General features: G+C 39.7%; 4 protein-coding genes across 4 annotated transcripts; 2 read left to right on the top strand and 2 right to left on the bottom strand.

The window, feature by feature from the left end:
• Positions 1-47476: 47476 nt before the first annotated feature.
• Positions 47477-73065, bottom strand: LOC117471541 (CD151 antigen-like). The gene is made up of 8 exons (XM_034116632.1): positions 72875-73065; positions 69321-69405; positions 62093-62284; positions 53877-53951; positions 50860-50964; positions 49570-49728; positions 48740-48826; positions 47477-48621 (listed from the first exon to the last, which is right to left on the bottom strand). Exons 2-8 carry the CDS (start codon positions 69402-69404, stop codon positions 48562-48564), a joined length of 762 nt encoding a protein of 253 aa, XP_033972523.1. The 5' UTR covers position 69405; positions 72875-73065; the 3' UTR covers positions 47477-48561.
• Positions 73066-74257: 1192 nt separating this feature from the next.
• On the top strand, positions 74258-78983 carry LOC117471653 (transmembrane protein 138-like). The gene is made up of 5 exons (XM_034116794.1): positions 74258-74278; positions 75884-76428; positions 76623-76794; positions 77231-77306; positions 78799-78983. The coding sequence occupies exons 2-5, from the start codon at positions 76412-76414 to the stop codon at positions 78909-78911; spliced, it is 378 nt and encodes a 125-aa protein (XP_033972685.1). The 5' UTR covers positions 74258-74278; positions 75884-76411; the 3' UTR covers positions 78912-78983.
• Positions 78984-79541: 558 nt separating this feature from the next.
• On the bottom strand, positions 79542-92728 carry cfap70 (cilia and flagella associated protein 70). The gene is made up of 27 exons (XM_034116793.1): positions 92654-92728; positions 91813-91999; positions 90902-90997; positions 90723-90808; positions 89641-89721; positions 88996-89187; positions 88553-88735; positions 88094-88188; positions 87509-87599; positions 87114-87251; positions 86833-86997; positions 86634-86723; positions 86365-86456; positions 85617-85677; positions 85315-85497; positions 84922-85053; positions 84655-84783; positions 84307-84440; positions 83837-83952; positions 82997-83206; positions 82560-82705; positions 82023-82175; positions 81566-81727; positions 80915-81004; positions 80515-80616; positions 80061-80108; positions 79542-79664 (listed from the first exon to the last, which is right to left on the bottom strand). The coding sequence occupies exons 1-27, from the start codon at positions 92726-92728 to the stop codon at positions 79566-79568; spliced, it is 3336 nt and encodes a 1111-aa protein (XP_033972684.1). The 3' UTR covers positions 79542-79565.
• A 560-nt stretch (positions 92729-93288) lies between these two features.
• Positions 93289-140981, top strand: ddb1 (damage-specific DNA binding protein 1). The gene is made up of 27 exons (XM_034116491.1): positions 93289-93449; positions 95245-95393; positions 98109-98225; positions 98706-98927; positions 102682-102796; positions 103448-103545; positions 109351-109509; positions 111293-111376; positions 111659-111775; positions 114956-115058; positions 115767-115842; positions 115931-116039; positions 117248-117426; positions 119442-119605; positions 121326-121433; positions 123193-123400; positions 123581-123676; positions 123985-124096; positions 124973-125096; positions 127054-127218; positions 127643-127737; positions 130804-130974; positions 132457-132566; positions 133820-133989; positions 136911-137013; positions 137620-137743; positions 140326-140981. Exons 1-27 carry the CDS (start codon positions 93389-93391, stop codon positions 140407-140409), a joined length of 3423 nt encoding a protein of 1140 aa, XP_033972382.1. The 5' UTR covers positions 93289-93388; the 3' UTR covers positions 140410-140981.
• Positions 140982-144179: the final 3198 nt, after the last annotated feature.

The following is a 144179-nucleotide window of genomic DNA, read 5'->3' as shown; positions in this document are numbered from 1 at the left end:
CAGCCCTCCTGTCGCAGGGTGGAGTCGTCAGCCACAATTGTGCTTGCTGCTATAGACAAACAGTTTTTTACATCCAGAAAATGTCAGGAGGCCTTCTGCCAGACAAATGCAGCATGACTAAAGCCAGTGACCTCCCCAGGGGAACATTTACCAGCTTCTGCACTTAGATCCAGTGGCGCTGACCTTGGACTTGCTCCCCTGGCCAACTCCTTTCACTCTCCATTTATTAAATTTGACAGTCAACGTCATTGGATAGATGTGTTGTCAAGGATAGCTATAGCATTTCACAGGTTTGCTGTAATATTGATATACTGTATGTCCAAGAGGATTTATGGAGACTTGAAGGAAAACAATTAAGATGTAGAGATAGCGATAACAATTGAAGGAAAATTAAGATGGATGTATGATGGATTGACAGGTAAACTTACTAAATGCATACATCATTATAACAGGCACTAAAAGAACTGGATAAAGAGACTAGAAAAAACAGCATCAGAATTCAAGTCAAGCAAGTTACATCAAAACATCAGTGATTTCCACTGGATTTATCTCACAGCCCAACAGCTGCTTTGAAGTCGGGAGGCTCAATCAGCTTGTTAGTTTTCAAATCTATCTGCACACAAAGTGAGAAGAAATCAGTGTTTGGGTTGTCAGGATAAGGTGTTATTAATCTGATAAGACTGTACTGAGTGTGAATTCGATCCAATGTGCTTCATTTCTCCCAGCTTACCCACAAACAGTGAAGAAGCGGAAGCTGTCAGAGGTTTTTTTTTTGTTCAACAATTAGCGTCACATCAACATCAAAGCTGCTTGAATGTATAGGCTTTTGACAGTTTAAGCTCTGAATTTTTTGAGGTTCAATATTTTCAAAAGGACAGAAAGTACCAGCCGTCAAAATGTCAAATCTGTGATGGTCTGAGCTGCACGGCACCCAAAATAGAGCTTTTGACTGATCAACATCAATCTCTGACACTTCAAGGTGTGAGAATGGATGGACAGAGGGTCATGGGTCGAAGTGTCCAAAACAGGCCCAGATCTGGTCTGGCATTTCAGTGTCGGGGCCCCCGACGGTGTGTAATGGGGCATTTCCACCATGGCGCGGAGCGCGGTTTAAGCGTGCCGTGTCGTGCCGGGCCCGTTTTTGGTTGCGCTTCCACTAGGCCTAGTTCCGGCCCGGGGGTACTTTTTCACCTCTTTTCTGGCCCGACAAAATCGTGGTTCTATTGGGGCCAACAAACAGGGCTAAGTCGGGCTGAGTATGCTAAACTAGAGAGAGAATCGCTGGCAAGGAGGCTACAACTACAACAAGATGAACATATTTGACCGTGATTTAATTGTAATACACGTTTCAAAATGATGCCGAAGTAACAACATACTGATACCGGTTAGTAAAAACCATGAATTAATGCTTTGTCAAGTCTGCAGACAGACGGCAGGTGAAAAACCTTTTAAAATGCGTGTTTTCTAGATGGAGATTGGCTAAGCTAACTCAATATATGCTCCGACCGTCCACACTCACAACAACGGCCTATACAGACATAAATAAAGCAGCGACTGTACTCGCCATGACACAGGCAGTCTGTGGTGTGTACTTGTTTAACTTTTGTCTAGTTTCTGAACATATATGAGGAGCTGTGAGCTCTGAGTGCTAACGGCTAACGGCTGTGTTGTTTTTCTGGGGTTCTCATTGAAGATGACGTCACGGCTCCGCCTACACTGCGTTACTATAGTAACTACCCCAGTTCCTAAACTGTAATGGAAGCGCAGCATGAAGTGAGCCGGCCCTAACAAGGCCCAACGCGGCCTAGCAGTACCGAGCGAGGCCGAGGCCAACCGTGTGGTGGAAATGCGCCATAAGTGTATCCTTGCTGCTCCCTCTCCAAGGTAAAGTGGAGGAGAGTCTATTTCTGTATGGAGACAAAAAAAAAGTGTTTTCTCTGCTTGTGGTGAACGAGACCAAACAGGATATTTAGTGTGTCCTTTTCCGACTCGTTCATCCTTCCACTGCGGGCCAGACGGAGCGCTTCCCTGTCACTGCTCTCTCAGACCGTGATGCATGATGGACCGAAGTGGTCGCACAGCTGGGTCACAGCTGAGCACATCGTCGCTCCGATACATTCGGGAACAACAGCTCAATTCATCCTGTTGCAGATTGTGCGGCTCAGTCATCGCCATTCAGTCAGAGTAGCTCGATCTCAAATTGATACCGCTTGAGAAGAGAAAAGAATCGAGGCGGTGATCTCACTGACATCTGAATTAGTCATGTGATCGTTCTCGCTCTGCTCGTCTGCAGCAGATCAATTGAAATGTATTCCTCAAACTCACGAGGAGGCAGAGAGGCGGGTGGTAACTTAGGGAGTGAGGATTGTTTCAGTGTTGAAAAGCACTTGGTGAGGTGTGTGAAGGGAAATTTCAGTTTGTTGTCATGGTAACAGGCAGTGTGGTCCATAGCAGAAAACCCATCCCTAGCATAGAGGCTCGATCAGGATCCAGCGGCTCCTTGCAGCACAGCTTCTCTCCTCCATTTTGAACATAAGAACGCCGGTTGTGTTATAAATGTTTAATGATTCATAAAGCTCCGAGTCATACGAAGTATACAGATCAGCAGAGCTTAAGAGAAACAGGCAGAGTTTCATATGTAGCGTGGGGCTGTAGTACTATCTGTGTGAATGTAGGCTTCATAAATGTGAGGTGAGTCACTGAATTGTTGTGGGGAGCGTGAAGAAGACGTGTCTTTTCATGGTGTGCAGGATTTCAAGGCAACCATGCGTTAAGGTGAGAGAGCGAAACATGTCAACAACAGTAACATTTACTGTAAGTGTGATACCAAACAAAGACAGAATCTGAGGAATAAAGCAACATGAAGAAGATTTTAACACTGTTCGGTAGTTCTCTAATATTTTCAGTGATTTGTAAATGTAGTGAACTTGTCAAAATGTTGTATTCTGATTACAGATCTGCAAGAAATATTGTCCTCAAGCCATTTGAAGTGTGGCAGTGGACAGTTCTGCAGAAAAAACCCTGTGTCTCTGCAGGGCCTGATCATTCCTACAGTACTAAAATCACCAGGACCTTTATCTTGATTATTCTTGCTTTTTGCAACTTGTTCTGTGAAGATAATAGAAGTGAGATAAACCTATGAATGTATAAAAGAGTATATCCACTAGTCGGGTGTACTGTAGGTCTTTACAGGATTGAGAGGTGATTAGTAAACTTGAAGACATACTTAAAGTTACCTTGATTACATTACTTTAGTTTCTCAGCATTTCTGTTTTATGAAGATGCTTATACATATGGTCTTAAAGTTGGATTTATTTATTTTGTAATAGGAAAATGTTCTAAAATTGGCAATGTATTTTTTGTATAGCCCTGAAATAAAAGTTGTTTTTGTCACTTCCAAGTGCCACAAATAAAAATGGCCCATCTGTCCAGTGTATAATTCAGAAATGTTTTGAAAGCCAGAATACTCTCTCAGCTATTTGTTTCAATGAACATATTAGTTATAGAAACAAGATCCACTTTGGTCTAATTTCAAATGATTTTTGCTTATTGTTGTAATTTCATCTCTGTTTAATTACAATATTTGTATTCAGAAATGTTAGTTCTGAATGAAAAAGATTAAAGTAAGAGTGACGCATTAGCACAGTAAATGAACCCTTAGTTTACCCCACCTTTTGCCCTAAAAAGGATAAGTGGATCAAAATGATGGATACAAAGTTAAACAAACCTCACACAAGTGACAAATATAAAGTCTTGTTTAAGGCTGGAAAATGGAAAATAACCTGTCAACTGTAAGGATTAATATTAAGGTTAGGATGGGGATTAAAATGTGGAATTAGGAAAAGACAGGGGTTTAGGTTACGGTTTATATTGAGTGTCAGTGGGGGTCGTAAGAAGTGTAAGACAAATGTGTGTCTGTGTGTGTTTCACGGAGGAAGAGACATCCAATCAAAAAGCAGGAACGCCGCCTTGTTTGTCTACAAAGATCCTGTGTGGGATCTGAAACTCCACTTTGAATCAGACAGATTTCCGACTTCCCTGTGAATGTAGCAAACAGAGTGAAAGACACCTGCACACACTTTTTCCTTCAAGGTACACACCAGAAAAACAGACTTGACGTTCCTCTCCTCTGCCTCAGTCACACACACACATAAGAAGAGAGTGAGAGTGAGTGAAGAAAGCAGCATATGCCTGCCATTCACTCTTGACTGTAATCCCCAGCGCATCCACAGCTGTAAACTGTCAGGAGTCTGCTTTGATTGTCTGTGCGCGTTTGAGCGTGAAGCCACACATCTCCCTTTCCTTCAAGAAAACCGATCTAAAATTAGATTGACCTTTTTAAATCTTGTTCTTCCAGGCACTAAAATAGAAATCAAATGGCTTGCAGAGAAACAAAAGCCTTCCCCCATTCTGAACATCACACAGTCTGCGCCTGGGAGCTCAGGCTTTGCATAAAATGAGCATTGATACATTTAGCAGTGCTTACGTAACTCACGCTCAGTTTGAATCTTACTGATGAGGCAGAAAAATATGTTGGTTTCACTCCAGCTTCCATCTGCTAATAATTTTTTGCGGTAAAGCCACAAACATGCAGCAGCAGTGACAGCGGCGCTTGACAGGGAGCAGGCACGGGAGTCACTAAGCTGAAAATGCCACGCTGTGAAGGTAATGTTATCGAAGGGTTTGTCAGAATTGAACCCCCCTCCCATCCTCACCCTCCTCTTCGCAAACCTGCAAAGGCTCCACATGAATATCCACATCCAAAAACCTCAGAGAAGCTGTCAGTCTATTTTGGTGTTACCTGTGTTCAACTTTCACTATGTAGACTAAAAGCTTCTGGTAGAGGTTTTTCCTAAAATTAAAAAAAAGGGAGTGCCCTATTTTAATATTCAAAGAATCGACACCAAAGATTAGTTGTTTTACAAATATCTCTGGCAGAAAAAGAATAAACCCTGTCAGTGTGCAGGATGTGTTATTTTCTCTTCACTGCGTTTGGAGGCAAAAAACGCTCAGATGCACCGAAGCATGATGGTAAGAGATACCATCAGAGAGTGCGTAAGCCGAAGAGAAACCACTCTCCTTCACTTCGATTGGACAATTCTGTATCAATTTGAATAGCACAGTCACAGGCCCATCTATTGTATTAATTCAAGAGAGAGGTGATGCATTTCAGAGGGCAGACGGGGAAATAAACAGCAGCGCAGCAAAGCGAATGTCAATTCATCTCATCACCGGGAAGCAATTACCTCTCTGTAAACTGTAGCTGCTTCTCTGCTCCACAGAAATATCCACAGGACTTTAAGGGAGAACATACTGAAGGCCTGCACACAATCTCTTCCAATTCTCCCCCGGCAAAATGACCATTCAGCCATGCCAAATGTGGATCAGGAGCGAGAGAGAGATGAGCAAATCACAGGCAAAAGGAATTCTGGGTAATACAATGCCAGTGATAAGCCTTTAGATACCCCGTCCATTTTGTTCAACATGAGCAGACACTGGGATGGTTGTAGGTGGAGAGAACGGTCTCTCCACTGCTAGTCCTGATGATGCAACAACAACAACAGAGCAACAAGAGAGGAGATCCTTCTGCAAAAAGTGAAAATAATTTAAAGGGGGAAATTATTTTAAATTAAAACTATACTATTATACCTTGGTTGGTGATTGGCTAATGGTTACACGAGCCAAAAAAATCGTTATGACATCATAAAGTGGCCAAAATCTGAGCAGCTCATTTTCAGACAGGTTGTTATATAAATGGATCAGGACAAAAAGTGAGAGAATATTTTTTCCTGACACTTTCAGAATCTCTTTACACAGAGAGGACACATGTTTATGTATAAAAGACAGGAAAAAGTGGATTTTGCACAATAGGTGACCTTTAAGATGTGTGGATGGAGTAGAATTAACTGATACCATGGGACAGCGTGCAACAACTTAGCATCACTTATCAATATTAAAGTACTTGTGCTGTTGGGTTATGTACAGGACAGGTGTGTTTTTTCCAAACCGGTTTCTAATTGGACTTTCTGAAACAGCATAGATAGGGACATTAAGTGAGAGGGGGATAGTAACAAAGTATTAATTCTCAACTTGGAACGTTGTGGAGACTAGATTTTGACAACCCATATATTTTAAATACCAATGGTGAAACAAATTCCTGATTATTAAATAAGTAAAACAGGATATTAATGGACATCTGGAAAATGTTCAGCTTCAAATTTGATGTTTTCAGCTTCAAAAATATAAAGATTTGCAAAGTTTTATATTATTGTAAACTGAAAACATTTGTGTTTTGGTGCATTTGAATATGTCACCTTGACAGTGGGTCATTTTCTGCTGTTGATTTTAAATAAAAATGTATCTTGGAATGTATTAATTCCTTCATTTAGACTGCAGCATTTTGCAAAGAAATACAGATACATTATCAAAATCATATTGAACAAAATAATAAAAGCTTGAAAAAAAAAGTATTGCCTAGACTTCAGATGAGTCATAGATTATAAAAACATCGTTAATCATGTATCACCAATTGCATTTTAGTGAGATGTCAACACAGATTGCATTATTTATACACTCACAGTCCTGAACTTTTCAGATAAACTTGATTCCACGCAGTGATGCAGTCAAGCAGCCACTGCAACTTCCTTATTCTGGATGAGAAGTGAAGGACGAGGTATGTCAAACCAAGACAGATGGGAAGCACAGTCCCTTAAGCCCACTTTACTAATTAAGGTCTAATGATATGTGATGTAGAACCCCCTCCCCAAGCTATTTTTCACCACATGTTTGGGTACATAACACTCACGACCTCTGGCTTCCACAGATGCTGTTTCTGAAAGGCACGAGGTGGCCTTTTGCTCTGTTTACTCGCTGCATGTAGACGACGGAGAGAATTTTAAATGAACTCTTGCTCTCGGCTTTGCACAGTGTCGATGAATGGTTAATGTCCCATCTGCACTTACTACGGGTCAGTCTAGATCTTCTCCTGTTATCACATTGCTCTTGCAAGTATAAAATGTCAACAGGCCTTTCACTGAAACACTTGAGATGGTTCGAGTTTCAGGGGAGCTTTCGTTTCAACGCTAGGTATTTTTAAATGCACACCAAAGCACCAATTACCAGGAGGAATTACCTAAATCAGCTTTTATCGATTAAGATGTTGACATGGTTCAAAATAAAGCGGTTTATTTAATAACACAATTTTCATGGATCAATTAATTAAATAGGGGTACAAGTCAATTCAACAGTCACTTCCTCTTCTAAAAACAAAAAAGTATTGTCTTGCATGTCAAAAGTTGGCTGAGGCACAGTTACAACATCCATCTAGACATATAGGGACTGAAAGCGATCAGGCTCAAGAGATTAGGTTGGTCAAAGTGTCTTCATAAATAACACACCAGATGGAGGTGAAGAGAGGCGTTCCCTCCACTGAGACTGTGGGAAGTTATTTTGGGTGTACTTAAATCAAAAGTCCCTTAATATGCCTGCAAAACAATGGCAGGTGCCCGGCAGTTGGAGTTCTTCCAAGGCTTGGAAAAGAATAGGACTGTTGAATGAGTTCAAAAAAATGTGGTTATTTGAAGTAAGAGGAACAAACAAGTGTACTTAAAAGGGAGGTGAAAAGGCGCATTTTTTAAACAAGCACTGGGCTCATTAGAGTGTAAACAATAAACATGTAACGTAAAGATTGCACAATTGGAAATCTAATAAATCATTCGTGATTTTAAACTAGTTCACTTTCTGATTCTAGGTCATTTTAGGGTAACTATGGTAACTATGGTTATGTATTTTTTCCCACTCTTCAACATCAGAGCATTTCTCAGAAACAAAGGTTAAATAATTCAAAGGTAAAGCCACAACATAAACCTAGAGGATTGTTAAATTGTCCAGTTTATTCTTTGTTGAGGATCATTTGGGATGTCATTTTAAAGCAAATTATGAATTAGTATGGGAAGAACAACCCTGAGTTTATTATTGAGTATGTACAACAGCACGGCAAAAATAAAATGTTAGATTAAATCACCTTTGTAATATTTTTAGTCAGTTAAACCCATGCTTATTGTCCCAAGAGACAGTTAACTTTGTGAGCACCAACTACTGTATACTGTAGACACACTGTTGCTATGGATACCTGCAGTTCTATACAGTATACTCTTAATAAACTATGTTTGGTGTTAACAATGTTTTAAGTGTTTTGTTTTTATAATGTTTAACCAGAAAACTTCGAGCCAACCACAAACAAGTATTGGAAGCAGCAACTACGGCCGCTGGAGGGGCTTTGTCACTATAAAGCTAACATCATTTTTGGGACAAAATTGGATTATTAAAAAACCCACACTGCATTTGCTGTTAAACACTCCCCTGTAATATTCAGTAGTATTTCTAATTTCACTAAATCTATGCACAGGATTTTATCCTTGGCACACATTTGTCAAGAACATCTTGGACGAAAAGTTAGAAGTACTGAAATATGAATGTTTATAAATGATCCACTGTGTACCAAATCACTAATGCATAAGGTGCAGCAGAGAGCAGATGAACGGCTGACAGCAGAGAGTATGACTGCTGAGAGGCTTCTGGGAGAGAGAAGCAGGGAGAGGGAACAGAATACAGAGCATAACCTGTCCCTAAAACATCCTAACTGTTAACTAAATAAAGCCTAATACAAACACCTGATCTTTGTTTGTCCCTTGATATGATTCCTCCCTAAACTTAGCAGGCAGCAACTCCAGTAATACATCAAGTGTAAGCATCTCTCCCAATGAGAGCCAGACTGATAAACTGGATGTGCTGATATAAGAAAAAATTGACATTTCAATACCAGTATAAGTCAACCAAAACGATTCCCAGAGGTTGCAAATCATTTTAATTCAGGTGAGTAAGCAGTTCTCCTTTGCAAAGATACTCCCTTCACCTTACGGGAGTGTTTGGTTATACAGCATGATAACAATACACAGGTGTCCCTTGGGCTGATCACAACAAAAGGTGCTGACGTTGCCGATGTGGGGCTTATAGCTAACAAGTGTCTGACTCACCTGGATCCTCATCCTGTGGAGGGCTGTGCTTTTTGAAAACAAAGATGAATACTATTTTTCTTGTGAATTCCAACTGATACTGATATTGGCCTAGGGACTCAAGGTTCAGCGGCTCAAATGTTTTAAAGTTCAAGGGGTATGCATACTGTATATATCTGCTGATAGTGCCTTCTTCAACTTTTTTCAAAACTGTGATCAAGATTCATTCACTAAGCAAACATTTAAAAGGAAAGCTTTTGATTTTGCTTCCATTTTTCATTTGTTGAAATGAAAGACTTTTTCGATCACCAAGCACGCTCGAAGTTTAAAATATTTAAACTTTGACCACTTTTACCGGACCTTTTCGACATGCAACCAATCAGATGAAAGCTGAGTGAAGCGTTGCAAGCTAGCAAGGTAACAAACAAAGCAAAACGTAACTGTTTTCACTGCGTATCATGTGAATTCAGCTTTAAATGTGCAGTTTCATCTCACAGCGTAAAGCCAAAGATGTTGCACTGAATGTTAATTTCACATTCATAAGCAGTCTCTGTTGTTTGAAAATGTGGCAGAATCTCAGAACCACACCTTATGTGCAATGACGCCAACTCAGGACCTCGATTTCTTCAACTGCAGACCGTCTAGGACCAGCCCCCAGCTGATGTTACAGTTGGTTTACAGAACAAAATCCATTCTGTAAAATGTTCAGAAAGTGTCTGAGTGAAGCTAAGTGTGGGGCTCCTCGTCCTAATCAGGGTCTTAACACAACTTGAGTGGGCAGCTGCTCACTTTGGATAATGTATTCTCTTTATGAATGAATCATTTGTGAGCATAAAATACATTTTTGTAGCCCTTGGCATGTGTAATCCTTGTTTGTTTGTAGCCTTTATTTATCCAGGTTAAAAAATCCCATTGAGATCAACGATCTCTTTTACAAGGGAGACCTGCTTATCCTGATAAATGTATTTTTTCCATCCTAAAGTGGTTTTCCATTTGGACCAGCCCACGGCAAACCTATGTAAAAACCATGCTGGTTAATCAGCACATTGATTTGCAACACCTGTCAAGTGGATGGATTATCTTGGCATTGGATTATCTCAAATTTGAGAGCAATAAGTATTTTGTGTGCACAGAAAAAAGTCTTTCATTTCAACAAATGAAAAATGGAAGCAAAATCAAAAGCTTTCCTTTTAAATGTTTGCTTAGTGAATGAATCTTGATCACAGTTTTGAAAAAAGTTGAAGAAGCACTATCAGCAGATATATACAGTATGCATACCCCTTGAACTTTAAAACATTTGAGCCGCTGAACCTTGAGTCCCTAAGGCCAATATCAGTATCAGTTGGAATTCACAAGAAAAATAGTATTCATCTTTGTTTTCAAAAAGCACAGCCCTCCACAGGATGAGGATCCAGGTGAGTCAGACACTTGTTAGCTATAAGCCCCATGCACACTTCTGCTGGGCGGGTCCCCTGCTCACAGGTCAACTGTTGGCACGGCATTCACCTGCAGCCTCCTGGAAAATAAACGACACCACAAACTACTCCGACTCCTTCAAACCTCTCAAAGCGTGTATGTGTGTGACACTGCAAAACAGAGCTTTATTTCCTACAGTGTCAAACTCCAGCAGCTCAGGAGCTGTGAGGGACAGACAGCCCCCATTTTCATGCTGACAGCCCCCCCGCAGTGATAACAGAGACAGAGAGGATGTCATGCTCATAGTCATCCTCCCCTTGTTCAGACACAGTGGTGATACAAAAAGAGAGACCGAGAGAGGCAGTGAGACAAAGACAGAGGGAGACAGGAACAGTGAGACAGGCAGAGACAGAGAGTGGGGGGGAGGCGATGCAGTGAGCTGAACGCCTGCAACGGACATGACCCTCCCCGTCTAGACACCAACACACAGCAAGTTCCCACTGGCTGCAAGCTTTACTTCATGCACATAAACAAAAGCAGGCATTCACTGTTTAGCAGTGCTAAGCTCTTCTTGCTGTGTGCACATCTAGTAGTCATTTTATTATTATTCATAACTTTGTGAATTGGTGCCCTTTAATCAATACAGTTATAAAACATTAAAAGCCCTTTATATGGAGGGAAATTGGACTTTATCTTACAATATATACAACTTTTATGATAAATCAGCAAATCAATATATGGCAGTCAAGACGAGTCTGTAACCACTGCAAATCAATCCATTAATTTAGGCAATAAATCTCTCTCTCATACCATCCACTTCAGTCTACTGTTGCTCTGAAAATGTTCCCATAACCCCACAAATGTTTAATTGCTTTGTTGTTTGTATGATTGTATTTGCCAGTTAAAATGTCCTGGTTGTGTTCTTCTTGAGTTCTGTTCCCTTTATTCTGCTGAAACACATTTCTTTGCTGCTGCAGTGACAGAACTTCCCCACAGGGATCAATAAAGTTTCAGCTCATCTTATCTTTCATGAATCTGTGCACAAGGGCAAGGTTAATAGTAACATAAAAGACACAATGATTGTGAAGCTGGGTACAGAGAGGTGACCTGGAGAGACTGCAGCTTTATGTTGTGTACTTTGTTTGTATACACATCATATGCATGCCACACAGATTAGGTTTGTCATCATTGGGAGAGATTTATATTGAATACATCTATGAAAAAAATATGAATTGCCAACTATATTCTTTCAATATCAATGGGCAATGCTGCTAAAATGGTGTCTTTGGTTTAAGCTACAACTCGTCATATTTGTATTTTTGGCAATCCTTATATGATATTTTTTTACACAACATTATGTAGATTGTCATCAAATCCACAGTTTTATCCTGTTTCCTAAAACCCAGCATCGGAAATTGAAAGGGACTACACATGAAATGCTCCTTATACTGTAATTGTCCATGACATGGAAACAGGACAAAAAGGTTTTAGCCACTTTGGAAACATCATGGGCGCTGTGATACTCATTAGAAATCGGTAAAATAATACGACTGGAAGGTTGAAAAACTGAGAAATTGCTTTGCATGAAAGTCCATGTTGTCATCAAAACAAATGTATTATTATCTGTAACGAAGTCCTTATAGGACAGCTCACAAAGCGCTACATTGTTTGGTTCAACCTTAGGTCAAAGCAACACCCAAGCTGTGTTCAGTTGTGTTTTCAGTAGAGTCAGACAAACCCCGGGATTCCACCGGGTCCGTCTGCACCGCGTTACGGCTGCACCGTGGTTTTGTTCCGACCTCCTACAGCGTCAAACCCTACCGGGCGCGTTTCAGAAGCGGAGCGTCTTGCGTGCCGGCTCGCAGTTTTTGTTGATTTGGGCATATTTCCTGGACAGGCTACTTTGCGAGCAAAGCGAAGCGACGGAACCACAATGCAGTTTGGCAAAGCATGACGTCACCCCATTCAAAGTGAATGGGCAGAAGCGTTGAAGCTTCAACGCACGCCGCCGTGTGGACGAACGCGGCCGTAATGCTGTGTTCACACCGGACGCGATGCGACGTTTGGGGGCGGCGCGATTACATGTAAAGTCAATGCAGAGACGTGGACAGACGCGAATTCGCTCCGACGGCGCGCATGAAGCGGTGGACGCAGCGCGAATCACACGATTGAGGCGATTGAACGGTGCCGCGTTAAACGCGAGAGTTCAATTTTTTCAACTCGAGCGTCAAATTCACGTGACGCGTTCTCGCGGAAGCCAATCAGCGGTGAGGATCTCAGCCGCCGTCACTGACGTTCAACCACACAACATCAACCGTTAGCTGTTAGCAGTTAGCACACAGAGCTCACAGCTCCTCATATCCGTTCAGAAACTGGACAAATGTTAAACAAGTACAAACCACAGACTGTCTGTGTCATGGTGAATACAGTCGCTGCTTATTTATGTCTGTAGGCCGTTGTTATGAGTGTGGAATGAGCATAGACAACGTTAGCTTAGCCTGGTCGATCCGATCTTCATTCAGAAAACAAGCATTTTAAAAGGTGTTTTGCCTGCCGTCTTGTCTGCAGACTTGTCAAAGCATTAATTCATGGTTGTTACTAACCGGTATCAGTATGTTGTTACTTCGGCATCATTTAGAAACGTGTATTACAATTTAATCACGGTAAAATATGTTCATTTGTTGTAGTTGTAGCTCCCGAGCCAGCGCGTCTTGTTTGAATGATGCGAGTAAACACAGCTGGCAGCCGCGGTGAACCTCCAGCGTTTAGAGCGATGCGATAGGAGCGATTAGAGCGAAGCGAATAGTCGCATCGCGTCCGGTGTGAACGCAGCATAACGCGGCGCAGACGGACCCGGTGGAATCTAGGGGTAAGCAATGTTAGCATGCTAACTCAAATTGCAGTTATGTCACTGCCTCCCTTATGTTTCCCTCTCCTCCTCTGTCTTCCATGTCCCCGGTTTGCATCTGTGTGTGTGTGTGTGTGTGTGTGTGTGTGTGTGTGTGTGTGTGTGTGTGTGTGTGTGTGTGTGTGTGTGTGTGTGTGTTTGTGTGTGTTGTGTTCAAGGTCTTTTCAAGAACTTTCTAGGCCCAATTCCCTCACATTTAAGGATCCGACACAGCACAGTTTGAGTCACAGAACAAGGTTAATTGTTATAGCACTAAGATGATTTTGTAATGAGAAATTAAAGTCTTAACAGAGGCACCGATTGAAAAGAAAGAGAGGCTTGAATCTGTGAACACTTCTCAATGTCTCAATGTGCTGTAACAGAGATGGCAGACTTAGTGCTCTCTCGTCTAAACTTTCACAAAACAGCAAAACAACATATTTTCTAAATTGAGTGATAGTACTCTTCCTAAGTAAAGAATTTGTACACATTTTTCATATAATAAAGGGGGATTCAAATCCAGTAAAGAAACAGTGAGTCTTACTGTACTTGCTTATTTACATGACATTTCAATTAAAACATTGTCGTTTTTTCAAAACAATATTGATATAAAAAGGGAAAAGTACAAAAGAAAATTGAAGAAAATAGAGGTGTGGCGATTTGAAGTCATTCCACAATAAAGAAGCTTTGAAGAGATTTTAATTAAAAAACTGGTGATTTTATTAATAAAAACATTCATATTAAACAGAGGTTGGATTCATATCCAATAAAAATGTGTGTGTCCTGTGTCCAAGTGTAGTTACAATGCCGCATTGGAGTTACAAGCTCCCATGATATTGAAGCTACTGAGAAAATACAAGACTTGCTGCTGCGCAAAGTGTTTCAATCTGTTTTTATATGTGGGTTAGGATCATCAACTTTATAAAGTCTAGGGTTTAGATGTAAAAGTTTATAAGCTTTCGCTGTGTTCAAAGATGTTGATATAATGTAATGTAATTTCCAATTGTGTGTCAGACCACAAATGACGTAGCACCTCTATTTCAGGGTTCAAAAACAACAACTAATTACAATAAAACAACAGTGAACATCTGGAAAATAACTTTTGCCCCAAAATATTTTTTATTGTTCTGATTTAAGTTCTCCAAACAGCATGGCTGTTAACTCTGAGAGTGAGTCAGAATACTTCTTTAGACAACATGCATTATGGGGCAGGCTACTGCTCCCAAACACATGTAGGCCTACCCTGATTTCATTTCATTTTAGAGCCAATAAAGCCATTCATTTCGTTTTTTCATTGTATGATATGTTCCCTAACATAGAAGTTATAGTGAAAGAGTAGTAGAATCATGATAAGATTCATACAGTATCTCACTACTACTGTTTTACTATGACATAATACTGTTACCGCAACAAACAAATAAAGTGGTGTACATTTAAGGTCATATCACCCAGCTCTAATACCTTATATCTGCCATACCCCTGCCCTAATTCTATTACAAACAACAACATAATGTTGTATTTTACATAAAATGTTAACAGACACTACCAAACACCAATGGGTTCAGCTTTTCAATGAGCCCTATAGCACACCGTCCATGCGACAATAATTGCTTTAAACAATGTGATTTACTTTAGCATTTAACTATAAATAGCATGAGGTGGTGTCAACAATGTCCTGATTTTTATTGTGCAGGCTTACAATTTCTCAGCTGACAATTTATTTGATCAATGATGAAGAGGATTTAGCAAAGGCCAGTTGGATAAAAGACTAATCGAGGAGTGCCAACCAAAATGAGTTGGCACACTACAAAAGTTATGAGGAGCGAGCTTCCAGCTGCCTTCTGCTCACTGCTATTGATCATCAGAACAGACAGACTGGCAGGAAGTGGAGATGCTGGGCTGGTCCAGGTCCCCGAACTGGCTCCGCTGAAGAATGCATGTCTGCTGCTTTATGCACAGACCGTCTAATGAGTTCTGGACCGACTCTGGTTATAATGTACTGTTTGTGTTCAAAGCTTCAGTCTTTTTCTTTGTTTTCTTCTCACCTGGAGGGAGACTGTTCACTATTCAAATTACAATGCTTTATCTTGGAAGCATATCAACTCTAAAGGCAGTGTGAATGATATACTGCACAATACATTGAATAAATGTGTGTGACATAAAGCATAGAAATATAAATTGATTTAAAACAAAGGGGTAAAATGAAATGAAAGTGCTGCTAAAGCCATCACTATGATGTAATGGACTTAAACATGGTTGTGTGATGTACTGCAAGGCATTGTAAGCTATGAAAATGAAAAGGTATCCATTACTCATGCCTGCTTTGTGGTACCAAGTATTTTGGGGGAAAAGTGGACGCACCGCACAATCTAACCCACCCTGCCTGCTATGGCTCTCTATGGATTGGGCTGACTGTTGTGGAGTTGTAAGTCAAAAGTTGCCCATTACCTCAAAAGTAGCCTTTTTATTTTTTTATTGAGAAGCCGTTACACCCACCCACAATGTGACCACAGAGATCGTTGTTGAGATCGAGTCATTTCAATGGACACAAATGAAAAAAGAGAGTTATTGTCAAATCAATTGTTCAATTTAAAGTATACTCAGAGGAGCTTTGGCTCCTTCATGAGAAATCATTATGAAGCTTGAAAGCAGGAAGCAGGTGTTATGAACATGATACATGTCTACTATCATCCAATGCACCAAGTTGTCTCTTCTTGATTACGTTAAGTCTGACTAGATTGCCAGGAAATGTGGGTAAATCAAGACATATTCAAACAAACAAAACCGGATGCTTTCCTATAGGGCTGCACGACGATCCTTGAAAAACACAATTTCTTGAGCTTTGACAATTTTAAGTCTTTTAAAAGTATGTGCTTTATTTATAAATGTTTAAATGGACTGCCCCCCCTCCCTTAGGGGAATTCATCCACACAAAAAACACTGGACGCTGCACTAGGTCAGAAACCAGAGGAGACTGTGAAGTCCACCGAAGACGGCCCACTTTTGGACAAAATGTCCTCTCCGTTAAAGGCAGCTCATTGTGGAATAGCCTCCCAACTGAGATACGGGATTGTCCCACTCTCAATAGTTTTAAAGGACAACTCAAAGAATGGTTGAGAAACAAACAGACGTGTAATCACCGCTAAATGCACTTTAACACAGGGGTATCTCCTCTTGCACTTGATGTAGCTCTTGTATCTTCTCTTGCACTTTATATGTCGTTGCTGCTATATTGTACTGCCATGTGGTAAATACTTGTGTATGCTGCTCTTGCTCTTTTGCTCTGAAACGCCTCAAATCAAAATGTGTTTTTTTTATTTGCAGTCCTTCTTACATTTGTTTTTACTTAAAGTGGACCTATCATGCTATATTTGAATAATATAGTATAGGACCATACCTATATAAGGCATATTTATACTTATTTTTCTTCAAAATACCAAACAGATCATGCATTTTAGCCATGCCTCATTTCGCTCAATTTGCACTTTTTTAGCTCTGTTTTTGCAAGGGCTGATTCTGTGAGAACAGCACCACCTACTGGCCTGGCATATGTACTACAGCGTCTCCAGCGCTTTCGAACGGCAATGGCCGTGGCTGTCTCCTCCTGATTGGTGGAGTTGGCCCAATAGCCGTAGCGCCACTGTGCTGACGTCAGGACAGTGTTCAAATCTGGATCAGTTTTTATCAGATCCGTTGCAGCCCCTTTTTTAGAGATTTGGGTATGGAGGAAAATAGAGAGGGTTGTGTTTTCTGACACTTGGTGAGTTCCCTGGAACACCGTGGACACATATTCATGTATAAAAGACGTACAAAAGTGCATTTTGCATGATAGGTCCCCTTTAAAAGAAAGTGAAAACTGTTCAGCTTGTCTGATGCTGACGAAAAACTGAATTTATTTTCTCCATCAGTAAGGGCATTTGGGGGGGTATTTGCTGCTTTGTGTTTTTCTCCGGAAAGAGAGTTGTGATCCTGTTCAAATGAGGGATAATCTGTGAGCTTGCATTGTGAATGTCATGTGCTCTGCGTGTCTTAGCCTGCACACAAAGATTAATTAGTTGCGGTTAACAAAAGCCAAAACTTGTCAACAGGGAAATTGCGACGTCACTAATAGGCTTTGAGGTTGTGTTGGAACGAGTTCATATCAGACTGGCTTTCCCACACAAAGTTGCCATCATTTCATCCAGCAGAACAGACACAGAAATAACTTTCACATTACTAGAGGTCAATGTCGATATGCTCTTTGTGAGAAGAGAAGATAGATGCAACTCCTTAAAAACTGCAAAAGCCTTTTCACAGAAGAATTGCATTATTCCTCTACAATTGGAGCAACCTGCTGCACATTTGTTGCTGTTTTTTGTTTTTATTTGTATTGGTGAGCTACAGTTAAGGTGGACCTCAAATACATAAAAAGTTTAACGTATGTAAATACATAAACACGTATGTAAATACATAAACACGTATGTAAATACATAAACACGTATGTAAATACATAAACACGTATGTAAATACATACAAAGCAACATTAACCAACAGAACAATTAACCATCCCAGTACTTAACCTAAACCAGTCCTTCAGCAGATCTCCTACTTACAGTTATATCGGATACCATTGTTGTTGTAAATAACTGAAGATCCCAGACAACATAAATCCAGCGAGTCCTTTTTTAATGGCAAGAGAATAAAAAAGGAAGAAACATACTGTACATTTGCAGCAAAATGAGCCAAATCATTTCATTGAAAACAAACAGGGCGGCAATTATTGTAACTGGAGGCGCTGAAGAGCAAGAAGGTCATGTCTTCTTGCTCTTCTGTACTACACCCAGCAAAGTGAGAAGCCCTGCCTATAATGAAGCTTGATATCAATAAATATATCTCATTCAGAAGTAAGGTAGGACTAATTTGACAACTATTTTCTAAAAGGCCTTTACAGAAAACATTTGGACTTGTCATAGGAACAGCACCAATGTTGCTTACATTAACAATGGCTTTTTAAATGTACCAAGAGCCTAAAAGGAAATGTGGGCATCATTCATTTTATATTTTACACCTGTGCTTTTACATCTATGTCAAAAGTGCCTCTGGGAAAAAGGTCAATTGAGATGATATATATTATATAGCATATAGCCTATTTAAACCCTGTGACTTTGTTTTGAGGGATCCTAAGGTCCTTTTTCAACCCTCTACCTAGGGCTGCTCGATTATGGCAAAAATCATAATCTCAATTATTTGGGTCAATAATTGATATCACGATTATTAAAAACGATTATCCATTTACTTTGAAAACATCCATTTATTGAAAAAATAAATGTGAACAGTATGTTTTTAACAGTTGTCGTTTTATTTCGATTATGTTGTTTTCATAATCGTTGCAAGCCAAAATCGTAATTGCGTAATTTAAAATACGATGAATTGAGCAGCCCTACCTCCATCTGTAGGTTCACGGTGGCACAGACGACGATTATCATTCTGGCGGATAAAAGTGACCCACATCTGTCAGCTGCCAAAGTATCATTTGCTGAGCAAAGTGCAGCAGCCAGTGATGAATGGACCTGCCTCCCCTGCTCAATATGACGCTGGCTGGCGCGCTGTCCAGCAATGGGCAACTGGCAACAACTGGCAGAGCAAAACAACTCTGCTAATGTCCAGCTTTGGGTAATGTCTTTAAATAGTGAACTAGAAAATGATTGAAGGAAAAAATGAAGCAACAAATGTCAAATAGAAACTCTTTTGAGAGTGCTGTATCAATATTTTTTACATAATAAATACGAACACACTTGCAAAGAAAAGGCACAAAATATATACTAAATTAAAATGTCCAAAGACTAACATCTTAAGCAAAATGATGGAGTGAAACATATCATATATTGTTGAAAAAGGCTCCATGTCAAGGCTTTATTTTTAATCATAAGTTTAATTACAAATATTTGTGAGAATTTTCATTAGGATTTCTTACTTCTAGTCTTTAAGTTGGCTCTCTAAAAGTCAGATTTCTGCCAAAAAGCTGTAACGGCTATTTGAAGAGTTTCAACCCCCCCCAAAGAAATTGTGTTGAAAAAATATTTTTCCCAAAACAGGTTTATGGATATTTTTGAAAGAAGAGAACTAAGGGAATTGACTGTGAGAGCCCATCAAACTTACTCATCCTCCCCATCTCTTAACACACTGAAGCTGAGCTGCCTGCTGGATGAAGTGGATTCCCCTTAGGTACTTTTTTCTGCAGCGTGACTAAGTCCCTGTTCTTTCTTCCCCCAACTACAACAATATCAGCATTTGTTTGCTGTTTTGAGCAAAGAGAAAAAGCAGAGAGGGCAGACTGGTGCACAGTGACAGTGGGATGATTGTGGGATCACCTGCGGGTGGGTGCCTCCATGTGTAGCGTTTGTTTTTTTACCCCTGTCTTTTGGCTCTAGGTCTTCCTTGTGCGTGACATTGAAAAAACCCTAGCTCTTAAAATAAAAACCGCCACAGACTCTGCCAGTGGAAAGTCCCAAAGACCGGGGACAAATGTCCAATGCAGTCCGTGTTAGTCAGAGTGGATGTCTCGGTTGTACCACCATTTAACAGAAGAACTGACTAAAAGGCTCAGTTTGGGGTCAAAGAAGACAACAAGATTATCTACCAGTTGACAATGTACTTAAAGCAAGTCATATATCAGCTCCACTCAAATCACGCTTTGAAATGCAGCATTTCATGCAGTGGTTTGATCTACTGTGACACATCATTTAAAACGTAATCCAATGATGAAGGAAAGATGAAAACTGCAAATCATTTTAGGTTTCACACACATATTGGTGAGTTCTAGTTGGAAAAAAAGATGTGGCTTGTGGTGCAAACTGGCAGCTGATAGTCTGACGTCATTTAACCACATCTTTAAACTTGTGAATGCACCGCTGCTCCTTTTCCTCACGCTCACAAAGGACCACAAATGCTATAAAAATGCTCCAAAAAGCTTGTATAAACAATGCTTTTTGACAGTGCTTCAACATGTTCTCAGTTTGGCAAATGACAATGGATTTGTTTGATCTGGTTGCATGTTTAGAAAGGCACGCCGCAAGGTAAGAAGAATGGAGAAACCAGGCAGAGAGCTGACAGCTATTATGCACAGAGCCCATTACGTGCATTGAATGAGAGATGATTGTGTTGAAGCATGAAGTATAGCTAAATGTTTAATGAAATCTGTATTAATGAAGTGCTAAACAAAAAGTATAAATATCCTGCTATAAATATTGAACCCAAAAGTGGGGATCCACTGCAGGGAAACAGGTTAAAGATGATGAGTTGGTTCAGAAGGGGCACAGAGGCTCGCCCGCCAGAGCCTGTGTGTGTTTGTTGTGAGGACGGACCATTCCCTACAACACCGTCACACAGACACCTCCAGCTCTCTGCCTGTCGGTTTCCCAGAGCCGGGGTTTATAGTTTGGGCCATGATTCATGCACTTCATGAGGTCACTCCAACACAGGCGGTTCAGTCAGGCACCTGACGGACACCGAGCAACACTTCTTGTATTCATTCGTTTATTTGGCAGCCTCAGCACTGTAGCTTTTTCCAGCCCAACTTTATTTTGACAGACTTGCTCGACAGCTTTGTGGGCAAACACATCTGCATGTGAACAAAGCAGACCAACGCACTGTGCTGCATATGCTTTTAGACCAAAAGAGTCAAATGTAAGTATAGAAAAAGCAGTGTTTAACATACTAAAATAAAAGCTTTTGTTGCTTTACCTCTTTATCTTGCATTTAAGATTAGACTAGATAGGATTAGGGTTTGATAACATTTGAAAATAGCCACACAACATGAATTGTGCTCATAGTAAAATATCACACATTCATTCATTCAAACATGTCCCTTTCTGTGACACAAGTCAGGACTGTCAAAAGAATCACAATGCCTCAGATGCTTTGCTGAAGTGCTGCCCATAATGTTAAAACATTCCCCCTCAAACACTGTGAGTCACTTTGCGTCAAATAAACTTGATCTAAAGTCATAAATCTAGACATGCATATAACTCGGCTGAGGAGAAAGGCAGCCGGGGTAAACTAATATGAAAATACCGTGCCTCAAGCTGTTTAACTGTTTAATCAATACAAAGTTAGTCAATTGACGTGAAACGGTGAACTTTGAACATCACTATTTAAAAAGGACACTGTAGTTCCGCAATGCAGTACCAAGCTTATGATAATATGTCAATAGTTGTACTGGCCAGAAAATAAAATAAATAACTCCCACTGCAACAAAAGGAAAAACAATGAACTAATTCCATAAATTAAAGTGGACCTATCATGCTATATTTGAATAATATAGTGTAGGACCATACCTATATAAGGCATATTTATACTTTTTTCTTTTTCAAAATACCAAACAGATCATGCATTTTAGCCATGCCTCATTTTGCTCAATAATTTGACAATTTCTAGCTCTGGGCAGATTCAGTGAGAACAGCACCATCTACTGGCCTGGCATGTGTACTACAGCGTCTCCAGCGCTTTCATACGGCAATGGCGTGGCTGTCTCCTCCTGATTGGTGGAGTTGGCCCAATAGCCGTAGCGCCACCGTCCTGACGTCAGGACAGTGTTCAAATCTGGATCAGTTTTTATCAGATCCGTTGCAGCCCCTTTTTTAGAGATTTGGGTATGGAGGAAAATAGAGAGGGTTGTGATTCCTGACACTTGGTGAGTTCCCTGGAACACCGGGGACACATATTCATGTATAAAAGACGTACAAAAGTGCATTTTGCATGATAGGTCCCCTTTAAACTAAAAGTCAATGTTAAGGATTTGCTCCTGTTTTCCTTAAGGCTGTTTAACATGCTGCTGTAAACACATATAAAGCACACGTGCAACATTCACATTGACTATCATTGGTTTAAAAATAAAAGCCAACACAAGAACAGAATTTTCTCTGCAGTGCTTCCTCAGTAGCCTGTTAACTCAGAAGTGTCCCGTCACACCACATTCGATTCTCTGTGCAGGCGTTTGTTCTGGCCAAATACCAATTGATTTTGCAACGACGAGTGGCCGGCGCCCAGAATGTTATATCATCATTCATTGTTTCAGACCCAGATTAATTTGATCACAGCGGGATAAAAAGACTCCATCAGGCTGTGATGTAGCTGTAATGTGTATGACATGATGAACCAACCCCACAAAATTAGGAGGAGGGAGCGCTGAAGTGAAAGGAAGCAGATGCTCGGGCAGCGTTCTCTGACGGCATTTCAAAACACACAGATTGTCTTAAAACTGAATCATCATGTTGCACTGCAATGTGGAGATTGGATAAAACAAACACTGCTGACATGTGACCTGGAAAACGAGTCTGTAGTTGATGTTCACTCCCTAGCCTCTTGTTTATGATGGAAAATGTGTTGGACAGAAGCATATATAACTCCATCCATGTTCATACAGTGGGCTAATTGCATTTAGTCTGAATATCAGCAATATTTCAAAGAAGGATGCCCAGAGAATGAAAGTGAATTCTTCATCATACTGTAACTAAAGCCATGAACTGATTTGGCTGTAATTTCTGGAGCTCAAAAGTTCAGGTTTGAAAATCACATCATGAAAGAATCAGTATTAATGATATAAACATTATTTAAATAGGCTAACACATTTAAAACCAATGTTGTCGTTCTCAAAATCTATCTTGATAAACAAAACAACTAAGTAATTTCCGTTTCAAGTTGTTCAATTTCACACTGCATTTAATTCATATATCATCAAGCAGCATTTCATTTGACACCTGTCATCTTTCATTGGAGTGGGCATTCATCTTATGGAGTAGCAGGAATGCTTTCAGAAACATGACAAGACCTCACAAAAGCTTTATGATAGGAGAAAACAATTATAAAACCGCATGCGTAAGCAACACAACACTGTGTAACTGAAAACCATTGAAATGTTTATCTTCAGATATTATAGAAAAACAAGGAGGGTCTGCAACAACGTTATATTATTGATAGGTTGCCCTGGTGCTTTTGCACATTGAACTGCAAAACTGATTCAGTATTTGTTGTGCAAGAATTTATGAATGACAGCATTTCAATGTCCTTTACATATTAAACTGATTCATAATATCATTGATTAATATGAACATTATTGGTTTGAAAAGTCCACAGGCATGTATTTGAAATTGGACACAGTGCTGCTTCTTTTTGTAAACCGTATGATATGCCACTGTAAGTAATGAGTTCTTCAACCTGATTTTCCAACATCTTTCCATGGGGAACACCGCTGTGCCTTTAGAGCCCACTGGAATTTCTTTCAAAGGCAATGCTTTCAATATTTCTGCTTAATTAAAAACTTCACAGATGAGATAGAAAAATGTGATGGTAGGTAACAAGTACAAAAAGTTCCAAGCAGATCAGAATTTTACTTTAAGGTGAGAAGGTGTCCTACTATGTTACCTTAAAAATGTCCCGAGTACATAGTATAACCATCCTACTGCATCCGACACAATCACTTGACAAACAGACAATCACCAACCACTTTTACCGGCGTCTTTACTTCCACTGTTGTGTGCCAAAATGCCAAGAAAATACCCGTATACGTGAAAGGGTCTTCATCTGCATCAAAGGCACTTTCTGGCCCAAACAATATCTGAATAATTTATTTTTAGATTTGGCAATAAATCTATTTCCCATCCAAGAAATAGATAGAAAAATGTCCTTATATACACACCAAGTATGGCTACTTCCGTCTGTATTTGTACAAAGCCATTCATGTTGTGTAGAGGAATAAATGAAAGCATAATGTCGGGTATTTAGAGTCACATTTGTGAATTGTTTTGTACCATAATTGGCAGATATTATATCTTATAATCAAAATACATCTTACAAAAGCAGGCATATATTATTAATAGAGATCCCTCTTACACAATTACTCATTATCATCATGTTTATATACATATGTCGCCTAACTAATAAAAAACATGATTGATCAAATATACTATAAAAATCCAATCATGAGCCCAGTAGTAATGCTTCTGTAATTATAAGCTCTCCATCAGTCTCGATCCTCACTAAAACCCCCCACCTGCTCCTCTAAGACAGAAAGAAATGCACATTAGGCTGTAGAACGAATCTGAAACTAATATATAAATAATTAAATTCTCATTTCGAGTCCCCCAAAAAAACACCTCAAGCTATTGTGTTTGAACAACAGTTATAAATCCCCATTTAATTTCCATTGATGTGAAACAGGGAAAGGCTGCAAATTGTCACAATCAGCTATTGTTTGACTCTAATGTTTCCCTCTCTGCATATTCCTAATTTGTTTTTTGCACCAAATCATGTACTTGAACTTTGAACATGTAGAAGGTTATACTTTATGATGTCAAGTCCTATCCAGCTCCAAGTATTTCTGTGTAGGCTTCCCTCGCTGTCACCGAGAGTTAGTTCGTGAGGTCAGCGCCCGTTACATCACTGCTTACACTCAACCTGATGAAACCGCCCTGGGAGGAAATCTGCCCAGTCGACAAGGACTGTGGCCGACAACGTACTGTATCATGTAAGAACAGAGGAAACAAGGTTTTACGGATTCGCAGTAAAAAGTCTACAAACGATTCATCAGCACCAAATATGTTCAGATAGTAAGATGTGTCATTACCACACCACCTGTGTGCGTTAAACACTCATCTAATGTCACTGTTGGGGAAAGTTCATCTGTCACAACTACTTTGGATAAAAATACTTGTTTGACAGCGCGTGCACCAGGGAACAAAGTGCGTAGAAAACAGTACTACAAATTGTCCTCGCTGTCGAGTTGGGTTTACATTAATGAGCACGTCTGAACGAATGGAAAACCTTCTCTGTTCTGATCCAAGCTGCAGCCGTGTCACACACAACTGCCTCGGCCCAGAGCAAGGCTAACATCCTCAGATGCATCTCAATTGAGTCACTGATGCAGCCCTAACCTATTTCCAAATGAGCGTCTGGCAAGATCCTCCTTGTCAACGCAGATAGGCTGACTGAGTGGAGTCGTGTGGACAAATGGGGAGCGCGTTGAGCTGCAAACAGAATGAAAATGACCAAGAGAGACAGAGGGAAATACGGAGGGAGAGACAGGGATGGAAGGAGGCATCTCACTGGCTGATGCAGCTCCCACACACTTAACGTCTTGTTGTCGTTTTTATTTGTTTTTGCAAGGATGATTCTGCAATGAATCACCCTGTGACCTACATCTGAAAACCCAGGCTTAGAGAAAAATAAACAGATATCATTAGTTGGCTTCTACCATCCATTTGTTCCAAATGACAGTCTCACGCTCTTTGAGGGAGGCTCCTGCTCCACTGTGGAGGTAAAGTGCATGTGATTGTTTGTGTGGCATCTGGATAATAGGTTTGTCTGTTTGAAATTGTGTGTATGCAAATGTGTGTTTTTGGATGATCACAGCTCTCCTCAGTGAGTTGAAGGATAGAGTAGTAATGCAATAATGTTGAAGTGCAGTCAGCTGGCAGCTCCTTTTAATTTCAAAAGCAAATCATTTCCATAACTTTCTCTTCATCATTTTGCACTATCTCGTGCAAAATGATGAAAGGAAATATTATTTGTAATCTTGTGATTTGTCCTTTTAATTAAATGTTTGAATCCTCTTAAACTCTAAAATCAATAAATGTAGCAGTTTTAATTGTAACTCGTTAAAACCCAAGGACAAGATTTATAAAGTGGACTTCTAGTAGAACTAATCACAGCTTTCACACAAACTCCACCCAAACATAGCAGTAGACTCACTGGTCCTCAGTTGATCCTTTTTACAGACAAGAAACAAATACAACTGAACTACAACAAGGAAAGCTGGCTAAGCCTATAGCCTCGGGATCTGAGAAGCACATTTTCATATCAGGACCAATGAATTATCATAACGAGCCATCCATGGATGTCGATGTGAACGTATGACAACATGCGGTTGTAAGGTTCCCTCAGGCGCAGTGTACATATATCTTCGTGTGAGTCCACTTTACTGTTGACTGAATGATTCGGTGCAATGTTCACTCCTAGAAAGTCCTTTTCTTGCACAACGTGGGGGAGGATGCTGCACTGAGAAGAGCTAAGAACAAATTGAACATGAACATATTCGACAGTATACTAAGGCGAAGTAAGGAGTTTTAAAATGTAGATCAGACAGTTTGTTGGATAAACTGCTATATTTTAAAGAGAAGCCAGAACAAGGGGCTCACGCTATGTTTTCCTGATAACGCTTTATTGTAAATAATAAGTCGGTGTTGAAATGGGCAGGCGGAGAGCTAGAAAGCATTGCTGTTAGCAACCGGTGAACAGAGGATCCATAGAGAAACACTGTGGTGCATTCAAGGTCTCATCAGTAAAAATGACTATTGGGCAAAATTGAAATGTTTTCATGATGTTTTCTTATGTTATATTGTACATTTTGGGGCGCGAAACTTCCATACATACAGTTGTTTGAAGACGTTTTCACAGCTATATAAAATGGGGATTTAAACTGTTTAACTTCCCAACAAAAAACAGTATGCAAATCATTAAAAGGTTATATGTTGTGTTGTTCTTTACTGTGGAATGGAATGGGAATGAAGAATCATGATTTGACTGGTATTGGTATGATAATTATACCTTGCCATTTGCCATTAAACATTACATTGGATGATGTAAAGCATTATCACATGAAAAGACACAATGAGGGACTAATAAAGGAATTTCAGATAAAGGTGTTCTGAAAAGCAAACGGTGTAAATAATAGATAATAGACAATTATAAGCTCCTTCAGTTTCAGTGGAAAATATTTGTTTATCTAAACCACCAATGTGTCTTTGATTACATTGTTTCAAAGAGCACAAAGTTAATCGTAGATCTAATCTCTTTAAGTGCACTAGATTTCACACTAAAATGTGAAACATTTTCTTACAGATCTGACCATCAGCTGATAACGCCATTCAAGAGTTCATCACGTTCAGAGAAACTGCTCTCTGTCTTTCCCCCAGAAGCAAACTGCCTTCATCGCTCTTTACTGCAGAAAGCTGGGCATTAATGCCAAAAGTGACTGTACTGGAAATGTACAAAAAGTGGGCAACACAGTGGGCCGACCCACCTGTGCGGCCCTCTTAGGGCTGCTTTCAGATTGTGCAAACAGTGTGACTGAAACACAAGTTTTGGCCCTAATGCAGCGGCTGTTTGGAAGGAGCCTGCAGTTTCAAAGCCAGAGTACAGATTTGGAGTCCAGCAATGAAATAAAAAAGAATTTGATGAAACTGTGATCGTGTTTCCACAGAGCTTCCCAACACAAGGCTGTCACTGGATCTAAATATAAACATTCACTCTTCTCTCTCTCACACACACACACTTTAACAGACCGTTGCAGAGGGTTTTTCCCCTCAACATTACTCCCACTCACGACTCTCTCTCTGCGGCGCTGCATGCAGTCAGAGCTTGCAGCTTCAATCCCCCCCCAGCTAGTAAAGCGACAGAAGGAGAAAACAAACCACATGTGTGCACACGCAAGCGTGGATCTTCCCTGGCCGCCCACATACAGTAGTCACATGACATCAGATAATGACCAAGAATCACTAGATCTCCATTAAAGCCAGAATAAACAGGACACAGGAGCTGTGGTGGGTTTGAGGCGCTTTGACTGTGAGATAATGGGATCTGAACAGAGTGACACATTGGGAAACACCAAGCTGAGCTACACAGAGGCAAGAGCAACAGAACAACTGTCCAGCTTGCTTTGAAACAAAAAGAGAAGTCTTTTTAATTGCATTTTAATTTAAATAAATATATATTTTAGCCTTGCAAAATACCCATTGGTTCTGAATGAAAAATGTCACGCAACCCAATTTTTCGTTGGATATGTCCATCAACTTATCATAAATGCAGTTCAGTAAGTGTTTAAATTACACTGATAATAAGCTAGGGGCGAAAAAAATAAGAAAAAAAGATAGTTGAAATCTATAGAATTATTAAAAACATAAAAGAAATAGATTAATCACTTAAATTATTTGGATTTACATATTTAAAATAAATATACTAGGGTTTTTGATAAAAAAACTACAATTGGAAAAGGTAACTTTGACGAACTAAAGACTTGGAAGAAAGAAGATTTTTTCACCTTTCTTTTTACGTTTTACAAAACAAAAAATGTATCGATTCTGCAAATTAATTATCAATATTGTAGCTGCAATGATGGTAGAGCCACAGTATAATCTGTAGATTTGATAAAGAATGTTTTTTTTTTCTAGACCAAAAAAAACTGAGTATTACTCGTAATGAGCTTTGGAAACGATACCGTTTGATTCCACCTTCGTAATCCTCGGAAGAGTCAGAGTCAGAATGCAGTTGTGAATATGATGAACTTTGCTTGTACCCCCCCCACGTACACTAGACACAATTACACACACAGATGCATGTCCTTTTCCCCCTCAGTTATGTAACCTAAATGCAAGAGACAGCTTGACTAAGACATGCTGGACCCATCATGGGATCGCCGTTTACTTTACATGCCGGGGAATTCATTCATTATCATGTTGAGCTGATGATGACCTGTCAAGAGATGAATCATGTGGACAAGAAGCATTGACCAAGGAGCTTGTGTGTGTGTGTGTGTGTGTGTGTGTGTGTGTGTGTGTGTGTGTGTGTGTGTGTGTGTGTGTGTGGTGTGTGTGTGTGTGTGTGTGTGTGTGTGTGGTGTGTGTGTGTGTGTGTGTGTGTGTGTGTGTGTGTGTGTGTGTGCAGTGTACAGGAGATGTTTTACACAAAGCAAATACACAAATCCCCTTTTACAAACACACACTGCTCATGTTTCCATTTGTTTATCTCCCTGCTACAACCTGCAAGGCCAGGGTTGGACAGAGACAGCTTTGGCGTGTTTTAAATGGCCTTGTACAATTGTTGCTCATGAGAACACCAAACTAGAGTTGCTGCAAGCTTAACCTTCCTTTAAAATCTGACATTAACCCCATGAAAGACAAAAACAACATTCAGCACCACCTCTAAAAGTTTAAATGTTAATTTAAAACAAATTATTTCATGAGTGGTAGTGTCTTCCAGCATCTGTTTTTAGAAAAAAGGTTATGAAGCAGCTACTGCCTAATGCTGTTAATTATTTAGCAACAAACCTGATTTTCAATCATCAGTTCCGTGCGAAATGTTCCCTTTTTGTTTCTCATAAAACAACATGGTAAAAAAACACCAGTCATTGTGCCTTACTTAATAATATTATACTTGCTTACACAGCTATGGTCAGCCGACAGTAGTTCACAGATAAGCTTCCCCTATTGGCTACGTGACCTCGTCTTGCAGGTCAAAGCGGCCAATCGAGAGTCGCTGACATATAGTTAAGGCGAACTTCACCTTTTTTTACCCTCTCAGTCTCCATTGCCAAAACACACACTCCCATGCAGAGCGAGCAACAGGGGTTCAGGTTCCTGCCTGGCAGATGCACGCAGTGAGACGCAGGGCTCCCAGAGGCCTTTGCTGCGGCATGCAGGCGGGCGCCACTGACAGCCGGGCACACAGGCAACGGTGACAAATAGTAGTGGACTTTTTACGCCCCCAGCAACTCACAACCCCCAATTCCAACACACACACACACACACACCCATATCCAACACACAAACCAACACATACACTCCCCTCTGCATGGCACCTTCCTCCTCCATCTCTTTTCCCATCAATGACACAGAGATTGGATTCACAGCCTATCAACAGCTACTGGCTCCTCATGCAGAGAGGGAATACAATAAAAAATAAAAAAGCTACATTTGCAGGAATATTATGCACTGTCATATTCCCCCCCGACTGCAAGGGAGGGAGGAGGGAGGTCTCAGGGAGGTACTACAAGGTGAGGCAATATACTGAAGATGTACAAGACTCTCAGTTACATTTTGCACAACATGCTTATAGTATTAATCCTTTCAGCATAGGATACATTAACTAAGATGCCATGAAAACACCTTGACCCGTTTATCCATAAATCATTGAATCCTATTAAAGTCAAAATTAAAACTTGATTAGCAGACCTGGGACGCCTCTCCAGTCTGGTAAAAAACATAATCGGATTTGTGTTGATTTTTTGGACGCTTGTAATGCAAATATGGTTTTGAAAAAAGAAGAGAGATGCATGCAGATTCATTGCATGTAAAATAATTTAGATAAAGAATGTTAATCAATGCAAGAAACTCTCACTTTTATTATCAAATTTGAGCCCCATGTCCTCTATTAATTGGAATGTTGTATTAACTAATTAGACATGAATGTGGCTACTAATTATTATAAGGGTTGAATTAAGGCAGAATGCAGGGAAGTAATAATGTAAATAGGTGTTGTCATCTGGATCTGGGATCTGGATTAATACTGAGCAGAACCCAGAGGTATCACACTCAGTGAGGGATGGATGATACCCACTAAATGTCTCTTAAAGTTTGCCGGAAGCACTCCACGGACTCTGCGATGACAGCTTCTCCTGGTAGCAAGTTCCACTCTCTGATTGTTCTCGGAAAGAAAGAGTATTTAAGAGTGTCACTAGTAGCGAAAATTCGCTCGAAGTTCAAAGAGTTGGCTTTGTGGGTTGCACTTCGAACTGGCTCTAGGTTGCATCAATGGCTGAGATGTTATGGACAATCTTGAAGAAAAGAACCGAACGAGCCAATCGCCGCCTTTCACTCAATTCCACCCAGTTCAACCGCTTGAGCATTTCTGTGACACTGCTGTCCCATTCATAATCTCCAAAAATGAATCTTGCACCTCTTCTTTGTACTGATTCCAGGGCATCACTGTCTTTATCAGTGTAGGGTAGGACTGCTCGATTATGGCAAAAATTATTAAAACACTCGATTATTTGGGTCAATAATTGATATCACGATTATTAAAAACGATTATCCATTTAAAAAAATAATGTGCACAGTATGTTTTTAACAGTGGATTACCCTGAACTTTAAGTATAACTCAACTGAAAAACCAATACAAAAAAAAATCGTTGTATTTAGAAAGTCTCGCAGCGGAGAAACTGTGACGCACTGGGACGACTGGGACTGTGACGGCTGCTAGTGGAGCCTCGCAGCAACTCTGCTTTCTGCACCACAATCTGGGACTACTAAATGAGTGAGATTCAAATATCAGAAGTTCAGAACAAGTTTTAGTAGTTTTTATTTTATTTTTACTTCATTTACTTTACTCAGGGTCACAGAGAGGAAACCAGTTTTAAGATGTTGAAAAGTTCATTAAACATAAAAATGCATTTCAAAGAAGTTGTGTTATTCTACATTTTGACACCAAGATTTTCAGATTTTACTGCAAATGTATATCGGTTCCAAATATCGGTTATCGGTCTCCTTGATTACTAATAATCGGTATCGGCCTTGAAAAAGCCATATCGGTCGATCCCTAGTCGAAAGCCTTTGAGAAATCAAGGATTGCCACATCGACTTGCATTTTCTGGTCATGATATTTTGCCAGGTCATGCATTGTGACTAGGAGTTGAGTTTCACACGAATGGTTTTGTCGAAATCCATGCTGGAACGGGGTGAGGACATTATGCCTTTCCAGGTGATTCAACAGGTGTTTACAAATGATGTGTTCCAGGAGTTTACAACACTACTGTCAGGGAAACTGGTCTGTAATTTGCGGCTGTGTGCCGGTCCCCTTTCTTGAATAAAGGCGTAACGTTTGCCTGCAGCCAGTCATCGGGTAGATTTCCTGTCTGCAGTGACTGCGTGAATATGCACTTGAGCAGTGGGCCTATTTGGGGGGCCAGCATTTTGAGTATGCGATTGGGTAGTAGACCATCTGGGCCGCTAGCCTTGTTGATCTTAATATTTGCCAGTAGTTTGGTCACTCCTTCAGTCGTGATGATCAGGGGCCTCAATTATAAAGGGATATACGCTCAAAAAATGGCGTACGCCAGTTTCTACGCAATGTTTGCGATTTATAAAATACTAACTTGACGGGAAAATGTGCGGTCCTCCACGCATACTCTAACCCATGCGTACGCACTAAGCACACAAACGGGAGAGACGAGAAACTGCGACACCGTTGGCAGAAGGAAGAATGGAGAGAAATATGTGGAAATAATACCATAAATAAAATGTTGCCTCATTTATCATATATGAAGAATTCATTTTCAAACATTGATTAAAGGGCCCATGTCATGGCCATTTCCACTGATCATAATTACATTGTTGAGGTATACTAAAATAGATTTATACTGTGCAATTTTCCAAACTCACATTGGTTTCGCATACAGCATCTCTGTCAAGCATGTGTATTCAGCAGTATTCACTTTCTCCACTAAACGACTCGTTGGAGCTCTTGCCCCCCCCTCCCTGTGAGCCTAGTGTGCTCCGATTGGTCAGCTCGGCCACTCGTTCTGATTAGTCAACCACCAGAGAGGCTGCGCCCATGTCAGTGCTTTTCCCGGCTGCTCTCAGCGTAACATCAGTCTTATCATGGCGTCGGTACAGCGGTATATTTTATATACATATATATTTTTAACTGTTGTTATAGAAGAGTGTGACGGCCCCAGGGCCTTTGTCTTACGATGGGGTGGAGCTGAAGAAGCTAATCAGCACGATCACGGACACCTCCGGACACTACGGCCCCAGTCTCTCTCCAAAGCGGCTGCAGGAAGACTAACTCTGCGATCCTCTCAACCACCTATCTTTGCATTTACCACAATAAATGTGCCGTGGTTTTGTAAACTCGTGTATGTCTCCTTGTCTTTCCGTTGTGGCCTACGAGCTACTCTCATAACAAAGAGTAAGTTATTTTTACCCGTTATAAACTACTACTGTTTGATGAGAAATCAAATCATGGTTTGCTATATATGAATTCAGGGAAGAAAGGATAGGCCTACTAAGTATTTCCATTAAACTTTATTTTTAGAAATGTACAAAATGAACATAAATATACATATATACACGGTATATCATCCATTCCTCCTCCTCTTGCCTGCGCACAGCCGGTGCGGTGCGGTGCCTTTTAGCACGAGGCCTCAGTAGTAGTAGAATCCCTTCCCCGTCATGGATTGTCCGCCAGGATCTGGCTGGACGAAATCAAATGCAAATCACAAAATATTAGAGAAACTTAGTTGTTTTAGATTCGTTAGTAGTAGTTGTGTAATGAACAGCTTGCCTGCTAATATGCTAACCTAGCTTTGTTTACCTTGGTAGCTAACACGATATGAACGTTAGCTTGGAGGAAAGGCAACTATAATGCAGTGTAATAAAACTACTATGAACAAAAGCTAGTGGTTCATATTAGGCTAGCAATAACGTGTTTATAATTGCAATCGTATACGGGTATTCTGCTACCATACAATGTAACTTGCATGAATACATTGTTTTGCGCTAGCATACAGCTAGCCTCGTTAGCTACATGCAGTATATGTACGGTCACAATGTACGGTAAACCGGAGTATACTGTATGAGTATTCCGTGTGTGTGACTGCAGACATTCTCCTGCCATGACAAACATGTAAGGCCATCTGCTGACATTGTAGTTGATATATTTAAACGCTAGCAACGTAGCATCACAAAAATGTTTTTCTGACCAAAACTAGCTCAAGCTCCGTGTGTTAGATCGCTACGCCAGCTATAATGTAATTACGTTTCGCGACTGACCGGCAAATCACCCGCAGTATACTGTCAATAGGTATTTTGTGTGTGAATGCAGACATTCTCCTGCTATGAGATACATGTATGCAAGGCCATCTGCTGATATTAGAGTTGATATATGGAAACTCTAGCAACTTAGTTAGCACAGTTAGCACTGTGTCAATGGCTTAGCAGTCCAACACAGTTTACACATTTAAACAGTCTTGTTTGATAAATACACAAATAACAATGCAAACTTACAGGTTGTATACTGTAGGAGTAGAATACCTCTGCTACGCGCCGTTCGTTGGATGAGGCTGGATCTCTATTAAATTAAGAAAGGAATTGAAAACACCGGAATCAAAAGTTACAACAATTATCTGAGTTTACTGGTAGGAAATCAAACACATATACAAGTTATACAGAGTACTCCGGGTACCCCGGGCTTTTAGATTTGTGATGCGATGCGGACAAATGCGTCAGGACCCGCCAACTCATCAAACCAAAAAGAAATTGGACTTCAGGTTTGTGATGCGATACGGACACAGTTCTCAGGACCTGCCACTCACCAAACCCAAAAAGCAATTTTACACACACAAACGTCAGTATTTTTATCTGTCTTTGGGGCGGAGATTTGTCGATTCTTCCTTCCCACTTTTCTCCCAAGCGAATCAGAGAACCCCTGGGGAGGAGCTGTTTAAACTGACCACCTCCCCCAAGTGCCCTGACTGGCTGGATTCGCTTCTGGCCGGGTTCAATAGTTCTCTCCAGGACTTGAAATTCCAAAGTCCCCTAAGGTCAAAAGTCAATTCTTATCTCCGTCCCGATCTCCCCTCCCTACCTTTTCCAGGGGATCTTTTCCTATTTTACGATGTCTTTAACGACTTAGAAACAGCATCTGGCTCTTAGTGGTGATAAGGATCAATGTTGGTGTGTGAAACACAGAATCTCTAAGTCAGTGAATTTAAAAGTGAGAATAACATTCTTTTTCTAAGTGATTATCAAAACCCGTTCAAACAATATATGTTTACTTCAATACAGTGTAGAATCATATCTTCTTACTTCAATACCCAGATCTTCCCCTGCTCCAAACGGTCCAAACAAGCTGTGCATATCCGGCCTCAAACTGGGCAATGTTTTTGGAAGCTTTCGTCTGTGAAATGCCGGTTCTTCGAACCTCTGGAGGAGGAACACGCCGCTGCTGGTGTGGCCATAGCTCTTCGGGATTGGTCCATTTCGTTCCGGGTACCGCATGACATCAGGCGGTACCCGGAACTAAATGGAAGACTCAAATGGGCAGTGACGTATCTCCAACGAGGCGTTTTGGGGAGGTATTTTCTGTGTTAGAGTTTTACTCGCTACAGGGTGTACTTTGAGGGTTTTGACTCTGCACACCGTTTACATGCATAAAAACCTTCATAACACACAAGGGGACGGGTAATAACCGGAAAAGCATGACATGGGAGCTTTAAAGCCAATCTTAAAATGATTAGACAAACGCCTGTTTGCGACTCAGTGCACACAAAAACATAACTTGGAGAAATAAATAAATACGGATATGTTATTTAAAACCACCTCGAATATGTTGTGTTAATGTAATGAAATGTTTTCTCATAAATGATGCGGTAAGCAGGAGGACAGAATAACGTCTAAACTGACGCCGTTTTGCATTTCTATAGGTTGTAGATACGAGCATGGTTTTATATACTATCACGTTTGATCGTGTTTTATGCCGTTTGCCAAGACTTGATAAGTCGCTCGTAAAACACAGGAGGTATGGAAACTAAGAACACCATATGTGGTAAATTGTACAGCTAATATAACACAACACATTAGTTGTATTTCCTTTAACTGGTGGATTATGGATATATAGTTGCTGATCGACAGCTGGAACACAAACCACCAAATACAAAAAAATTATTCAGATCCAGTCGTCATGACTCCACTCCGGAGGGATTCCCCGATAATTTCTTAGAGTTTCTCATCAAGGGGGTGTCTCCTGTCGCCGGTACAAACACACTGCCTGAGGAAGGTTATGTGTATTTTTTTTGTCATTAACCTTTTTCGGACCACTTATTTATTTATTTTGGTGACGATCCGACCTCCATGCTGCTACTCTGGTTCAAACTGCATCCACCAAACAATATGATTTATCTCGACCTCCCCAAAATAACCTAAATCTGACACGGTGTGAGATGTCTTTTTTAGCTGTGCTGTCATAATTTCCAGCGATCTTCTTCATGCATTCAGTCAAAATGAATGAATGAATGGGCGTTTTTTTGACTATTTATAGGCAAATATGGGCGTTACGTGAAGCCTGCAAAAGCTGCGCCGCATTTCGAGTCGATTGTGATTTATAAAAGGGAAACAGGCGTAGGAAGTGCCGGTACGGACTTCCCTCGCCGATACGCAATGTTTTGTGAATCGGAAAATGTCGGAAAATGTCTGTACCTATTTTTTTGCTTTGTACTACGTAAGCAACCTTCCCACGTGAATCCTACGCAAGGCGTTATAAATGAGGCCCCAGGTCTTCTATCTGTGGGGCTGGATCTCCTGATATAGAGGGCTGACTACCATCATCCTTAGTAAATACAGATTTAAATTGTTTGTTGATTAGTTCAGCCTTGTCTTTGCTGCTACTGTAGAGGTCTTCACCCTCTCGAATAGGGGAGATTCCAATGTTGTCCGCTTCACACTCTTTGACATATTTCCAGAATAGTCTGGTGTTGTTTTCAGCAAGACTCTGGGTGAGTGTGTTTTCGATATAGTCCCAGTGTGCACTGCGAAGGTTATTTTGAACATGTTTCTTTTGTTTGCGGAAGTTTTCCAAATCACGAGTTTTGCCTGATCGCTTGGCTTTGTTGTATAACTTATTTTTATTTTTTATTTGGCGTTTCATGCAGTGAGTGAGCCAGGGCAGGTTGTGCCGTGTGGTAGTGAACTTGGTCGGGATATGCTTATCCATCTGTGAAAACAGTTCGTCTCGGAGCATATTCCAGTTGTCATTCACAGTTCGCTGGTTTTCTGTTCTAACCAATTCTGTGCTGAAAACTTCCAGCTCAGTGTGGATGGCTTCCCAGTCTGCTAATGAAAATGTGTAAATTTTTCTCTGGGCTTTCTTTGTATATACAGGATGGATACTAGAGTCCATCATGACAGCACAGTGATCTGATATGCCAGGTATTGTTTGCACATTTTGCACAAGCATTTGATTTGAAGTGAATATCAAGTCTAATATGTTCTGTTTTCGAGTAGGCTCGAGTTGTACTTGTGTTAGTGAGTATTCTTTGGCTATGTCTAAAACATGTTGGTTTAGAGCTATGTTGTCTGCCCCTGGTTGTTCATTTTCCCAGTCTATACCAGGTGCGTTGAAGTCACCACCTAGAATTATTGTTTTTTCTGATGCGTTACCAGGCAATAGAGAAATTGATTTCCGAAGCTCATCCAGTTTGGTGTGGTCATGTTTTCGTCTCCAAGATAAATACACCTTTAACCTTTTCTAAAAAAGCATTACAATGTTAAATTTGAACCGCCAAACACAGCAGCAACAAAACTTACAAAACTACTCCAACACTACATTAATATTACTGTAAATGTCAAACAACTCAAATTAATGTAAGCCCAGTCATTAAAAGCAATTTAAGTATAATAGATAGCAGTAGTTAAACAGTGGTTTGGCCCCTACTGAGTACTTCCAATGATTCCACCATTACCGCAATACATTGTCATTTTACTTCATATAAAAGACATTTCCAAGTTTAATATTTTTAGGCCCAAAATAACCTTGGTTTTTAAGATAAAACTTAGGCTAGCTGTAATGTACTTTGAATTTAGGATTTAGTTGTAACCCGATTTACGATATCTGGAGATACTCACTCCAAGCTGAACTCAAATGTTGGCAGCCCTGCATAAACACAGCAGAGACAGACCGTTAGCTCATACAACTAGCAACACAATCAGCTCTTACCTTGGCTGCAGCTAACAGCTCCACGGCTGTCCGTGGACCATAGAGGACAGGAACACTTTACCACGGGTTGTAGTGCTGTTTGAGGCCAGTTAACCTGTCCCATGCGCTGAATACTAGGGAGTTAGCCACAAAACAGGATTATTCCTTCAATGTCCTCCTCAATGCGATAATTGGAAAACGCTGACAGGTTCTATTTTGAATCAAAAGCTAAATGACAGCAGCTCACCAACAGCAATGAAAGTTCAAACAGCCCGCCATTTTGAAAAAGGTGCATTTGTTACGTTACAGCCGGTGGAGATCAACAGAGGTGGGAGGGAGATAAGTAATCATCTTGTTAAATGAGAAGTGTAGGAATACTCTGTTACAAGGAAAAGCCCTGCATTCAAAATGTTACTCAAGTAAAAGTAGAACATGTATTAGCATCAAAATATACTTAAAGTGCAACCCAGTCTCACGGCATTTCGTGTAATAGTCACGACATTTATTTAATCTATTGATTCGTGTTCACCAACACGATTTTCCCATTTTTTTCGTGTCACACAGAACGATTTTAAAAGCAATGTAGGCCTATTTCTATAGAGTGGCGAAGTCCCTCCCCTTCCGGTGGACCTCCATGGGACCTTATTTCGGAAAAATTATGTATTGAAGTCAATGGAGAGAGAAAGATTATCTTTCGATCCCGTTTGAATTGTGCCACGAATTACACATATGATGTTTGTCAATTTAAAAGATAATTTTGCAAGTCAAAAAAAATAAAATGTGTCGTAAAACTGTGAAGTAACACATTTGTTTGTGTGAAACGCTCAATGAACTACATCTCTGGTCAACAACACACGTCACCAAGATGGCCGTCACTACTGTCTTGTCAACAAAACGATTGACTACCCTCAATATCACCACAATGAAACACGCCCTGAAGAATGTCATGCAAAGCTACCTGCCTGCCTGCCTTCCTTTGATTCTCTCTGAACTGCCTGGTCTTTTTAATTTCAACCATTTGTGCAGATAGCATGAAGTAGAAAAGATCGCCGATCGCCGATGCTAGCGTTAGCGTTAGCATTTCTCCCCCGGGCTTAAATTGTGTATTATAGAATGATCACACCGGTGACAGTACTCTTCAAAGGGTTCACGAAATATGACTACTACTCTTACTGTTTAACATTTTGGGTTACTTAATGTTACTTCATGTTAAGGCTAATAAAAATGACAAGGCTGTAATGCTAACTAACGTGCTAGCTACTAGCTAGGTAGCTAACTTGATCCTTTCATCAGACGGGAAGCGAAAGAACGAGCAAGACCCATTGCTGGTATGATAACAACCTGGTACTAAGCACACAGGCATCTTGTTAAAGTTATCTTATCTTAGCCAGCGCCATATAGATAGATTCTATCTATATGGCGCTGATCTTAGCTATCTCTTAGTAGAGGAAAACAATTGTGACATCACTTATGCGACTCTGGGATTTGTAGTCTTTGTAGTTGCGTATTTTTCATAGTCTTATATTTCAACAGTTTTACGACAAACTGTGACTTTTTTGACATGGAAATTATTTTTTAAGATTGACAAACATCATATGTGTAATTCATAGCACAATTCAAACGGGATCGAAAGATAAGTTTTCTCTCTTGAACCGGAAGGGGAGGGACTTCGCCACTCTATAGAGTGGCGAAGTCCCTCCCACTTACTTCCGGGGTATGGGACCTTATTCCAGAAAAGTTATGCATTGAAGTCAATGGGGAGAGAAAACTTATCTTTCGATCCCGTTTGAATTGTGCCATGAATTACACATATGATGTTTGTCAATCTTAAAAAATCATTTCCATGTCAAAAAAGTCACAGTTTGTCGTAAAACTGTTGAAATATAAGACTATGAAAAATACGTAACTAGAAAGACTACAAATCCCAGAGTCGCGTAAGTGATGTCACAATTGTTTACCTCCACCATTCAGATACCTAAGATCAGCGCAATATAGATATAATCTATCTATATGGCGCTGGCTAAGATAAGATAACTTTAACAAGATGCCTGTGTGCTTAGTACCAGGTTGTTATTATACCAGCAATGGGTCTTGCTCGTTCTTTTGCTTCCCGTCTGATGAAACGACCAGGAGTGGCTTGATCAAGTTAGCTACCTAGCTAGTAGCTAGCACGTTAGTTAGCATTACAGCCTTGTCATTTTTATTAGCCTTAACATGAAGTAACATTAAGTAACCCAAAATGTTAAACAGTAAGAGTAGTAGTCATATTTCGTGAACCCTTTGAATAGTACTGTCACCGGTGTGATCATTCTATAATACACCATTTAATTCCGGGGGAGAAATGCTAACGCTAACGTTAGCATCGGCGATCTTTTCTACTTCATGCTATCTGCACAAATGGTTGACATTAAACATTAAAACGACCAGGCAGTTCAGAGAGAATCAAAGGAAGGCAGGCTTTGCATGACATTCTTCAGGACGTGTTTCATTGTGGTGATAGTGAGGGTAGTCAATCGTTTGTTGACAAGACAGTAGTGACGGCCATCTTGGTGATGTGTGTGGTTGACCAGAGATGTAGTTCATTGAGCCTTTCACACAAACAAATGTGTTACTTCACAGTTTTACGACACATTTTAATTTTTTTGACTTGCAAAATTATCTTTTAAATTGACAAACATCATATGTGTAATTCGTGGCACAATTCAAACGGGATCGAAAGATAATCTTTCTCTCTCCATTGACTTCAATGCATAACTTTTCCGAAATAAGGTCCCATGGGGCTCAACCGGAAGGGGAGGGACTTCGCCACTCTATAGAGAGGTGAAGTCCCTCCCCTTCCGGTTGAGCTCCACGAATTACACATATGATGTTTGTCAATTTAAAAGATAATTTTGCAAGTCAAAAAAAAAACCGCTCAATGAACTACATCTCCCGTCTCGCACCACACGCCAAGACGGCCGTCACGTTAGCACATTTCACCTCTTTCTTTCAGAATGAGGCGAAAAGTATTAAAAGAGGTGAAAATCACTACAAGTCTGGGCATGTTGAGAGCTGTACATACACAAAAGGGGAGTTAGTCGATTCCGTAAGAGCCAGCATGCGGGACCGGGATTCTGGGATTTGTAGTCTTTCTAGTTGCGTATTTTTCATAGTCTTATATTTCAACAGTTTTACGACAAACTGTGACTTTTTTGACATGGAAATTATTATTTAAGATTGACAAACATCATATGTGTAATTTGTGGCACAATTCAAACGGGATCGAAAGATAATCTTTCTCTCTCCATTGACTTCAATACAAACTTTTTCCGAAATAAGGTCCCATGAGTCCCACCGGAAAGGGAGGGATTTCGCCTCTCTATTGGTAGGCTAGTATGTTTCGTGCCTGCACCACGTCTTTTTGTCCGGTCGGGTCTTGGAAGACCGGAAGCTGTGTGGTTCATAAACACATTTTCTTACTCAATATCAATTAAGCCACGATTATGTTTTTTTTTAAATATTGTATAATGTCGGACTTTTTTTGCCGTCCACGATGAAAATAAATGGGGCTCGCCTCAGAATACTGAAATCTGTATTTTTTAAATCTTTTTTTCCTTCTAATATGTTATTATTTGGTGCAGGCACGAAACATACTACCAACAGAAATACCTTGCTTTTAAAATCGTTCTGTGTGACACGAAAAAAATGGGGAAATCGTGTTGGTGAACACGAATCAATAGATTAATTTTGTGACTATAACACGAAATGCCGTGAGACTGGGTTGCAAAGTACCAAAAATAAGTACTCATTATGCATTTTTCCCTTTCAGAATAATATTTTAAAGATGTATTAAGATTATCAATGCATTAATGTGCTTATCAAAGCTGGTAAAGGTGCAGCTAATTTGAATAACTCTGTGCTATTGTAGGGAAGCATGTGAGTGTTACTCCAGGTGTAACTAAAGTCTTTAAGTGTTTATATTTGACATCATTAATACAAACCTTCCAAGTAACTATGTATCAAATAGATGTAGTTGAGTGAAAGTACACTACCTCCTAGCTGTAATGGGGTAGAGTAGCAAAACATTACTTTACACCACTGCTAAAACAGTGTAAAATACTCGAGAAAAATGCTGCATTAAAGAGTTATGAGTATTTTATCAGAATGGCCCTTTTCTGAATAATTGGCCTATACAGTTATGTCCCTGGATTATAATTAGCTGCACTTAAATAAACTGAAAGGCATATTTTGTTACTCCTGATAGGGCCATATTTATATTATATTTTGATACTAGGCCTCCATATACAGTGTGCTAGTAATCACAGTAAGTGTGTATATTGATCAGTGAATTAGCAGGGTTTGGATAATCATCGTCACTGCCATTTTTATGCCTGAAAGTCACTCTGAATAGGATAAAGACAAAATGTAATAATCCCACTGCAATTACCTCTTGAAAAAAGGAACCCTTGTTCTGAGCAGGGAGAATGTCCCAGAACATTGACTTTATAATTGTGCCAATATGCAGACGCCCTGAGGGGTCTCTGTATCATTGCTGCTCAGTCCTCAAGTCTAAATGAAAGAATTGTATCCACTTAGTTTAATAAAAGTAGTCATGTACAGATCATTTACCGTGTCATATCTATATATTGAAATATATAAGGTATTGTTTTATTATTTATGTAGTGATGCATTGTCCTTGTGATGGTGGCCAGATTAATCAAAATGTACATTTGATCTAAAAATGTACTATACTGCACCAATCCCAAATATGAAAAACCACACAAAAGCTTGTGTGCAGGCTCTGTATTTGTCTGGGTCTGTGGCCCTTCTTTAATTATGATGTTACCTGCATGAGCAAATTCTCTGATTGAAAGTTAAAATTATAAAAAAATATCTACATCCCCATCTCGCCCCATGGTCTAATCCAAGTATGTCAATGAGCATTTTATTATGCACTTTAGAGAATCATTTAATGTCCGAGTCACTGACCCTCAACGATGGCGAGATCATCTCAATTAGATCAATCAAGAGCAACTGCAGCATTTAAAACCATCAAAACTATAAAGCACACGCACGCACGCACGCACACACACACACACATGCAATGCCCTGTTATTGGAAAATATAGAGTGATATTAATGAAAAAAGACCCCGGTTTAAGCTTTGTGATGATTTATTTTGCACTTCTTACTCCATTCTATTTATTCACAAACAATAGTTACTTACGTTACAGATTAGAATTTCATATAAAATAAATTATAATCAGATAAAGTATGATATTTGTTATAGATTAATCTACCAAACACAGGTAATAGATGCACTGACAATGGTGATTCTGCATTTTTAGTTGCCACTTTTTTTTGCACGTAACATTTAGAATGCTAGACTTTTACTTCCAACTTGTTTCAAGTGTATTGGTCTTGCAGTTGTACCACTTGATATTAATGACTTTAATTATTCCAGTACTGATAAAACCATTCTGTCCTTTTTATTTAATTACTTTACCTCCTTTTACACATGTTGACATTTTTTCGCAGACTTCCGCAAAGACATTAAGCTAATTAGCGTTCAGAAGGTCAACATTTTAATAATCTCCCTCCTGTCAGGGTTTCAAATAAAACCATGTCATCTTTTTAATTCATGGCCCTTTTTCTTTTTGCAAAGCAGTGACGGCTTAATCTAATGTGATGGTCAAATTAACATTATCTCAGCGGAAGAAGTTCAAACCAAACACATCCTCTCTTCTGTCTGGGTTTCATTTGGAAATCAAAACCCTATTGTCCTTTTAATTATTTTTGCCCCTTTCTAATTAAACTCGTTGTTTCTCAGACCTTGTGCAAAGAAACTTAATTAGTTAAATTAGTGTAATTCCAGCTGAAGAAGCTCATTGTACTCTTCATAGGTTTACGTCATATTGATCAAATAAAACCATGTTAGTGTTTTGTTCCTTTTTAATGTAAAAATGTGTTTCTCTGGCATGGCAAAAGATGTCTCCTGAACTTACATTACATAGATCCATATCAGCATAACATTAATAAAATAAATACAATATAAGAATAATAATCAATATAAATATTGCGATTCAAAAGTCCAGAGTGATTAATACAACATGTGTTGAGAAAGGTCAGCACATTGGTCTCTCATACATGACTTGTCCATCTTGAGATCTTGAGCAAAATTCTAAAATTACACCTAAACAATCTGTTGCATAAATATTTACTCTAGTGTATATCCAAGTAAGGGGCTCCTTTGTTTTTTTTCTTCATCTTCATTGGCTCCATGGCCACCTTCTTTTGACTCCACCATAACCCCGAGGACACACACACACAAAGTTATCAACACCCTAACAACCCAAAACTTACAGTCCAGCCCCTGGAGGAAAATCAAAAGCCATCTGGGGAAACCACCTTGGAGAAGGTCTGAACACCTCAGGAATCATGCAGAATGTGATGTGACGCGGAAGAGGAGGAGGATGTCGAGCCAGATGTTGAGGCGCTATGCTTCAGGGAGTCGGCTCTGGGCAGCTGTGAGCCTGAGCGAACAAGTGATTGACAGACAGGGCGACGTATGTGGAGGACGCTACTGTATTCATATGCAGAGAGATAAGAGCCATGTGAGCCTGTTGTCAGCACACTGGAGCTTTACCCTGATGTGCATGCTCACAGGCACTCCTTCTTTCTCCCCCCAACAGATGCACCAATGACATGTCTTAAGAGCTGAGAGGCAGCTCAGAGAGAGGTTTTATTTCACACGGCTCCTCAGAATTAGTCAGAGGGGAGCTTGAAAGCTATACCGAGGCTCAAAGTATCTAGGTTCGCTGAGCCAGTCACTCTTAAATTGGAGGAAATGTAAATGACTTACATAATCAGCACACTACTTATACACCCCTCCCCAAAAAATGTGAAGTCAGCACTTAACAACCCTGTTGATAACTGAGTAAAAACAGCCAAACATAGTCAGTAATGTTCTGCAAGTCAATTTACAGTTTGACCAAGTGAGCAGAATACATCTGACTCCTTCTGCTGCATAATGAGGCTCATCCTTAACCCAGAGTCATCAGCATCACTCGGGTGAAGTAGAAGCTGTTACTCTGTTTTATTGCATTTCAGCATGTTAACGGCTGCTTCTTAAAAATGTACATTTGGCCTGTATATGTGCACAGGTGGAAACAACTGTTCATGGTAAAGACTGTGGATTTATTTTTTCCTTCACGCTGGATTATCCCAATTAATTTCAATTTCAGTTGGCAGCCCTTGACCGCCAAGACAATAGACTTTTTTCCATTTTATTGAGACAGATTGACCAAGAGTGTTGCTGCCATCTACAGACTCATGATTAGATCTGTTACCCCCCCCCCCCCCCCCCCCCCCTCCTGACACAAACACACACACAATGTAAACAGCCAAGGCCTTGAATGAAAATGACCTGAGATGTCTGAGCCTGCTGCAGAGGTTTTGATGCAGAGCATTCATACAGCTATACATGAGAGCAAGATATTTTTCACTTCCGTTATTCACACCCAGTCCCGGGGTAAGCTGTCTGAAAGTCACAGCTAATTTCTGCCTTCAGAATAACCTGTGGCGCTTTCCTGACATCCCTTTGTCTTTTTATGTAATGTACACACGCGTTGACATACAGTCGCTCTGTAACCTTTTTGGCATGTGACCTCTTCACACGATGTAATGTCTATTTTCGGACCCATGTGAAAGTTTGGCATACCTCCGGACAGTTATCAAATACATACAGAATTATTTAATTGTTTATGTACTTGAGGAAGTCAAATAAGCCACAGAAAAATGGCAACAAATTGGTACAAATAAATAAATAAATATGCATATTTTTCCAATTCTATTCATCATCAGGACTCTTTAGGTGGTCCTGACCCACAGGTTGGGGATCACTTGTGGTGTTTAACTTTGGGGTGTACAGTCATTTCCATATAGGTAACCCTAAACTAAACCATAACTATACTTACCTAACCTTAACCTCTACCCAACCCCGGTGACGACAGGAACCGTTATAGCTCATGATAAATGTGACTGCTGTGAAACCAAATCAGAAACAACAAATTCTTAACCTCAGCAGCTGACGTGTCCTGCTTAAACTAAGGAAAATTATGCAAACTATATCTAAAATAAGACTCATGTCCCCTGCCTTTGGGTGACCCTGCATGTTCCTGCAAGGGTTACCAGCTGCAGATGAAGCACAGCCCCCTGTTTGTAGGTACATAAATCACCTGTCAGGAAAAGAAAAAGCTGGAAGGCTGTACGAGCCCCCTCCCGGAGTGAAAATAACATAGCTCTCTGCTGGATGGGCCAGCAGGTCGAGGTGCACTGGATAGACAACTGAGCATTGTGGGAGATATTTTGAAAATGTCATCCTGCAACAGCAAGAGCGGCAGGGAGGCCCGCACGGCCCGCAGGGGTCAGGGGGATTTATTATGGCTTTCATCAGCGGGGCACGATTGGTCGGGACTCACTGGTGGATCAAAGGCTCGTCATAATTTCTGTCATCTACTAAAAGTCAAATTCAAGCAACTACCGAACCGAAGGCGACGACTGTGTCAAGAGCAGGACTAGCATTCCACAGATGTCTGCTACATGGAAAAATGCCCTGTTAAAATTGCCATGTGCTGAACTACTTTCACTCCAATGGAAACATTAACTACGGAGCCCCCCATCCCCCTTGTGAGGGAAAAATAAATTAAAACACGACTCTCGTTTTGAGGGATGACTCAGCTTTCACAAGGTGTGCTGAGAGAGCACTTCCAAGGGGTATTATGACAATACACACAGATTTCTGTTGTTTCATTTGATATTGTGCGCCTGTTACACAGAGGGGAAATGTTTTTTACTCTGACATATTCACTCACAGAGAAATAGAAACCAATATAGGAGTCATGCCATTTGATTTTCTGACCATATTTTAGGATGAATGCATTCAATGTTTTTCACAGATTACAAGCAGATGAAGTTCAATGTCTAAGTGACCTTTGTTATTGTGACCATGCTTACAAATCAACATTCCCCCCTCCCCCCTCCTGACACTTTGGGCGACCACATTAAAGCTTTTCTGCCGTTTTGAATGAGAAGAGTGTGTTTAGGGAGGGGGTAATCCTCAATAGCCTCTGGGTGTTATTGCTCACACTCTTACCAGCTGTTTTCATCAGTGTGGTGTTGTGGTGCTGAAAGCCTGGCGGGTGCTGCCCCCCTGTGTTTGCACGCTGTAACTGCTGCGGCTCACAGTAATGATGCACCCCAAACAAATACAAGGGGTGAAATGAGGTGGGCGTGCACTGAACAGCAGAATAACTCCCATTACAGACTGTATAGCTGTCATGCTATAGGTAATACACTCCAGTAGTAGACATGGCTCACATCCTAAACCTCCACAGTACAGCAACATTAGGGAAATGACTTTGGGTTAATACACTAATGCACCTGTAAGCTGGTGCCAATTCTGTAAGGGCCACTGGTTACAGACACGGGGGGTTGTCTTTACACAAGAATTGTATATAGTTTTTGGGATTAATTGCCCTGACAAGGTGAGGTGAAGGACGTTTGTGCAGTTACGATATTGAAAATAATATCAGTTGTCTCAATGAATGAAAAATGGAGATGCTGTTTGTTACACCGTTCATGTCAAATCCCACCTGACTTTTGCTGAGAAAGCACCACAGAAGCAAAATGTTAATCAATGTTTATTCAAACTAAAATACATCCAGGATTATCACAAAGACAGAAATACAGCAGATTCATTTAGTGTCGTCTTTGAGGCACATGGGGAAACAGTGAGTGACTATCATGTGTCCTTTAAATACAATCATATATTCATGGTCTATAGAAAAGTGAACAAATGTTAATTTATAAAAACAATCTAAAAAGAGAGACATCAATAGAAATGGGAATAAGGCTGAAAGAGAGACAGTAGGTCCTTACACAAAGTTGACAATTTTGGCATCAGTGGATAAATCCCTTGTATAAAAAACGGCGCAAACATGAGGCACTTCCTTATGAGCAATATGAGTGGCACTGCTTGTATGTAACATTATCATAATGACTTTATTAAGATCAACTTGAGTTGACCTGCTTTGAGTTAAAGCAGGTCATTAAGGTGGCAGAAATGATCAAACATGATAGGACAATATGAAGACACATAGGTAACAATTATAGCTCACAAGAAAGCACCTCTAATGTTGAAAACAAACATTTACAAAATATAAAAACGAACAGTGTAAAAGTTTAAAAGCCACTAATGCACAGATATTTTAAATGCATGACTGGCTAGTTAAAGAGGAATCAAAATGCTGTTGCAGTTTAGGGGGCTCCAGAAGGTGGGCTTGTTAAAACTCACTGCTGGGACCAGGGTTTACATTTCCTGCAGGGAAAGGTGTAGCACCTGGTCCACAAACAAGTGTACATCCATGGAATCGGAGTGGAAGAAAACTACAATGTTTCAGTCCCTAGGAGGCTGTCCCACACTCATTTATCTTAGAAATCCCATCAGTTTCTCTCTGAGGGTTTCGCTGTGATCTTGAAGATGTAGCTGAGGCTGCAAATGGAGTGCCTAATTACTTCAAAAACCTTGTAGTGTTTTTCCACCCTTTGTTTACTAAAATGAGTTCCTCAGATGTGCAATTTGATCCCTCGCCAAAATGTCCCTTCCCCTATGTGCAAGGGAAAGAAAAGAACCTATGGGCTATTTGAGTATGGCATGTGTTGTTGGAGTACCTCCCTGTCCCACACGTTTCTTCTTCTGCTTCCCTCTTTAGTACGGCTCTGCCTTTAGACTTCGATATAGGCAGCATGTAAACACCATCCCTATGACCTGGGGGTTGGATGGCAGAGAAGAAAAACACAATTTAGCAAATTCTCCATGGATATACGTTTATTGAATCTCTATGTATGTTGAGCAAACTGTAAAAAGAGTTGACTTTATTTCTCACCTGTACGCAGGCTATCCCAACACCCACCGCTCCGATGATCTTCAGATGGTCCAGGATGAATTTCTCCAGTTTGGAGATGCACCCCCCCTTAATGAAAACAAAGAGAGTCGTCATGTTGATGTGGGAGTCTCACTGCAAACAAATGTTGTGTATACTGCTCAGATATTTCATTTCTTCTAACTCTGTTGTTCTTATACAATGTTGAAATGTAGCTAGGTACAAGTACCTACACATACTACTGTACACATTGAGGAAATACTGCACTTTTGCATACTATACTTCTACTGCACTACTCCAGAGGGTGATATTGTACTCCACTACATGTATCTGACAGCTTTAAATGGAGATTTCTGCATTAAAAAAAAAACACGTAAAAAGTGTATAAAATGTATTTTGTGATGATTTAAATTATCCAACAACAGCACAACCATTAGTTCATAATTTGTCGATTGATCAATTAGTCAACTGATGGTAAATTAATTGTCAACTATTTTGTACATTTATGTTATTTTTCAAGAGAAAACATTTTATTTGTTATGATTTATTATATAATAGTATATTATGCACATATACAGAGGGCACTTTTCTGCATTAAGTATTTATACTTTAAATACTTTAAATTGTCCTGGCTAAAATTGCATATTTGTACTAATGTAACATGACTCCTATGGAGTATTTCTACAGTGTGGTATTAGTACTCTTATTTAAGTGTAGGATCTGAATACTTCCTCCATCACTGCCATCACACCACCCATCTCAGTGCTGACATGCTGAGACATGACAGAAATACTGATCCCCCCTGCTGTGTAAAGCCCCCATCCTGCTCTCACCTCCACCTTGTAGATGTTGGACGGGTGGTCCCTGCGGCCACAGAGCGTGGTGAGACTCTTGCAGCAGCTGTCAGGCACCACGCGGCCATCCGCCTCTCTGGAGCGGATCCACACGCTCTCAGCCCAGTCCGACGAACTGTTGCTGCCACAGCACTTAAACTGAGCGAGACACACAAACACATTGCCTATCTTTAGACCACTTTGATGGTAGGGGCGTGAATCCTTCTGTATCTCCAGCATCAATTTTAATCCTTTGGCTCATGATTCATAAATAACATTATTAAGCTTGTTAGTGTTTACCTAGCTGCCTTTTAGTTTATCAGAAACACTCACACTGTAACCTTGGACAAAACGAAAGACTTGTTGAGTAGGATTACTGTCCCTGAGTAGCAATATCTGGGCTGTTTTGTAGAAGAAAATAAACATTTCTTTAAAAATATCTTTTGGGAAGTTGTGAATGGATTAGGAATCACAGAAAATACATCTGGATTCTTACAGCAGTCTATCTTTCCCTCACCCCTAATTTATTGGAGTTGGAGTAGTAAACTTCCTTGACGTCTAACAGCCCGGGGCAACTCATATTTTAAAACTGAGAATAAAAAATGAACCTAACTGAAGTCTCGACTGCTGCTCACATTTATCCGTTCCTTCATGTGTCGTCTTGTATAAGCATAGAGAGGGTGAATTACAAAACAGGATGAAGACAAGTCCATCATGCTTAGCTGAAGACTGAGGGACTGGAATCGGATTTGTTTTTGACTCGCCCTCATCACCGAAATCTCTAATCTGATGGGATGATAGGGTACCAAAACCAATCAACAGGCCTCAAGAGAGTCAATGAGAATCTCACACGTAAGCTCCTGTTCGCTACAAATAATGATGGTGAACAATGTATTTTGGGCCAGAAGAAAACTGCACTCTTTACAATCGGTTATCATTTAAGAGCTTATGTATAAAAATACAATTCAATGTACCTCAGCTACAGACGCTATGACACATTCATAGTAAAATTGCAAAAAATGCAGTTTCCAGCCCCTCCAATAAGGAGACTTCCTGCTTCGTCTGTTGGGAGATTTTCTATTTTAAATCTGGACTGACAAAACGAGAAATTTGAAGATCTACTTTGAGAAACTTGGATGGATATTTTCACGAATTCTGACATTTTATAGACCAAACCATTAAAAGACTAAATGATAATGTAAATAATTGTTGGCATCAGCCTTAACCTCCACCTTGTTATATTGTTAGTTGTATCCACGCCACTCTACATCCTGGTATTTAGACCCTTACCTCCTCCTGCAGCTTGTCCACCGCACTGGTGATGTGCTCGTGGGTGCTCTGCTGATACTTCTGGGTCATGGTCTCCCTCAGGTTCTGCTTCAGCTCCTGATTCAGCTGCCACACACACACACACACATTATATTCACTAACAGCCAACGACATAGCAACACAGAAATGCTAGGCCAGCATGGAGCATGACCAAGTGATGAAATGAGTTGTAATTGTTGACTGAGGAGATTTATAGCACACAGGATTTTAAATTCCCTCCTGACGATACACGTCATGGACAGCAGGTTAACAACACAGGAGCAGAGGAGAGGCATAGAAAGTCTGGATGTTTCTTTTTTTGTTCTCGAGACCAGCGGCAGACACTCCAGGAGCGGGAGGTCTGGGGGGCTCAGTTTCTATGGCAACAAGCCAGCTGGGAAACCACTGTAAATCAAAGCATGAAGGAGATATCAAGGGAATGAATGATGAAGGGAGGAGGGGCGGAGAGAGATGAGAGACGGGAGGTGAAGACAAAGAGGAAGGTAGAGGACGAGGCGAGCATTTCATTTCACCTGTTGATAGTCTGGGAGACACTGCGGCAGTATCAAATGGCTCGGTAAGAAGAAACAGCCAGAGTGTGAGAGAACAGTTGTATGTGGCATTAACCATAAATACATGCTAACCTGAGTTTAAGCATCTATTAGGAGCCATCGCCCCAACACTGCAGCTGGCCTGGGAGTCTCAACAAAGTAACAGCAACATTGTGCACCACCTACAGGTAAGGAAGGTAATAGCATCTGCTGTGTTTAAAAAAATATATATATTTCTGGGCTACCAGTGCCTTTATTCGAGTGAAAGTGTTGAAAGGGGGAGACAGAGGGGATGGAACTCGGCAAATGGTCCAAACAAACTGAGCTATACAGCGGCCCAGCATCTGCTGATTTGACTTCTACAGCTGCAGAAATCTTCTATATGGCTGCTATTTGACCTCCTTCCTTTTTTAAACGTACAAATGTTTATATTACTATTCAAATCTGTTTACATGTGTTTCAGGTCACCAGAACTGTACTATAAAACAAGCATTTTTCTACACACACAAGTGGCTTGACTCTGTTAATCAAGTGTGTGATTAAGTTGATCTCAGGCCATACTGTACAAAGATAGAAGCAGTTTTAAAGAAAACTTACACATGAAGAACAGCTTCATAAAATAGATGTAATTGCAGATGTAGCTGTGATTGCCTTCAAGTGATGAAGTTCAGCAGCCATTACTTTCTTTTCCTAAAGGAAGGAAATGTGGTAACGCTTGCAAACTGCTGCTGCTGTCGCTTCCCTTTACTCTAGGTGAGGCTGTTTAACGAGTGTGGAGAACCTGCAGCTTCAATAAGTGTGTTTGGCGTCTTGCAATTCAAAGCAATTGTTAAGTTTTCACGACAAATTAAGAAATCAGGAACAGTTAACAAGAGAGGAAGAGCAGAGGGAGGAAAGAGAGTGGCTTTAAAGCATTTAGTAACACAGTAACAATCTTCTGAAGCTGGTAAAGGATCTTTAGGAAACAGCAGAGAGCTACTGAGAGACTGCTCGTGTTCAGGAGAGTTGTGTATTATGAATGAGGACGTTACAATGAAGGCAGTGCACCTCTAGACTGAGAAAAGTCCTGTTGCTGAGCTACAAGCCACCGGCCTTAAAGACAAGTCGAGGAGGGGGTGACGCTGCTGCAGAGCCGTGTCAGATTAATAATACACGAGAAAAATAACTTCTCATTTGCAACTACCTGCCCTGCAGTCAGTCATAACTCACACGCTGTCGGAGTTAGTCAACTACAGCACATGAGATGAGACAGTTATCACATATGTGCATTTTGTAGTGTTTAGCACTCTATTCAGTGTTAAACCTGTGTGAGTAGAGTTTAAAATGAGTTAGTTTTTGGGATGTAACGGTTCCATTTGAGTGTAAATCAATCCAAACACTAATAAAAAGCATCCAAATTATTCTGACACAGTATTCCTAGAGAACATTTGAATAAAGTTTGGTCAAGATGTTCCCAAAATAAAATAGTTCAGTGTGATATTTGTTGTTATAAATCCCCACACTGATTTATCATGTTGGTTTTGCGGTGGTTAAAATCACAGCAAAGGCCACGTGGGAATATAAACAGTCGTATTTGAAGTCTTCTGACTACGTGCTCAGATAAAAAGGCACGTAACAAGTGTCAAGCATGCTCTATTGATTTTCCAGTAAAGTACTTCACAGCTTTTACACACACATAGACATGTGATCATTTACTATGAGGACAGGCGGGTGTCACTGTCCACCCAAGAGGTTACAAAAATATCAGAAGTCAAAAGAAGTAACAATAGAAACAAACACAACTCAGCGAAGACTGTATTGTGACCATAGACTGTGTGACTTAAAATATATCCTAACATCTGTGTCCAATTTTAAATGACTTTTTTTGTCATTTGAAATTTGGGGTGATTTTATGGAATGGTTTGGAGCAGGAGTTAAAACAAAGCACAAGCATAATTCAGTTTAAAAGGATGTACAGAAACACTTTTTGGGAAAACTATGAGAATGAAGAGAGGTGATTGAAGATGAGAAATTATTGTATATGTATGTATAAATGTAAATGTAAGTAGGAATAACTTGCATAATGATTTAAAGGACAATCATTGATCAAGTAAGGGGTGGGAATTAATAAGCATTTGCTTCCTCCTACTCCCTTTCGGACAAATATGATTTATTATTATTATTAATATAAAGATTTTTTTTTTGTTGAATATATAAATATTATCATGAATGTGGATAAATACTGTATTTTAACAATACGGTATTCTGTTTTTCACATGTTTTATTTGTTATTTTTTTAATCTGTTCGAAATAAAGATTGAAATGAAATGAAAATCAATATCTAATCTTCCCATATCTGTCAGCTGCTGCTCCATCATTGCACACATACAACCTAACAAACAGATCAAATCCCCAGGTGCCTTGTAAAATATATTGGAAAGGACTTTTTTTGATGGTAAAGGGGGTTACCTGCTGGTAGTAGATATAAGCCAGGACGCCAGCCAGGATCTCCAACAGGAAGATACACAGCAGCAGGACGAAGTACTGAGGACAGAGGGAAGAAGAAGAAGAAGAAAACACAGTTAGTGGAGGGTAATGTGATGAGGCGACAGGTGGCTGAACAAAATCATGGGGGAGAGTTTAAAGTCTAACGCTGCTAGAAGCTGGTTTGAACAACATAGTGGCTAAAGTCTGGTCCAATGATATAAAGATGTTAATTAGAGATTGAAAAATGGGAAGGTCGATCCACTGCAGAGCAGGTTTGTGAAGACAGTCGATAAAAGACACAAAAATGAGAACAAACAATGCTCATGAATAATAAAAGTTAGACTGCCTGGGTTGTTTTTTTGCTGATGGCACAAATAAAAGAAAGGAGCTCCTGACAGCTAGAGAAAAATGTGTTCATTGTAGAAGTGAGCTTAAAAATGATTTATTACATTACATTTCATTTGATGCTTTTATCCAAAGAGGCTTACAATAAGAGCAAAAACCATAGAGGTTAAAACTCAGCACCAGAAGGAAAGTGCTGATATATTCACTTCAGCAAGTCATACCATTGTAAGTGCTAGTGAATTAGTTACAAGTCATAAGTTAACTCTTTCAAGTGCTTCTTTTTCTTTATTTTCGTCCAAGAATTTAATTCCCAAGGTACAATTAAAACAGATGCGTTTGCAGTTTGCGATGGAAGATATGCAGAGTTCCTGCTGTCCTGATGTCAACGGGGAGCTCATTCCACCATTCAGGGGCCAGGATAGCAAACAGAGCACATTTATAAAAGTACGATTTATTACAGGGCTGATGTTGAGGATTGATTAACTAAATGTGTGTTAATAGTATACAAATACTCAGAGTTGTTGCTCAGTGGTGGACCTCACACTGTATGCCCTTTTAGTGTTAATAGTATAATAATAACAATATAATAACATTGCTAACACAGATTTAAAAACATACATTTAGGCAACGCAAACTAAAGCTGCTCCGTGATATTTATGGTTGTATATGAACATCCAGCTCTTTCCCACAAAGTTGATTTATGAAAGCCTGAAACTGCAGAGCTCAAAGTTGTTGCTCGGAGGTGGATCTCACACGGTGTGCCCTTTGGAGAGGTCTGCTGTTCAGAGTTTATCTCCAGTGTCTGATTCGTGACCAGGCCCGTGAGAGCTAAGAGTGAAGGTCTGCAGGAGTGTCTGCAGCATTAAAGACAAGACGATCGTATCAGAGTAAAACCTTGACCTAAATTCCTCTGGCGCGCTGCTATCAGAGGAAGGAGATCAGGCCGGTAAAGTGGACCTGCGCTTTGATTCGATCGCTCGGCTGATTAGATCTCTCACAGGCTCTGAGGCTGAATGCTGAACACACTCTGAGACACACTTTGATGCCGTGTTGACATGGCAACAGAGAGAGATACTACATTCATACTAAGGGAAAGTTTAACTAAACTATTTAACTTGTGACAGTAAACATTATCTGTGAGGGTTTTATCTGATCAGTTGTACTGGTTCCTCCAAAAAGCAACTTAACTGATTAAACAAAACAACATGATTAACAAAGAGGGAGATTGTGGTTCATACTTACATTTTGATGTATCGATATAAACATATTCGTTTTTTATCTATAGTTATTCAGAATAACATGAATTTCTTGAGACAATTTCCATTACAACTTTATCACAACTATTTAATTGTAATATTATACAAATATTTATGTTCATCAGCAAATTTGTTATAACACGTTTACTTATATTTACGGCCTCAAAATCGCATTTTCTGTCAGGCATGAAATGTGTGTTTTAGAGATGAAGCAGGAGGACAGTCGACTATACTGCTATACTTTTCTTTTGAGCAATTTATTGATTTCAGTATGACTCAACGATTGTTTTTTTAATTTATTTATTTTCGCTATTTTTTCTCAGTACGAAAACTTCTCATCTGTACAGAAGATATTTTCACTTGTAGCCAAAAAACAACAACTGGGTGAGTGAGCCACTTTTTCTACCGTACTTGTATTTTTCGCCCACGCTTTCTCCTTCAGACACTGACGCTTGCTTCTCAGGCCGACATCACACGGGCAGTGGTGTTTACGGAGCGTGGCAGAGAAATGTTGTTGGCGGGTGGAGACTGAGGTGGCTGAGTTACAGACTGCAGTGACTCCAGAGGACTCCTTCTGATCTCAGGCACACACTCTCTCTGTGTCTCTCTCACACACACGCACACACACAGACTTATTATACGTCTGAGCTGCCATTCTGCTCCCAGGTGACTTAAGGCCACAGTGTAATTACTGCCAAACGCCTCTCAGCAGCTTCATATGTACAGAGTCTGCATTGGCTGCACTCTCCCTGGCTGAACTACAAAATGTCCCATGGTAAACAGACTCGTTTTGCTGAGGTTGTTAGAAGATATTTGAACAGTTTCTATGTCCGTCTTTCATACCACAGTTTTCCCTCCAACATCAAACTGCAGCACGATTACCAACACATCAGTATGCAGCTCTGTGTTTGTATTTCCGACTTCATCAGAATTGTACCGTCGCCTTTAAAAATTACTGAGCGAGTAGAAGTCACGCTGAAGGTGACTTTGATCCGACAGAAAACAGTTGGACACATTTTGGCTTTTGAGAGGAGTCATCCTGCGACCTTTTTATGAAGCACTCTTTGGCCACATGCAGCTCATCAAATGGAACTTTAAATTGACTTCAACTTAAAGCAGACTCCATTATCCAGCAGCTGGTGATTATCAAACTGACTTCAGCTGAGAGTCCGTCTGATGGGCAGTGATGCGTCTCTTCACTGCAACATGCTGCTCTTCATCACATGAGAGGAACGTGATCAATCTGTCCCCTGCTGGGCTGAATTAGAACTTCTCAACACTTGAAGTTACTAGATGATGGTTTCAATAATCACATCACTCTTCAAATACGACTCCTTTGCAGTTGGTCCTATCATTTTCTTTAAAGACTTGTGTACAGTGCCGTGAAAATGAATTTCCCCCTGGGGACAATACATCTAATCTAATCTAATGTTTCATAAAAGCGTATTCATTTCTTCAGACATTGATATAAAAAAAAAACACAATTATTTTTTTATGACAATGACAATTATTCTGCTGATCATTTATTTTTATATTGAACAAATTATTTTGTGTATTAAATAAATAAACAGTTGAAGAAATGGACGTCACAATTTCCTGATGTCAAAGGTGACATAGCTTGTTTTGGCCAAAGGAAACATTTCAAAAATATATAAAACATTTAAGCGTCCTTTTTCATACCATTTGCTAATTGATTAATTGCTTTGGCTCAATACAATACAACGAGATATAATGTTGGTGTGGTTTGCCTTTCCTGATGTTGGCTCAGTGAGATACTCTCTAGTAAATAAATAATCTTCCTCTTGAGCGCAGGCACCAGCCCAAAGATAAATGGGTCTTTCACTAATTCATAATAAAGGCATGAGATGTCAGCTGTGGTATAATGGATCCTTTCAATGTAATTAATACAATTATTTTAAGACGCTCTAACAAGTTAAAAGTACTACAACTCATGATCAGTTCATGAATTTGCTTTTTACACACACCTCTATTATTTTCACCATCTTTGGCAACCTCTTGCGACCCCCCTCAGCCCCTCAAGACAAGTTCATTCCTTCTCTTTGATTCATGGCTGCGATCTCAACTCTAAAAGATGCACCATGTATTCAAATCACACAGGCAAGTCGTGCACAGATTTCAAACTATAAACTATATGGATGCTTTAATGTCATTCTGCACACAGTACTGGACCCTCCTCATCTGTCTCTCCTGCCCTTGTGTTAGCCAAGGAGTCTGTCCTAAGAGATGAGCGATGATCATAACTAAGTCATAAGACTCATCAGACGGTCGAGCAGACGGACTGCGAGCTCAGAAACCTGACAAAGACGACTATGAAGAAGTGAATTCTATACTTTGAATCATTTTAAAAATAGAAAAATAGACAAAGGTTGCAATTAATTATCATGACTTTTCTTTTGGGACATTTACATCCTGCAAAAGTTTAATATTCTAGGAAAATTACCTAATGTACTTCATTTACATTAAGTTCTAAAATAGAACTGAAATGTTAAATCTATAGATTTTTTATACAAGTTATTCAATCCAGGACATTTTTATAAAGTTGAAAACCTAATATTGTCTGATTTAAGACGTTTGTTTGGACAAAGCAACAAATTGAAGACGTCACCATGGGCTCTACACAAATATGTTTCTGTCATAAGGTAGTCTTAAATATTAATCAGTTTATTGAATAAACAATATTCAGTCGCAGCTCTATTATTAATAAATTCAATTGTAACTTTATTTAATATGAATATTTGTTTCATGAAATGGCAGAGAAAGTGAAAAACAAATACAAAAATACAGACCTGACAGATGTTTGTTTTTATGTTATTCGGTTGATTTTTCTTATGCAACAAATGTCCGTGTGAATGAACAATAAAGTTTTGTATTATGTCTTGACAAACAGATAGTGTGAAAGACAGAAACGTTCTCCTCCTTTGCTCAGGTCATATCACTGTTCTGTTGCTTTTGTCTCCCCTGCAAAACAATGAAGCTGTGTGCTGCAGACACACACCACACCCCTCTTCCCGTGGGAAAGTTTCCTTCCTTTTCTCTTTGTCTGACTGACCTTGCTCATACTTTGTTTAGTACAATCATCACTAACAGCCTTACAAAGTCTGATATGGCCCTCCCTTTAATCTAAAGGTGAGTGCAGCTAGTTTATTCAGGCCTCACCGCTGCAGATATCCCGGTGATGTTATGGCTGGATCAGCTTTTCTTACAGGACAGACAATCCCAGCTGCTCTTATGTACTGTCAGCAGGTAGCAGGCCCTCTCCACATACAGGAAAACAATTACTCTACCCCCTCCCCTCTCACCTGCCCTTATCTTTGCCCTCTTTAACACTCACGATAGCATCTCTCCTTGCCGACAAGTTCATTCCTTCTCGGTGATGCATCGACCCAATCTAAGCTCTTCAGGATGCACCGAGGGTTTCAAAACTACACGCAGGACGAGGTGGTGAACACATCCCAGTCAGTGCTGGGTTATAAATCAAATCAACTGGACAGTGGGGACTTCATTTTGAGTGTACCGAGAGGTCTATAGACTTCTCAATTCCCCACACTGGCTGCCCTGGGTTCTTTCATATTGAAAATGGACAACAGAGACTTCCTTAAAATACCAAAATATAAAGCAATTTTGTCTTGTTTGTGATTGTCATATTAGCACCATTATTGACAAATGTGTTTATCGACTACTGTCTTTCAAGATTTCCACTCATCCAGAAGTAGGATATTAAGTTGTACGTCAAATGAAAGTGGTTTTCCAATGTCGCTTTTTAAAATACAAATAAAACACTTGAGGAAAGATAAGAAATGTTCCCAGGCCTTGATTGAATGATTGTTATTTTTTGTCGATTGTTTTCCTTTCCGTTCCAAACTTAAAGGTGGGGTAGGTAAGTTTGAGAAACCGGCTTGAGATACACTTTTTGTTATATTCCATGGAATGCTCTTAACATCCCGATAGCAATGAATATCTTAAGTGCTTTGACAAAAAATCCATAAAAAAATGTCATCTGTGGAAGCCGTAGTACTGTAAAAAGCACAACCAATCATTTTAGCCGGCCCGGCTAAAATAACTGGATGGCCTACCTGCCTGTCAGCCTTCCATCTGTGCACAAACTTATCTCGTGCCCTCATTGGTCATGTGCACGTTCGTGTGTGTTGGAGGAGGGGCTCTATAAGGAAGTGGCAGATTTTCTCCGGTTGTGTATTTTCAAATTCTAGCGATCTCGAGCCGGTTTCTAAAACTTACCTACCCCACCTTAAATAACAGCACACAATGAAAATATTTGTTCCCGTTTTTTTCTAAAAACATTTGGGTTGTTTTGGTGTGAGGCACAAAATTGTTGTATAATTTAAATGTAACTGATAATTAATAACCAAAAACTACAATACTTTTCTTGTTTGCGGTGTGAAAAGTAAAAATAAAAGTGCCATCACTTTGTTATCTAGCTTTCCCTGCCCTCTCCTTGCCCCTTCATTAATGATACATACAAATAGACTAGGTGGATACTGGCTTTATTTTTGAAGATATCTGGCTGTGCGATTTGCTGTAGTCTCTGGTGGAAAGTGGAAAATGCCAAAATGACACATGTTATTGAAAAGCTTATACAACACAAACACTTGAGCTGCGCCCACAGAGGTGTGCATGCATAAATTGACATGTGTGGATGAGAGCTGAGCTGTGTGTGAATAGTACAGTGTTTCTGCAAATGTATCGCCATGCTGGTACACACACACACACACACACACACACACACACACACACACACACACACACACACACACACACACACACACACACACACACACACACACACACCCACACACACACACACACACACACACACACACCACACACACACACCACACACACATCACACACACACACACACACACACACACACACACACACACACACACACACACACACACACACACACACAACACCACACACACACACCACACACACACACACACACACACACACACACACACACACACACACACACACACACACACACACACACACACACACACACACACACACACACACACACACACACACACACACACACACACACACACACACACTTTTTGTTTCGTCTGAACTGAACCCAGTCAGCCTGACACCTCGGGCGGTGCTGTGTGTGTGTGGCATCACAATGTCCTTCTAACAACCTATTATTTTTGGAATTCACATGCCAAGAACGAACTAACTAACGTCAATTGTTGTGCATCCTACTGAAGAATATGGAATTCTGACATTTTCTTTGCACAGAATCAGTCTGAATATTTCCAATATAATCAAGTCAACGCAGAACACACCAATACAACGATTGTTAGCCATCTGGCTGAAGACCAAACTGAAGGTTAGCCAGAGAACAAGTTACTGCTTCATGTGGAACACTGAAAGAAATGTGTGTGATACCAGGGTTAACTTTGTTTTACCCAGGCTGGTGGAGAGCAGCAAGGACAAAGTTTGAGCACAGCACATTCCCTGAAAAGAAATACATTTCCTCAGGCTATCCCACACCTGGATGGTACAAACGTTGACACTTTAAGGGATTTTCAGTTCTATTTATAAAAAGGTTTAATTTAGTATGCTGTCCTGGCCGTCCACTCACAAGGGCAAGTTCAAATATGTGTTATTAATAGGAATACAAGTCAACTCAACATGAACAAATATCAAAAACTGGTGTTATTCATTTATCTTATTATTCATAGTAGGTATGGCTGGCATTTTGGCAATATGTTTCAGCATTAGGGTTGATTACCCAATCCATGCATAACCAGATAAGGTTTCCTGTTGTCCCCATTTCCCCCCCAACGATTTAAAGGTCACCTATTATGCAAATTCCACTTTTTCCTGTCTTTTATTCATAAACATGTGTCCCCTTGGTGTTAAGAGATTCTGAAAGTTTCAGGAAAAAAGATTCTCTCTCTTTTTGTCCTGATCCATTTATATAAAAACCTGTCTGAAAATGAGCTGATCAGATATTGGCCACTTTGTGATGTCACAATGCTTTTTTTGGCTTGTGTAACCATTAGTCAATCACCAACCAAGGTAACACCCACCCACCTTATCATCTGAATCTCTTCCTAATGCACCATTGTTTTTTTTTTAACCAATCACTTGGCAGAGGGGCGTGGCCAGCAGCAGCTCATTAGCATTTAAAGCTACAGAATCAGCACTTCTGAAACAGGGCTGAAACAGAGGGGTTTAAGGGATGCTACAATGCATGATCTGTTTGGTATTTCAGCCAAACACTTCAGAGACATGTTTTGTATTTATCTGAGACCAATAATATATTTTTGAAAAACAGTATAGTAGTGGACCTTAAAAGATAATTTCATAAAACTACCATTGGATGTGATAACAAAGTTGTCAGCCAATGGGGAGTGGTGGATGTGATAGGAATGAATAATATATAAGGAAAAAATAAGCATATATATGTAGCAAAGTCCCACTCTTTGCTTTAATTGTGTCTAGATAGGAGAGTAGAAATGATTTCTGTTTCACACACTTCAATATATTTAAATGTGTGCGTTGTGCAGCTTCTATTATCTCCACCCTGACGTGATCTCTCACCACTCGCAGTAGCCTCCTCTGCTCCTTGAAGGTGGCACAGCAGCCCAGCACGCCTGTTACCATGACGATGGCTCCAGCCAGGACCAGTATGTAGGCGGAGGCAGCGTAGGTCTTGGAGGAGAGGAGGCTGATGTAGTCGCTCTTCTCAAGCAAGGTCCAAACACCCACCGCCATCACTACGCCGCCTGCCAGCTGGAAGAAGAAGAGCACATGATGAGAGTCCAGTCTGTGAGGGGCCCGGTTCAAGAGGAGCCAGAATCTGTTAAAAACCAGCACACAGTACAATGCAAAGAGACAAAACCTGAGTGGTACAAAGAGGTTTCTATTATCTATCACTCGAGCAGGATTCAATGTGACAAAGGAGGAGAAATGAATGACTGTCGATGGCTTAATGTGAAATGATAAAATGGAACAATTGCTTTTACAGGAGATAATGTGATCCTGAATCAGTTTATTCTGCATGGTAATTGTGCAGGAGCTGATAGCTGAAAAGCTTAGCTACAGCAGCAGCAGCAGTCAGTTGATAGAAATACTATCAATCTGCAACTATTATTTCAAAAAATCCCCTGTAATCGTCACAAACATGTACATGTATGTATGTATGCATTTAACCCATCCTAGTATTAAGGACAGTGAGCAGCTATTATACAGCACCTGGTTCCAGTCCACTCAGTTTTTGCCCGTTCTGGGACTTCCCCATAAGACCTACAGACTGAGCTACTGCCGTCGTCAATATTATGATGATGGGTTGGCAAAATTGCCAAACATGCTCTGTTTCCAGCTTCTCAAAGGAGAGGTTTTGCTACTTTTTTTGTCATATGGAAGTAATCTTAATAGGTTTGAGTATAAGGGGGGGGGGGGGGGGGGGGGGGGGGGGGGCTCCCTTTAAAATACTTGTATAGACTTAATTATTTATTTAGTCAGCAACTGGCTCGCTATAAATTAGGTTAATCGCAGTCGTATAATCTGATATTTTTCAGCAATTATTTTGTTGGGGAAGAAGCATTTTAAAAATACTTTGAGATGCAAGACAGAGAAATAACATAGATAAAGTCTGAGAGTTTATCAAGCACCAAGTAAATCCTTAAACCCTGAGGATAGACTAGGCAAGCATAAAAATCAATGCTTCCATCCAGCATATAACTGTCAGTCTGACATCTTCAGCATTATCTAAGAAAACTGTTTTGGGAAAATTAAATCAGTGAGATATCAACAGTGACGAGTCAGCAGATGGTACAGCGCTGCAACAGAAATCTGTCATTGCTCCAAAGCCGTAAATCTAACAGCTGTCCTAATTTAGATTTAATTTATACAAAGACAAGGCGACGGCTTCAGAGGCTAGACAGTGAGTGGGATTGTACGACACACCCAGAAACAGTGAGGCAGAGATAAACCAGGAAACACTCTTTACTTACCATTTTAATGTAGTAACCACAGTGGTTTACTGGTGAATGAGGAGGACCAGTTATGCTACAATACTGGTAATGGTCATTTTGTTTAGTGTTTTGTTTTAATGTTGTAGTGCATATTTATATGCAGTTGAACTATCTACACATGCACACTGACTTGATGTTGAAGTTTGTTTGTCATCCTGAGGGAAATTGTTGTGTAGCAGTTTCAGTAGGAGTGCAAATATAAAATAAAGTATATATTTTCTTAGAAATATTATCAATAAAGTGCAAACCAGTGGTTGTCAACGTTTTTCTCATGACCACTTGAGTCACAAGTTACATAAAATCAAAGTTCAGTTAAAACATGTGTCCGTTTAAGATGTTTGCCCTCGACTTAGGAAACAATAATGGGGGAATCTTGTCCAAGTGTCATCAAAAGCTGCACAAGAGAAAGGGTGACCTCTAGTGGCAGCCATAGGTAATCACTGGAACATTTAAAAAAGTCTAAAGGACCATGAAGTGAATGTTTGACGTTTACATGTATGTCAGGGTATATTACTATTCATGAAACCTACAGATGTATTTATGTTTCTGAGCAGGAAAACAGGGTGAAGACGATGGAATATAAGTTATTTGCAATTGTACTTGAAGCTGAGGGGCAACACTGGACTACATTGCTTTAGAATTCTAAAATCATGTTAAAAAAATATGCTTATGCATTTTATTTGTATGCATTTTATTCTAAAGTGTATTCAATATCAATGCAAGGCAGTGTGCTGCACTGCTCACTCAAATTTAACTCCTTGACCTTCAATACTACAAGATTATGTTCACAAACACAAGCAGATATGGATCTATGAACTTACTTTAGCAGTAGGTGCAGAACATATCTGAAACCTTTTTTAAACCTAAACCATGTACTTATTTGTCAATGTAAACTTTGAAAACAAGTCATGGATTAACAATAATCCATGAATGTAGTTTTGAATTATCAACAGGTCTAATGATATTACTTGGGGAAAAATATCCCTTTAGAAGTCGGCATGAGACAGAAGGACAAGCAAAACCTCATCTTGCTGAAACTTCTATAATGCCAACACTTTTAAAAAACAATTCTGTGTCATAAATCTAAATCCTACCAAACAACATAAATAGAAAACAGGGCATGCAACATCTAGGTAAACTGACCACTGCCAATCAACACAAATACTTTGAATAAAGCAAAGCAAAGCTGACTGATTGCTGTGATTCTTGTACCTCTGAGTATTTTGGAAAATGCTTTTTATAAACTAAATGACTAATCACAAACATCTATGAAAATAACTGCAATATCCTGAAATATATATTTGGTTGTCATTCTGGCATCTGTCACAGAAAAGGTACAGTGTGGTTAGTCTGCTAGTTTGAGAGAGATCTGATTCTTTGGCAGACAGATGATTATCACATATGGAAAAGATGTAACTGTGATTTCACACTGAGTACGTGAGAGCAAGAGAGTCACTTTCCCTTTGCTTCAGTGCTAAGATTTGAATCTTTTTCCACACAAAACATCCAAATTATGGAGTTATTTGTAGTGCTTTTCTCCTGGAACACCATGTTCTTGATACTGGAAAGTTTTGGGTGATTGGGCTCTGAATGAACCGTCTGTGTCCTCTGTAAAGTATGCAGCTTGGCTTTGATTCCATGAACTGGAAAAGCAGCAGGCATTCATCTGCCGCCTGAATAAAAAGGCTCTGTTGAAGAGTTTTATCTGCTATGTATTCCAGATATCATAGAGGTAAATGGAACATCTGGTTTATTACCATTTGGGTTACATTTGTTTAATTTTGTCATTTTTGATAAAATAATTAGTTAAGTGATGCTGACATCTGGAGATCTGAGGCCTGTACTACGAAGCCGGATTTTCCTAACCTGGATATGTTTGAGTTAGCCGGTTGGCCCAATCCAAAACATACGCGCTCTCGCTAAGCTGTACTACGACGCTGGTTATCAAGTGGATCGCTCAAGCCAGCCGTGTCCCATCTAGTTAGGTGCGCGTTCACATGAAAGGGGTGGTATTTGGAGCATTCGACCAATCTCAAACATGGACAAGCGTACTGACAGCGCAGCGTCATACTTCCTGAATGAAAAGTGAACTTTAATATTAGTCAAATATGAAGAAGTTAAACTTTAAACATCCATGACTTAAACACTTTATCCAGGATAAAAGCCACAAAGCTGCACCTGCAAGGTGAATACAGCTGGTAAAATAAAAAGCGTTTGAATGCGTTCATTAACCAGTTAAACCCCACGGCCCCGCGGGCGGGGGCAAAACGCAACATCTTGCAAGAAACAGCATCTGAGGGCTTCTTAATATTTAACAAACTATGAATGTGTCATACCCACTTAACGGGAAGAAACTCAGCTATCAGACAATATTAATCGTTTTTAGCTAAACGAAACAAAAGGGTAATAACAAAGGCTCTGAATTAGCCCTGAGCGAAAAAATGCTAACGCACTTAGCACAGAACTCAAGGTAAAATACCCTTATTACTTATCGGATCTGCACAAAAAAGATATCGATTAGCAAGCTGAGATTCCACAGATTCCAGACATATAAGTATCATCAGAACTCGCGGCCAAACTACAAGAAACAACAACAAAGTAATGTGCTTTACGGAGCCAAAATGGCTAAAAACGTCTTACCTTAGCTGTTGTTCTGATCAAAAGTTGTGTTCAATGGCATTAAAACGAGAAAAACGCTGCTGAAGGTTAATCCATCATCATATTTATGGCAATAAACGTAGTTTTCTATAGAGTGTAACAGCTTTCAGTTTGGGCAAACTGCGTGCGCATCACTCTCAATCCTCATTGGTAATGTTTAGATGGATTTAGGAACTCCCCCTCGATTCTATTGGCTCTAACGGTTCAAAAGAGGTGTCAATCACCAAAATCGATCAATGGGTTTGTTGGAGTCTTGATGTCTGTTAATTTATTCCGGCAATTACTCAGACTTATACTAATTGACCTAACAGAAGCTATTGAGTCTATGTAAGTTGACTGCCAGGCTCGGATCCACCTGGATCAGCAAGGTCTCACCTCTACTAACTCCTGAAGAACCAGGTTCAATTAACTGCTGTTTCAATTCAGACGACGCACTAAATGCTGTGGTCTTTTTCTAATAAAAAACCTAAATTCACAGTTTTACATTTCTTACATTACATTCTAAATTCAACTGGCCCACTTCAGTTATGACATTACATTCTAACTTCAACTGGCCCACCTCAGTTGTGACATTTACATTCTAACCTCAACTGGCCTACTTCAGTTGTGACATTACATTCTAACTTCAACTGGCCCACCTCAGTTGTGACATTTACATTCTAACCTCAACTGGCCTACTTCAGTTGTGACATTTAAATTCTAACTTCAACTGGCCCACTTCAGTTGAGACATTTAAATTCTAAACTCAACTGGCCCACTTCAGTTGAGACATTTAAATTCTAAACTCAACTGGCCTACTTCAGTTGTGACATTTACATTCTAACTTCAACTGGCCCACTTCAGTTGAGACATTTAAATTCTAAACTCAACTGGCCCACTTCAGTTGTGACATTTAAATTCTAACTTCAACTGGCCCACTTCAGTTGTGACATTTACATTCTAACTTCAACTGGCCCACTTCAGTTGAGACATTTAAATTCTAAACTCAACTGGCCCACTTCAGTTGTGACATTTAAATTCTAACTTCAACTGGCCCACTTCAGTTGTGACATTTACATTCTAACTTCAACTGGCCCACTTCAGTTGAGACATTTAAATTCTAAACTCAACTGGCCCACTTCAGTTGTGACATTTAAATTCTAACTTCAACTGGCCCACTTCAGTTGTGATGTTTAAATTCTAACCTCAACTGGCCCACTTCAGTTGTGACATTTAAATTCTAACTTCAACTGGCCCACTTCAGTTGTGACATTTAAATTCTAACTTCAACTGGCCCACTTCAGTTGTGACATTTAAATTCTAACCTCAACTGGCCCACTTCAGTTGTGACATTTAAATTCTAACTTCAACTGGCCCACTTCAGTTGTGACATTTAAATTGTACCTTTTTAAATTCTTCCGACAGAATTTAGAGGAATATCCTAATAAATTGTCGGTGATAAAAAACACATTAAAACTTTCATTCAACAATACATTCAAAATCAAAGTCAATTTCAGAGAACTTACCAAGGAAAACCCCCATTGTTGGTTATACAAGAATATATTTGATTATATTATCTTTCGTTTTAATTATTCAACTTAATATGGAGACCTCAACAGGTTCCAGATATATGGCAAATATACCCAAATGACCCCATGGTGGGTTTTGTTTTTTCTAAACCTCTCTAAAAAAGGTAAAGTTTCACTTGTTTTGCATCAATCTTGATACAGGGTACTAATTAAATGTTTTAGTTTGGATTCCTAAAGCTTTTAGTCTACTATCCCATCATTCAAGGGTGGTTTTCACTATAAGTAATGGGGTTTTTTTGGACGGAAACTACAATTTACAGTTTTTTACTATGTTCAATCTGAATTTACTTTAAAAATAAAAACATCTATATTGATTCTGACTTTTCTACATCCAACTCACAAGTGTATCATTGCTTTGAGAAAAAAAGATTATTAAGTTACCCCTTTTAGAAGTGAAGATATAGTCATTTGTTCTGGGCATGTTATTTTCAAGCCTGAAACCTGAAAAACATGCTTGGGGCTTAACAGGTTAACAGGTTTATGAAATCACTGCCCCGTCCAAGACACGAGTGGATCTGACTTTAATTACATTTCACTCGAGTGTTTCGTCAACTTAATGTGTTGCTTAAAATAATACTTCTGCATACAGTATGTGACACTGTGAGTGTTGCACGGCCAGATACGGCTCAAGAAGCTGACTCAGATAAGGAAATATATGATACATTATGATGTGATATGATATGAATGATAATGGGACACATCGACGTCTGCACTCGCAGTGCCACGGACTGTACTTAATGTTACTCTGATCCGGTTACTTATGTCGTGGCAGATATTTAATTAAGCTTTCTTAACGCTAATGTTATAATAGTCAGATTGCTCTGAAGATGGGAGGGGATATTCTATTAATTTTCACGTTCACACAGTCAGTTGATTTTTGCCGGCCGTCTTTCCTGCAACGGCAGTTTTTCTGTATTTCCTCTATCCTGTAATATGACTTGATAGCTTTAAACTCCGCACACGGAGCTCTGATTGGTCAGCAGGCGGTGCTTTCACTGAGTTGATCTCTTAGCCTGCAACCTAACCTCCTCCCGAGGAGGTTAGCCGCTCAGCATAAGTTACCATGGAGATCTAGCCCGCTAAAAAGAGAACCAGCATCGTAGGACCGGAAAGCCAGAGTTTTCCCTGAAGTCAGCCGGCTAAGCGAAAATCCAGCTTCGTAGTACAGGCCTCAGGTCTGTAAACTGTGCAAATAATAGACAGTTTCGTAAACACTTTTTTTTATTTTTCTCCCTTTGTTTGCTCTTCCAAACACAGTACATTTGAGCAGCCTATGCTTTGTTTAAAACCTGATTGTCTGACTGCTTGTGTTTCTTGCCCTCCCCACCCAACTCCCTTTTAGCTTCGCTGTGTTTCAAGGTCACAGCATTTATCTTTGTTATTATAATCCAAATAAAACAATGGAGAAAACAACAACAAAAAAGGGATCGCATGAAAAGTTACATGTCCTGATCGTAAGTGAATATCGGAAAGCATGAATGTGCTTTAGGAGCACTTTAGACCAGCATAAGCACTTTGATAATTAAACTCCCTGTGCAGGCTCAACTAGGCCAGAATGAAACGTACCCAAAAGAGAAAGTTGAAGGCAAACAGGAGGTATTTCAGGCAGATGGTTCCACATGTTTCCTTCTTCTCCTCATAGACCCCCATGCTGCAAAAGAAAGCAGATTTCAGATCAGTTATGACAATAACACACAGAAAGAGTTGGTTTTATTCAATACATTTCATACTACTGTACCCTCAGTTTGATGTCATGTGACCATGAACCAAATTGTGAGCTCTCGCCCAAAGTATTGTGTTGATAAAGATGATGGAGACCAAAATGACTCTTCTGGTGACTGCGTCCTTTTTGGTGCAGCATATTAAAAAAGCAAGCATTAGTTTTAATTTTGATTACCAGTGCCAATGTGCCAATGTGCACAAAGTTTGGAGCCAGTACGATAAGTAAAGAACAGTGAAAGTCAGACCGAGGCTTTGCTTTTAGAACTCGTCAGCTTTTGGAACTCTTTATACAATTTCCCCCAAAAAAACATTTGATATATAGGCCTTATTTAAAAAGTGTAAACACTACTGATTTAAGAGATAAAAGATTAGGTTTAAAAAGGTTGCTATTCTGTTTAAGGTCATGAATTCAGGAATATCAGAATGTGTTTATTAAGCATTATTCTGCGAAAAAGTTCCCTATACAATGAATATGCACTTTGTTAAAGTACAATAGGGGCTTGTAGTTGGCATAGAGGACACATAATTATATTACAGCTTGAAATAAAGCCAACTTTCGTTTTTATGGTGAGGTGCTGTTAACAAATGAGAAGTTACAAGGCGGATGCAGAACATGGGGGAGTGAGTAAGATCAGCAGTGTAGGCAGAATCAGTGAGCTGAGTTATTACATGTGTATGCAGAGAGATCCATGACTAAGCACTGAGTAGGAGCTGAGAGTCGGCCAAAAGGCTGGAAATTAGAAACCACCCTCTTCCCTGAAGCATGGTACCAACAACAAACACTTTCCAGAAGCTAAACCTTCTTCTTTTAACAGAATTTACATATTTTTAGTATGGTGTTTTATCGACTAAGTGAATTAAATGGAAATATTGCACTTCCATGGTTAAAAAATGTCCCTTTTTAACAAGAAATTAAACAGATTGAAGCGTATCCAATCAATGTCTTGTATTGTAACCACAGAAAATGACACTGTAGTAAAATTTGACAGGTTTTCCTCAATGCCAAACATGATCCTATAGGTTTGAAGTTAGATTTATAGAATAAGATTTATAGATCACATCACAGAGCAACACTTGTCTTCATGTAATCTTTGTTCTCCCAAGTCTCACATCCATTTTTTTTGCCCCACAATTTTCTTAGCTTACTTTTCTGTCAAGCCCAGACCTGCCCTCTTCTGACTGCCTGTAATCAAACTCTCTTTCCCCTCCTTACCCTCCGCCTGCCCCCCCCCCCACACCCGCACCTACTACTGTCAATACAGATGAGTGCACTGAGTGTGTCTGGACTCTGTCTGGTGACCATCTGTTAGTGTTATCGTGGGACCACTTAGTGGGACCTTGTTAATTAAATTCAAACAAGACTCAAATGACAACTCCTCATTTTACGGTTTAGAGACGGAGAGGAAACAGCTGAGTCAAGACAGCAACCAAGAACTTTCTGCAAGGAGGGTTAAGCATAAAAAAGAACAGTTGAGTTTCACAATGATGCATCTTATTAAAAGCTTTAGCTAATTTTAGGATGTGATATTCTTACTCGAGTGCACATTAAACAAGACTGTTGCTTGCACTCAGCATAAATTGCATTAAGTAGGATAATGGCTGTCTCGTCTACTCTAAGAGATTACAGTGGTGAAATACTTGGAGCAGGTCCAGGTATCTTTTTTCATCTGTATAAGCAAAAATAAACTGTGATGGACATTTTAGATGACTTCTACCATCTTATAGACAAACCACTAAAATAACCCACAGAGTAGACACACATTTGAAGTTTCTCCAAAGTAAGGACCCTCATATGGATACTTTGAATATCTTAAAACAACTGGAAAATACCACTGTTTGACTTTGACCAATAATTAAATGCAATTTTTCCACTCAAGTCTAGGGTGGCAGGTGTAGTACTAAGTCTACTGGGATCTTCTTTTGGTCTAATTATTACAATTCTAAAGAAACAATTCAAAACTCCAACTTATTTGGTAGACAAAGATCTAAATAAAATATATTTTCTGTGTGAAAAACATACTCTGCTTACGTGATGTTTTACAATACTACAGGAAACAGTATTTTTAGTCCAGATTTAAAAAACCAAATAGTCTGATTTGGAAGTAGGTAGATGTGTGTAACAAGATTGAAGTTATCATTTAATATGTCTTGACAAACTAATGTTGAAAACCAAGTTTGGATTTATATAACTCATTTATGAATCCACATTAATAATAATACATGTGACGTTAATAAACCAACTGATAAAAAAACACACAGTTGTTTGAATAGCTGCTATGTAAAATGTAAGGTATAATATATTTTTTGTGTTATTAGCAGGTATATAGAGGTGGAAAAGGTATTCAGATCTTGTAGAAGTAAAAGTAGAAGTATCAAAGTGTAGGAAATACTCTGTTAAAAGTAAACGTCCTGAAATCAAAATGTTACTCAAGTGAAAGTACAAAGTATTAGCAGCAAAATAAACCTAAAGTAGGCTACCAATAGTAAAAGTACTCATTATGCTAATTTAATAATAATAAATAGTATATGTTTTGATCACAATTAGTGATGTATTAAAGTGTTATCAAAGCTGGCAAATGTGTAGCTAATTTCAATGACTTTGTATGCTGCAGGGTAGCTTGTGAATTTTACTCCAGGTGTAACTAAAGTCTAATTTTAGTGTTGATTATATTTCACACCATTAATCCAAATCTGTTAAGTAATTTAAGGTAATAAATAAACATAGTGGAGTAAAAATACACTATTTACCTCTGACTTGTAGGGTAGAAGTACAAAATAGCAAAACATTGAAATACAGAAGTAAAGTACAAGTATTTGAAAATTGTTCTTGAGTAGAGTACTTGAGTAAATGTTCTTATTACTTTACATTATTGCAGGTATATTACCTAGCTAGCTCGGACTACAACGAAAAGTGAGCTAACTGAACATCATTACAACCCGTCCTGACAACGGCTCAGCAGTTAAACCTCTGGAAAGTCCTATGGTTTGTGTAAAAGGTTTGGGTTCACAATAACCATGTATAAACCTTGTTTTGGTACCACAGGGTAAGCTCTATTATGTATAAGTGTACAGGACCGCACACTGACATAAAAACAGAGTTTTGTAGGTTTCCTCGATGATTTTCAGATGACGCTACAGCGCATCTCTGCCGGTGTGAGCTAACGCTAAAGTTATACGACTCACCGCTGCTATGAGGGAAAACACATGTGTTATCAACACGACCTACTTTCAAAAGAAACCAACAACACGTTGAACACATGTCTGATAACGTAGCTTTGAAATACAGCTGTAAGATGTCTTAACTACATGGTAAAATCACGGTAATGCTTCATGTCGGCTCAATGCGACACCGCAGTGTGGAGCTAACCACTATCAGGGCACTTCCTGCTTTCACTTACCTGCCGTTTCTGTGATCTTCCGTAGAATAAAGCGATTAAATGTTTAGGAAATATTCCTAAAGGTCTTCTGTTTCCACTCCACTTTTTACTCTGATAAAGGTCTCTCGGATAGCCGTGTGTATCTGGAGGCCAGATAAATCACAGTGAGCTCAAGGACTGCCTTCTGACTCCACCCCGGGCTACCTTGCGTGTTTCTGGGTGTGTTTTCTGTCCCGGGGCAATGCTTCTGTGATGCAAACAGATACAGAGGAGGAAGCAGGGGAAATGAAAGAAAAATCACGATTCAAAGAAAGTATATGAGAAAAATCATGATTCAAGGAAAGTATATGTATTTTAATAATGATCAAACTACAAGAATACTGATGAAGGGTTTTTCTACCAATTATCAATACAGTATACTATCAGCATTACAGCAATTGCACATCTTCTACAACCCCTAGAGAGCTCGGCTATTTTTGAAAGGATAAAGGAAGAAAATAAATAATATCTGCTTCATCTTGTAAAGATGTTGATGAAGTAGGCATATGGTTTGTATAAAGTTAAATATTTGGATAAAAAAAGCTTTTAACATTGTCCTCCACTACTTTCCCTACGTCTTCACACATGGCTCTGGTGGCACATATGATGGAGTGTCATGTAGTAAGAAGACATAAGCTTTTCAGAGGAGCTCCTTCATTTTGTATCATAAAAACTATTAGAATTTACATGTAATTACCTAAAACAACTGACACTGCATTCCCATTAAAGAAAGTCAATTAAAGAAAAAGTCCAAATTTGTGATGTTTGATATTGGCCTACATAAATAAAGAGTAAATTCACTGTAAAAATACAAACTAGACCACTTTTCTGCCCAGGTAGATGCAGTAGATTGTTGTGTGTGTTTGTAGTAATTCACATTCACCACTAGATGACAGTGGTTTATTTTGGCTCGCCTCCAGATAACCTTCCAAGAAGAATTACCGTAATCTTTAATGGAAATGTGACTGAAGAAGCCATTGAAGAATCTCAGGAAACTTTTATCTTCAACTACGCCATGTTTTTCCACAGAGAGAACAGTTTTCTATTGAACAAAACAAATAAAAATTGATTTTACATCTTTATTTTTGGCATTGAAATTCATTTTTGTTGTTGTTAGAAAAGTGAAAAATCCTCGTATCATTTCAGGTTAACAGGAGTAGGCACTATTTCGGTTGGCATATTGAAAAAAAGGTAATAAACAAAATAATTCAATACATACGAAAGTGAGAAATTCAGATGTCATCCACAAACCTTGTGCCTGTCTATTAGAGAGGTGGGGGGATAAACCCTGTTACTAAGAAGGACGTAAGCTTTCAATCTGTGCTGCACACTTGAGTTGTTTGGACAGATACTACTCCAGCCTCTGATATCAATCTTCATTTACAGGTACTCACGCTTTGTCATTTTGGCAGCCATTTGATTAGTAGTAATAGATCATTTAAAACAGTGTATTATAGAGGATTTATCTCGTCTGTGTAAAGAAACAAGCTGTTAAAGAATTTCCTAGGAAGATTACATGGTACTAAGAGCTAGTAGGCTAGATGAAGGGATAGGAGAACAACAAGGCTTTTTGAATTAAACCAGTGTTATTTTCAAAGGAAAGCTAACTTTCTGAAATGTTTTGAAGGGCATTTTATAAGAAAAGGGAGAAGAAATGTTTCTTCTTTACTGGAACACCTTAAAGGAGATTCTGCACCTTGAAATGTTTGTTTAGTAATATTTTCTTTTGGCTAACATCACTGGTTCTCCAGTTTCTTTGCCAAGGAGCTAGACGTTATGCTAACCAACAATCTCAGTCTTTAAAGAATAAATAGTCTTCTGGTAGGCCATACACTGTTTAAAAGGGGTCTTGACCTTTGTCACACCTACCAAGTTATAAATAGATACATACGGGATACATAATAGGATCCACCTAGTGACAGGCGGAGTGAAGAGGCCATGTTGGATAGTGATCCTGCTCACAAGTGGATCCAAGGCAATGATGAACCTGATTTACTTACCCAGTGGAGACAAAAGTTGTGAAAGGAAGACCTCAGGATTTGTTTGATAATTTTCTGTAACTTTGGGATGTTATTACATATCACCAGAAAAAATGCTCCTTTGAGAGAGAAGATGCCTTTCTACTCGACGGTAAACTGCTATAAATGTCCTGGTGTAGGGTTAGCTTTAATTTAATTTAACTTGTGTTGGATCTGGAGGTTTCAGTACCAGCTGTATATGGATAACTGCATAAAGTTATATTCATTTATACAGTATATTCTTGCTGTGCTTAAAGGTTTGGTTCAAATTCTATAACAATCAGTTGCTTTCCTCTTTTGGCATCTAGCTGTGCAAATAGTTTGGGTTTTCTTTGTTCGGATTTTAAGATATCAGACAAGTCAAAACAATAAGTGTGAATGAAGTTTCTTTTTATATATTTTAGTAGAAAAGTAGTTCCAACAAAACCTAAGAGAGAGGCAGGAATCTCAGAGTATGAACCCATACTCTATCAACATGCAAGATGCCACTAGAGGTTAGCAGATGTATTTTGTATAGGTGAACTGACTCTAAATGTATCAAGCAGGCCAGTCCTAATCATTTGGCAGGCACAGTTTCTCCTTGATTGGTAATGTAGTCTGCTTGTATTGACACTGTGTGAATGTATTCTTCCAACATGTCCGCCCATGTCTTAGAGCAGACCAGGTTACTCATACTACAGTCACTGATGCACAGGGTCACTCCCTTACCCAAGTAATTTACCATGTGAGGGTTTATTTCCTCCAGTTCTTCTTAATCATTTCACAGGAGGACCATTATGGGATACTTCTCAGATCTTTAAGAATCAACACTAGGCAGCTAAATGGATTCATTTTACAATCTATGTTCTGTGTTTGGTTAAGTTATAGAACATGTCTCTCCTCTGAGTGCACATACATTTACAACCAAATGAGAGTTGCAATGTACAGTGAGTTGTTCAGACTACTAACATGTCTCTCATGTTTCTTTCCTCAGAATGTCTGATGGATTTATTTGGTTCCTGATGGTCACTATACATGTGATATGAGGGTGAAAGGAAACCTGGATGCTTTTATCACCCCCTGGATTGAACTGCGCTACTACATCCGTTTATGTTCGAGCAGTAAAACTCAACACCTATGACATGTTGACACCTGTGATTTCCCATGGGCTCATCCCAAAATGCGTCCCTTTTTCTTATTTTAAAAGGTTTTCCCAGAGTAAACATGACTTATTTTAACATCAGAAAATGGAGCCTTGATAGTGTATCATTCAAACTTCAGAGTGGAGTTATTTGAAGGCCTCGAAAAGTGGATTGATGTTTCTATGTAGCGAGTGTGTGAGTGCAGTGCAGCCTTGGATCCATCGTGGAACCACCACAGTCCCCCCGGGCACACAGCCTTCGGGCCGGAAGCGCTCAAAACCAAAAACTACTCTCTGGTGTTGCTGATCCAGCTCAGCCTGCTCTCCTTCGACCTCTTCGTCAACTCCTCCAGCGAGCTACTGAGAACTGAACCCGCCACCATGCTGGTACTCTTCATGTAAGCCAGAATGAAATCCTGTTTTTCAAACCATATCCCAGGGGGAAATCTAGAAATACTACGCTTTGGTTCTTTCACTGAGTCATATGGAAATGATTTTAAAAACAGCACTATACTATGACAGTAAACTTGGAAATCTTTCTGATCCTGTCACTCATTTTCTCCTCTTTCCTTGCATGCTTTTCTCTCGACAGAATCCAGGACATATCTATCCTGTTCAACCTGATCATCATTCTGCTGATGCTGTTTAACACCTACGTGTTCCAGGTCGGCCTGGTGGCTGTATTACTGGAGCGCTTTAGAGCTGTGCTAATGCTCTCTGCTCTCTATCTGACCTTCAGTATCATACTCCACTCCTGGCTCATGGTACGTGCTGTACTTGCACAAATAGGCAGAGATATATTATATGAAATGTATTATGAATGTTCGTTTTTTCATTACTGTATGAACCAAATAGTCTCTGCATTTTTTTTAATTGATGTATTTATGTCCAACTCATAAAAAGGCTGAAATGATATTGCTTAAAGAGAAACTTCTTAAGGGGGCAAAACCCACATACTTCATAAACTAATTAAACTATAAATAATGGAATAACTACGTAAGAAAGGGAATTATTTTCCATCTCTTCTTGGGGAGAAAAATATGTTTCTGAATCCCTCTAACAGCCCAACTCGCCAAGTTTCTCCCATCAGTCTTTTTTTAATGAGTTCATCTAAATAAACAGTGTTTTGCCTCCTTTTAAAAAGAAACATTAAAACAGACATTAAAATAACCATTAAATATTTCTGTATATTCTTTCCAGAACCTGCGTTGGCTGAATACCAACAGATTTGTTTGGACAGACGGCCTTCAGGTGCTGTTTCTGGTCCAAAGAGCTGGTAAGATTACATTTTCATTTGTTGTCTATAACGCCAAACAGATGCATTTATTTTGAACGCTTAATACTGTCCTTAGAGCTTTGTTAAGGATGTCAAAAATCTGCTTCTTTTAGAAGAAAGGAGCTACTGTCTATCACCTCATATTTCTTTAGATTGACATTTAGTTGTATTTTCTCAATTTAAATAAAACAAAGGAAGCTATCAAGGCAGTACTATTACAATAAATACAGTGTTCAGATTTGAGACATGCTTGGTTTTCAGAAGTAAGAAGAGATTAATGAGTGAGAGATTGCTTGTCAGAGTAGAGCCTCTGGGCTTTTCTCCCAGCTGGATATAAGAAGGAGCTGAATTTCACTCTCAGAGCAGAATTATTTAGAGTGAATGCTTTTAGATAAAACATAATTTGAAGTATTAAGTAAACCAAACCATCATTCCCCTCACTACTCACAAGTAACATTAAGTCACATTATTACTAAGTTTATATGCTCTATAAAGAAATCTCCCAACGTGCTCCAGGCAGAGATCTAACATCATCATGCGGGTGTAATTGTCATACACGTATAAGCTCATAAGTGGATAATTGGATTTATTTTCTAGGTATTGTTATTAAGTATTAGAAAAGACTGTATCCATGTTTTTTTGTCTCTGTTTTGTCTGAGACCCACCCAGCTGTTTGTGCATCACTGCTGAATCACAAAGATCCCAAAGTCTCTCATCATGAGCTTTCCTTCAGACACTGTAAACTCTGCTGGGCTGAGTTGTAAATGCTGGTGGGATTTTCACATTTCTCTGCGTCTACAATCACATTTGAGGTTATAAGTGCCTTTAATCATTGTTCAAAGTCTACAACAGGAGCCACACACACTTGGGAATGGCTGATCAATTATGCAAACTCAAAAGCACCATTGAAATATGTATTTACACAACTGAACGTTTTTATGCAGTTGGGTTTTCATTTGGATGTTAAGTCATAATAATGATGTTGATGCAGATTTGTTTAAAACAATAACTGAAGTGATTCTCACGTTTTTGCAAGTTGATTCTCATGACAATATTTAAAGTTGATGCAGCGTTTGTTATAAGACAAGAGTTTACAGTAATGTAATTAATGTGTGATTTGTTGTAATTTAGTTAAAAAGACAAAACATTAGAGTGAATATTGAAATAGAACAACTATACTGGCGTATTGGAAATTCAACTGTACTTTATTTGTTTTTTATTTACTGTTTTGGATGTGTTTAGTTGCTTAGTTGAGCATTGGATTAGTAATGCCTTCAGGAATTAAATATTTCTGAAGGCAGACATGTCAGCACCTGTAATTAACTAACCCCTAAGTCATCGCTGTTTATCAACAATTATTTTAATCCTCTCAGCCATTTCACTGCTCCGGATTTTTGACAGTCTGAGTCAGAGCTCCATGAAATTGAGTGTATTTTTTGTTGTTGGTGTTTTTGAACGATCATTTCTCCTCACATGTTTGTTCTTTTCACAGCTTCAGTGTTGTATTACTATTTCTACAAGAGAACCACTGAGTATCTGGGCGACCCTCGCCTCTATGAGGATTCACCGTGGCTGCGGGAACTGTTCTCTCGGGTTAGACAGTGATCTCACCGTAAAAAGATATTGGACGTAAAGATGCTTCAATAAAATACAATTTGTTTTAAAAGCATCTGAAATCCATTTACAATCAAAACACAACATTACATTTCCAAAGTTTAAATAACAAATACATTCCGGCCTAAATTCCTTTTTTGAACACATGCTTTTTAAGTCAATTCTACAGAAATTGTAGTCAAAATATATATTCCACTTTACATCTTCTTCCAGTGCAGGAAGGATTGTGCCAAAATCTGGTAAGACATTTCCGAACAACAATAAAAACAGCGTCTTATCAGGCTTTATTTGCTGTTCAGTTTGTAGAAATGCTATGGAAAAAGTGAGATGATTAAAAAATAATCTCTTGATAGCAGTCACCAGATGCCCTTGTTTTTGTTTTATGTTAATATGTACTTTCTTTTTAAAAAGAATATATTGACCAAATTGAAGTTTGTTTTATATACCTTTCAGACTTCTGTGTTGCTTGAGTTTATTTTTAATGAGGGTATTGGACTTGGTTGAACTTTATTATGGCCGGTTACTAATCTGCACTCTCTGTAAGATCTTTGACTATCATGTGCATCTGAGCTGGCTGCATTTCATCTTCAAAGGACGTGTAAAATACAATAAAAATGTTTTCTAAAATGTACTTGGTCATGTGATTTATGAGCTTGTTCCGAAGCATGACTGCAGATGAGAGAAGCGGAGCTGATCCTTCAGCTCACTGAGCTCTTTGAGCAGCGACTCCTTCTGCAGGTGGAACTGCAAACCAAGTCATGAGAAACGGTTTTTGTTATACTGTATGGGTGTTACTTTTTGTGAATTAAAAAGAGATATGACTTTCATAAAACATGTGATGGATATTTTTGTCAAATAAAAAAACATGGTGACAATGGCCTAGGTTTGTTTGTGTAATAACTTAACAAAAGTAACTAATCTATTTAAAAATATTTTCCTTGAGTTAAAAAAAAATAATCAAATGGTGCAGGAAGGACATATTTTCCTGACTCAGGGAGAAATCTAAAAGCTTTTTGTGTGCTGAGTTTTATTGTGCTAGTTTTAATTTGAATATATATTTTGAAGCAATATTGATAACTACCAATAAAAACAAAACAGTCCTAGCCCTACTTCTGAATTTAAAAATAAAAACACACTCACCCGTGTTGCATACTTATAAAACTGCTCTGCCTCCTCTTGTCTGCCAGACTGAAAATATAAAGTTAATTCCATGGTTAGTTCAGGTCCCTGCAGCCTGCCTTGAAAAATGCAGTTGCATGCAGGCATTAAAATGTGAGTGTGTGCTGAACTGTGTCCCCCGTCACAGCCTGAAGAGAAATAGGTCACACACTGTAGATGTATCCTTTGTTGGACCGTAAGCTGAACCCCTTCTCAAATGAAATCCAGCCTCACTGAACAATATGATAATGTCATGTGTGATTTGTGAACAAAGGATCATGCTAAGGCTAAAGGATTCAAAAGGTGTGCCCCCCATTTGTTTGAGTTAAGGCTATACTGTATTTCTTGGTGTCATACCATTGTATGTAGGAATGTAGACATAAAGGGAGGCAGAGCTTGAAATGGTACAGGGCCAGTGAGAGTCCCCATCACTCACCTTGAGGCAGATCAGAGACAGGTAAGCCCACACTTCTGCGTTCTGAGTGTTCAGATGGTTGGCCTCGGTCAACGCTTCCTCAGCTACACACAGCTCCTCCAGCTGCACACACAAACACAACTAAGGATAACTTCCTCACAAAGTAAAAAAAAAAACAGAACATTCTTGTTAACATGAACTATATAGTCCAGTGGAATAACATCAGGTCTTCACAGTAGAATTAGGACAGAACTTAAACCCCTCTGTGAGGATTTTTCATAAGTATTGCTGACGTTAACAGCCTTTAACATTGTAAAGTCACAAGATACAACAAGTCAGACTGCCTTTTTTAACTTTTAAAAAACTGTGCATTTAATATACTTTCAGGTTTCTCGTCATTGGTCTGGAGGTAGAGTTTTACCCGGTAACAGGCGATGCCCAGGTTCAGCCAGGTCAGGCAGGACGGCGACTGCTCGCAGGCCTGCAGGTAGACCACTTTGGCTTGCTCAAACTAAACATAGAAAACACAACAAAAAATAAAATATTTACTTACACTGTATTTGTTGTTTCATACAAGATATTTTACAATAATGTGCATTAACTTAAACGTAATGATAATAATTGTTTTGTCTGCCTGGTATATACAGCGCAATGATGTTATTACACATAGTTAATCACATTTAGGTATAGCAATAGAACATCAGCCCTATCATAACTGTGCTGCAAATTAAGAACTTGTACACAAAAAGCCAATTGCTGGCTTTTTCACCAATTTAGCTATTTCTTTAAATCCTCATTACAGAGTTCCTAATTTTTCCTGGTGAAGTTTGTGGTATTTTCTTTAAAAACCAGGCTGATTCATGAACAGAGTAAACTGCCTGACTGATCAGAGACCAGATCCAAATAATTTATTTGTGGAATTGGTTTCCGTATTTGCAGATCATTTTGATGTTATAAATCTGTTTTCGTATTTTCTTTACATTAACAGAGTACACATTAACACAGAGATGATGTATCTGTTCACACACATAGAGACAAATCTTCCTCCATAAGCCTGTCTTTAATATCTGACCTTTCTCTGTTGGAGGTAGATGGAGCCCAGCTGGAGGAGGACCAGGTGGGGGTCTGAAGGCTGCTGCAGGAAGTTCAGGCTCCGCTCATAGCTCTCCTGTGCGTCACTGACCTCTCCCCGCAGATGGAGACAGTGACCATTCATAGCCCACGCATCCACATCCTGTTCACCATGTATATGTATCATAAAATGAAAAAAAGTGCAAGTATGTCAAAATAGCACCTAAGTACAATAGTTGAGTAGATGTTCTCTGTTACTTTCCACCACATGTGCAGTAAACACATTATATCATATTACAATATATTTTTTTCTAACTACAAACAAAAAGGACATGATTGAGGAAGTTATAATTCCAAACTTAACAGAACAGTACATAGGCAGTAAACCATCCGGTACATGTCACATTATCCACCTGGTGCTGCTGAGTGTTGCGGTAAATAGTAGAAGATTTCAGTACCTGTTCTCTGTGGATCAGCACCTCCTGCAGGCTGGCTGCAGCACTGCAGTAGTCTCCTCTGAGCATCTGCAGCCGGGCCAGATGGAGAAGATAGGAGCCGCTGCGACCCCCGTGTGAGCACAGCAGCTGCAGGGACAGAGCCTGCCCCGCCATCTGACCGCAGGAACACAGTGACAACTATAAGCAACTACAACTTTTTGTTTTCTTTAAAACTGCTGACAATTGTAGCCATTGTTCATTTGAGCAAGCCAATGAAAGACGACAGAAATGTGTAGTCTAAGAAAAAACTTGCAGATTATCATTGTTATATTGTCTTATTCTCATAATTAGTTTTGACTTCCCAAAGTCTTTCAAACAGCTTTCAACAGGTAACTCTGATTTTCCAGATATTAGAGCACCAATTGTGGTTATAAATCCCTTTTGTAGCATAACACACACACATAACACACTTGGGGACACACCATTTCTTTACAGCAGTACTGCACACTGTTGTTGTTGTTGTTGCTGTTTAAACCACCAGCTGCTCAGTGTTTGTACCTGCAGGGCAGAGTGCTGCAGCAGGAACTGAACTGTCTCTGTGTAAATGGAGGAGGAGGAGAGTTTCGCTGAAGCTGATCTGGAGCTGACACTCTGTACTGGAGGCTCTCCTTGCACCTCTGGGTCCTGCTCTCCAGCCTCGGGGTCTGAAAGGAAATGAGGGTAACATTGTCAGGTAACATTAGCTGCCATTATCTTAAGGCTGAATGAGCGTATCAAAGTTACAGAAGATGAGACAAGTCCTATTTCTAAGTGAATGTGGCCAACAGAGTGTATGTGTTTTACTTATATTGTGTATCAACAATGTATCTTATCATGTTAACATTTTCTTTTCTCAGTCACTGCTGGCACAGAAATAACAATAATTTTCTCTCCAAGAATAGCATTTACTCATGTGACGAGAGAAAATGACATTACACTCTTCTGTTGCCTCTGACCTTTCTTAACAGCAGGAGCCGGGCATGCAGGCGGGGCCACGTCCTCCTCCTCTCGCTGGTCGTTCTCTTTCTCATTTTTCTCCTCCTTGTCTTGTTCCTCCTCCTCACTCTGTGTTTGCTCCTTTGCTTCTTTTGCCCTCAGCTGCCTTCTGGCCTCCACAAAAGCCCTCTCTGCCAGGATGGATTCGTTCTGGCTCTCATGAATCAACCCTGGAAAATATTCCCAGTAAACATGAAATGGGGTTGTACAATTCCCAGAGACCTTAAACACTCACAGCCGGGTCATTTAGGGTCATTTAGGGTCATTTGGGGTCATTTAGGGTCAGAGGATATGAATGTTTTTCAACCAAAGTTATTAATTGTTGATAATTCTCTAGATTTCATACATAGGCCTTTTTGATATGTTGTGGAGTCTTATTATTCTTATTTTTTCTTTTAGCTTTACAGAAAGCCTCTGAAACTCTATTTTATTTTCACCAACATTACTGCACTGAAACAGACCAATACATTTGAAAAAATTTTCCTCAGATATTTATTTGTCATCGGTTTTTAAACTCCTAAGGAAGTGCAGCGTTTGTACTCATTGCTGTTTTGAGATTAAGAATTGGGGGGGGGGGGGGATCTAAAAATTAAACTAAAGAAAATAATCTTAAAATAATATTCATACATAATATAATTTATGTACGGTATGTGTTCACAGGGTAAGGCAAGGCAAGTTTATTTATATAGCACTTTTCAACACAAGGCAATTCAAAGTGCGTTCCAAAAATGAAAGACATTAAGAGCATTAAACACATTAGGGTAAACAGCAGTGAGTAGGGAAACAGACTATAATCTCACCCAGCAGCGTCCATGCCACCACACTGTGTGGGTCTAAGCTGGCAGCTCTCTCCAGGAAGATCTGAGCCTCCTCGTGATGCTCAGACATCGCTGCCAAGACCCCACACATCATCAGGCTGGGGAAACACACACAGGCTTTCAGTGTTAACACCTTGTTTATCCACATCACACTGTTCAAACATAACCATTGAGTCACCTTCAGTAGACGTAAGCAAATATTTCACATATCCAGTTATAGATTACAGACCGGTTACCGGTTACAGATTTGAAATCGACACATGACGATTTTATTCCCAATAATAGAAAAATAATTATGATAAAAATAATACACTTAAGATTTTAGTATTGAGCTCATGGCTCCTCTTAATATGTAATTGTTCATTCTTATAAAGCAGAAATCATTTGTTCACCTTCTCTTGTAAATAATAACTCACTTTTTCTACAGATATTTTATGTTGAGGGTTTCTCACCTTGGTTGGTGTGCCTGTTGGATGGCAACAGCGTCATGGTAACACTCTCTAGCCTTCATGTAGTCTCCAGTCCTCATGTAGAGGCTTCCCCACTCAAATGTGTGGGATGGCTCACCGGGATGCCTCACCACCAGCTAGAGGAAAATAAGAGTGAATACATGCATTTTGATTGTATACCTTCAGTCTATATATATATACAGTGTTAGAGCTACATGTATGCTGTCAACCCTGCTCTGTTTCGTTTTTATACATCTTGTCATGAGTATAGTATACAGTTTTTTTTTTTAAAGTTATTTTCCTAATTTACTGTAAATTAAGTGCTTAAGTATCATGAATATGCTCTGGTACCTCTTGGTAGTACTGAACAGCCTGCTGATAATCCCCAGTTAGCTGAGCCTCTCTGGAAAAATGTCTGAGCTGAGAAGAACTCAACTGGATCTCATCCGGGGAGTCATCATTGATGTCATCTGAATAGATCTAGAGAGAAGGAGAAGAGAAAATAAATATATAATGTACAGTTCATAAACACATGTACTATAGTATTTATATACTGTGTGTGTGTGTGTGTGTGTGTGTGTGTGTGTGTGTGTGTGTGTGTGTGTGTGTGTGTGTTACCTTGTTTATAGCTGTGTGCATCTCGTCCACCAGGTACACGTAGAGCTTGCTGACAAAAGCCTTCAGCTCCTGAGGGTCAGTGAATGGTTCTGTCCTCTGCATTTTGTCTCGTACAATCCTCACCACTGCATGCTACACACACACACACACACACACACACACACACACACACACACACACACACACACACACACACACACACACACACACACACACACACACACACACACACACACACACACACACACACACACACACACACACACACACACACACACACACACACACACACACACACACACACCGAGTGTCAAAACCTAAGGGGCTACGGATCCAGAAATCTATTTTCCTGAGTTGTATTCCTCCACCAGGGATGTGTGCAGTTGTTCTGACCTTCAACTGTTCCTTGAAAGCAAAGTATCTCCCAGAGACATTGAGCGACCCCATCAGCTGAACCATCATCTGCTCCCGGCTGCTGCCTTCAGGCACCTTGCATCTCGATCCGAACAATTCCTCATGCTGGTCAGAAACATGGGTCACCACGCTGCCTACCTGCCTGTGAAAGTCCAGCACTGCCTGAAAGAGCACACAATCATGAAGAGAGTTCAGCAAGTAAACTGATCTCTACTTCTGTGTGTTTTTACTTGTGTCTGTATGTGCATGTATACAAGCTGTAAACCCAATAAATGTTTTACTCTCTCTGCTCTGCTATGACCCGGTGGAAGTGGAGATCTGGGTGGAATCAACGCTTTCACTCTGCAGGAAATAGAGACACATCTCAGAATTCGTGTTCAACATAAAGTCAAAGTCAAAAGTCAAAGTCAACTTTATTGACAATCTTCCAGTTTGTGTGTACAGACAGAGAGATCGAAATACCGTTTCCCACAATCCCGAATATAAAAACAAATGTGTATAAAAATGTAAAAAATATGTGTGCAAATATGTATATATATATGTCAAAGACACATTTTTACATGTGGACACATTAAGACCTAAATAAAAACACAACAATCAATATGTACAAAATAACAGTCAATTCAATATCATGAGAATGTACATTAGTGCAAGATTGTTCCAAGGGGCAACAGCCAAATGTAATATAGACCATAGAGTGCCATCGGATGGAATTCTGTCATATTAGAAAAGTTGCCTTTAAACGAGTAGGAGACACGTTTACGTGTCAAATAAATGTCTCAGTAACCAGAGGACCCTTATTCTTACATGACATGTTACTTGTTGGACGCTTTTACTCAAAGTGACTGACTCAATACTGTGGGCAATCCCCTCAGGAGCAATTTTGGTGGTGAAGTGTCTTGCCCAAGGACACGCCCAGATGCTGGGATACAGTGGGTATCAAGGTGAAATTGAACCGGTGCTTCTCTGATCTGAAGATGAGCGCACTTACCCACTGAGCCACACTCTCCCTATTATTTAAGACCTTACCTTCTAGAGAGCTCCTCCAAAGATGTTTTGGGTACCAGCGGTTTCTCCAAGGCTATATCAATGATAATATAGGTTCTGGCCTCCAAATACATCTGTCACAAACAATTCAACTGGATAAAGATGCAGTATATTACAGTATTAAGCATTCATGTTAGGAGTTTGTATTGCTGCTGCTCTAACTGGATCTAAAACAACAACGACAGTTTGAAAAAAATTGTGCTTTCTGTATAATACAGTACAGAGTTGTGATGCTGTTAGTTGAAGCTTACATTTCCCTCTATATTGACGTGGGGTTCAGTTTCAGCCAAAGTGTCGGCCACGCCGTCGGCTGCAGCCGTCCTGCTCTGATTACCAGGTTGCTGACATAATAAAAACAGGCTACATTAGGGCCCAACCTTCACAAACACCACCTGGACGTAAAGTTTGAAAAGTTACATTTTGGTGCATATCTCTCCTGACCATCACAACCTTGCTGACCTTTTTGGCTGGCTCCTTGGAATCCTTCGCTCCCCTCCCATCAGAGTTCCTGCCTGCTTTGGCCTTGTGGGAGCCTGCAGCGGAGGCAGCTCTAGCTTGGCGCTGATTGGCTGCAGCCTTGGCCTGCTCCTTTAACACACTGACACTCCGCTTGGCCTTTAAGATCAATGACAAACTCACTTTAATAGAGAAACAACAGTACATTCCACCATGGTACCAAGGTTCTTTACTACACCTTATAAATTAAAGTATTTTGTGACTATTTGAGTGACCTTTTTCAGCAACTCAGCCTCGGAGAAGGGAAGTATGCTGTATGCTCCCCGGATGCGGCTGACTCCAGGATACAGCAGCCGTCCCATGTCCACATACGCAATTCCATGGAAGGGGATCTCTTGGGCCTCCTTTGCTAGCTAAATAAACGCACGCACACACACACACACACACACACACACACACACACACACACACACACACACACACACACACACACACACACACACACACACACACACACACACACACACACACACACACACACACACACACACACACACACACACACACACACACACACACACACACAGGCTGGAGAGTTGACACTCAATACAGTAGAGACAGAAAGAGGAGACATTTCTGAATTTAACCTTTGATATCAAAGCCATCTCACCGTCTTGTTCTCTGCTGCTTTTGTCATCGGAGCCAAAGCCCTCGTAATCTCCAGCGGCCACAGTCTACACTCAGTGATCTTCTGCCGAAGCCTGAACATCGATACACATACTTTTCAGATATTTTTCTACCTCTATCCTTCTCTGTATTTTCAGGGACAGGTTGTCCGAAAGGCTATAAGACTGTTGAAGTCCAACTACTATTTTTACAACACATTTATATATCATTATAGTACACAGTATTTATTCAAATGTACAGTGTTTAATTTTAACTCTGTTTCATCTTATTCTATCTTATATGTATACATGTTTCTTAATCTGCAATTTACTTGTACCATTATGTCTATTACACTATTTTATTTCACTTTTTTTTAAACTGTTAAGTATATTGTATGTTGCTTTGTTGGAGATTTAGGTTTTTCATTTTCAGATCAGACAACTTCCAGGACTTCCAGATTACCTTTCCACTTGGCATAGATTGTCCAACTAATAATACACTTTTATTTTCCAGTATAATCTCTTTATGGTTATTGCCAACAGGTAGCATTATGATCAGAATGGAGCAGTGAGTTGTGTGTTTGGCTGACCTGGTAGTTCCTCCTGCATCCAGGAAGCAGCACATCTCAGTGTCCCAGCTCACCCTGCTCTTAGTGGACTCGGACTCATCACGAAACTCCCGGTCCTGTAGGAACATTCAGAACAGAAGTGTGACTGACCCTGTAAGTGAGCCTGCTTCCATGCTCAATTATTTAATTTGAGATGTTTCAATCTATAGTAATACAAACGCTACCCTATGTGTAATTTACTTTTTATATTTTAGTATTCTTAATACACTTCTAATATCAGTAGTCACTAGCCAAGCCTGTGTGCCTTATTATTCTCTTTTACTTCAAAGTCTGGTTGTATCTAAAAAATGAATAATATGAAATCCCTCACTTTCATGCATTTCCATGTTTTGAAAGTTACATTAATGTGCCATTCTGCTAAATCAATGTGCATTGCAGCTAACACAATCGGCAACAGATGCAGGCTAACTTTGTGGTTACCTCTAGGCCAGTCAGCTGGCCGTCCTCCTGTTCGAAGTGCTCTTCCTTGGAAAAGACAGCAGGCAGGAAGTGATTCCCCGGGACCAGCAGCGCTAGATGGGGCCTCTTCTTCTGTCGGCCCGTTTCCTCCCTCTGTCCCCCTGCCTTCAGCTGCCCCTCACAGAACACCAGCACCTGATCTTTCTGGGAGTCAGAGAAACCATAGAGTCGTTATATATTAAAATGAGTCACCCTGGAAAGGTTCAGATTTGATCTTGGTCTGAACTGGGCAGCATGGGTTTCATTTTGGTCGAACACTGCTAGTACCATTGTGCACCATGACACTCTTATAGATAAGATATTCAGCTACGATTAAAAGTTACAGACTGAATATTATACAAAGGTAATTGGTTCTGGTCATTAAAATAGCTTAAAGAAGTTACATGAGGATCAAAGGGTAACACCTGTGCAGTCAGCGGGACCTCCATGGCAGCAGTGTATGTGCAGGGAGGGGGGGTGGGGCCAGACTGCAGCGTCCACGGCTCAGGGATGGAGAAGGCTGTCTCCATGGTTACCCTCAGCAGGTTGGAGCCTGAGAGTTCAGTCTCAGACAGCAATGGATCCGTCACACTGACACACACATCCAAGGTCGGTTGCTGAAGAAGGTGAAATTATGAGGCACATTTTAATATATTTTTTCATTACATTTCCTGAAAATATCATTATTCGAATTACAGATAGGGCAACTTTTCTGTTCATCATTGATACCCAGAAGACTTAATGAAAATCAAATTCCCACCTATTTTGTTAAGTAGGTAAGTGGCCTTATTACCATTTCATCTTGAATCAAAGTGGTTTTCATCTTGTGCAGGCTTTCATTTTAGGTATAACTATTGGTACTTGTTATTATGTTTATAAAGTGCATCCTTATAGGCCAAATGTCCACATGGTGGAGGTACCTGCACTGCAGCCCACTGAAACCAAGTGTGATCAGAGACTGTGGCATGGGAATGCTATGAGAGCTATTCAATATAACAGATCAAAGATGTCACTTGGTTAGATATTCACCCTGTAGCTGTCCTATAGCTCTAGTGAGTTGATGGGATTACCTGACTCCTCCACTTTGGGATGACTTGGTTGGCCACCTGCTTGTGTCTGGCCCTACATGCTGCCTCCACATTCAGCCTGCTCTGTGATTGTAGAACATTCACTGATTAACACATCTGGAAGAAACAACTACCGTCTATTTAACGTCTCATCCATTCATTCTCCAGACTAACTCAACAAAAGTTTGGTGATAATGTAAAATCGTTTATCACCATATATTAACATTTACCGAAATACAAAAATGCATACAATTGTAATTTTTGTGACTTTTGCTTTTATTCGTACACCTAGAGATTGACAACAAGGTAGAGAGAGAGGGGAGAACAAGCAGAAAAAGGGCAGCATGTCTGATCCCAACACTTTCCTGGAAACTTAAAAGAGAAACTAATGATAGGAAAGATAACTAAATGTTAACGTCTGTTTATGGTTAAGACACTCATCTAAATATCAGCAGTATTAGAGGAATGGCTACAGAAACTCAGTAGATATGGTATAACAATACGTCTACAGATTGATGGCAGGACAATTAAGAGCAATATTTTTTTTGTGGAAATGTCTGGCAATTAGAATAGTCAGTTTGTTGCACGAATGACAAAATAATGGCTGTGTAGTCGCCAACATGCATTTTTGCCATTGGTACCCTATTTTGGTAACTTTAAATCATTGCATTTAGGATTGATAATTAATATGGACCATGACAGGCCTCAATTGATGTAATACTGCAAGGTTAATATTTTTCTTCCATTGTACTTGTAACATTTTCCAAAACAAATGTGCAATCAATTAATACCCCCCAAAAAATGTACGCATTGTAAGTTTGAGTCTCTAACTGAGGCCCCTGTGCAGTTTTAATTTAGTCTGGTTGCAAATCTAGCCTTGAATACATATATAGTTAACATTTATTTTAGCTAAAATACTTAACTCTTATTAAGTTCGACAAAATTAAAGACAGAACCTAGAGAAAAAAAAATGTGCCCTTATATGAAGTGCATAAGAGAATGTCACATCTCTGATATTTAAAGAAGCAATGACCCTGTCTGACAATAGATGAATGATATCATTAAAAAGTGATTAACCAATGGACCTTTGAGCCAATGTCCTGGGAAGAAGCTTTGGCTGAGGGGCTGTACACTGGATTCAGTGGAACTGTGGACGAAAAGCTGCACTGACCTGAAGACAGAAGAGAACACCATGATCCAGCAGTGAGTGTTGCCCTGTACAGAACGCCCTATGAAGTAAATTGCTGTTTCCTTTTTTGTGTACCTTGTAGCAGCGGCAGCAGGTCCACCACAGCTTGGCCCAGCACGGCTGTTTTCGCCTCAGCTTTCTTCTCCTCGGGCAGGACCTCTCTCACTGTCACTGACCACAACAACACCATTAAACAGAGCTGTGAGAACTGTTACAGGCATGGAAACTTCAGGAACATCTCTGTGCTACTTCAACAGTAAGCACACTACCACCAGTGTTATGGCAATGACAGTTTAATCTTTCAGTTAAGCTGCTTGTCAGGGATTCTTTGGCAGGGATTCATTGGGAATGAGCATGCTATGTCAAGGCAGGATATCTGCACATAATAATTCATGGATGGTTGGCAAAACGACCAATAATGCTGTCATGAATATCACCATCAACTGACACCAAAAATGCAGAAGAACTCAAATCTGGTGATTTCAGATGTTGAACATGAACTTTAACAGTTTAGCCAGTAACTTAAACATTAGGCCAAGAAAATTAACTTGAAGTTGGTTTATTTTGCATGTTGGTCATAAGGGAGCTATGTAAGTTTCATCTTTAGTGTTGGTACAAATATTAACAAACTAAACTGCATTAAATCACCAGTTTGTGCAGTAAAATGTATTTGAATCTAGGTCACAATCCTCAGTTTTGTAAATAAATTACAAATAATCAACATTTTATTTTACAAAATGTCAGCTGCACATAGGACATAAATACGAGACCTTTTCTGTGGTAAAATAACAATTCATCACCTTTGTAAAAGCAGCCTAAATCTGACATTATCAGCTAAGCTAACTTTGGCTTTTAAGAAGACACTGGAGATTAAAACAACAAGAGTTAACAAAAGTTGAAAGAAGCGAAGGTGTGCGACCAGATGTTTAGATATTTCAGTGTATCAGATATCAAGAGACAGAACAACACTTTTAAACTCAACTTACATATGATGGGTTTATGGGCGAGGTCACTGAGAGCCTGAGTGTTATTGGAACAGTGAAAGCTGCAGGTAAAGTCATAATCAACACGCTGCTCCACCGGGTCGACCTGCTTCCTGTCTGACTCTCCCAGCACATTTTCATCCACCTGAACCTGCAGAAAACTCTGGAAGCCGTCTGTCTTTTTTCCTTGCTGAAAAGAGAAGACAGGATAAGTCACACTTATAACTGTAAATACGCTGATGATATGGCTCATGTCAGCCTTCTAAAGGAAGGGGAAATTCTGTAATTTAATTGAGTAACATCTTCCAGAACAGGTGTCAGTGAAATACTAAATGTTTTGAACTTAATTTAAGATGATATAAAGATTGTTTAAAAAAAAAATGCTATGCAATGGATAAATGTTGCTTCTCATAACTTGAAACAGAGTCTTACATCAACATTAAGTGTTTCTAAAATGTGGCATTTGCCATGTTTACCAAGTGAATTTTGTGAGTAAATTCCTCCATTAGTGAATGTAATGCAATATGTATTTACTACAATAACAGTCTTACCTCATATTAGAGCCAAACTGAACCAAGAGATAAAGGTAACTCTTATTCAATATTTGAGCAATATAACATTACACGCCTTGCTTCCAACCTAAGGTGATAACAATCAGTAAGATGGGGTTAACTTTCAGTTTTTGGGTTTAGTAAACCGTAGCTGAAATAAAAGGTTAAATGCACATTAATAAACTCTGTTGGCTAAGCACATTTCTGTCGTTGTAGCCGTTTGCAAGTTAGCAACAAACATGTGTGAGGTGCTTTACTTTTTTTATATATTTAGTTAATTGGAAAGAGCTTACCAGGTTATTTCCACGGATGACAGTTATTTTTATATTTGTATAGTCCGTTTCTGCAGTATCTCCTGTCGTCTCCATTGTGTAGTAGACTAATGATTTAGCTCCTGTTCTGATCCTTGGTTGATCTTTTCCTTGGATACACAGAATTCCGTTTCCTTGGCAACTGCGCTACACATGGTGGTGCATTAAGGTAGAGCCTTGAAATATCGGACGTTGGAGAACACTTCTTAAATAAAGGTGAAACATCTCCAGCATGCTGTTTCACTTACAGTGGTAAATGTGTATAATATTTGTACTAAAAACATATTGCAGTGCGTTTCAACTCGGCCTACAATACATTTATTTCCGTTAGGTAAACGGACTCTTTTGGAACACTTTTGTCAAAACAAAACAATAAAACCAAATGTATTCTTCAGATATTTATTGTTGTAGTGTAGATATGTATCCTATATATGCACAGTGTATTTGTTGTACTCATATGTAATGCCTGATAACCTAGTTCTAACAATTTTGGATCAATAAACATACGTATTAATCTAAATAACTGATTTGTTTTAACCGTTGTCCCCAGCAGGCCTCCGCCACAGAGGGGGCGCTGCAGCTCAGAGTGAGCGCTCCTTATCCGCCGTTACGTTTGTAGGCACAGCTAACTACTTCCGGAAGTGTATTATCAATGATTTTGCCACTTGTCTGAGATTAAAACACTTCTCTTGTGTTTGTCTTTTGTTGTTGTCAAAAATGTCGTACAACTACGTGGTAACAGCCCAGAAACCTACGGCGGTGAACGCCTGCGTCACAGGTAAGTCTCCGCGGGTTGTTGTTTTTCTCAGGGCTGCATGAACATTCGCCACCTGCGTGCTAGCTGAGCTCCCGCGCTGCAAATACAGTGGTCCAGACGGGCCTGTAGCAGCCGATAGCTGTTGTTTTGCTAAGTCAAATGTTTACTTGCTTGTCTAGGCATACTTTTATGCATGTAAGTAATGACACATACTCCTTTATGTGTTTATATAATGTATGTTCTAGCGCACACATGGCCCGGTTCAACATTTCGTTGGTTCTTGGTTTGGATCCGACGTTAGCTGTTGTTGTGTCGCGTTTGGTTTCCCCAGATCATAATGCGTTTTCCTCTGCTGACCCACATTATCATACATAAGCACAGTTATTGAACTCTGCGAGAAACATTCAGGCAGATGGTGTTTAGCTTTCTGCTCGTCTGACAAATAGCTTCTCCTGTTATTAGAAAGCTGGCGTCGTCGTTAGATCTAACGTACATGGGCCATTACATATACGATAAGATACTGATGCTGAAACTGACATTTGAGGTGGTAGTATTAATTGAATCACCTCACATTTATCCTATGAATGATATCATGCTAAAGCAATCCTTGTCCCATTTACGTTAACAAATTTGAGCTTGTTGTGGCATACATTTTAGATTTGGACATGTACACATGGCATGCCTCTCTAAACTCCAGTGTCTAACGTGAACTTTTTCTTTCTTTTTTTCTTTTAACAAGATTTTCTCTAATTATAATGTAAAAAAAATGGGCTTCTTACGAGGTGCATTCTCTATGTATTCCCATATCTCTGTATAAAAATGCTTCACTGCAAGCCTGCATCATACTGTAATGATGTTGATCTACATCTAAAATCTTCAGAGATGGACAGTATACAGATACTATCTGCAACTGTTAAACTTTTACTTTAGTCAATGTTGAAATCATTTCTTTATTTGAGTTATTAACTGCACAGTCAAAAGATCTTGAGGAAATAATATATGCCTGTCAATCATCTGAGCCGGATGTCTTAAATGTCCTTTGTTGTTTGACTATTCAATTTAAATGTGCTTGCTTAACTTTCTTTCAAATCTTTAAAAATGCTTTGTGCAATTATTATGAGGTGAATTGCACATTCTGTCGACGATTGCACACGTATAAAACACTATGTCCGTACTTATTTTATTTTATTGGTGGGCAAATGTTTTAGTTCATGGCCTCTCTGTGGCCACATAGTGGTTTTGTTCAATCTCTATGTTTTGTGTTGTTATTGTAGTAGGCTAGTCTTTGCTGTTAGTTGTGACTTGATTTTGTTTGTTTTGTTAGATTTTGTTACTGTCTTGCTGTTTGTACTTTGTTAGGACCCCCTTGAAAACGAGATATTTCATCTCAAGGGGTTGATTCCTTAACATGTCAGTTAAAATATTTAAACAAATGTTTGGGTTTTGACAAATTACTATACATTTAATAAATCACTACAATTGACCATGTTATTGATCAATGTACAAGTTGTTTGAGTAATAACTGTGGTTTAAGTGTTTTATTCTTATCTGATTGTTGTAGCTGAGTGAAATGAGCCTGGTTTTAGTTTCTCAGTTTTGAACATTCTTTGCTTTTGTCTGTTAACAATATTATAGTATTATAGAATGATATAGTATGAGATACCTTTTTGTTTTTGTAACCAAACACATTATGTTAAACATCAGGTAAATCCATAGTAAAAATAAGTGCTGACCTTTCCATGTCATCTTTTCCTCTACGACTCCTACCAAGACAACCGTGTAATTAACTTATTATAAATACATTTTTTGCCTATAGGTCACTTCACCTCTGCAGATGACCTCAATCTGCTCATAGCTAAAAACACACGGTTGGAGATCTATGTGGTCACAGCAGAGGGGCTGCGGCCCGTCAAGGAGGTGGGCATGTATGGGAAGATTGCTGTCATGGAGCTCTTCCGGCCAAAGGTGAGTGTTGTGTGGTTTGTAGTAATGTGTACAAGTTTATGAAAAATAATTAGTTGGTGGGCTCTTGGAATAACTCAAGAACTACATGTATTTGTTTTGTTTCACCATGGACGAGTTTCTTGGCTAATTATTTAACAAACCTTGTTATTTGAGAAGGAATGCACATATCGAGGGGTGAGAACCAGAGGGGCGCAAGTGACATTTTGGTCAAAAATGAGTTATATATAGCAAATGAAAGCTCTTTCTACTGCCAAAACATTGCATGTGAATTCTAAAAAAAAAAAAAAGTGCCCCGGCACTTATTACCCCAGGGCACTTAGTACAGATCGCGTTCACACCGGAATAAGTTCCCTGAGGGAAGATTATGCAAATGAGTCGCTGACGTCACTTCGTCTTCTTCTGCTTTGGGTTTACTGGCAGGCCGCAAACCACTACATGGTGTATACTGCCACCCGAAGTCCCCGGCCGGAAGTCCCCGGAGTTAGGGTTCAGTAGAAGCTTCTACTGAAGCCTTCCGAGTAAATCGCCAGAACGCTGACACCTCCTCATCTCCACCGCTCCCATATTTTATTTTGTGTTGCCATAAGTTAGTCTCTGCGTTTGTGCGCTGGGCTAATGCTAATGCGAGGATAATAAAATGGCGGCTCTACAAAACATTTCAGAGTTTTACGGGGCGTGGTTTGCAATTCGCCCAGCCAATCAGAACTGGGGCACTTTTTTCCCCCAGGAAAGTACCATCTCTCAGCAGGCACTAAAAATGGGGGTAAAAGTTCCCGGCACTAAGTACTCTTTTTGGTGTGAACGCGACATAAGGGGTACTAACGGAAATAAACGCGAAAAGTACGGGGAAAAGTACTCCGGTGTGAACGCGGCCAAGATGCAGAAGAGAATGAAATAATCCAGGATTCAAATTCAATGACAAAGGAAACTTTCTACAGATCCATCTTCAACAGAGAATTCAACTCATCAGAGATCAGCACATGCATGTTCCAGTATCTGTGAACTCTTTCAGATACTGAGCATGTGGTGCTGTACTCTGACACATGTGGTGGGCAGAACAGGAATGCTGGTTTTAGTGCCATGTGTCTCCATGCAGTTAAAACCTTGCCCATCTCCATTATTGACCATACATTCATGGAGTCTGGTCACAGCCAGATGGAATGTGACAATGTCCATGCAGCCATTGAGACCGCCAGAAAAAAAGTGCCTGTGTACAGTCCGGAGGGGTACTACACTCTTGTGAGGATGGCAAGGAGGAACAGGGCATACAAGGTGATTGAGCTTGGGCACAGTGACTTACTGGATTTCAAGTCCTTCTCACAACACACGGTCCGAAACGGAACCAAAGACACAGAGGGACAAACAGTTAGTTGGCAGAAAATGAAATGGCTGTGCTACACAAAAGAGGATCCGAAAGGCATTCAGTTCAAATATGAGCTGTCCGACCAAGCTGCAAGTTGGAAAGCAGGAGACCAGAGGTGCTCATGCAATTGAACCAAAGAAGATGCACACAGGTCCACCTGGGATCACTGCTGTGAACTGTGTACTCACACTGTGCACAAATGGGAGTATCCCTCACTCCTATGTGGACTTCTACCAGTCTTTGCAAGTCATTCAGGCAGAGTAGGCTAGTATGTCGTTTCAAATCAATCTGAAATGTACATGATCTGCATGAAATATGCTGTTGTCGTATATAATTTATATTGCTATATTTGACATTCCCAATGTTCTAAAGTCTTTTTTGATTTGCCAAACAGTTATTAGGCCAGGTTTAATGTAATTTATTGTTATTCAGTGAACTAATGTGATATTGATATTTTATATTATCACAATGGACTCTGTAGCCTATTTTTAATTGGTTATTTGGGGAGATGGCTAAACAATTAACTATTTGGCAAAATGGTTATTAATGTTTTTTTTTGGAACAATTACATTGAATGAACTAATATGATATAAGGATATTTTTATATGATATTTTTATTATAACAATTGATTACTGTTACTTTTCAACTCATAAATGTAAAGCCTTTTTCCTATTTTTATCAGATACGCCCTTTTTGTTAGTGTATATGAGATAAAATCGTAGTTCCAAAAAGACGCATGTGACTTTCTTCCGAATAAAAAAAAAAAAAAAAAGATAGAAGTATATTTTTTTTCAATGAATGTCAAAATATCGTTCATTAAGTATGATTTAATTTGATAAACAAAGTCAGGACAAAGTATGGTCATTTTTTGTTTTGGCTGTCCTGTTAAGTTGGTCAAATGTCACTTACGCCCCCTCTGGTTCTCACCCCTCGATATATTATAGGGAGGGGGGGCAGGAGCTCCAACAAGCCGTTTAGGACAGAGAGTGAATACACATACTATACAGAGATGCTGTATGAGAAACCAATGTGATTTTGGAAAATTGCACAATATAAATCTATTTTAGTATACCTCAACAATGGAATTATGATCAGTAGAAATGGCCATGACATGGGACCTTTAATGAAATACGTTTGAAAAACAAAAACAGACATCCCAAATATTAGTGTTATTATAAATGTTGACTTAATAAAAAAATACCATTATCCGAGTTGGACAGTTGCTATCGACTGAAGAGTGGATTCACAGTCTGGTCAAGTCTGTCCAAAGTAATTTGGCTGGTGGAATTAAATTGGAAGCAGGCCTCTCGTGTTTTTTTGATGACTTGGATATTTTTTCCCATTTGTTCAGGGTGAGAGCAAAGACCTGCTGTTCATTCTCACATCCAAGTACAACGCCTGCATCCTCGAATACAAACAGAATGGGGAGAGCATTGACATCATCACTCGCGCCCATGGAAATGTCCAGGTGAGACAGAAACACAAAAATTGTTCTTGAAATTCACAGTATTGTAAAGTCTCCTCAATAAACTTGACTTTCAGGAGATTAATTCATTTCATTAGCTTTGTTGATATGAATAACTGTATGGGTTTGAACCTTCTCCCATTAACCTTGATTCAATGCACCAGAGTTTATCATTGATACTATCTACAGTAGACCGTCATAAATCAAACTTCAGTTAGAATCTCTGAATACAGCCACATGTTAATATAAAATCATGTAATATAAATTGGCATGTTATTATTGCCTTATAGAGTTTGTATAAAAGTTATACATTTATAAAATGTATAAAGTTTTTGAATTATTAGGTCTCATTTGAAATATAAAAGCTGATAATGGTGTATGTGCTTTTCAAACAGCAGCTTGGGAACACACAAAATCTGATTTGTATTTGTTTTTGTCAGAAGTCTAGTCTTAAACCTTTTCAAACCAAATGCTCCGTTTCAGGATCGTATCGGGCGTCCGTCAGAAACCGGTATTATTGGAATTGTAGACCCAGAGTGCCGTATGATTGGCCTGCGGCTGTATGACGGGTTGTTCAAGGTGATCCCATTGGACCGGGACAACCGTGAGCTCAAGGCCTTCAACATCAGACTGGAGGAGCTGCAGGTCATCGATGTTCACTTCCTGTACGGCTGCCAGGCCCCCACCGTCTGCTTCATCTACCAGGTACTGGGAAAGGAGTGAAAGTTGGAGTGTGTGTTAAACAGAATAACAAGGGTTCATAGAAAGTGCTAACCTTTTGAAAAATCCTTAATTTTAACCTTTATGCTTTCAAGGTTAGGCATGTGTTTTGAAACAGTCATTGAACAAAGCTTGATTCATGGTGTTTCATCTACCCAATTACTCATGTAAACCATTTGTTTTTAATAAACCAACTTTTGTCATATTTGGTTGTTGTATCCAGAAACGGTACAGAGTAGGGTCAGCTAAATGTTAAATAATCATGATGAATAATCACAAAACATACAATCAAAGTTAATATGAACAGCTAGTAAAAAAAATGTAGACAAATGACAATTAACATTGACTGCTGTGTTTTAATGTAAATCTTTTAACCATATACTGTATTATAGAGGCTTTGAGATTTTGGAAACGTTTGGTTTATTTACCTTAAAAATAGTTTGTTTTTTACTCGAGACCTGAGGCCTGTACGACAAAGCCGGATTTTCGCTTAGCGAGCTAACTTCAGGGAAAACTCTGGGTTTCCGGTCCTACGACGCTGGTTCACTTCTTAGCGGGCTAGATCTCCATGGTAACTTATGCTGAGCGGCTAACCAGGGGCCTATACTACGAATCTAGTTCAACATATCCTGGATATGTTTTGAGTTATCCGGTTGTCTTAATAAAAAAAAAACCCGCTCTCGCTAAACTGTCTTACGACGCAGGTTATCAACTCGATCGCTCAAGCCAGCCGTGTCCTATCTAGTTAGGTGCGCGTTCACATGAAAGGGGTTGTATTTGGAGCATTCGACCAATCACAAACATGGACAAGCGTACTGACAGCGCAGCGCGTCATATATTTCCTGAATGAAAAGTCAACTAATATTAGACAAATATGAAGACTTTAAACATTCATGACTTAAACACTTTATCCAGGATAAAAGCCACATAGCTGCAGCTGCAAGGTGAATACTGCTGGTAAAAGAAAAAGTGTTTGAATACGTTCATTAACAGTTTTATGATATCACTGCTGCCCCGTCCAAGACACGAGTGGATCTGACTTTAATTACATTTGACTCGAGTGTTTCGTCAACTTAATGTGTTGCTTAAAATAATACTTCTGCATACAGTATGTGACACTGTGAGTGTTGCACGCCAGATACGACTCAAGAAGCTGACTCGGATAAGGAAATATATGATACATTATGATGTGATATGAATGATAATGGGACACATCGACGTCTGCACTCACAGTGCCGCGGACTGTACTTAATGTTACTTTGATCCGGTTACTTATGTTGTGGCAGATATTTAAGTAAGCTTTCTTAACGCTAATGTTATAATAGTCAGATTGCTCTGAAGATGGGAGGGGATATTCTATTCATTTCATCACAGTCGGTGATTTTGGCCGGCCGTCTTTCCTGCAACGGCAGTTTAAACTGTATTTCCTTTCTCCTGTCCTATGAATTGATCGCTTTAAACTCCGCACACTGAGCTCTGATTGGTCAGCAGGCAGTGCTTTTATCCTGGAACCTATCCTGCTCCGGAGGCTAGCCGTTCAGAATAAGTTACGCCAGGACGGTGGCGCTACGGCTATTGGGCCAACTCTCCACCTATCAGGGGAATGTGGGGTTGGGCCACGGCCGGCCATTGCCGTTCGAAAGCGCTGGAGACGCTGTAGTACATATGCCAGGCCTGTAAGTGGCGCTGTAGTCTGCCACAAAAGCAGCGAAGAAGACTTCCCGTGCATGGTTACCATGGTTACCCTTCTGTTTATTCTCCGCTGTGGCTTTTTTTTCTCCCTCCCCGAGGCAAGCGTTTGCTCCTGCTGCTTTAATTCAATGCAATCCCTCCCCGTCGAGGCAAGCACTGTAATTCTCTCCGGTTAGTCCACCAGCAGATGACAAACACCCACCTCTCCGCCTCTTCCAAGGAACGAGGGGACCGTGCGGCATTGTTTCAGTTAGGTTTTCTTTCGCCGGTCAAGATGTCCGTTAAAGTTGAAATCTTCTGGACAAAATTAGAAAAGTGCCGGTCAAAGGTCTTCTTTGTTATTTATTGAGCTTTAAAACAAATGAATAACGACTCTATATTATAATAAAACATGGAGGACGGAGATCTATTTTTCTCCCCCTCTTCTGACAGCCCAGCAGCTGTTCAGAGCGCGCTCCCCTCTCCTGCAGGGGGGCGTGGTCAGCTGCAGCTCACATAATCAGCCCCCTGCAAAAACAGGGCTGGAGAACAGCAAATAGAGCGAAATGAGGCATGGCTAAAATGCATGATCTGTTTGGTATTTTGAAAACAGAAACGTATAAATATACCTTATATAGGTATGGCCCTACAATATATCATTTAAATATAGCATGATAGGTCCACTTTAAATATCTGCCACAACATAAGTAACCTGATCAAAGTAACATTACGTACAGTCCGCGGCACTGTGAGTGCAGACGTCGATGTGTCCCATTATCATTCATATCACATCATATCATAATGTAGGCCTAGCATATATTTCCTTATCTGAGTCAGCTTCTTGAGCCGTATCTGGCGTGCAACACTCACAGTGTCACATACTGTATGCAGAAGTATTATTTTAAGCAACACATTAAGTTGACAAAACACTCGAGTCAAATGTAATTAAAGTCAGATCCACTCGTGTCTTAGACGGGGCAGTGATATCATAAACCTGTTAATGAACGCATTCAAACACTTTTTCCAGCTGTATTCACCTTGCAGCTGCAGCTATGTGGCTTTTATCCTGGATAAAGTGTTTAAGTCATGGATGTTTAAAGTTTAACGTCTTCATATTTGTCTAATATTATAGTTCACTTTTCATTCAGGAAGTATGACGCGCTGCGCTGTCAGTACGCTTGTCCGTGTTTGAGATTGGTCGAATGCTCCAAATACCACCCCTTTTATGTGAACGTGCACCTAACTAGATAGGGCAAAGCTGGCTTGAGTTAACGAGTTGATAACCAGCGTCGTAGGACAGCTTAGCGAGAGCGTGTTTGTTTTGGATTAGGTAAACCGGGTAACTCAAACATATCCAGGTTAGGTTGAACCGGCTTCGTAGTACAGGTCTCTGGAATACAAATCAGTTTGTTGGTAAATTGATATTGGTGGGACATTTGCTTTTTTTATGTAAAGTATTCTCTGAAGCCTAAAGTGATTGAAACTAAATGTTATTGTATTATTGTTGCAGCAGTTAAGAAGCAGTTTAACATAAAATAAAACGTTATTGACTGTTCACGTGAACATTTGTCTTGCATTACCTGCCTCAAACGAAAATAAAGAAACATAAAAACGGCATTAAAAACATCTGTCAGATCACCCTCCGGCAATCAAAAATACATGAAACAATACAGCAACATCTGATCAAACTCACCTGTTTGATGGTGAAGTGTAGAGGTGCCTCTGCGGAATGTTCCTGTTGTGTTAACAATCTGTGTAAGCCATTTCTTTAAAAAGGTATTTCAAATCCAACTCTGTTTTAAATCTGTGATAACTAGCTTGCAGTATTTTCCATCCCTGTTTTTACTGGGCAATATGGCAAAACTTGGTTGTGTAATTGCCACCTGTTGATCAGGGAAACAGTGTGATGCCATTTTTAGGTTTGTGTATAGTGCACTTGCACTATACACACAGCACCACCCTTAGAAAAACAGCTCCATAGCTCTATTAGAAGTCTAAATCTCTACAGGGAAACTTACATTTGATCTATACTTCAAACATGATGTCAAGACCTTTTTGTGTATCGTAGGATCCCCAGGGGCGCCATGTGAAGACCTACGAGGTTTCTCTGAGGGAGAAGGAGTTCAACAAGGGCCCCTGGAAACAGGAGAACGTGGAGGCAGAGGCGTCGATGGTCATCCCAGGTAATCAGAGCATTTACTCTGCTGGACATCAATGAGTTAGTTGCAAATTATGTTATTCATCCTCAACCTGGATTTGAATTAGAATACATTTTCTATATGAATTGTAAAGATAAAAGTCTTAATATTAGAATACATTTTCTATATGAATTGTAAAGATAAAAGTCTTAATAAAGGAAACAATCAGTCTTACCCATAGGTCAAACTAAAAAAGCAGTTTTAAGGGGTACTAAGATGTTCAGAGTTATTTTCTTTGTATTTAGCTCAGGCTACACTTCTTGTTGTTGGGAAAAGTCAGACAGAAGTATTAACAAAACAAAGAACGTACATTTGGGGCCTTGGGAATACGGATGTAAATTAGTATTCTTGATACCTCTGGCAATTCAAATCGGGTATTTTTTTATACTGATGTTCGTTAAGTTGCTCTGTTCCTATCTGATAAACAAATAAATTAGTAAATTAAAAAATGATAATACATCTTCCCCCGGAGCCCTCAGCATTGTAGATGAGTTGAAAACATGGATGGAGTTAATATATTGATAATGAAAATATTATTTGTTGCGTTTAAGAGTATCTTTGTTTCAAACTAACTGTGTCATATGTCCTTGTCTGAACAAAATGAAACTGACTCTTTCCTTTGTGCTTGTCTTTTAGTGCCAGAGCCATTTGGTGGAGCTATAATCATAGGACAAGAGTCCATCACCTACCACAATGGAGACAAATACTTGGCCATTGCACCACCTACTATCAAGGTAAAGGCACCAGAATATGGGTTAATAGATAATCCAAGGCTTTTATCATCCGTGTTTTTAAATACTTGTTTTTCCCAGCTCTTTAGTTTTAGATTATTTATCATTCAGCTGGCATTGTGTAGAATTGATGGATATAGTGTTTAGCAACACACCATAATGTTATTTCCACACTGATTAATGTTTGAGATATGCCAAGCAAATTACAGATTTTAAGCCCCAAGTCATAAAGCATCTACTGGCGTCCATGTTAACTTTTTTTAGTCATTAGGATTGGACTGTCATCCTTTTTCATATAAAGTCAAGTCCAGTTAATAATAGGTGTGAGAGAGGCTCCAGCTAAATGTTGTCAAATTAAACTGAGGCTTTGTTGTAAATTGAGTCCCAGTTGCATAACTCTTTATAATGAACAGAAATAAAAATGGTGGTAGTAAAAGAAGTCCTCTTCATCTGTTAATGCGAACATTTAAATCATATTTTGCTACGTTTAGGAGCCTCCGAGGTGTACGTGTTGGAGTTTATTTGTTATGAATCTTGTGATTGATATTGGAAGGGGTTTCTTAAAGGCGAGTTTTTAAGTGCTGTGATGATGACTTCAGCTCCCCATGCACCGCTGCTTTTAATGTTATCCTATCAAGATGAAGTTGCAGCCTGTACGGCTCTGCTCACATTTAACCAAGCTCAGGGCCTTAAGGAGCCGCTTCACAGCATCCGCCGTCTATAATTAGAGAATGTGCGCTCACCGTCTCGCTGCTTTCTGGTGCGACAGTCTCATACATTTTGGAAAGAGCATTTCAAGTTTCTCAAATGTAGTAGGGTTTAATTAAGAGTTACACAGTCTTCATGATAATATAATGTCTTTACAAGAGTTTTTTGCTAAGTTGAAAATGAACCTATCGGTCTGATGTAGGGTTGATTTAGATGTTTTACTTTTTCTAAATGACTTGGTCACTTTAGAAGGTAATATAAAACTTTCTATGCATTTCAACATTTAGATAATTAGAAAAGTATGTTTCCTATTATAGATAACATAGAAAGATATTTTAAGTTGTTTTTCCCAATTAGGGCTCCTTCATTTAAATTGAGGTAATCTGTAATCGTCTGATATAGTTTGTAGGGAAGCTTGGACACACTTTATTGCAAGAAATTACTTTCTGTAACTTAACAGGTGTCATACTTTTGGTTTTGAAAATGTCCCAAACAGCTGTTTCTACCCCTTTATTTTCACTTTTTAGTTTCATCCTCTGTATTCCCTGTCCAGCAACTATATGTCGCGGATGGGGGAAGTTTTAAAAGTGAGCGTTTTTTAGTCTTTTAATTGCTTGGACGTACAGGGCTGTGACAGATTGGAATTCTGCTCCTTATGATTGTACTTTGAATATAACTATAGCTCTGTGTGTTTTAAAGTATCTGTAATAGCCTCTCATAAAACAGTGCTTTTTATCACAGTACAGGAAACAGCCACTTTCAAACTACGCTTTATTATTTCAATAAAACAAGGGACTTTTCTTATTACCACAAGATTAATAGACATAAACATAAATTAAAAGAAAATATCAGTTAACTAACTTAGTAGAAAGTAAGCTGCCATAAAAAAGCAATGGAGTGTTTTTCCGCTGCACCACAAAGCTGTCCTTTCCACTACCCTAGCAACACAAATTAAAATGCATCACACGCTTAGCCTAAAATGTTTCCAAGCTGACAGTTGTCTCATTGTTGTCTCGCGGCTCATCTCTGTGTCCTGCTGATTGGTTTTGTCTTTAAAAGCCCCGGCCAACTTGCACGCTAACACCGCTCATGAATGCTTTGCAAGCTGTCGTGTCTCTGTCGCAGCTCTGTTTCCACAGTAGCATTGCTCCACTGTTGCTCAGCAGACGTTTGAGGACAGAGGGGCATCTATTGTTGCAGTGTGACAAAAACTCGAAATAAAGTTACTTTTTTTCCCACACAGCTACTGTTACATTAGTATTCATCTGAAAAACGCACTTCTTTCAGCTGTGCCAAGCACACAAAAGTATCTCTTCTGATGTATAACAACATGTTTGGCAGCTAATTAATAAATTGTCACTCATGAGCACAGAAGTGGAACACAATTGTGAAACAACAGATTCTGCTAGCATGTGCTCAATGTGTCTCATATTTTATTGGTCTGTGTTTCGGACAGCAGACTGGTTTCGGTTGTTGAGTCTAACAAGCTAATTACCTGCCATTCAGCCGACAGAAGGAGGCTAGATGATTGTGAAAATAAAAGTGAGTCCACGGTTTAACAGAAGATGTAAACAAAACCACAGGCAGGAAAATACGTTTTTTGAATGTGCGATCAAGTGAGAAATTGACTTTGCTTGTACTGGAGACAACAGCAATAACAAAAGCTTCTTTTGACGGTAAAGTAGGAGAAGCTTAGTCACCCTGCGTGATTTTAATGCCAATTCCTAACATAACTACTGTGTTAAAGAGCTGATAGTGGAGACGGAAGACTTTGGCTCCAGTTTAAGGCACATACTATATTGTTTTTGTTGTTATTTACATGTCATATATATATAATGGTGATCTATTGCTGTTTGATCACCACGTTAATACAGCGGCTTGGCTCCATGGCCCTTTCTCATTTGTCTAATTCCCCTCCTCGACTCCTATCCTCGTGTCTTAGTCCCGCCCACAGGAGATGCGAGCGGAGGAGTCGAGGAGGGGAACCGAGGAGAGAGGAGGGGAAGCAGCAGACGTTTAGAGAAATGAGAAATCCTCTCCTCTGAGCAGTCATTTTAAAGAGACGTCCGTTGTACTGTACAACACGCACCTACAGCTCTTAAGGCCCTGACACACCAAGCAGTCACCAGAGAACTCGCAGACGCCGACTGTTGCGTCGCCGTGTTCTCCTGCGTCTTGGCCATGTGTCGCACTGGAACACACCGCAAAGACTACAGCCGAGCACGTACGAACTGCGCATGCGTGAGTGGCAATAACTCTCCTTACCAGCAGGCGGCGGTAGTGTGTATTCGTCATTCAGAGGCAACAACCGGAAGACAGAGAAGAAGAACAGACTGCGTGATCTAAACAAACAACAAATAGCGTGTGCGTTCCATTTTCACTCTCGTCTATCGAAAACATGTTTCGTGCGGTACTGGAGCTATCAGCCATTGGAGTGTTGCTTGTGGAAGACATTCTCAAGCAACCGTTTCGCTTCTCATGCACTGATTCGCTAGCTGAACAGCCAATCAGAGTAATTTCTTTGTCCGACTGCCTGTGGCCGACGCACGGCCGATTCAGCCGTGCGTCGGCCATGAAAGGCGTGTCACGGCCGACGGTGCGGGACACACCAAATTGAGTTTGGGCGACAGGGCACGCTTCGTCGTCCGACTAGCGAAAACGGCCGATTTCGGCCTGGTGTGTCAGGGCCTTTAAAGCATATAATATATATCAGGATACAGTCGTTGTGTATTTTATTATGTGAAGCACTAAATGGTTTTTGAAAAATATCGACTCTTTGTTTTTAGAAATCTAGTAAACTACAGCATACAAATACAGAGAGTAATGTAGGCCTGTTATACTGAGTGATATATATTATACACACTGCTCTGCTTTCTGCACGGACCTCACAGCTGTTCTCACTGTAAACATCACGTCTGATTGAAGCAGTTACTAAAATAATATCCAGGGGATGCATGCAGAGCTGTCATTGGCTGAGATAAGTCCGGCCGTGCGTCACGACTCTTTGAAACATCACTGTAGCCGGAAATACATCCGTGGAGGACCCATCAGTGTATCCTCGGTTATAGCTCTTCCAGAGAGCCTCCTCGATGCTCGATGCTCGGTCCTCGGTCCTCGAAGTGCATTTAGAGAAATTAGATGTCCTTCAACATGGCGCGCTGAAATCCATTTCCGGGTCACTACCGGAAAACCGAGGAGTCGAGGAGGAGAAATTAGTGAAATGAGAAAGGGCCCATGTGTGTGCAAAAAGCGATAGAAAATCAGTTTTTTCATCACAGTGAAAATGTTGTTTTTGAGAGGCCAACAAATAGGAATGCTAACAGAATATTTGAAAAATAAATAATAAAAACATGTTGTACATTTCACATTTATCATTTTTCAAAAGGTTTTTTACTTTTAGGTTCATTCTTTTGAGTTATTTGCCATCTGTAGGTCACATGATTCATTTAACAATCTAATTCCACAAATAACAAAACACCAATAGTATTACTAAAGCTATATCTTTATTTTCAACTGTGCAGAAATACTGGGTGGACTAGATTTGCAAGAAAAAATCCGTGCAGCAATCAAAAGTTTGTTAACCCTATGAACAAAGCTTGAAAGCCTCAAACTATTCGGGACAGCCCTATCTGACAATATCCCTGGGGAGTTTTGTTCCAGTAGAAAGGAGAAGAAGACGTTTTATGTGTCACTGTGTTTATAGTTGGCAGTTTTCTGACTTTCCTCCTCTCTGTCCGAGTGGCTATGCAGTTTGACTTGGGGGAGCATACAGTATATTGTATAACGCACTCTGTGGGAATATATTGATACGACAAAAGGAATCTGATATCAAATAATTACCAAGCTCCTATTATGAGCCAGTATTAACTTATCACACATATCCATATTGGCATATATGTCACCTGATAAGTCAAACGATATTCAAGTAAATACATACTTAATATATGTTGCCTATACAGTAAGTGATATAGAAACAGTGAAGCTATTGCATCATTTGACCTCCAGGGAGCACTGATGAGTTATTTTTCAACCATGTGATGTCAAATGTTCTGCTCAATCACACAGTTTAAGGATTCTTCAGAATTCAAGATCACATTCAGGGTTGACTCAATATTCGTTCATTTCAGATACTTCACCTTGACTGTCTGCCGATAACCATCCCATACCGTGTTTTTCCCTCTCTTTAACAACTTACCCTTTAATAATACATTAGAGGAGATGCACTTTGTTTAACCTTGCCACCTAGAAGACATCAAACTCAACACATATTCTTCTCGCCTAAAGGCAGAAACACATAGCCCCAAACACAACTTTTATTTTAACTTTTTCACACATACAGAACTTTAAGCGCAGTTTGATTGGTCGGCACCATTTTAACTTTCTAATAAAATGTAAAGTGTGACTCAGTTCAAATGTTTAAACCCCGTTATTTAAAATAACAAAGGTATTATGATTCCATGGATATAAGTCATTCAAAGTACTCTATACCTCAGTGACAGTTTATGACAGATAGTTTAGGTTTGCTGATCGTACTGGATTCTCCTTTGTTTGTTTTTTATATCAAATCCACAGATGTTTGGGCTTGGGTTGCCATATTCCTAATCTAACGGTTTTCTTTTATGTAAGGTTCTTCTGTAAGAAAACAAAAGTCCTCAAAAATCATATATAATTTTTTTAATGTAAAAAAGAAGACAGCTCCAACATGTCATTTGTAACTCACATTAAAATTGAAGTTTCTCAAACAAGAAGCAAAAATAAACTTTTAAGCATCTCCGTTTGTCTCCTGGGGTCCTGACGGGACGACAGGCAGACTTGTTTAATCTGAGCTTTTCTTGTCAAACAAAATACGAGCAGTCTCTAGATCTGTGAATCAGATTTAAACTGTACTGTTGGGAAACTCCAGAGTTTGTATTTATAAATGAGCCAGAACAAAAAAACATTGTGCCTGTCAGGTCTCTCTGGCTTGTTCTTTGACATGCTCATAATAGATAATGCATGAGGTGAGGATTTAGACTTCTTTAGTAATACAAGGACCTCTCGCTGCTCCTCCACTGTTCCTGTCATTTTAACGATGTGTTTGTGTCCCCCTCTCGTCTGCAGCAAAGCACCATCGTCTGTCACAACCGGGTTGACCCCAATGGCTCCCGCTACCTGCTGGGGGACATGGAGGGGCGGCTGTTTATGCTGCTGCTGGAGAAGGAGGAGCTGATGGACGGCACAGTGGCGCTCAAAGACCTGCATGTGGAGCTGCTCGGAGAGGTCTTCTATTTATCTTATTCTTTATGTCTCTTTATCTCCTTCTCTTCAATGCCTTCACCCACCTGCCTTACCTCTGGCATTTCTCCCATCTGTTTCTCTCTACCTGTCCTGCCCTTTCTGCTGCTTGTTGATTTTCCTCCTGCTGCTGCCTTTTCCTTTCAGTACCCTCTTTGTTACGATTGACTCCCTAATGGTTTATGGCTCTGACAGGAGCTAATGGATCAGTCTACACTTGTAGAGAAGATGTGAAAAAATGATCCCACCTCTTTTTTGTTGCTACCTTTCTAGGTTGTCACTTATCTCTTTTAAGTTGATTTAAACGATGTCAATACTGCGCTCAAAGCTAAATCGCACCTTAAAAGCACACAGCTCTTGGCTTGTGCCACCTTCTTCTAATAACTTGCAGAGGAGTTTAGAAAGGTACATTTGCACTGAGTGATGCTGGAGCGAGAAACAATCAAGCAGAGTAGGAGCGCTGAACTAGAGAGGGATTGCTTTTCAAATCATTCTGAACTTTATCCTAAGGACCAGTGTGCTCACTCCACAGGCAGCAGCAGCAGCCCTGCATTGAAATGTCAGACAGACAAACCTCTTTACGTGTATCATAAAACCTCAGAGTGTAACACTATATTCACACTGATAATGGTGAATTAAAAAACATTTATTCAACAGAGGTCTGTCTGCTTTTAAATAACTTATTATTAGAATATGCTTCTATGTTAATTTTCTTATCTTCCATTTGGCTAAAAACTAAATTGTTCAGTTATACAATTATCAGCCGTCATTGTTTAGACTTAATTTATGGTTCAGTAGAGCTACAGGTTCAGAGTTGGCCACACTCTTTCATAAAATTGTCGCTTTCAGATAATTGCTCGAGTTGGGAAACAAATAATCATTATTTTCATTATCAAGCAATCTACCAATTATTTTAGTAGTTTAGAATGTGAAAGGTCAAAAATAATGATGATTTCCCCCCGGAAATGACCAGAGTCTAAATAGACGACTCATAATTACTGTTTTGTTTGGCCAACTATAAAAACAAAACCAAAATAATTAAAGACGTGAGGGCAGCAAGCAAAAACGTACATTTGCAAAGCTTAGGTTCTTACATGAATTGCTTAAATTCTAAAATAATATCAAATAATAATCATACTATGTAATGAACTTTGACGATTTTTGAATTGCAAAATTGTGTCCTCGGAAGGCAACTTGTTTCATTGGGATAACTGTTTTACGTTTGATCAACTTTTCTCACACAGTTTTGGCTTAACGCAAAGCTTTGTTAATGCTGAGCTAATGTGCTTTGGAGTTCAAAGTGGAGACAATAAGGATGTATTAAAATTGTATTTGCATAAGTGTGCAATAGAACTGAAGCAATAAGAAAGTAAATTGACTGAAATGAATCTGCAAATATTTTAATATTGCCACTGTTAATTGATGATATCGTAATTTTTCAAGCTAAAATGCAGATATATTTGCTAGTTTCAGCATTTCCAATGAGAAGACTTGCTGCTTTTCTTTCCTCATATGATAGTAAACTAAATGTCTTTGGGGTAAGGCTGTGGTTTGCCAAAACAAGCTATTTGAAGACATCACCGTGGACTCTTGAGAAATTGTGATAGTCATTCTTCACTACTGGCTGACTCTCTGACAGATGGACTTCGACATCCCCTGAGCCATGCTGCTAGCTTTGCCAAAAAAAAGAAATAATCATAGGCTTGCAGCCCTGGTGTGGATATAGCATCAGAGACTGAGAGGTTTTTGTTTCTCTCTCCAATGACAGTCATCCATCGCTGAGTGTTTGACCTACTTGGACAACGGTGTGGTCTTTGTGGGCTCCAGACTGGGCGATTCCCAGTTGGTGAAGGTAAGCTGCAAGAGACGCTTTCACACCTTCTACATCTCCATCTTTATTTTGTGTCTGTAAAGCACTTTGGGTTGCATCTGGCATGAAAGGTGCTATATTAATAACGTTTATTACAATCCTAAAATACATGATGTCTTTTAATCTTTAAAATATTCCATAAACCTGTTTCTAAAATAATTTGTTGCAGGTAATAAAATCATTTTGAGAAATGGATCAAAGTAGTTGTTCCCTCTTTTAGTCTTTAATGGAAATCTATACTAAATGGTGTTTGTTTCCCCGCAGCTCAACGTGGACAGCAATGAGCAGGGCTCCTATGTGGGGGTGATGGAGACGTTCACCAATCTGGGGCCCATCGTGGACATGTGTGTGGTGGACCTGGAGAGACAGGGCCAAGGCCAGGTAAATAAATCAAAAGCCGAATCCTTTTACATTTGCGAAAAAGTGAATTATTATTGCCACAAGCCAAGCAGGAAACACATAACACATATTATATAACTGCTACATACATAAGGCAAATCATTTGGGATAGAGCACCATGCTTCTTGGGGCGTTGTTGCAGACATGACATGGTGATTACAGAACAGCGTCTTAACTATCACCGGATGCACTTTATAGCTTGTGGGGAGCCTCCATCTGTGTTTATCTTTTTATCATCATGTTTCTCACAACCTTCAGGGAGTGTGGGTTTATAACGCCACTGCAGCTTGCTTCGGGAGATGTGTTAAGAGTGTTTTTGTCAGCAATTAAGCATGCAACATGCTAATGCACAAACCTGCATCAGCCTGAATAGCCGTGTGTATTCAGGAGATTCTTGCTGACATCAAATACAAATACAAATACACAGCTTCCTGTGGCTTTTTATAAGAAGTCTGGGTGTTCCTCTTTTGTCTGGTCTATATTTTTGGTTGACAGTCGTCCCTGCACACCTGGCATTAGTGTGAGGCGTTATCCTATTTGCATCTAGATATGATTTAGCTGCACTGCACTACACCTGATTGTTAAAATACATCTCTGGTACACACATTTAAATTGGATTTCATGTTCCATTTAAAAAAAGGCAGATTGTTGTGCATTTTAATAATAATACTTCCACCACCATTGACAGTGAAGACTTCGTCTAGGTCGTTCCCTGTCTGCATGTATCACAACAATCCATCATCTTAAGCACTCCGTACTTAGGTTTGTTTACCTTCCGCAGTTTCCAGAGAGTTAGTATTCTGAATGCAAAGTGATACAACCCATATTGCAATGTCAAGTTAAGAAAGGCAACAAAAAGACACAAATTCATGCATCCAGTAAAGGAAATCTTCGTGTTGTTGCTGCATCTAAAAATGAAATCCTTTTTATGTTAAAGGGGACCTATCATGCAAAATGCACTTTTGTACGTCTTTTATACATGAATATGTGTCCCCGGTGTGTCAGGGAACACAACCCTCTCTCTTTTCCTCCATACCCAAATCTCTAAAAACGGGGCTGCATGGAGCTGATACAGATTTGAAATTGTTCTGACGTCAGAAACAGGGAGCTCCGCCTATATGGGCAACTCTCCACCTATCAGGGGAATGGGGGGTTGGGCCACGGCCATTGCCGTGAAAGTGCTGGAGACGCTGTAGTACATATGCCAGGCCTGTAAGTGGCGCTGTAGTCTGCCACAAAAGCAGTGAAGAAGACTTCTCACAGAATCAGCCCTTGCAAAAACAGGGCTGGAAAAGAGCAAATAGAGTGAAATGAGGCATGGCTAAAATGCATGATCTGTTTGGTATTTTGAAAAGAAAACTTCACAGACATGTTTTATATAGGTATGGCCCTACAATATATTATTCAAATATAGCATGATAGGTCCACTTTAAGTGAAACTACATGAAGAAGTAATCTGTTTTTGGTGCATTCTTTGACATATTTTTAAAATAACAGTTTGACAAATACATTTCTTAATTTGAGCATTTCTCCTCCTTTGTATGAAATCAGTGAGGAAGATGAAACGGTAACGAGAGAGAGGGATAGGGATAGTACAGAAGGTTCTCTTGGCAGGGTTTAACAGCAGGCCTCAGGGTTCTTGATGTATTTCCAAAGGCAGCAGTCCACTAGAGCAAAGAGCCACTCTGGGTCCAGACCAGCACACAATCAGCCACACACTGTATTCATTCTCACACTCGGGCTCATTTCCGTCTGTTTGGGACTAGGACTGAATCCAATAATTGTTTTAATTTGCTATTTGCAGTAAATCCACAGAGCATTTGACCTGGTTAATTGCTGCATACACTTTCCAACATAGTTAAGACAGGATTGATGCTAGGCTGCAGGGCAAAAATATAAACGTACTTCTCTGAGAATAATGCATAAAAAAATGATTGAATTCACAGATGGGCAACTGCAAACCAGGTTGGGGTTTATGACAGATCAAATAAAATAATAACAAATACACATACACAATATTTAAGGGTCAGACAATCAGGATTTAGTCCCCTGAGAGTGTGATAGTGTGAGAGCATTTGAGAACACACTCGGGGAGTTAGGTTGGGTTGCCAGGTTCACTGTGGGTTTTTCCATCGGAGCTGTTTGGTGGCAGGTGGTAGGAACTGAGATTATATAAGCTCAGGTATTAATCCTGTTACCGCACCATGACAGGATGAATAAATAACACTCTGAAGCGCTCCAGTCTGACTCTACAGAATGATTTACCTTCAGGGGGAAAGATCTCAGCGCTGTTGTTTGATGTTTGAACCGGCAATCTCGGAGAAGCTCTCTCATAAACGGATATTGATTCAGAAATCCTTCACAGCTGCCACTGTTTGTGCTACACTGACTTCTGTCACTACTTCTATCATAACATGTACTTTGGATGACATTGAGACCTTTCGTTTTAATTCCACTACGAGGTCTACTATTGGTGCAAACAGCCATGAAACCTGGCTATAATAACTACTGCTGTTACAAATAATAATAACAAAGAAGTTAAGCAAGGAGTAGTGGCTGAAAGAAAATGAAACTGCAGCTTTCATATTTTTTTCCACATTGAATAATGCAGCTCTATTGAATATCCAGGTTTATATTTGATATTGCAGAACGGTTCACAGCAAAAATCTAAACACTGAAATATATTAAATAAAAAACATATTCTAATGATAATTTTGGCATATTAAAAGTTAATGTTGCTCCAGCATTAAATCTGATTATTTTTAAACCCTTTCATTTCATTAAACAAAGTAAGTTCATTTAAAAGAGAAGTTTGGTAGGTCAAAGGTTAACCAGGAAGTTTGCCTATAAACTGTGAGGGATGATTACGTAAGACCGATTGGAAAACAATGAACCCTTTACCTTTTTCTTTTCTTTTTCAAAGAAGTTTGATTAGCATCAGTTTTAATTAGCTGCTACATTGTTATTATAACTGAATTCAATTATGTTTGAATCTTCAAAATAAGACCACGCTTTGGTAAAATATAAGTAACATTTTAGGCTAATAGAACAGTTAAGAAGTAGAAAATAGGAACAACTACGTATAAACTCTAATACAAAGATGGATAAATCAAAGCCCCTGTATTTCATTTCATGTCTTAATGTCTTTCGTTGTGCTTTCAGCTGGTGACCTGCTCAGGTGCGTTCAAGGAAGGTTCTCTCCGAATCATTCGCAACGGCATTGGGATTCATGAGCATGCCAGCATCGACCTGCCAGGAATCAAAGGTTTGTGTGTTTCTCATGTGTGTGCATATGTGTGTGTCTCTCAGCCATCTCCCTCTCAATACTTGAATTTCTCTGGAACGTATTCTTTAACTGAATTGACAGTTGGCGTCACTACAACCTGAACATCTGTTTTACTCGCTCGGCCAAGACACCAGCTGTTGCTCCTCCAAGCTCCTCATGTGAGCAGATGGTGCAGGTGTCATAGGTCTTGGCTCTGCACTTTCAAAAGAACAGGAACATTGCCAAGGTTGGCTTTGGAAACATTTGTTTTCATTTAGCAAACCAATGAACACTGCAATGTCTGCAGTTGTAAAGTGTCAAGTTGAATCCCATCAGGTCTAACTATGGCAGACACCTCTTAATCTCACAAAATGAGGTTCTTATCCCGAGACACTTCTCTCATTCTTAAATGAGACACGCAGGTTAGGCAAGGTCTGTTCGCTCTTGTTCGGCTTCAGCTTTTTATTGACCATCTCTGCTCCTTAAAGCCTCAGCTCCTGCCTCATGCCCCTGGCCTCTTGATGGGAGACGATTATTCACTCAGCCAATCAATGGCTCTGAAAGCGATCCGTAACCTGTACATCTTCCAGCATGTGACCATTTGACAGATGGAATAGTTAAAAGATCAGTGGGATATTGTGTTTCTCTGCAGAATGTTGCAGAAAGTAACTTTTTCCTTTCAACACCCTCTCTCCATTTCCCTTCAAGGTTTGTGGCCGCTCCGCTCCGAGGCAGGCAAAGAGACAGATGACATGCTGGTGCTGTCTTTCGTGGGTCAGACGCGGTGAGTGTTTGCCGTGCAGCAATGCAAGATAAGCGGAGAGTCAATTCCGACTGTCTTTATCTTATCTTTAGAGTGTGTTTTCCCCCAGAGTGTTGATGCTGAGCGGTGAGGAAGTCGAGGAGACAGAACTTCCCGGCTTTGTGGACAACCAGCAGACATTTTACTGCGGCAACGTGGCGCACCAACAACTCATTCAAGTTAGTACACACACACTGTGTTATACATAATGTATGTGTGCTGTGTGTGTGTTTAAAAACATGCTTTAGTTAGTCTAACATTGACCCTCATTTGATTAACGCACTTTTAAAGTACTTCCACATCCTACTTCAAAGCAGAAATCATCTGATGTCAAATGTTCTAAATAAATTATAGAAAAATAACTTATTCAACTGTGGCCTTTCTCCATTTAGTAAGATATACTTAGCTGTTGCTGAGTCATACATGATTCAAAGGGGAGTTGTGAATATGATTGGCAGAGAGACTTCATGTTTTTTACACTTGGTTGAGATGAATATTGCACTTTATTTAAATTCAGGTTTTAGTCTGCCTTTTTTAAATGAGCATGTAACCTGCTGGGAGCTCTGCCAGCTATTAGACCGTCAGCCATAAATCTTTAGGTTGTTATGACAACGATGCCTCTGCTTTAAGGCAAGACATTTTTTCTCTCTTGCTTCTCAGAGTTGGTATACTTACAGAAAATAAATGTTACGCTAATGTGACTGTGAATATGCAAGATCATTTTCAGTAATGTAAGGTAGGCAAGTTGAACTATATTGTCAACTGGTTTCAGAATACAATGACATGCTTTTGCACAGTACCACTCTGCCTTATACACAGGGTTCACATACTCCGAAAGAATGAAAAACATTAGACCCAATATGCAGTAAGACCTTTCAGCAACAAGGTTTAAATTGTTTTTGCATGTTCACATAACTGCTCAGCAACCTGATGGCTTGAAGAAAGGAAGTGTTAATGAGGCGTGTGGCATGCGATTTGATGCTCCAGTAATGTATTTTTAGACTTTCTTTTAAGCCACCTGATGTGGAGTTAGAATTTTACTTTGGCTCTCAGTGGATTTGTGGACAACAAATACATTGTGGTAGACAGTGTTGGGCATTGAATTGGCACAATGGAACAAGCCTTTTAATTTACCCATTGAAACAAGCAATTTGATTGGCTTATTGGAGCAGTCAAAAAGTTCTCCTTGCAATAAATCATAATTTCTTTCCATTCATTGAAAAACAGGCAATAACAATCCTGGCAAAGAACCACATATAAACAATGAGACTTGCTTTGAAAAGTCTTCACATTTCCACTCAGCACTTCACATCATCCTTCCTGTCACTTCCCAGAAATATTGTGCAGTGTGACATTTTTAAAAGGGGTAAAAACTGTGTGCCTGCAGATCACGTCAGGCTCAGTGCGCCTGGTGCTCCAGGAGAGCAAGGCATTAGTGAGCGAATGGAAGGAGCCACAGGGCAGGAACATCAGCGTGGCTGCCTGCAACCACACCCAGGTGGTGCTCGCCGTGGGAAGAGCCCTCTACTACCTGCAGATCCTGGCTGGAGAGCTCAAACAGATCAGGTAGGACACAGCTGATCATGGTCAAGCTATAAGCCAGGGGTGTCCAAACTTTTCACTGAGGGCCACATACAGAAACATATACGAAGGGATGGGCCACTCACTAGAGGTGAGGTATATTACCTCATAAGTTCAGTTATAACTTAGCAAAATCAATCAAATGTAGGTCAATTAGGCTTGATACTTAAAAGTGCCTTAAGAAAAAAACAGCCTACATTACAGCTGTCCATTTATTTTGTTACAAAAAGTGTTCAGCTCATCCCTTAAAACAGAAACCTCAGATTGCTTATAGTAAGGGGAACAGGAAGGGTATATTTCAAGCTTGTTATGCAAATAACTTATTGGGCTTTTTTCTTATCAACTTAGATTCATTTTTAATTGGCTGCATTTATTTGAAAAGTGGACTTATTAACACATGAATACTACTGTGTAATATAGTTTTACATATATATTGAAGAAGTACAATATAAGACAAGCACAAGTTTCCTTTGTGGGACATATTCCATTATACGTTTTGAATTAGCTGAGGGCCGATTCCAAATGGCCCGCCCGCGGTCAGCATTTGGCCCCCGGGCCTTAGTTTGGACACCCCTGCTATAAACAGACGTTCGCTGCATCTTAATTCAGGATGTCTGGAGATCTCCTGGTTTGACCTTCCAAAAGGAGATCAACATTATGTGTGCTTAAAAGGAATCGTTTAACATTTTGGGAGAGAAGCTTATTAACCTTCTTGGGGAGAGTTGGATAAAAAGATTGATAGCAGCCATTCACCGTATATTGCATACATATTTACCGTATAGACATGAGAGTGGTATCAAGCTTCCTATCTAACTCGCGAGAGGGGGAGCAACTAAGCCTATTACTCAAAATGTCAAACCGTTTGTATAAACCCCATCCTGTCTATCCGTGGGTTTGATGGTGAGATGCCTAAAAACTGGGTCAGCATTCAAATTCAGAAAAGCTTTAAGAGTAATCAAAAAATGTCTGACCTCATCCCTTCATAGCTTTGATCTTCATAAACATGCCCTTAGTTAGTCAAGTAACTTTGATTTTAGCTTACAAAGTTGACTGCAGAGACTTCAATATTAAAAAATGAGTTTTACTAATAAAGTTTAATTGAAAAGTAAATACGATACAATTGTGTACCCAAAACAACTTAACTAGGTTACATGTTATTATTTTCCTGCACCAACTAACCTTCTTTTTGTAATTCTTCTTTTCGTATCTGTGGAAAAGTTTGAATTGAGGGATTTGCATCTCATTTTTAAAGTCTGAATGGTGCAGTAGAATTGTAAAGTCTTACATTTGATTGTATTTCTTTCACGTTGCTGCTGTGGTTTACCCTTGTGGCTGGCTTCGTGCCATTATTGCAATATAACAGCTTTGAGACAATATTTATTTTACAGCATTTTTGAAAAAGTGGAGGGTACACAAAATGATTTTCTTTCTTGAGAAAGACACACAGCTTGTAAAAAAAGGCCACAAGGTCTGCTTGAAGCACAGACTGTTTGTTTGCAGCCTTGAGATTGTTTGTTACTGATGAAACAACAAAAGAGACACTGCAGTGTCTCACCAGAGCTGTGAAATAATGTTTGGCCTACATCTACTACATCTTGTTGTATGAGTTGCAAAATTCTGTAAATGTTAGGTAGCAATAGATAGATACAAGGTGTTAACATGGTTGAAATACTCTTCTGTAATGCAATTAGAGCGCAAGTGCTCCACACACCATAAAGTGATTATCCTTCCATTATATTTGCCTCATTAAGTAGCTTCTTCCTGTTGCAATACAGGCTATTTCTTACTCTATTCATGCTCATTTTCATAATAGTTTAACCTCTCTTCATTACACTTCCTAGGAAATTAATGGTTGTTTCACTGAAGCAGTTCTCAATTCTTATTTCACATAAGAAGAGAAAACGTGACTGCTTAGTGTCACCAACACATGTATGATGTGTGAAACTTCGTCGTACACCATCATGCGACTGTTTTTCTCACTTCCTCAACACTTTCCTCAGTACCATGGAGATGGAGCACGAGGTGGCCTGCCTGGACATCACGCCTCTGGGGGAGGGTGGCGGTGAGTCGCCGCTCTGCGCTGTGGGACTGTGGACCGACATCTCAGCCCGGGTCCTCAAACTGCCCTGCTTCACTGCCCTGCACAAGGAAATGCTGGGCGGAGGTGAGAGAACAGAAGGGCACAATGCCACTGAGTGACAAGGGAAGCATTCAGTGACTAGTGGAGAGAGAGATGTAGACGCAGATCATGTAAAGTCAGGTGGAGTCTCTTTTTATATAAAGCTCAATAGCACATACAATGGCTTCACAGATACACCAAGCAGTGATTCATAACCCACGTTCTCTCTGAAAGCAAGAAAAGATGTTTCACATATCAAGAGGAAATTAAAGAATATATCTAGAAGGGCAAGATGTTTTTGTCACTCGATGCTCATTATCCCTGAACCATCCACAGTCTGAATGCAGGCCAGGTGACGCTTTCATTAAATCTGTGTGAACAGTTTGTATCTCGGTTACATCAGTTACTTATTTTATGAAAGGAGCGCACAATGACCTAACAGTCAAAAAGGCCAGGAACAAACCTTTTAAATTAGATATTTAGAATAACTTAATAACTTTTCTTTCTAGAGTCACCATTTTATGTTATTATGCCTCGGCGCTGTCTTGTGAATGTGATATCCCAGGAGGTCCTTGACGAAATTCCTTTCAAATAAGCAAAAACCTTTACTTGGATTCAAGGATATAAGGATACATATTTGACAATCAAAGGTCACTGGCTTAACAATAAGTAAAAAGTGTTATTTACGTTATTGAATCAAGGTAGTAAATACAAATAAATTGGTAATTAAATTACTTTGAACGATTTTTTAAATCAATAGGTTATTAAAAGACGGTTATTGGGGGGCAAACAGCCAGCGTTGGCAATTTTAAAAGTTTATAACAAATCTAACTTCTCTTAAGCTCACTTATTATCATGTTAGTGAGGAACAGGTCTTTATCTCCATTTTCATTAATAGATGTAAATTACATCTCCGAAGTACGTACTTCAAAATGAAGTATGTTGCCATCCCAAATGCATTAACTGTGGTATTTAAATGTTTGCAAATTATTTAAACTTAGAATGAGTTAATATGCAGGAGAGGGCTTGACTACGTTTTTTGGATAATCTTATTCTTTTGTCAGCAGTCACCAGAGAATATGTTTCATAACATGGGGATCCGGCACATTCGGGGGCTCCAATTTGAATGCTTCACCCATGAAGAATATTTCCAGACATTCTCCCACAGTGTCACACTTCATTTTCCAAGTGTGTGAGATTGACAGCTGCTCACTGCACAAACTGTACTTTCTGGCGGTCTCCCCTGACAAGGACAGACTGAAGGAAAAACGGAATTATAGACAGGAAAACTTCAAATTAAAATCTTCATCTAAATGTTGAAAAGGAAAGCTTTGTGTTTTGACGATGGACTTAACACAGTTGTACTCAATTATGTTAACGTTAATTATATAACTATAGATTTTTACTTCATGGTATTTCTGGTGTTACCATGGAAACATGCAACTTCCCAAGTAGCGACTTTTGCAGACGTTGTTTGGTGGAAAGTCCCCCGAGAAGCATTTAATCACAGCCAATGCTGTTTTGATGTAATTGTCCTGCAGTGAAAAGCTGATGTTAAACGGAAAAGACAAAATACTTTATATTTACCCTGCAGCATTCAAATGTTATTTCTATCCCAAAAGTTACCGGCCATTCTGGCCGACAACCATTATTGATTTTTCTGACAAAGACATTTTAGCAGACATTTATCACTTTGTGGTTCATCTGTGAGCCTGTTACTCCAGAGTACAGGAAAAATAAATCACGAGTCTGTGTGTGTCCTCAGAAATCATCCCTCGCTCAATCCTAATGACCACCTTCGAGGGCAGCTACTACCTGCTGTGTGCGCTGGGAGACGGGGCGCTCTTCTACTTTGGCCTGGACCTGCAGACTGGTAGGTTTTCACACCATCACCACAACTACAACTGCTCCATGAGAGCTTCTCAAACTCCTCCGGCCGACGAGTGCCTCCAGGCAGAGCCGCAGGCAGCGGTCTGAATACATTTCAAGATTATTATTTTATGAAGAATTGTATTACAGCCAGCATTATATGTGGATGTAATGGTGCAGATACTGTGTAGCTCGTAGCAAACTTGCAGATTCACACGTCCAGCTGTTACGGAGCGTTGTTTTCATTCATTTTTAGTCGCACTTTTAGCTCTATTTTGGTTGTTCAGTGCCATCAAAATGGAAGCAGCAGCGGCTGACATTCCCTCACTTTTAAACCAAGTATGATGTCAAGCTCCAGAACCACATTATCCTACGTTATATAAGATATTTCTCAATTGTGCCACTTTGTTACATGCTCCCTGAGTGTTAAATGCTTTCAAACTCCAAACCCCCAGTTTGTGAGAAAGCACTTGCTGTTAAAATGTTTAGTCTCCATGCCTGAGACTGGGTGATGTAACTGAAATGACATCATCTGGCCCTGACACCCAAGTGATGTAATTTCAAGTAATAAAGAACAATACGAGGAAATTAAGAGCCACAAAAACAAAACCGTTTTACAGGTTGTTTAGAGCTAGAGCCCTTACATTACTGCACTATTGAACGGCTGTCTGCTCCAACAAATGGTCCATTTAAAGGACCAGTGTGCTGGGGATATGATGACATTCCCATGCAAAGCCCACATTGTTTGTTTAAATATAAACTGTGAACCTGATCCACATTGTGGGGCTTATATACATACATACAAAAGTAGAGATAAGAAGACAACAAGTGCAGAATAACATGACACTATGATATTTCATTTGACTGCTTCAGGCACCGATCGATTCACTCAGCCCCTCTCTGCCTGGGTTTGCAGCAAATTGTCTCCAGTGCATAGATATTTCTATCTATGTGCATCTCTTTTCAGCATTTTTTGTACACATGTTTTATTTTTCTTAAAGCTATACTGCCTGTTGAGGAATTTCAATGTCCGAACCCTAGCACTAAAGATAAATATTAATTGTATATTCCATTACTGCCAATAGATCCATCGATTCAACACACTGCTCCTCTAAATAGATGCATCATGGATGGATTGGAGACATATTGTTTATTCGACCTTGTGAGGCTACAATGTTTTTTTGAATTAATTGAATATTTGAATCATACCATAAACATTTGATCAATTATTCAATTGTCAGAGAAGTTGCAGATTATTAAAGGTTATCTGATTAATCGACCAATCGTCTTATAGCTTCAGTTCTATTGTCAAGGCTCAGAGGACCTCCTGCACAAACTGCCATCAGTAATCAGTAACCTTATCATGTAAACAGGGATAGGAATTTAATAGGGTTTTTTTATGTTCCTTCTCCTATTTTTTATTAATTTAATCATCAGGATATTAGTGTGCATATAATTGTATTTCTACTTTTTGCACCATGGTCAAAGCACAAGGGCATCAGTATTATTAGTTGTACACAAATTAAAAGAAAAACCGTGAATACATTTGTGGAGAAACCTAAAGAAAGCAGATGCTTCAATGCAGGGCTGAAGGGCTAACCAAAAGGTTTTATGAGCATTAAAAAGGAGATAAATATTCTGCACACAAGGACAAACATTACTGGCTGAAGGCGCTTGGCAAGTTATTAAAAAAAAAAAAAATTTGAACACCACCTTTTTAACTAGACTTAAAGTTGTGTTTCCATCTGATTTCCCTCCCGCAGGCGCCCTGAGCGAGCGCAAGAAGGTCACGCTGGGCACCCAGCCCACTGTGCTGAGGACCTTCAGATCCCTGTCCACTTCCAACGTGTTCGCCTGCTCCGACAGACCCACCGTCATCTACTCCTCCAACCACAAGCTGGTGTTCTCCAACGTCAACCTCAAGGAGGTCAACTACATGTGCCCGCTCAACTCTGAGGGCTACCCCGACAGGTCAGCAGCAGAACTTTTACCGCTCGTGGGTTTTATCTTCAGCATAGCTGGTTCGGAGGAATTTTCTGTTGACTAGAGAAATGCATTCAGTCAAACGTTGTTTTGGTTTTTGTAGGCAATGGGTGTATTTTTCTTGTTTTCCCTCTTGTAATGCTGCATCTTGTTTTCTTCTTCTTTCAGTCTGGCTCTGGCCAACAACAGCACTCTGACCATCGGCACCATCGACGAGATTCAGAAACTCCACATTCGCACGGTTCCCCTCTACGAGTCCCCCAGGTCAGTCCGTTGTACAAATATTTAGTTAATATGAACCCTCAAATAACATTTAGACCCATCATCTTTACAAATATGCTGTGTGTTGTTCATGTTTGCACTGGCTTTGCCTGTTTGCTCTGTTTGCTCTGTTTTAGCTGCATTCTCCTGTTGGTAATGTTTACACATTTGTTTCCTGTTTTTTTTCTCAAACGTTTAAGTGCCAACCGACACTTGAGTTTGTCAAATAACACCTTCTGTTAGCTTACTCTTGTTTGCGCTTTAGGTCTTGCCTTTTGCCTTGCCTCAATCCCCTTGTCTCTCTCCACCAGGCGGATCTGTTACCAGGAGGTCTCGCAGTGTTTTGGTGTTTTATCCAGCAGGGTGGAGATTCAGGATGTGAGCGGCACCACATCTGCCGTGCGCCCCAGCGCCAGCACCCAGGTACCCTAGCTCCATGTTATGTTCAGCTAATAAACACCCAAGGGCTTGTTTGTTTTGCATGTGTATCTTACTTGGTGTGCTGACTAAGAACATTATTTATAAGGTGAGACTGGGAGCTTGTCAACACAACAAATGTCTTGTTACTTATCTTCTACCGGAGAAAGATTTGCTATACCAGCATTTAAATCATTAAACTGTTGTGATGATTTTTACTTTTATAGTTTTGAGAATTGTAGCAAATTAGGATGTTACCTTCAAAGTTATTCCACAGATTCTTTTACAAGGCCCCCAAAATCATTATTATAAATAGTTAGTTGTAATCCAAATTGAAACATTTTCTATTGTTTTTCTGCCACTGCAGAGACACATTGGTACTAGAAATAATACTCTAAGTTTAACGATTGAGTCCAAAAATACATGAAGCCCAATCATCTTTTGTTCGATCTGTTGTCAAGGAATACTGAGAGTGAATATGCAGCTGCTCAAAAAACAGAAGGACCAACATCAAAAAGAGATTTGGACTCGAGAGATAACAAAAAAGTATTTTCAGCCAGATTTTCAGCGACGGCGTGTGGCGTCCACTCAGCCTGGCTCTGTCCTCTCCCCAAGGGGACATGTGTGTACTTTCATTTGTCTTTGTATTTATTGCTTCAACACACAACTTTGAGGGAACAAAGCAGAGCTAGAGCCTCACACGTGATGACCAGAATTTTTTTTACCTGATTTTAAAAGCTGCACATCTGGTGCTACAGATGGTGCCGTCTGTGCTGTGGAGCTCACACAGAAATATAGATTTGAATGACTTTACAGCCTTTATTAGATTTGTCTTGTATCCACCTCCCCCCCTGTCCTGCCTCATAAATCTCCATCCTTCAGGCTCTCTCCAGCAGCGTGAGTTCCAGCAAGCTCTTTCCCAGCAGCACTTCTCCCCACGAGACCTCCTTTGGTGAAGAGGTGGAGGTTCACAGTCTGCTGGTGGTGGATCAGCACACCTTTGAAGGTGAGACAGCTGGATGAGCATTTCCTTTTGAGCCCGCAAAGCTGATGCTTTCATATGCAGCTTCTGATGATAAATCATTGTGCTCAGCATGGAGAAAACACAAAGCCTGGTCCTAGCACTCATCATCAAGCTTTTATATGATTATATGTGATCTCCAAATGGGTGCACAGCACACTCATTTTACCAATCAAGCTTTATTTATCTGTTTTCAGCAATGTCGTCATCCCTGATTTAATCTCCTATTTGAATATTAACCCTTTTATACTTTAGGTGCTCCATGAATGATTTTTTTTATTCCTCAATATTCAACGCACACGCAGGCTCTTTATGGGAAAACCTAATGATTGAACACGTTGGGCGTCATGCGGAACATTTCCATGTTGAAGCCCATTGAATGTGGCAGGTTTCTGCTCCGTTCTGTTTTGCAATGCAAATTTCGCTGCGCCAAGCCTTCCCTTTAAAAAATCTAATAGTTACCACATCAGCATACATTAGGGTATGTTATATGTTAATGATATGTAAATAAGGGACTGGTTTTTTACATAATGTTCAGAGCTGAGTGAAATGTATCAATGTGCGATCAGACAACTGCTCATTTGCATGGGAGGATTTTATCAATCAGATGTGGAGCTTTTGTTATGCAGTAGTGCAGAGTATGGTTGATGCACTGCAGATGCCCAGTGAGAGTGGTACTCTGTTATTTAGGAGGAAATGAAGGGTTCATATACATAGTCTAGACAGTAATTCAGTTACTGCAACAGCACTGAAATCTGCAGTTATTTCTAATAAGGTTGGTCTATAATGAGCACTCAGTCATAAACAACGGCTATGCATTGTTTAGCGTCTGTTTAATCCACATTACCTGTGTTAAATACGCCTCAATGGATGCATATTTTTCTGGTTGTCTTGATGTTGTGCCTAATGTGATCCATTGCTGTACCTTTCCCCAGGCTCCAATTTATTTTACCATGTAGCTCTTCATTCACTGCCATGGTAAAGCCCACACGTGTTAGAAAAATGAGCAAAACCAGTGATAAATGGAAAGGTGAGCCTCCCTGACAGATGCAATAAAACTAACAGGAGCGTGAGGGAGATGAATAAATAAATAACACTGTGCAGACATATTTAGACGTAACAAGCAACAGACATCTCCCTAGTCTTGGCTAGCTTTGAACTCGCTGAAAAGTTAACTGAAGAGAATATGACACGAAATAGACATGAATAGGGCAAGAAAAACAAGCAGTCAGACACTCACACAAGCTGAAACAAACCACCATGGTAGCTGAAAGTTATTTAGAAGATAAAACAGTCCATGATTCAACTTTGCAATAACCCACTTGCCAGAAATGTGTATGCACACAGTTTCCTGTGCAGTGAGGGATGGTAAGTGACCCTCAAGATGTGCTCACTTTGGTTGTTAATGGGAAATAAAAAGTTATAGACGTGATATAGGTATGTCATCAGCCGATAAAGGCTTTAAAAATAAATGTCCTCGTTGCTCAAAAACCTGCATTTGCTCCGATACGACAGGCCGATCTGTTACATTAAAATAAATGGTATGTTTTACAAATGAAGGCTTTCTTATGTTGCCCATTGAATGTGTACATTTTGAAAAGCATTGTATTTTTGTATGCATCTGCCAGCGCACAAAACTATATACATTTTACTATGGGAGTGGCTTGATGGGCTAGCTATTGGGTGGAAAGAAATACCTTATTATAACCGCATTGGCATACATTCCTAATCTGTTGTTTAAAAGCTGTCTGTGAACCTTATCATGTTTCTAGAAGACAAAAAGACTTCATTTGTAATAAACAAGAAGCATCCTATCTCACTGAACACCGGCGGAGAGTCATGAAAAATGAACATATAAATGTGAAATCCTATTAAAGCAAGATGGATTGTGCTGGCCTCCCACTCAGCTTCCTAAGGTGTTTATGTTTTATTTCTCTATCAGTCCTCCATGCCCATCAGTTCCTCCCCAGCGAGTATGCCCTCAGCATGGTGTCATGTCGTCTGGGAAAAGACCCGTCAGTGTATTTTATCGTCGGCACCGCCATGGTGTACCCAGAGGAGGCTGAGCCCAAGCAGGGCCGCATCATTGTCTTCCACTACACCGACGGTCAGTATCTCTTCTTCATTCTCTCTATTTCAAGAAAACAAACACACACACACTCCCCTGTCTTTTCCATCAACCTGCTCTGTTTGCCTTCTCCAGCCGCTCATTTGGCTCCCTTTATCCTTCACCCGGTTTCATTTTCTCCCCCCGCCCTCTGTCCTGTGTTTTCACTGGGGGACACTTTGTCCTACCTTCCTCTTGTTTCCCTTCTCACTTAATCATTTTCTTATCACTTCTTATCAGATTTGTCTCCTCTCACCACTCCTGATTCCCTCTGATTCTCTTTCATACTCTGGGCCTTTCAAGGTTCATTGCTTGCCTTTCATTTGACTCTTAGCTTTTCATTTAAGATATTGTCTGTGCTAGTTAAGGTGGGCATTGATGTTGCCTTCGATCTGGCTGACAGACACTGTGCTCTTTCCTGCAGGTAAGCTGCAAACTGTGGCTGAGAAGGAGGTGAAAGGAGCTGTCTATTCTATGGTGGAGTTCAATGGCAAACTGTTGGCCAGCATCAATAGCACAGTAAGTAGTGCTTGTTGGCATTGGACTGTCAGCACTTGACTTTTTCTCGCACTGTCACCTCTGTTCATGCACTCTCTGTGAAGACTTTAAATGAATGCATCTTGACAATGAATGTGCAGGTTACAATTTGAAATATGTTTGACATATTATGTTTTTATCAGAGTTGCTGAAAGACTTGTTAACAAAGTCTCAGCCTTTAAAGAAGGAGCTGACTTCTTTCAAGTGCACCTCTAAAGGCGTTGCTTGTACAAGACTTTATCACGTAGTCCGGGTATTAAAATGAGCGTGTCTCAATTCTGCTTCTGTTTTTCTGCCCATATGTAAACAGAACTGCCAATTGTAACATGATTATGTTTACATTGGAGATTGATATAAATAACTGGATACCCTCTACAGCAGCGGTTTTCAAAGTGTGAGGCGCGCCTCCCCTGGGGGGCGCCAGAGAGCTTCAGGGTAGGCGCAGCGTGAGAAAAAAAATAACGAGAAAAAGATGAGTAAAGTGACACTTGCACACTTTTGGCTCTCTGTGGAGACCGAGTTCCCCCACCTAGCCTGTCCTCTGTAAGAAGGTGTCGGCGACCGACATGCAAGGAAGAACGGATGTCCACAGGCTGTTCCAACTTTAACAACTTTATTAACTTCCAGGGTTGTGAATTGAACTTGTAATTGGGTGTGTGGTATATTTTCATGCACGGACACGCATGTTCCACAACACATAAACTAAACAACACTCAATTCCGATCGCTACCAGTGTACTTGCGATGTAACAAGATCGCAAGTACACTGGTAGCGATCGGAATTGAGTGTTGTTCAGTTTGTGTGTTGTGGAACATGCGTGTCCGTGCATGAAAATATACCACACACCCAATTACAATTACATGTTCAATTCACAACCCTGGAAGTGCACCTTACTGATGCAATATGGTTGAGACCATTCGGGCTTATTCTAGAGGGGTGCAAGGAATAGTCCAAGTAGTGGGGGAGTTTTATACAATATGTTTAAAACATAAAGATAAAAAGGTTTTTAAAAGTTATTTTTTAATGTTTTAAGGAGGTGACGCTACTCAGTGAGTCAGTACGATAGATTCAAACACACACACAGAGACGAGACGAGACAAGAGGAGAGAAACAGTCGGAGTAATTTCAAATGGCGGAAGGTAGACAGCGAAAACAGAGCATTTAATGACATTTTCTCTTACTGGACCTCTTTGAAATGCAATTGAATGCCCCTGCATTATAGCAACAACAACAATAATAATAAAAGCAATAATAATTGGGAGGGGGCGGCGCGGCTGTTCTTATGTTCTCTGAGGGGAGGCTCACCTTCCCACACTTTGAAAACCCCTGCTCTACAGTTACTAAAGCCAAGTATTGGGAGGCTGTCATTCAATTCTCTTTTAACCAAACATTCTTTAACAGATAATGTGAGAATGTTTAAACACTACATGTAAATAGGGCTACGGGTTGTTTAAAAATGCTATATATAAAATACAATACCTACATTTTGTTATAATATAAAATTGATATTCTTTTTCTTTTAAATACCTAAGTTTGTAGGCTTGTTTTTTCTTCTACAACCCTTTCCCCCCTAATTTCCCCATTCAACAAAAGGTATACCTTTTACCTGAATATATAAATGTTCGATACTGTTTTGACACAATAAGGTTAAAACATATATTTAAATAAAAGCTTGAAAGTTGTAAAAATACCAAGACTAAGCATTTGAACATGTGTTTAGATCTAAGTTTTAAGGTTTGATACACAATCATAGTAGTCACAGTTAGAGCGTAAGGTGGTTGAGATAATTCATTGTAACCAGCAGGAAACCCTCTGGATGATGATTTGTGTGTTTAGAATGTTCTTTCTTTGATTTGTTTAAGAAGCATGTGATCTCTTGGCAATAAAAGTGCCTCCTCAGTCATTTCAAAGTGCAATATTGAAATAGATTCATCCGATATGGATTGCTCTGGGAAACCACTTGACATACAGTGGGAAAGAACCCCATGTCCTGTCCTGTAATAACTGGCTCATCCACACTGAGCTATAGATAGATTAAAGGATTACAAGCTTGAAAAGGAAGCTTTATCTTTAAGATATTGAGAGTTTAATAGATATGGGTTGCAGATTTCTGGAGTTCATCTCACATTACCACTCCATACCACCTCCTTTCTTGAACATCTTCTTTATTGAATTGGACTTTAAAGATTTATATTTCAAAAATGGTGATTAGTGACTTAACCTTCGATGTCTTGGAGCAACTGCATCCCAGTTTAATCACAGAAAATATAAAAATGTGTATCTGTCATTATACGTTTTCTTCTTTGACAGCATCAAAACTTGAGTGACCTGGCATTACTGCTTGTAAAATGCCTTTTTGTATTAGGTTTGTAATCATTTCTATCATCTGAACACAGCCCACCGATGCATTATTCTTGTTCCTGTGACATTTTCTTGGCAGAATAACTTCCCATCACTTAAACTGAAAAAATAAATAAATCAAATGTATGTCAGTATCCGTTAATATTGGAGTTGCGGGCCTTTTATATTTCCAAGCTGTTGAAGAAATTGATACAAAAAAGAGAGGAGATCTGGATCTGAGCAAAAATCAATAACGTTTTTTTTCCTGTTAGATAATGAGGAAACGTTTAACTGCTTGGCAACCAACACAATAACATACATTTAAGAGATAAATACGATATCAGTCTCTGGATTAGGTAGATATATTTATATTGTTATGCATTATTAGAGAATTAATAGGATTTAACTTTTTTTTTGTGCAGCATCGTTAATGCAAAGAAGCCTAAAGTGTCAATCCGTCACTTAACTAAAAACTATTTAAACATTGTAAGAAGGTGCAAATCGTGTGAAGCGGCGAGTGTAATTAGCCGTCACCAGCTCACATAACGTGGCAGCTGATAACATGCACTGTAATCACCTTTCACCGAAGCAGAACATATTCAGCGTGAATGCTCCTGCTGTGAACTGGCTGACATTTTAGCTCCACTTTGCTAAGTGCCGATCCTCCACCTCTTGGCAGCTTGTGTGACAACAAACCATTTGTTTCAGGTCCGTCTGTACGAGTGGACGGCTGAGAAGGAGCTGAGGACCGAGTGCAACCACTACAACAACATCATGGCTCTTTACCTGAAGACCAAAGGAGACTTCATCCTGGTGGGAGACCTGATGAGGTCCGTCCTGCTGCTGGCCTACAAACCCATGGAGGGCAACTTTGAAGAGGTGAGGAAATAACACAAGTACTCGTAAAGGGCTCGAGGATTGTATGTGCGGTTTCTCTGTCTTTTTATCTTTTACATTCTCGGCCCTTCTCACATCAAACAAACATTTAGTTGGTTTGATGTGTGACTTATCTTTGGGGCAGAAAAGTGTTATTTTTTCTGTCTCTATCAAGCACTGTAGCTGAATTCTACCTCCCAGCTGTTTGATGAGTGGAGTGTTGAAATTGATTATTGGCAGAAAGATAAAGAGATTTGAGGAAGAGTCACGCACGCTGTTGTAAAGGCATGCTGTGGTGTGCTGAGCTTCAGTTTGATAAGTGTGAGGAAAATAACTTACATTTATTCAGAAATGATTCCTCAAAGCTTCAGATTGAAAATAGAAGTTTGTAACTATTGGAAATACAATGTTCTAATACACTGAGAAATAAAGGTACCAACAAGAACCATATATGTTTCAGTTTATTTGTTTATAGTGTCGTGGATAGTCTTGTTTCTTCGGCTTGTCCCAATAGGAGAAACCTTTTTGACTTATTTTCTAACCGTCCACTCTGAGAGCTCGTATCAAAGGAATGTACCTAGAACCATCTGTCGGGTCTGTCTAGCACATTTACACCTTTTTATAAGGCTCAACAGAGGACCCTTTTATATTACAAGGGTCTTGAACAAGGGGCTCTAGAAAAGCCTTATAAATGTGTGCCCTATTGCCCTCTTATAAACACATTTTATTCTACAGACGACGCAAAAATACATATCGAGTTCCATATTGTATATTGTGGTTAAAGTAACCCAACACTCTAACAGTCATTTTTATTCAAAAATGTCAGCCTATGCGTCTATGGGGACTTTTATCAAACCGCTTCAAGAGGCTAAACAAATGGAGCGGAAATAAAGTGAATATTGGACTTGCATTTTTCAGTTTGCCAATAACTTCACTTACTTTCTTCTCCTCTCCCCAGGTTCTTCTTTAATGAGTGGTATTCTAATATAACGCTGAGTAATGAAGGACATAATATATCCCCTGACATGTGAAACAATTCCTTCAACTGGTATATACTCCTAAAGTGATGCGAGGCAAAAAAAGCCAGAAAGTTAAGAGTCTGCACTCTTGTCTTTTTAAATGTAACAATACAGAGGGTTTTTTCTTCACTAAAGCTTCTTGGGCCGAGCATCTGTCACAGTCTCTAATCACGATGCTCACAGAGTGCAGGCCTGCATAGATAGTACAGATGCTCCGGGCGTTTCACTATTTTCTTCCTTTTTTGTGGCATGCGAGTTTCTTCAAGGGTGTTTAAAAAGTCTATTATGGCTCTTGTAGTGAAACACACTGGCTGGGGTTTGGATCTCAGCACTTGTGTGCAGTCAGCTCTTCTTTGCTCATAGATTATACAGTCTCTACTTGGAGGCACGAACCACACTGCTATCAGTCCTCTGCGTTGTTTACCGTTTTACCCAACATATCTGATTATTACATTTTTTTCCTCAGATTGCACGTGACTTTAATCCTAATTGGATGAGTGCTGTGGAAATCCTGGATGATGACAACTTCCTGGGGGCAGAGAACGCCTTCAATCTGTTTGTCTGCCAGAAGGACAGGTGAGTGTCTCATTTCTGCAGCTGAATTTGAACCTTTCCAGTAGGGCTGTGCAATTAATCGTATTTTAATCGTATTTTAATCGTATTTTAATCGTATTTTAATCGCAATTTAACGTTTTGGCCTGCCACAATTACGAAAACAACATAATCGAAAAAAACAATTATTTTGCTTTGCTAGGTTGTGACAGTGCAACATATTTGATCTAATTAATTTTGGTCTCATTTATTTGTATTTATCATATTTATATATATTTAGTAGCTTGTGGAAGTGCGCTCCAAAATATTTGTTGATCTTGTTTATTGGTATTTACTATTTTGATATTATTTATTTAAATGTATCATTTATTTTATTTATTTTTGTATTGGTTTTTCAGTTGAATTATACGTTCAGGGTAATCAACAGTTAAAAAGATACTGTTCAAATTATTATTTGTATTTGTTTTAAAGTTCAATAAATTGATTTTTTCAAAGTCAATGAATAATCTTATTTAATAATCATGATATCAATTATTGACCCAAATAATCGTGATTATGATTTTTGCCATAATCGCACAGCCCTACTTTCCAGTAGACTTGTTTGATCCCTTGGGCTCTTCCTCTATAGCTGAACTGACACAAATAATCTTAATGGCCTCCTCTATATCCACTGAAATCAACTTTAAGTCATTAGAGGTTGCTCCTTCTTTACTGAGTCCCATGATGCTCCTTACAGCAGCAGCATTCATAGGAATGTGTTTTAACTCCATTGTCGCACCATTTTTTTTTTTTAATGTATGAGTCATTTCACCACATAGCTATTATCCGCTCTGCTTCACACATCACTTCAGTCATTTTTAGACGAGTGTTGATTTCATAAAAAGGAAGAAAGATGTGGTCAGAGTGAGTGTGTTATTATGCCAACACTAATTATCCACCTAATACATCAGGTCGGACCACTCTATGCTTTTGACCTTTATTTTTGAATCGCATCTCTCTTGCTGTGGCCTTCCCCACTTTTCCTCACCTTGTTATCCATTACTGCTCTGTCATTCTCTGACCTTTTCCAACACTTTTGATATCTCTGCCCCTCTTGTTTTTTCTTTTGCTTAATCAATCACTTTTGCCCTCAAAATTGTCTAACTTTGCCATCCATTTATTTTTGTTTTACACTCTCATTTGATCTCTCCTGTCTTCACCGCTCTACCTCCCACATGTTCCTAATCGCTCCCTCTCCCCTCTTTGTATTTCTCTCCCACCGTCCTTCCTACGGTCAGTGCGGCCACCACAGACGAGGAGCGGCAGCACCTGCAGGAGGTGGGGGTCTTCCACCTCGGGGAGTTTGTAAATGTCTTCTGCCACGGCTCGCTGGTGCTGCAGAACCTGGGCGAGAGCTCCACCCCCACCCAGGGCTCCGTGCTCTTCGGCACCGTTAACGGGATGATTGGTAGGCCCACGGACAATTTCACACTCGCAGAAGCATACACACACAATTTCCTGCATGGATTTGAACACCTGCTGTAGGAATATTTTAACATCTAAGGAAAGCTCAACCTTTGCTTTGATTCAGTGGAGATGAACAAAACGTGTTTTCTCAAGATAATCTGCAGACTTATGCTGCGTTCACACCGGACGCGATGCGCTGTTTGGGGGCGGCGCGATTACATGTAAAGTCAATGCAGAGACGCGGACAGACGCGAATTCGCTCCGACGGCGCGCATGAAGCGGTGGGGGCGGCGCGAATCACGCGATTGAACGGTGCCGCGTTAAACGCGAGAGTTCAATTTTTTCAACTCGAGCGTCAAATTCACGTGACGCGTTCTCGCGGAAGCCAATCAGCGGTGAGAATCTCAGCCGCCGTCACTGACGTTCAACCACACAACATCAGCCGTTAGCTGTTAGCAGTTAGCACACAGAGCTCACAGCTCCTCATATATGTTCAGAAACTGGACAAAAGTTAAACAAGTACAAACCACAGACTGTCTGTGTCATGGTGAATACAGTCGCTGCTTTATTTATGTCTGTAGGCCGTTGTTATGAGTGTGGAATGAGCATATACAACAAGCTTAGCCTGGTTGATCCGATCTTCATTCAGAAAACAAGCATTTTAAAAGGTGTTTTGCCTGCCGTCTTGTCTGCAGACTCGTCAAAGCATTAATTCATGGTTGTTACTAACCGGTATCAGTATGTTGTTACTTCGGCATCATTTAGAAACGTGTATTACAATTTAATCACGGTAAAATATGTTCATTTGTTGTAGTTGTAGCTCCCGAGCCAGCGCGTCTTGTTTGAACGCAGCATAAACACAGCTGGCAGCCGCGGTGAACCTCCAGCGTTTAGAGCGATGCGATAGGAGCGATTAGAGCGAAGCGAATAGTCGCATCGCGTCCGGTGTGAACGCAGCATTAGAAAACAGTTGACATCTGAAACTCTAAACCCTCTGATAAGTTCCCAGTCGCCAATTTTAACAAGTGTTATAAAGTATTTCGATTAAATCAAGTGAAAGGCATCTTGAAATAGTCGACTTTCAGTCAGCAAAATGCCAGAAACAAACAGTGTGAACATTACGTTTTAATGGTTCACCTCCACTTGTAACTTTGATGCTGTAGCAGCTGAACTCAGACCAATTACTGAGTACACAAACCTTTGCCAAAACCATTTATTCAGAGCTCATATTTCCATTTCAGAAAGAGCAAAGAGATGATAGTTGTACACCTCATTTCTCAGATTAAAGCAGTAACTTTCAGGCTGGCTTTAATGATGTCAGAGATGAGAAATAGAACATCATTGTGACACAGCAGTAATTTACACTCTGCGCCCTCACTGCACCAACAGCACAGCACATTAGTCCACCTCGACACCTTGTGTTATTCTTTAAAAAGTCTCTGAGGAAAGTTTAACAGGAAATGAGATCCACCATTGTACATCCCAGTAAAAACTTTCTGAAGTAGCCCGTACACTGAAATTGGCTTCAGTGTGTAATGAAGAAAAATAGCTCGGGTCGTCTTATCGCTCCTCGACATGTTTTGATGTATTAGACGAGAAGAAGCTGCAGGCCACACCATTAACTTGCCAACCAAGTGGACGAACTCCTAATAAACTTGTTTTGTCTTCATAACCTAGACATTGTGTGATGGATGTTACAAATGAAGATGGCTGCGTTTGCATACATACTGCATATTACATACTCAACCAGTATGTACTGCATACAACCTACTAAATTATTCAGAGTGGTCACACTGAAGTTAAATCAAGCGAAACATCTCTGCATCACATGACTGTACCGATTATGACATTAATGCTACGAGCTCAATGAAAATGGTCCTTCGCAAGTTTAAAACAGTTAATATTTTAGTGTTTAATATGTATCTGAAGTACATTCTGAATGTGAGCTCCCACTCCTTTTTCTCTTTACTGTAACATCACTCAACATTATTCTTAATTATTTCATTTTGCCGATTAATTATTTAAACATCTGCCTCGCAGTCCCAAGAGTTGCACATTTTGGGAAAGTTGAGTCCAATAAGCCCACATCTTGTACTTAAAAAATGGTGCTAATTTGGTTCACATCCAGGGGTTTCTCGCATACACAAAATCCACAAATCCATTCTTTGGTTCCAGCTTCTCGATGTGAAGATGTTCTGCATTTTGTAACTCTGTGAATAAATCCTCTCTGGTTGTTTGACTGCGAGTCAGTTAGCGAGTTGGGTATGTTGGGTTAGACAGAACGAGTTCTTTCAAGTTGTTATGCAATTTTTTTTCTAATTTTCTTTTTAGAAACGTATAAAATAGAATAAAAACCGGTATGAAAATAACTAGATTAATTGATAATGAAATAATCAGCAGTAATCCACCAGCTCGTTCCAGTTTGTCCCTGCCCCACTTACTTAGATTCTGACGAATATAAACAAACTCTGCCTAACCCATGCCTGTTAATTTACACGTTTTTTTTTTTTTTTAAAGTGCGTTGTCAATCTCAGTGCAATTTATTTCCCCGGAGCATCAAACTGAAGCACTCACAGAACATGAACACTTGTATACTCCCTTAAAGCTCTGAGACATTTACAGGGACATTTCTCTCAAAATAAACCGTCTTGGTCATGAATGATTGAAGCATTCAAATCATGCTACTTTACTCCCTACATTGTCTTAGCGAACAAGCATGAAACTTGCATTAGGAGACTTGTGATCACACTAAGGATCTTCTTATTTATTTATTATAAAGCTTTTATGAGTTCTGTGTTGAAGCCAGTGTAATTACCATCTGCTGCAGTGAAGTGTGGTTTTGAACCTTACACCTTAAAAAAAAGGGGAGAGGGTTGTGTTGACGTTTCTCTCTGTGTGTGTGTGTGTGTGTGTGTGTGTTAGGTCTGGTGACGTCCCTGTCTGAGGGCTGGTACAGTCTCCTCCTGGACCTGCAGAACCGCCTCAACAAAGTCATCAAGAGCGTGGGGAAGATCGAGCACAGCTTATATCCTTCTTATATGTTCACACCTTTCCTCCATCTTTCACCACCCGCACTACAGGTGTGGTTGAAGCAACTAAACACGCAGGGAAGTGACAAAGTGATGATGGATGCTTTAATTAGCTTCAAATGCATAACATCGTTTATACAGTATGTAGCCACTTTGGTTTCTAGGGAAACCGTGTGGAAAATGTTCACTGTTTTCATAGATCTTTCAGACCTAATGGTGTTAATCAAGAAAATAATTGTCAGAATTGTGTGATGAAAGTTGATAGTCACTATTGTATTTTAACAAACTTCAAACTGTAGGCAATTTGTATAATTTCAATGATTCTTTTTTTACATGTTGATATAGAAATGAAGGGTGATTTCAACCCAGATGAACTGGAGGTGTTTTGTAATTAACATCTCACATTAAAATCCATGTACAAACTTTAAATACCAGATCTGTACAGATTCAACCAGCGACCTTAGCTGTTTTGTATTACTTCCTACATATCATACTGTATTTTTGTTGACTTTGCCTGAGGTCAAATATGTGATATTGTACCTAAAGTGCTATCCTTAGGCGAAACAGCATCCTTGTATTGATTTTCCTTGACTGCGCTGCACCTGGAGGTCCTTCCACACAGAGCGCAAGACAGAGCAGGCCACGGGATTCATCGACGGAGATCTGATCGAGAGCTTCCTGGATCTCGGTCGAGCCAAGATGCAGGAGGTCGTCAGCACTCTGCAGGTAGGAGCTCAGCACGCTCATCCAGGCTCACACACTGCGAGTACAACCAGATGAAATGTGATCCTACCTACTTCTCTGAAAATATATATCTAGACTTGTTCAATGTTGTGAACACATTGAATGTCTTCATACTCAAGGACATTAAACGCTAAGGTATTGTGCGTATTCAACAGCTTGATCATTGTCAGGTTGTGATAACAGCTTGTGGCGACCTGTTATAAACCCAATTACGGGTTTATAGTGCTTTGTCAAAATTGGATTAAGGGGGGAATCCAACTCCACCTCCGCTCGATAAATGGTGTATAATCTGTGCGTAATGTAAGATGCAATTGGGTTGTAGTCTTAAATTAATCATAGGTGTTTTCTAAGTCAATTTAAACCAATTAGTGTGGCATCTCATATTCCCATTCAAAGCCAGGTGCAATCCAGCGCATGGATATTTAAATTGTGGATTTGGCAAATTGCAAAAGCGGCTTTGCACAGCAGATGTATTTTGTCCTTTGCCGCTGGACGCTCTGCCACGCCAAGTCTCCAATCCTAAATCCCCTGTACCATCCACACCTCCATTTGACTGCATATAAGGAAGAAAAGGCATCAAAAACATATAGAATTCCGCAATTGTGATTCCCAAAACTATCTAAATCATTGTATGATAATAAACACTTAAAATATAATTAAAAACATATATTGATAAATAATGAAAACTGTATTGCTTTGCGAAGCGACCCATTGAGGAATAAAGCTGAGCTCCGCTGCAGAGGGACAGCAAAAATGTTCTGAAACATCAGCCCCAATGAAACGAGTGTGTGCCAGATGGGGAGAGGAGACGCTGAGCACAACCAGCACTTATGGCTCTTCATTTTGATAGAAAAAACATGTGTGGAGAGCCTCTGAGTGGGAGACAGCGGGAATGGGCTGCTTATGACACGAGTCACGTCTGTGGCGCTGATCTCCGGTCAGAGCAGTCACCGGGGAGCAGAGGAGCCGACAACATGCTGCAGGTCGAGAGCACAGAACGCCTGAGAGGCTTACTTCATTATATTTTCAATTATAACCTTCTGCCTGCTCATTGCATTTTCCTTAACATGAATGCAACATTACCACTATTAATTGGTTCTGCAGTGCGTCCATGTTTCAAAGCATCTTAATGATGCGGCATTTGCAAAAAATGTTTTGCCATTGACCTCAAACTGGGTTTTTCGTCATTGGAGTCTTTCTGCGGCTTCAAGATAGCAATGCCTGACCACACCCCATTATAAGACCATCACACCCTAGGGTGCATAGTGAGAGCCATTAGATGTGCTACTCGCGCAATGTTGGAGCCAGGCAAGAGAATGGGAACTGCGTTGGTCTAAAACTAGCGCGGTGCGCTGCTCGGCCCAGGTTAAAGGAAAGGTCCGGAGACATCACTGTTATTAGAGTCTGGGCCTCTGCTCCAATAACAGTGATCCAGGGGAGAAGCCAACAAAAACTGTTGTCATTTGTTTATTTGGCTTTTATTTATTTGTTATCGTTTATTTAGCAGGGACAATGCACATCAATGAACACTTAAAACAATAAAATGTGTCAAGCGTAAATATGCCAGATTTAGCTTTGAGCTAATTTCCATCTGCAGTCCCTCACATAAAACATTTAAGAAAATGACGTAATGACACCGCTGGAAGCGGTGTTGAATTTCAAAGACCCGTTTGACAGTTTTATTAGCTGCTCCTTTGCTTTGTGTGTGGGAACTGGGAATAATGTTCATGGTAGAACAGGTGGCTAGATCATTTTTGGCAGATAAACAAATAAACACATTCTGCTTTGTATTTTTTCTACTCCTTGTATTTAAAAAAAGTATTTAGCTGACAAACAAAGAATTTTCCTTACTTCTTTCTTAAGACCAGCTAATAGACAGCCAGGAAACATGTTGCCTCTTCAGTTGCTCATTTACATTTTTAAACAAATACAAATATGCACCGTTAAAATAATTACTGGTAGACCTGTAATCTTATTTGTGATTAGTGCTGCAGTTGATGATTAAGGTCATAATCCAAATCTGACGATAAGCTTGATTAATCAGAGAACAGTGAGAAACACCGGTCTTAATTTCCTATAGTGTGATGCCATCCTTACCAATTTCCTACCAAGAGTCTTAAATATAGCTAACTATCATATTGAGGTACTTGGAACTGTCAGGTGTTTGAAATGTTTGCATTGTTTTGAACAAAAGGGTTGATTATGAATTAAATCTGCTTCTCATCTAATCTATGAATCGACAAGTCTTTGCAGTTTACCGAACTGCTTTCATTTCAACATTAAATCCTACTGTTAAAGGGCAGGGTGTAAAACAACAAAGACGACCAGATGATGGTCACATTGAAACGCAGAAGAAGACAAAAATAGGTGACAAATTATACATTGATGATTTTTATGAGCTTCTTAAAGCATCTTGCCTCTGAACAACTGAAAACAATTGCCAAAAAAAGGTGAAACATTTCTAGATACTAATTGTAGAGTAAAGAAAAGAGCCTTCCTTTCCTCACCTGTTTAGCTGTTGTTCTCATGTGGAGGCTCACTGTTTGTTTGTCGTTCACTTGCAGATCGATGACGGCAGCGGCATGAAGCGTGAGGCCACAGTGGACGAGGTCATTAAGATAGTGGAGGAGCTGACGAGGATCCACTAACCATGTCCCACCCCCCCCTGAGTGAGAGGAGAGTGCCCGAGGTAGAGCAATGGTCAAAAAGCCCCGGAACGGTTTGGGTTTTGCAGATTTGTAAATAGTTATAAATAAACAGTGCGTGCATGTTCGTCCTTCAGACTTCAATGATTTGTAAAACCGGTAAGGCACTGAAGGTGCCGCACGTAGACATCAAACCAGAGTCTCCGGGCGAAGTGCATAGCATCCTGTTTGGACGACAATAAGACCAAAGTGAAGACATTGGTTGAGTGTGTGTGTGTGTGTGTGTGTGCGTGCTTGTGTGACTGCGTCTGTGTGGAGTAATGTGTGATTATAAATAGGAGAAATCAGAGATTTTCCTCACCAAAAACATTCTCTGGGATATTTGTGACCATAACAGATCCTCTACCTAACCCCACAGTTAAATCTGACTGGCTTTCACTTTTCAAGATATAATTATAGTCTGGAGTTACCACGCTGTATGAAAAACAAAATGAGGAAAAAGATAGATTTATAGCTATTTTGTCTCTGTGATGTTTTTTTGTTTATTCTAATAAACGTTGCTTTAGTACTGTTGACATCTGTGTTGGTTTTTGTCCTCAGAACATGGCGGCTCTGCTCTTATAACAAGTAATAGGCAACGTTTTCAATGAATATGCTTCATTTCTAGCTACGCTAACTGCGTGGCTCTAGGGATGGCAATGTGGGTCTGTTGGTCTGTTCACTTCTTAAGTCCAGACTGAAATATCTCAACAGCTATTAAAATGAAACATGAAATCTATTTGCTCCCAATATTTAGGGGCGTAGAATATCCTCTTGTACGACTACAAGGTAAAAATGTGGAATATGCCATTTCCTATTCTATCAAATTGGCAATGAAGACATTCATGATTCCCAGACGTCGAATCCTACTGACCTTAGTTAGTAATCCCCTGACTTTCCTCTAGCAGCACTGTGAAGTTGACGCTTTTTAAAAAAAAATCAAATATCCCCACAGTTAATTCAATGTATTCCTGTAAAAGTTGGTGCAGACATTCATGATCCCCAGACATATTATGCTAAAAAAATGTCAGGTTCGTTTGTATTTTGTGCCTCTACTGTGACATGTTTCTACGCTTTAAGGTTAAAAAAGCTCTTTGTTTTTCTCATACTGCCTGTGCTGCAGCACCTCTTTTCACCCTCTGTCTGAAACCAGAGCCCAGTCTGCTCTGATTGGTTAGCTGGCTGGCTGTGTTGTGATTGGTCCACCACTTAGAGATGTCCCACCCATTACCCTAACGCTTACAATGTGGTGAGTGCTAGTGATGCGCTAGTATTACAAAGTGATGTTACGTTACGATGTCACGGGCGTAAACAAAGGAGTCCAATGGAGGCGTTTCAGGCAGGGGGGAGTGTGTGGGAGAGAAACTCCCTCTGGATGGAACTTTGGGATTTTAGCCTTTGCAGACCATTTACATGCACACAAACCTATAGAACACACTACAGGAAAGGGAAACCCCCAAAGAGCATAATAAGGCCTCTTTAAACTCCTGATCTTACACCTAGCTTCATCACCATGTGTTTTTGAGTTTCTCCCATCAGCCTACTAATGTGAACACTAAATATACAATTCTGTTTATTCAGCATGAACCATTTGCATTTACACTGAAAATGTTTGTCCTTTTCGTCCTTTTCTGCTTCTATATATATAAAACCATTTAAAAACACTTTAACAACCTGAATTCTGCAATCGCCAATGTTAACCTCGTTTATCAAATTAAAACAGCATCCCGGTCCGGTTTAAAATTAAAGCAACCTTTCGACATGTAGCCCACGCAGCCATAATAAATGTGTTTGTGTGCATACTTACACGCAGGGTTTCCTTCTGCTGCTCAAAATGCTGAACTTTACTGTATATTGTTTTCTCAAGCACCTCATTAATATCTGTAATGTGCATACTTCTTTTCACCCACAGCAAACCGTGCTAGAAAATCCAGCTCTTTCAGCCTAGGATATCAAAAGGTCTTACAGGCTGAATTTCTGGAAGGGTGATGTTGCAAACTAGCTTCAATCACAATTCTCTACAGCGTTGCATTTTAAACTGAGGTTACTGAAGCCAACTGGCCACAAACTGGCACAACCTCTTCCAGTTTCAAGAGCTATTTCTGTCCTCCTGACACCATCCTGAGGCAAACAGGCTTTTGTTTTGCTCTGGTGTTTTGTTCACCTGATTCTCTATTGTTTCATCCTCACCCCTCCTTACTGTATAAATATACACTTGTTTTCTCAGCTTAAATAAATAGAACAGCCTTACATAAAACCGGCAAACATCATCCTGTTCTGTTAATGGTCGATAGTGCTTATAAAGACTGAAGAGGTGATTAGAAATGGAATAAATGAATAGTTTAATCTTCCTCTTTTCATTGATGTTACATTCCATTTAAGATGTTCTACCATTGAAACTCAAAAGGAAATCATGCTACTGAGATTCATATTTTAGACTATGTGTGAAGTAAATGTGATAACAGATAGATAGATAGATCGTACTTTATTGATCCCAAATTGGGAAATTGTTGTTACAGCAGCATAAAAGGCATTTTACAATAATATTTATAATAATAATTACAAAATATACAAGAATAGAAATAAAAATAAAATAGAAAATATACATGTCGAAATAGAAAATATACATGCAGATATTATATATATATATACACAAATATATATATATTCAAAATATATGGAATATGGAGTATTAAATATGAAACAGATTATGTATGAGTAAAATGTACAACGTGGTTTTATTTAAAAAAAATGTACTAACTTGTGTGTTAATGCACTACCGAGGACACGCTAGGAAGAACCCATTTTTGCTCATGTCAAATAAAAAGGCAATTTCACACTATGTTTAAGTAAAACATCCCTTTATATTGGTATCAGTGCTTTTAGTCTTTAACTCAAAAACATATTATTATTGGTATTATGTTGGTGTGGATTGATCTCATTCAGGTTGGGATTCATTGATGCTCTAAAGGTGCAGTAGTTCAGACAGTATTTTTAAAGGTTTTCCAATATAAAATAGTAACTTTTTTAAGACTAGTGAATCTTACAGCTGGGATAACATCTGGACTACTAAGCAGGCTGGATATAAGGCCGGGTCAAAGCCCATGACTAGGGCCAAATTCACAAAGCTTCACGGTACAAAGAGTTTCCTCAAGTGATGAAATTCTTAAACGCTTTGAATTATTTTCCTTTAGAGTAAAGACTAGATCCTGGTAGTTGTAAAAGCTATTCACAAAGCATTTAAGAGAGCTCCTAAGGTGGAGCATTGTAAGTAGCAGGGGGGAGGACCTTTTGAGAGGCTGAAGAATTTCTGAAGCAGAGGAGAAAATGATATAATATTTAACGAGAGAGATTCTCTCCAAACGCTGAAAGACAGTGAGTTAATAAAATGTTAGAAATTGGATTGTGAAGTTCTAATGTGTGGTCGATCTCATTAGAGAACTGCTCACTTCACCCAAAGCAATAACACCAGAAGTTAAAGTGATCACAACACTAAGACAATAACCTTTCATCAGAAGCGGTTTGCTTGCTTTATGGTAGATACAGTGCATCCGGAAAGTATTCATACCCCTTAACCTCTTTCACATTTTGTTATGTTACAGCCTTATTTTAAAATTGATTAAATTCATTTTGTTTCTCAATATTCCACACGTAATACCCCATAATGACAAAGTGAAAACATGTTTAAAGAATTGTTTGCAAACGTGTTAAAAATAATCAAATGAAATATCACA

This window comes from Trematomus bernacchii, unplaced genomic scaffold (genome assembly GCF_902827165.1).
Source record: "Trematomus bernacchii unplaced genomic scaffold, fTreBer1.1, whole genome shotgun sequence".
In the NCBI taxonomy this organism is placed as follows: Eukaryota; Metazoa; Chordata; class Actinopteri; order Perciformes; family Nototheniidae; genus Trematomus; species Trematomus bernacchii.
This window is presented reverse-complemented; position numbering and strand designations above follow the sequence as displayed.

Coding starts and splice junctions, on each gene's coding strand:
- LOC117471541 (XM_034116632.1), bottom strand. CDS start 69,404: ATGGGGGTCTATGAGGAGAAGAAGGAAACATGTGGAACCATCTGCCTG. Junction 49,729..50,859: donor TGGACAAGCTGCAGGAGGAG/GTAAGGGTCTAA, acceptor TGTCTCGCTCAG/TTTAAGTGCTGTGGCAGCAA. Junction 48,827..49,569: donor CCAACATCTACAAGGTGGAG/GTGAGAGCAGGA, acceptor GTTTTCATTAAG/GGGGGGTGCATCTCCAAACT.
- LOC117471653 (XM_034116794.1), top strand. Junction 76,795..77,230: donor TACTCCACTCCTGGCTCATG/GTACGTGCTGTA, acceptor TATTCTTTCCAG/AACCTGCGTTGGCTGAATAC. Junction 77,307..78,798: donor GTTTCTGGTCCAAAGAGCTG/GTAAGATTACAT, acceptor TTCTTTTCACAG/CTTCAGTGTTGTATTACTAT.
- ddb1 (XM_034116491.1), top strand. CDS start 93,389: ATGTCGTACAACTACGTGGTAACAGCCCAGAAACCTACGGCGGTGAAC. Junction 95,394..98,108: donor TGGAGCTCTTCCGGCCAAAG/GTGAGTGTTGTG, acceptor CCATTTGTTCAG/GGTGAGAGCAAAGACCTGCT. Junction 121,434..123,192: donor TGGCCTGGACCTGCAGACTG/GTAGGTTTTCAC, acceptor TCCCTCCCGCAG/GCGCCCTGAGCGAGCGCAAG.
- cfap70 (XM_034116793.1), bottom strand. CDS start 92,728: ATGGAGACGACAGGAGATACTGCAGAAACGGACTATACAAATATAAAA. Junction 89,188..89,640: donor TCCCAAAGTGGAGGAGTCAG/GTAATCCCATCA, acceptor CACCTTCTTCAG/CAACCGACCTTGGATGTGTG. Junction 83,953..84,306: donor CAACAGGCACACCAACCAAG/GTGAGAAACCCT, acceptor GTGTTTCCCCAG/CCTGATGATGTGTGGGGTCT.